Source organism: Jatropha curcas, chromosome 8 (genome assembly GCF_041381405.1).
Source record: "Jatropha curcas cultivar XTBG-Jc1 chromosome 8, XTBG_Jcur_1.0, whole genome shotgun sequence".
Taxonomy (NCBI): Eukaryota; Viridiplantae; Streptophyta; class Magnoliopsida; order Malpighiales; family Euphorbiaceae; genus Jatropha; species Jatropha curcas.
The window spans coordinates 7005579-7148469 of record NC_143158.1 but is presented as its reverse complement, the minus strand read 5'-3'; the positions used below and the strand labels follow the sequence as shown (position 1 = coordinate 7148469).

The 142891-nt window shown below is 31.8% G+C and overlaps 13 protein-coding genes, 2 long non-coding RNA genes and 2 pseudogenes across 25 annotated transcripts; 7 read left to right on the top strand and 10 right to left on the bottom strand.

The window, feature by feature from the left end:
- The first annotated feature begins 1789 nt into the window (after positions 1 to 1789).
- LOC105641292 (zinc finger BED domain-containing protein DAYSLEEPER) lies at positions 1790 to 6252 on the top strand. Its single transcript, XM_012225808.4, has 2 exons — positions 1790 to 2111; positions 4088 to 6252. The coding sequence occupies exon 2, from the start codon at positions 4109 to 4111 to the stop codon at positions 6098 to 6100; it is 1992 nt and encodes a 663-aa protein (XP_012081198.1). The 5' UTR covers positions 1790 to 2111; positions 4088 to 4108; the 3' UTR covers positions 6101 to 6252.
- Positions 6253 to 9971: 3719 nt separating this feature from the next.
- LOC105641337 (zinc finger BED domain-containing protein DAYSLEEPER pseudogene) lies at positions 9972 to 11690 on the top strand (annotated as a pseudogene). The gene is made up of 2 exons (XR_016322146.1): positions 9972 to 10087; positions 10229 to 11690. The product of XR_016322146.1 is annotated as a zinc finger BED domain-containing protein DAYSLEEPER pseudogene (transcript).
- Positions 11691 to 12700: 1010 nt separating this feature from the next.
- LOC105641291 (zinc finger BED domain-containing protein DAYSLEEPER) lies at positions 12701 to 16119 on the top strand. Its single transcript, XM_012225807.4, has 2 exons — positions 12701 to 12920; positions 13831 to 16119. Exon 2 carries the CDS (start codon positions 13852 to 13854, stop codon positions 15838 to 15840), a length of 1989 nt encoding a protein of 662 aa, XP_012081197.1. The 5' UTR covers positions 12701 to 12920; positions 13831 to 13851; the 3' UTR covers positions 15841 to 16119.
- Positions 16120 to 16291: 172 nt separating this feature from the next.
- Positions 16292 to 19543, bottom strand: DIN10 (Raffinose synthase family protein). Of its 2 annotated transcripts, none has more exons than XM_012225804.3 (6): positions 19333 to 19543; positions 19194 to 19240; positions 17757 to 19108; positions 17455 to 17664; positions 17233 to 17367; positions 16292 to 17079 (listed from the first exon to the last, which is right to left on the bottom strand). In XM_012225804.3, exons 1-6 carry the CDS (start codon positions 19451 to 19453, stop codon positions 16461 to 16463), a joined length of 2484 nt encoding a protein of 827 aa, XP_012081194.1. In that variant the 5' UTR covers positions 19454 to 19543; the 3' UTR covers positions 16292 to 16460. The 2 variants fall into 2 exon arrangements, with proteins under 2 accessions (XP_012081194.1, XP_020537809.1); XM_020682150.3 differs by having other exon boundaries at positions 19194 to 19233; positions 19333 to 19415.
- A 5533-nt stretch (positions 19544 to 25076) lies between these two features.
- LOC105641288 (uncharacterized) lies at positions 25077 to 32345 on the top strand. Of its 3 annotated transcripts, XR_002285269.3 has the most exons (11): positions 25077 to 25369; positions 25477 to 25544; positions 26269 to 26330; positions 26415 to 26564; positions 27149 to 27325; positions 27590 to 27802; positions 28294 to 29966; positions 30444 to 30506; positions 30591 to 30660; positions 30830 to 31027; positions 31132 to 31266. XR_002285269.3 is itself a non-coding variant. In XM_012225803.4 (10 exons), the coding sequence occupies exons 1-10, from the start codon at positions 25176 to 25178 to the stop codon at positions 31816 to 31818; spliced, it is 3357 nt and encodes a 1118-aa protein (XP_012081193.2). In that variant the 5' UTR covers positions 25077 to 25175; the 3' UTR covers positions 31819 to 32345. The 3 variants fall into 3 exon arrangements, 2 of the variants coding, with proteins under 2 accessions (XP_012081193.2, XP_020537829.2); XM_012225803.4 differs by lacking the exon at positions 30830 to 31027 and having other exon boundaries at positions 31132 to 32345; XM_020682170.3 differs by lacking the exons at positions 25077 to 25369; positions 30830 to 31027 and having other exon boundaries at positions 26506 to 26564; positions 31132 to 32345.
- Positions 32346 to 33857: 1512 nt separating this feature from the next.
- Positions 33858 to 43367, top strand: LOC105641287 (Tetratricopeptide repeat (TPR)-like superfamily protein). Of its 2 annotated transcripts, none has more exons than XM_089724898.1 (7): positions 33858 to 34028; positions 34207 to 34465; positions 35734 to 35820; positions 37822 to 38001; positions 38126 to 38212; positions 38289 to 38360; positions 41118 to 43367. In XM_089724898.1, exons 2-7 carry the CDS (start codon positions 34250 to 34252, stop codon positions 43071 to 43073), a joined length of 2598 nt encoding a protein of 865 aa, XP_089581024.1. In that variant the 5' UTR covers positions 33858 to 34028; positions 34207 to 34249; the 3' UTR covers positions 43074 to 43367. The 2 variants fall into 2 exon arrangements, with proteins under 2 accessions (XP_089581024.1, XP_012081190.2); XM_012225800.4 differs by having other exon boundaries at positions 37819 to 38001.
- A 3299-nt stretch (positions 43368 to 46666) lies between these two features.
- LOC105641286 (Bifunctional inhibitor/lipid-transfer protein/seed storage 2S albumin superfamily protein) lies at positions 46667 to 47767 on the bottom strand. 2 transcript variants are annotated; one of them, XM_012225799.4, is made up of 2 exons: positions 46999 to 47767; positions 46667 to 46871 (listed from the first exon to the last, which is right to left on the bottom strand). In XM_012225799.4, exon 1 carries the CDS (start codon positions 47709 to 47711, stop codon positions 47010 to 47012), a length of 702 nt encoding a protein of 233 aa, XP_012081189.2. In that variant the 5' UTR covers positions 47712 to 47767; the 3' UTR covers positions 46667 to 46871; positions 46999 to 47009. The 2 variants fall into 2 exon arrangements, with proteins under 2 accessions (XP_012081189.2, XP_089581436.1); XM_089725310.1 differs by having other exon boundaries at positions 47004 to 47767.
- Positions 47768 to 55945: 8178 nt separating this feature from the next.
- Positions 55946 to 57435, top strand: LOC119371039 (uncharacterized). The gene is made up of 2 exons (XR_016322188.1): positions 55946 to 56041; positions 56695 to 57435. It is a non-coding gene; the product is annotated as an uncharacterized LOC119371039 (long non-coding RNA).
- A 1092-nt stretch (positions 57436 to 58527) lies between these two features.
- LOC105641285 (BSD domain-containing protein) lies at positions 58528 to 62414 on the bottom strand. The gene is made up of 3 exons (XM_012225797.4): positions 61725 to 62414; positions 60841 to 61025; positions 58528 to 59206 (listed from the first exon to the last, which is right to left on the bottom strand). Exons 1-3 carry the CDS (start codon positions 62251 to 62253, stop codon positions 58673 to 58675), a joined length of 1248 nt encoding a protein of 415 aa, XP_012081187.1. The 5' UTR covers positions 62254 to 62414; the 3' UTR covers positions 58528 to 58672.
- A 1231-nt stretch (positions 62415 to 63645) lies between these two features.
- LOC105641284 (ENTH/ANTH/VHS superfamily protein) lies at positions 63646 to 69962 on the bottom strand. The gene is made up of 16 exons (XM_012225795.4): positions 69778 to 69962; positions 69008 to 69131; positions 68853 to 68922; positions 68613 to 68710; positions 67606 to 67747; positions 67425 to 67525; positions 66598 to 66681; positions 66375 to 66425; positions 66207 to 66272; positions 66062 to 66127; positions 65887 to 65967; positions 65714 to 65788; positions 65177 to 65329; positions 65014 to 65089; positions 64593 to 64705; positions 63646 to 64460 (listed from the first exon to the last, which is right to left on the bottom strand). Exons 2-16 carry the CDS (start codon positions 69104 to 69106, stop codon positions 64092 to 64094), a joined length of 1644 nt encoding a protein of 547 aa, XP_012081185.1. The 5' UTR covers positions 69107 to 69131; positions 69778 to 69962; the 3' UTR covers positions 63646 to 64091.
- A 1929-nt stretch (positions 69963 to 71891) lies between these two features.
- On the top strand, positions 71892 to 81046 carry LOC149494109 (uncharacterized). Its single transcript, XR_016322114.1, has 5 exons — positions 71892 to 72603; positions 73312 to 73377; positions 74261 to 79184; positions 79893 to 79958; positions 80842 to 81046. It is a non-coding gene; the product is annotated as an uncharacterized LOC149494109 (long non-coding RNA).
- Positions 81047 to 84674: 3628 nt separating this feature from the next.
- On the bottom strand, positions 84675 to 93828 carry MAK10 (MAK10 homolog). Of its 2 annotated transcripts, XM_089724977.1 has the most exons (16): positions 93520 to 93828; positions 93032 to 93099; positions 92365 to 92520; positions 91420 to 91587; positions 91027 to 91177; positions 90738 to 90817; positions 89860 to 90132; positions 89640 to 89783; positions 89164 to 89298; positions 88766 to 88864; positions 87835 to 87891; positions 86351 to 86555; positions 85877 to 85995; positions 85541 to 85609; positions 85164 to 85262; positions 84675 to 85081 (listed from the first exon to the last, which is right to left on the bottom strand). In XM_089724977.1, the coding sequence occupies exons 1-16, from the start codon at positions 93644 to 93646 to the stop codon at positions 84842 to 84844; spliced, it is 2190 nt and encodes a 729-aa protein (XP_089581103.1). In that variant the 5' UTR covers positions 93647 to 93828; the 3' UTR covers positions 84675 to 84841. The 2 variants fall into 2 exon arrangements, with proteins under 2 accessions (XP_089581103.1, XP_089581104.1); XM_089724978.1 differs by lacking the exon at positions 93520 to 93828 and having other exon boundaries at positions 92365 to 92495.
- A 1043-nt stretch (positions 93829 to 94871) lies between these two features.
- On the bottom strand, positions 94872 to 97855 carry LOC149494107 (putative glycosyltransferase At5g20260; annotated as a pseudogene). Its single transcript, XR_016322218.1, has 4 exons — positions 97422 to 97855; positions 97140 to 97309; positions 96394 to 96749; positions 94872 to 95582 (listed from the first exon to the last, which is right to left on the bottom strand). The product of XR_016322218.1 is annotated as a putative glycosyltransferase At5g20260 (transcript).
- A 122-nt stretch (positions 97856 to 97977) lies between these two features.
- Positions 97978 to 103578, bottom strand: LOC105641335 (putative glycosyltransferase At5g20260). 2 transcript variants are annotated; one of them, XM_037641829.2, is made up of 4 exons: positions 102858 to 103578; positions 102570 to 102745; positions 99524 to 99878; positions 97978 to 98812 (listed from the first exon to the last, which is right to left on the bottom strand). In XM_037641829.2, the coding sequence occupies exons 1-4, from the start codon at positions 103239 to 103241 to the stop codon at positions 98147 to 98149; spliced, it is 1581 nt and encodes a 526-aa protein (XP_037497757.1). In that variant the 5' UTR covers positions 103242 to 103578; the 3' UTR covers positions 97978 to 98146. The 2 variants fall into 2 exon arrangements, with proteins under 2 accessions (XP_037497757.1, XP_037497758.1); XM_037641830.2 differs by having other exon boundaries at positions 102570 to 102742.
- Positions 103579 to 109048: 5470 nt separating this feature from the next.
- On the bottom strand, positions 109049 to 111895 carry LOC105641281 (putative glycosyltransferase At5g20260). Of its 2 annotated transcripts, none has more exons than XM_020682176.1 (4): positions 111405 to 111895; positions 111151 to 111326; positions 109999 to 110353; positions 109049 to 109759 (listed from the first exon to the last, which is right to left on the bottom strand). In XM_020682176.1, the coding sequence occupies exons 1-4, from the start codon at positions 111606 to 111608 to the stop codon at positions 109094 to 109096; spliced, it is 1401 nt and encodes a 466-aa protein (XP_020537835.1). In that variant the 5' UTR covers positions 111609 to 111895; the 3' UTR covers positions 109049 to 109093. The 2 variants fall into 2 exon arrangements, with proteins under 2 accessions (XP_020537835.1, XP_012081182.2); XM_012225792.3 differs by having other exon boundaries at positions 111151 to 111338; positions 111405 to 111870.
- A 4966-nt stretch (positions 111896 to 116861) lies between these two features.
- On the bottom strand, positions 116862 to 118627 carry HHP1 (heptahelical transmembrane protein1). The gene is made up of 4 exons (XM_012225789.4): positions 118221 to 118627; positions 118008 to 118100; positions 117801 to 117858; positions 116862 to 117728 (listed from the first exon to the last, which is right to left on the bottom strand). The coding sequence occupies exons 1-4, from the start codon at positions 118499 to 118501 to the stop codon at positions 117054 to 117056; spliced, it is 1107 nt and encodes a 368-aa protein (XP_012081179.1). The 5' UTR covers positions 118502 to 118627; the 3' UTR covers positions 116862 to 117053.
- A 12003-nt stretch (positions 118628 to 130630) lies between these two features.
- On the bottom strand, positions 130631 to 139064 carry SPS1F (sucrose phosphate synthase 1F). The gene is made up of 13 exons (XM_089724765.1): positions 138657 to 139064; positions 138470 to 138559; positions 137432 to 137673; positions 137083 to 137146; positions 136272 to 136970; positions 135161 to 135277; positions 134843 to 134974; positions 134513 to 134689; positions 133580 to 133633; positions 132844 to 132906; positions 131794 to 132735; positions 131482 to 131609; positions 130631 to 131225 (listed from the first exon to the last, which is right to left on the bottom strand). Exons 1-13 carry the CDS (start codon positions 138837 to 138839, stop codon positions 130946 to 130948), a joined length of 3171 nt encoding a protein of 1056 aa, XP_089580891.1. The 5' UTR covers positions 138840 to 139064; the 3' UTR covers positions 130631 to 130945.
- Between the last annotated feature and the right edge of the window lie 3827 nt (positions 139065 to 142891).

The window sequence follows — 142891 nt, the reverse complement described above, 5'->3', positions numbered from 1 at the left end:
TCCCACTAGTGATATGATGTGGTAACAGCAATCTAATTTGAAAATTTTAAAATCTACAATATTTTCCATTCTCCATTTTGATTTAGTAATATGTTAGATCACATACTCATAACTCTTAAAATTTAGGCTTCATTTTGGAAAAAGAACTTACCTTTTTATTTTTTTAATTGATTAGTTGTAATATTAAAATTAATTAAAAGATATTAAAATTTTCAATCTATGAGAATAAAAAAACTTTATTTTTTTTTAAATTTTATTATTACTATTAAAAATATATAAAGATAAATTATAGTATCAAAGATTGCTGATAGCAACTGATATCTTGCGGTGATTAGAGGTAAATAAATTTGTCAATATTTAGAGTTTTTTCTTTGTAAAAGAGAAAATCATTTTTCTTTAAATTAATTAATTTTTTCCTTAATTAGAAAAAAATTTTTCATTAAATAATTTTGCTGAGCACTCCAATATTAGAACCAAAAAAAAAAAATATTTTCTAGATAATAGGGTGTTTGGTTTATTTATGAAAAATAACATACTTTTTAAAAATAAATTTCAATAATTATTCTTAAAAAATATTTATCAATTAATATTGAAAATTATTTAAAAATATTAAAAATTTTGTTTTATATGGGAAAAATATGTAAAAAGTAACAAATTGTTGTGGTTGTGGATGATGTGTGATGGTGGTTTGTAGTGACCTGTGATGATGACTTCTAATGCTCAGTGGAATAATAAATGTGTTGATAAGATTATAATAAATTTGTCTTTATCCGTATAATATTTTGCCAAAAAAAATTTGTCATTTTTCTTGAAAAAATTAATGAAATAAAAATATTTTACATCACATTGACTTTTTTTATCTCTCTAAATATTAAAAAATTTTAAATATGAATAAATAGAGCCAATGTCCTCTAACATTTTTATTCTTTCGCTGCTACTCGTTGGATTATGATTAAATTATGCTCATGGATCAATTTATTTAAAGAGTAAAATATTTCTGACAAATATTTGTTTCATCTTTAAAAGTGAAATCCTCCACCTTATTAAGATGAGTGATGAGCCATTCATCTCAATATTTCGTGATTATTTTTTTTCTCTCAATGTTAAGTATAGAAATGGGCAACTTATGAGTTGTGGCTTAGTTAGTAATGCAGACTGGGTATATAAAAAGTGATCTCCGATTCAATTCCAATAAATGCACCTGTAGAGAGGAATAGTCGGAGCCGGAAGTGGGGCTGAAAAGCATAATATGAAAATCGGCCCAACTGGGAATTATTTTCTTAAGGAAACATTTTCAAATAATTTAATCAATATTACATTACATTTAGTAAAACACTAATTAATATTCCATAGCACAATCGTTATATTTTATCGAAAAATTCATATATCATGTTTAATATTAATTCTCACCTAAAATTTATCATCGTTCTTATCAAAATTTGATGTCAGTAAATAAATAATTTTTTATTTTAAAAATCAATTTTTTTTAAAAATTAACCCATACATTTATCAAAATTAAAATTTTTTTCTTTAAATGAATTCAAAAACATTACTTGCAGACTAATGGAATCACCACCACCACAACCAACAAGGGTAAGAGACACATTTCATTGGGCTAAGAGAACACCACCTTATGTGGGCCCCCTACCCAATAAACAGTCCAATAATATTATGTGGGCTACGACTTTAAGAAATTTTCACACACACGCACAACATTCACACGTGCCGCTTAAATAAAAGAGGAAGGAAAGGGTGTGTTTGTGTCTGGGCTTTTATGGTCCGTTTCAAGAAAGGATAAGGAAAAGTAATAATAGTAAAGGGGAAGAAGATTGGATCAAGAGTCCAAAAATCACATGCTTCCCTTTTTTCAATTTTCATCTCTCTGCAGTCTGCCCCTTAACTCTTAACCAAACAAAGTCCTATCGACTTTTCATTGTCAGGTCCAATTAGCTTCTCGGGTTCGTTTCCAAGCCCAATTCTCTGTCTGTCTGTCTCTCTGCCTTCCTCTCTCTCGTCTCTCCTGGAAAACCCTAGATCTTGCAGAGGCCTCGGAGCTCGGTCTCCGAGCTTCTTATACGCACGGAGATCGCGTCGCTTTCTTTTCGCGACTGGTAAAAAACCCTAAATCTAGTTTCTCTTCTCTTTCTTCTATGGTTCTCGTGTTATTGATTGGAATTTGAATTGAATCTGTATAGCTCTGTTCTTTGATTTTGTGTTTGATTAGTTTGTGAATTTTTTTCCTTGATTAAGTAATTGTAATTTGTCAAATTATAGATTGCGGAAAATGATGACTGTGATGAGTTGGATGCTCGATTTGTGCTTTTTATGAGTTATCTTTGACCTGGGCTTTGTTTCTGGTTTCTTCTCCAATTTCTTCTAATTGTTTGTGCAGTTGACCTGATTTGATCTTTGGGTTTTCTTCGATCTGGGCTTTTTTGTGTTTTTTCTTCATTATTTTATTGAATTCTGAAGCCCAAGCCGAGAAAGAATGGAACTATAGATCCGTTTTCTTCGTTGACCCGTTTTAGCCCTATTATGGGAGCGGAATACCCATTTTGACCCTGAACTATCTGGGTCATTTAAACAACTGTTTCATGAATCCAACGTGGACATAATTCATCTCTGAACCTGTATACGGCCCATATCAGGTAGGTTACAGGGAGCAAGCAATTGAAAGGGGTGACCATTGGTACGGTGGGCCATAGTAAATGGCCCAGCGGTCTATAATTCAGTTATACACTCTCTGGGTTATTTGTTTGCATTCAGACTTCAGTTGTACCCTTTTATGGGAGCGTCTCTTTAGTAGGACTTGTGTTGTACTGTGAAACCTTTGCGTTCCTGAAGCTGAACTCTTGCTTCTTTAGCGTAATTTTGGACCCTATCAGATTGCTTAGTTTGGTGGACTGGTTTAATATTGACGGGTATTTGGTGGGTTTTTAATACTGATGCCATTATGTTTACACCATCCGTATGTGCGTTTGTCTAAAAAGATCCAGTCTTATAAGTGTTATAACATGTATCTTAAAATTATATATGCTGTGGAGTTATGCAGTCTTTCAGAATCTGCAGAGAATAAAAATGCATGCTCTACATGCTCCAAATGATTTTGTAAATCTAGAAGAAGGAAGCTAGGCTGAAGTTCCCGTGTTATACAAAAATTTAGTATTGGTTCTTAAACCTGAATTCGTTTATGGATTTTGAAGTTGATTGAAAGGGTGCTATGCAAATTTGCAATATGTAATGATCAATGTAATAGGATTTAGTTTTGGATAATTTCCGAAACAAAACCAGAATGGGAATTATGGTTAACTCCTATTTTATGCCTAGCTTGACTGCCAGCTGCTAGTTGAATTGCTTGCGTATCGTGGTGACAAGTATCATGTAGCTCATAGATCTTATATTGACTGTCTTCTTTGTTTCCTCTGGTATGATAGTAACTCTCTTATACTATTCTCCACTTAATAATCTCAATTGTGAAGTTTTTAGTTCAATCACGTATATGGAAGTTCAATGCTTAGCTGTGTTATGAGTGGACATGATGAGGTTTAAAATCTTCAATCTGTCATGTAATCCTAGTATGGTTTCATTTAAGTGATAATTTAGGCACTAAACTTCAATAAAGCTAACACAGGTTGGTTTCTATGGCTCATTATTCAAGAATCATGCTACATTTTTTTGGCTCCTATTGTCTATTTATTGAGTATTGATGATGGTAAACTTAGTATCAGATTTGTTTATTGTGGCATTTTGTTTTTCATGCTGTGTTGACCTTGACCATTGTCTTGTTATGTAAAATTAAAATGCGTGGGCATCTTCTGTTCCCTAAAATGTCCTTCCTTGCTGTTGCCACCTGGATTTATTTTCTAAATACTAGACTACTATTTCTTTTGGTGCTTTACTTTATTACCTAGTTGTTCTGTAGTACCAAGTTTATGTTTAGCTGTTTTCTTTTACTATGCACGATAAATGTGTGCCTTTCAAGGATTATTTAGGTTATCCATCTCATTTGATTGAGGCTTTTATGCTTTGGCCAGAGCATTTTATTCTGATTTTGCCATTCAAGGATTGTTTTGCTGAATGATAATAGGTATTCACTTCTTGAGGCAAGATGGAAACACCTGAAGAGAACAATGCATTGGTGGTTCATGAATCACAGCCTAATAAGAGGCGGAAAAAGAAGTCTATAGTCTGGGAGCACTTTACAATTGAAACTGTAAGTGCTGGATGTAGAAGGGCATTCTGTAAACAGTGCAAGCAAAGTTTTGCATATAGCACAGGTTCCAAAGTAGCTGGTACTAGCCATCTCAAGCGTCACATTGCCAAGGGAACCTGCCCAGCTGTACTACGCAATCAGGGGAATCAATTGACGCCATATACCCCAGGGAGTGGAAATGGCAGTACAACTGAAACTCCAAAACGTCGCTACAGATCTCCTAGCTCAGCTTATGTTCCTTTTGATGGAGACCGTTGCCGCCATGAAATTGCTAGGATGATCATTATGCATGACTACCCACTTCACATGGTCGAGCATAGTGGCTTTGTTACTTTTGCTCAAAATCTTCAGCCTCGGTTTGGCATGGTGAGCTTTAATAATGTCCAAGGGGATTGTGTTGCAACTTACTTGAGGGAAAAGCAGAATGTTATGAAGTTTATTGAGGGAATGCCTGGACGTGTTTGCCTTACATTGGACGTGTGGACTTCAAGACAAAGTTTAGGTTATGTTTTCTTGACTGGTCACTTCATTGATAGTGATTGGAAGCCACAAAGGCGGGTTCTGAATGTCGTGATGGAACCATATCCTGATTCAGATTCTGCTCTCAGCCATGCTGTTGCTTGTTGCCTTTCTGATTGGAGTTTGGAAGGCAAGCTATTTTCTGTCACGTACAATCATCCAGTTGGTGAACCTGGGCTTGAAAATCTTAGGTCCCTGCTTTGCATAAAGAATCCCCTAATTCTCAATGGACAATTATTGATTGGTAACTGTATAGCTTGGACTCTGTGCAGCATGGCCAAGGATGTATTATGGGCTGGGCGGGATGTTGTTAAGAAAATCCGCGACTGTGTAAAGTATGTGAAGACTTCAGAATCCCATGAGGAAAAGTTTTTCGAGCTTAAGCAGCAACTTCAACAAGTCAACAGTGAAAAAAGCTTATTTCTTGATGACCAATCTAAGTGGAACACGACATATCAAATGCTTGTGGTTGCTTCAGAGCTGAAATTAGTGTTTTCTTGCTTGGATGCTTCTGATCCTGATTACAAAGAGGCCCCCTCTTTGGAAGACTGGAGGCAGATTGATACTATATGTAGTTGTTTGAGACCTCTCTATGATGCAGCCAATATACTTACCTCCACAGCTACCCCAACTGCAATTACATTCTTTCATGAAGTATGGAAGATCCAGACTGATCTGGCTCGTTCAGTAGCAAGCGAGGATCCCTTTGTTAGCACTGTTACCAAAGCCATGCAAGAAAAAATGAGTAAATATTGGAAGGATTGCAGCCTAGTTTTAGCAATTGCAGTAGTCATGGATCCCCGCTTTAAGATGAAGCTTGTTGAGTTTAGTTTTTCGAAACTTTATGGTGAAGATGCACCTGCATATATCAAGATTGTCGATGATGGGATTCACGAGCTCTTTCTTGAATATGTGGCCCTTCCTTTGCCTTTAACTCCAACTTATGCTGAAGAAGGAAATAATGAAAACAGCATGAAGGAGGACCACCAGGGATCTCTTCTGTCCGACATTGGACTCACAGATTTTGATGTTTACATTATGGATACTACAAGCCAGCAAATGAAGTCGGAGCTAGATCAGTACTTGGAAGAGTCTTTATTGCCTCGTGTGCACGAGTTTGATGTGTTGAGTTGGTGGAAACTGAACAAGCTGAAATACCCAACTTTATCAAAAATGGCTCGTGATATTTTAACCATTCCAGTATCTAGTGCTGCTCTTGATTCTGTATTCGATACAGTGACCAAAGAGGTGGATCAGTACCGGTGTTCCTTGCGACCAGAGACGGTGGAAGCCCTTGTGTGTGCTAAAGATTGGCTTCAGTATGCATCTCCTGAAATTTCAAATGCCGTTGTGAAAATGGAGTTTTAGATTTAGGTTCGCTCGTTACAGTAATGATGTATAAGATTGTAGGCTTAGTTTTTATAATTAAGCATTAGGTTACATTGCCTCTATTGTACCATTAGAAAGGAATTGTTTGGATTAATGGGCATTATAATTTACACATTCAAATTTCCTGGACAGTATTTATTGACATAACGAACTATCTTTTGTTACGTTTGCGGGTTCTCAAAGATTTATAGCCAATGAGCGGTTTGATTTGAATTATAGAGTGATTTGAAAGTTGAAGGACTAATATCTTGCTCTACACTGCGGACAATTTTGACAATTCCGAAGAAAGTTTAATGTCAAATCCAAATTGAAGTATGATTCAAATAACACGATTGGTCTCTTTATTTATTTATTTATTTATTTATTTATACTTAATTCAGCTTCTTTTAATATTCAAACTTGAAATCTTCTAATACCATTTCGGTCTCTTAAATTTAAACTTTGATTTTTTATTTTTTATTCCACTTAAATATTTTAGGTTGAAAATTTTATTTATATAAACATATAATGAAGAATAAGCATAGAGCCATTGTTTAAGTTAAACGCCCACACTTAGTTTTATAAATAAAAAATATTAATTGGTATATATATGTCCATTTTAGCAAGACTTATTCATTATGTGTATATATATATATAATCTATTTCACCGGTAGCTTTCTGATATTAATAATTAAACTATCGTATTGGATAGAAAAGTTGATTATTTTATATTAATTAAAGTTACTAAAAATTTTGAAAATCGTTCAAGTAAACCATTAAGAAAAAAAATCAAATGATTAAATAGTAAATAATAAATTAATATCTTAATTAAGCTCTGTTAAAACTCTTATATCAGACAATTCTATAAAATATAAATACAATCCAATTAAAAGAATTAAAAATTTGGTACATATTATTTAAATTTATTATTATACTCTCAATATCATAATATAAGATTTATGAGAAGTATATCTAAGAAACATAATTATAACTCAATTTATTCTAAATAAGGTACTGTCAATTTTATTATATCTCAAAAAAAAAAAAAAAAAAAATCAATCAACCATATTAAAAAAATATTAACTATGACGAGTACTAACGTTCAATGTACATTGTTAATACTAATTATATAAATATAGAAATGAAAAAGAAAACAAATAAATGATATACTATAAACTAATAAGTCTTATGCGAGAAAAAAACATTAATTGTATAGATACAAAAGTATCAAATTTGGTCTCCTATTTCTAGTAATATTAATTGCAATGATTTTTTAATTGTAATAATGGCATGTTTTTTTATTTTTAAAGATTTCAATTAGTGTATTAAGATTTTCTTCTAGTTTTTTTTTATCTATTTTTAATATATTAATAAATACTTGAAAATTATGTTTTTGACTATAAAATCCTCTATTCTGTGTACTCATTTCACCATCTTCCTTCCCCTCTTTTTAGGTTCCCATTGAAGAAAAAAAAAAAAAAAAAAGTAATATGGATTCTGTTGTTGCTAAAGCTCTTATTTTAGTGCAACTTTCACTATTATGCTTCCTTGCACTTAGCGATGAAGAAATAGGGCCAGTGCCATTGTTGCACCATCACAACAATCACCACCATAGTCTAGCTCCAACTCCAGTCGATAATCACCATCACCACCACCACCACGATGATCCAACTCCAACTCCAGCTCATCACCATCACCACCATCATCACCATGGTCCAGCCCCAGCTTATACACCACTCCATCCACCAAAGTTACACTCAAACCCACAAGTATACTCTCCACCAACTCTAGCTCATGGTCACCACCACCACCACCAGCATAGTCAAGCTCCAGCTCCAGCTCCAGCTCATCACCATCACCACCACCATGGTTTAACTCCAGCTCATGCACCAGTCCATCCACCAAAGTTGCACCCACACCCACCGGTGTACTTTCCGCCAACTCTAATTCATGGTTCTCACCACCACGGTGCAGCTTCAGCTCCGACTCATCACCACCACCATCATGGTCCAGATCCAGCTCCAGCTCATCATCACCACCACGACGGTCCAGATCTAGCTCCAGCTCATCACCATCACCACCATCAACATGATCCGGCTCCAGCTCCAAGACAGCATTGACTCTTTCCCACCCTCCCGAACAGTCTTCACTAGATATTATAGTGCAAGAATAAATAAAAAGTACAGAACATTAATTTTTAATGTATCAATAGATACAGAGGACAAAAGAAAATCATTATAAAAATTGTTCGTACTCAAAGTATGGATAAATTTATTAATAAAAAGTAAATTGATGCAAATGGTGATTATTAATCAATTTCCCTCCATTTCTTTTTTTTTTTTTTAAATATCCTCCAAAAATTAATCTTTCTAATTAAGGAAGGAAGGCAACGTTCATTTTTCCTCGCAAAATCGTATCCATAAATTGTGTCTGGGTACACCTAGATATTACTTTTACTTGCCTTGCACGCTTATACAACAGGCCCAAAGAAAGAGAGAAAATTACATTTAATCTCCTAATTCTGATGTAGGTAATTTCTAAACTCTTAGTTAATCTTAGTTAATCTTGTGTATATATATATATATATATATATATATATTTTTAATTTTGTTAACCAAATGTCAATCGGAATCGGAATGTACGCATAACTTAATTTGCCTCTGTATTTCTTATTGATAATTTCTATAATTGAAATTCTTGATAATATTCTAATAAGAGACATGAACAAAGAGAAATGAACGATAAAAAATGCGCACATTAATATATAGTCTATTAGTAAGTGTTTGTTAATTTATTAGGTGATAATGCAAAATTATTGATATATAATTATAATAAATTTTAGATAAATAACAATATAAATTGAATTGAAGTGTTTATAAGATATACTGTTATTTTATTAATTAACCGTTATATTCATATTAACGTGACATTAAATTTTATTTTAATATTATAAAAATCTAAATAATACAAAAAAAAATATAATCAATATTTAATATTAAAAATGAAAATAATATAAATAATAAGAAAAGTAAGGAATGACATAAAATATTAAACGAGTAAAAATAACGAATATAGTCAACGTGCAATGCACGTCATAAAAAGAATAATTATAATTAAAAGTTTTACCGTTTTGCAATTATACTTAAAAGTATAACACGACAAAATATTATATTTATATTTGTTGAAGGAATTGGAATCCTACATGGCAATATAATATATATATATTCTTATAATTTATTTATTTTGTTAATTCTCTTTTTCCAGTTTTCTTCTATAATTCTAAACCTAAAAAATTAAATTTTAAATCCAAAGTAATAGAGGAACGAAGAAGGGTTTTGCATTAATGACATTTTCTTCATGGTACTAACGAGAAATATCCTTAAGTTTTCATTGGATTTTCCAAGATCATTATGAGATTAGTAAAAATTTTAATGCTGATAACTCTAAATAAAATGCATTCTTCACATTTATCATAAATATATATTATATATTAAAATCATATATATTAGATAATATTATCTATGCTAAATTTTATATCATAAGTAAAAATGAAATTAAACTAGTTAATCATTTACATTAGAAAATTGTTGATTAATACAAGATTATAAATTTATTTCTACATTCTATTAAAAAATAGGATATGATTTTTTTCATTAGTTTTAAATAAATGTACATAAAATTATTTCATAATATTTTATAAAACAATATTATATTAATTTAGAGTTGTACACAACTCGGAAAGCAATTATAAGGCTCGTTGGTTTTAGTGTGATGGGTATGGACTTTTAATGGATCAAGAGTCCAAAACTCACATGGACTCTTATTTATAATTTATATATCTTAACCAAACACAAGCCCAATTCTCCTCTTTCTCTCTCTCCCTCTCTCTCTCCCCCTGCAAAATCCTAGAACTTGCAGAGGATCTCGAAGTTCGTTCTCCGAGATTCTTATACGCACAGAGACAACGTTGTTTTCTTTTCGCGACTGGTAAAACAACGCTAACCCTAACTTTAGTTTCTCGTCTCTTTTCTCTTTTATACTTCTTGCTTTATTGGGTAGAATTTGAAAAGAATTTCTGTTTGTTGATTTTATTCTTGATTAATTTGGGAATTTTATTGTGTTGATAAGGAGTTATTAGCTAGGTTTGCCATGGCGAGCTTTGATATTGTTCAGAGGGATTGTGTTGCTGCGACTTTCTCGAGGCAAAAGCAGAATGTTATGAAGTTTATTGCGGGAATGCCTGGACGTGTTTGCCTTTCATTGGACATGTGGACTTCAAGTCAAGGTTTAGGTTATGTTGTTTTAACTGGACATTTTATTGATAGTAATTGGAAGCTGCAACTGCGTATTCTAAATGTCGTGATGGAAACAAATCCTGATTCAGATTTTTCTCTCAGCCATGCTGTTGCTTGTTGCCTTTCTGATTGGAGTTTGGAAGGGAAGCTATTTTCTGTCACTTACAATCATCCGGTTGGTGAACCTGGGCTTCAAAATCTCAGGTCCCTGCTTTGTATAAGTAATCCCCTTCTTCTTAATGGACAAATTATTGCTTGGTAACTGCATAGCTCTCACTTTAAGCAGCATGGCGAACGATGTACTGTGGGCTTGGCGGGATATTGTTGAGAAAATCCTCAACAGTGTAAAGTATGTTGAGGCTTCAGAATCCCATGAGCAAAAGTTTGTCAAGCTTAAACAACAACTTCAAGTCCCCACTGAAAAAAGGTTATCTCTTGATGACCAGTCTAAGTGGAACGCGACACATGAAATGTTTGTGGTTGTTTCAGAGCTGAAATTAGTGTTTTCTTGCTTGGATACTTCTGATCCTGATTACAAAGATGCCCTATCGATGGAACACTGGAAGCAGGTCGAGATTGTATGTGATTATTTGAAGCCTCTCTACGATGCAGCTAATATCCTTACCTCCACAGCTACCCCAACTGCAGTTACAGTCTTTCTTGAAGTATGGAAGATCCAGATTTATCTGGCTTGTTCAGTTGCAAGCGAGGATCCCTTCATTAGCACTGCAACCAAAGCCATGCAAGAAAAAATGAGTAAATATTGGAAGGATTGCAGCCTAGTTTTAGCAATTGCAGTAGTCATGGATCCTCGCTTTAAGATGAAGCTTTTGTTGAGTTAAGTTTTTTGAAACTCTATAGTGAAGATGCACCTGCATATATCAAGATTGTTAATGATGGGGTTCACGAGCTCACTACAAACAAGCAAATGGAGTCGGAGCTAGATCACTAATTGGAAGAGCCTTTAGTGCGTCGGGTGCAAGAGTTTGATGTGTTAAAATGGTGGAAATTGAACAAGACGAAATACCCAACTCTGTCAAAAATGGCTCGTGATGTTTCAAGCATTCCAGTTTCTTCCGTTGCTCCTGAATCTGTATTTGATACGGGGACGAAAGAGCTGGACCAGTACCAAGGAACACCAGAGACACTTGAAGCCCTTGTGTGTGCCAAGGATTGGCTTCAGTATGAATCTGCTGCATTTTAAGTTTTTAACTAGTAATCTTATTTGCTCAGACTATATATACTCTATAGTCTATTCAATCATTATTAGAAAATTTATACTCTATTCAATTATTATTTTTAGCTTTTTTGTATTAATATTATTTTTAACTTTATAATTTGCAACCAAATTTTTTTTAAAAAAATCATTATTATTTTTTGATGTAAATCATATCGGGTGTTAAATCGAATAGTTACATTTTTTTTTTTTAACCATCCGGTATCCAAAACTCATTTGACCAACTAATTCACCGATAAGCACACAAAAAAGCTCTCTTTGAGTATTTAAAAGATTACATAACTAAGGTTCGAACTCAAGACCTTTAGTTAAAATAAAATAAATTCTTTCCACCCATCTCACCCTCGAATTCGAATAGTTATACTTTTATACGTATTTTGATTTTACTTCATTTGATAGATATATAAACAACAATATGAAAACCAATCTAATTTGAGAAAATATATATTTTGCTATGATTTTTCCATTTTTTATTTTAGTTTTATGCTGGACCATATCTGATAATCCTAAAAATTCAATATCTTTTTCTTATTTTCCCTGCTAAAAATTTATAATTATATATAACTAAAGATATAAATCGGGGATTTATTTTAAATTAATTAACCCATTTATCAAAATTCGTTAAGTTCACCCTAAGTTCAAAAATTACTTTTTAGACCAATAGAAACTTACCAACGATGTCAAGAACACGCAGAGACAAGAGCCTCACACGAAAAGAAATCTTGATATCTTATCCATTTCACCAAGGGAGGCTCACCAAAAAGCATAATCATTAGAGTTATGAACCCTAATTAAGGAAGGTAAATTTTTTCTTAAAAAAAAAAAAAGGAAAATTTTGATAGATCATTTTATTTTTTAAAACATCAGGAGATGATTTTTTCAATAGTTCAATATTAATAATATTACTATTGGATTTATTTAATATATTAAATAAATTAATTTATAGTTGAACAGAGTTTGTAAAGTTTTGTCTTTGTGTGCTGTATGTGGGCTTCTGTGGTCCGTTTGAATAAAATAAAACTAATAGCAATAGAAGATTGGATCAAGAGTCCAAAAATCGCATGCTCTCTTATTTTCTATTTATCTCTCTTAACCTAACAGAGTCTTATTGACTTCTCATTGTCAGGTCCAATTAGCTTCTCGGGTTTGTTTCAAAGCCCAATTCTCCTCTCTCTCTCTCTCTCTCTCTCTCTCTCTCCTGCAAAACCCTAGATCTCGCGACGACGTCGGAGCTCTGTTTCCGAGCTTCTTATACCCACGGAGGTCGGTCGTTTTCTTCTTGCGACTGGTAAAAACCTTAACTCTAACTTTAATTTCTCCTCTCTTCTACTATCGATGCTTGTGTCGTTCTAGATTAGAATCTGAATTGAATTGCTGTTCTTTGGTTTTACTCTTGATTAATCTTGCTGCAGAGTCATAGGTTGTGCAATACGATTACTGCGATGTATTAGGTGTTCAATTTGAGCTGTGGCTTGTGCTTTTTAATAGTTCTGATTGATCTGGGCTTTGTACATGTTTTTCCCCAATTTCTTGTCGTAATTGTTTGTTAGGTTGACTGAGTTTTTTTTTCTACCTGGGCTTCGTTCTTTTTTTCCTTTTTTTTTTTTCTTTCCTTCTTCGGTTGAATTCTGAAGCCCAACCGCCAACCGTTGATGGAATGGAACCATAGATCCGTTTTTCGATGTTGACCCGTTTTAGCCCGAGTTATGAGACGGAATACCCACTGACCCTGAACTATCCGACTCATTTAAATAACCTTTTGATGTACGGGCCCATATTAGGCTCGAGTATGGGTTTAGTAGGCCAGATTACTGGGCCCAGCGGTCTAACAATTCTTCTTTCTGCTTCTCTGGATTCAGAATTACAGCGCGATATGTTCTTCAACAGCATTTTAGTAATTAAAGTTTTGTAATGTCCGTAATGCAATTTATCCTTAATTGTTTTCTTTTACCATGCTTAGCGTTCCATCTAGCAATACATAGTAGTACTTCTGTAAGTAATATGTTATGACATGCAATGATGCTATCTCAAATGTCGAAGAATTAACTTTTATTGCTGTGGTCCTCTGTTATATCAAATGGTTCATCTTGGTGCTTGATGATTGCCATACAAGGATTGTTTAGGTTACCCATCAGATTTAAAGAACTTTTATGATTTTGGCCAACCATTGAAAAACTATTTTGCTAAATGATAAATAGGTATTCACTTTCTGAGGCAAGATGGAATCATCTGAAGAGGACAATGCTTTGACTGTTCCAGAATCACAGCCTAATAAAAGGAGGAAAAGGAAGTCTATTGTCTGGGAACACTTTACCATTGAAAATGTAGGTGATGGATGTAGAAGGGCATGCTGTAAACAGTGCAAGCAAAGTTTTGCGTATAGCACAGGTTCCAAAGTAGCTGGTACCAGCCATCTCAAGCGTCACATTGCCAAGGGAACCTGCCTAGCACTACTGCGCAATCAGGGGAATCAATTAACTCCATATACCCCAGGGAGTGAAAATGGCGGTGCAACTGAAATACGAAAACGTCGATACCGAACCCCTAGCTCACCCTACATTCCATTTGATGCAGATCGTTGCCGCCATGAAATTGCTAGGATGATCATCATGCATGACTACCCACTACACATGGTAGAACATAGTGGCTTCATAAATTTTGTTCAGAATCTTCAGCCCCGTTTTGGCATGGTGAGCTTCAACACTGTCCAAGGCGATTGTGTTGCAACTTATTTGAGGGAAAAGCAGAATGTTATGAAGTTTATTGAGGGAATGCCTGGACGTGTTTGCCTTACATTGGACGTGTGGACTTCAAGTCAAAGTTTAGGTTATTTTTTTGTGACTGGACACTTCATTGATAGCAACTGGGAGCCACAAAGGCGGATTCTGAATGTTGTGATGGAACCATTTCCCGATTCAGGTTCTGCTCTTAGCCATGTTGTTGCTTGTTGCCTTTCTGACTGGAGTTTGGAGGGCAAGCTATTTTCTGTCACTCACAATTGTCCGGTTGATGAACCTGGGATTGAAAATCTTAGATCCCTTCTTTGCGTAAAAAATCCCCTTATTCTCAACGGACAATTATTTATTGGTAACTGCATAGCTCGTACTCTAAGCAGCATGGCAAAGGATGTATTATGGGCTGGGCGGGATATAGTTAAGAAAATCCGTGACAGTGTAAAGTATGTGAAGACTTCAGAATCCCTAGAGGAGAAGTTTGTCGAGCTTCAACAACACCTTCAAGTGACCACTGAAAATGCCTTATCTCTTGATGACCAATCTAAATGGAACACAACATATCAAATGCTTGTGGCTGCTGCAGAGCTGAAATTGGTGTTTTCTTGCTTGGATACTTCTGACCCTGATTACAATGAGGCCCCCTCTATGGAAGACTGGAGGCAGGCTGAGACTATATGTGGTTGTTTGAAACCTCTCTATGATGCAGCCAATATCCTCACCTCTACAGCCACCCCAACTGCAATTGCATTCTTCCATGAAGTATGGAAGATCCAGACTGATCTGGCTCGTGCAGCTGCAAGTGACGATCCTTTTATTAGCATTGTTACCAAAGCAATGCAAGAAAAAATTAGTAGATATTGGAAGGATTGCAGCCTAGTTTTGGCAATTGCTGTAGTCATGGATCCCCGCTTTAAGATGAAGCTTGTTGAGTTCACTTTTTCAAAAATTCATGGTGAAGATGCACCCACATATATCAAGATTGTTGATGATGGGCTTCACGAGCTCTTTCATGAATATCTAGCCAGCCCTTCATCTCTAGCTTTGACTTATACTGAAGAAGGAAATACTGAGAACAGCATGAGGGAGGACCACCAGGGAACTCTTCTTTCCGACAATGGATTTACAGATTTTGATGTTTACATCATGGAGACTACAAACCAGGAAATGACGTCAGAGCTGGATCAGTACTTGGAAGAATCTTTACTGCCTCGCGTGCAAGAGTTTGATGTATTAAGTTGGTGGAAACTGAATAAGCTGAAATATCCTACTCTATCGAAATTGGCTCGTGATATTTTAACCATTCCAGTATCCAGCGCTGCTCCTGACTCTGTATTTGATACAATGACCAAAGAGCTGGATCAGTACCGAAGTTCTTTGCGACCAGAGACGGTGGAAGCCCTTGTGTGTGCCAAGGATTGGCTTCAGTATGCATCTGCTGAAATTTCAGATGATATTGTGAAAATGGAGTTCTAGGGTTTACTTGCCAGAGTATGATTACAATTGTAGCTTAGTTCTATAGTTAAGCATTAGGTTACCTCTTGTACCATTTGAAAGTAATTGTTTGGATAATTGGCATTATAAATTAAAATTCCCAGGGTAGATCTTGTTATCATATTGATTTGGCACCCAAAGGGAATACAACAATTAATACCCGCTGTGATGATTTTCGTTTGTGTTATATAATGCCAGTAAACAATATCTGTATGTTTATTTGGATAATAATTTGAACAATGTGAAGGTCAGTTAAGATGATTTTATGCTTTCATCTATTTGAATAAAGCATCTAAAGCTTATGAACCGCCTTATGCTTTATAATAATATTAGCAATGCTTGATTTAATTAATTGTTTGCAGTGCTCTGGCTACGCCTGGTTTGGAGGAAATAATGCAAAATATTCTCAAAGCCGCCACATTAAACTAGAAAATTGATGATAATATTGACAGTATCTGTGTTGATTAGATTTTATTGAATTCTTCCATTCTAATGATGCATTACACAACTAATTTTTCCCCTTCATTACACCTAATAGGTAAATACCCACATCCAATGGTATCCTACCATAACCATAAATCAAGCCCTTTTCTAATATTAATCTACAACTCAATCTCAACAACATGAAGTTTACCCTCCTCAGGTAAACTATCCAAATTAAAAGTAACCAATCCAGTAGGCAAGTCGTACACAAAATCAACCACATTTGAATCCACAATGCACCTTCTTGGTTTAGTAGATGAATAAGCACCAAACTTCCCATAACCTTTAACCTCCGTAAAAACTTTCCCCACTAATTCACCACCGCAATCTCCTTTCAGTACTTCATACTTCAACTCTTCAATGGCTCCACCAGCATTGTACATGGCAATTAGTCCAAAGGGTGCGAAGCTAAACCCAGGTGCTAAAACCTTGATGGGTGTGAGAGTAAAGATATGGTGCTCCAAGACTTTGAGTGACACCGGCAATGCTGCATTGTACGGAAGAATGGTGACTTCACCGGTGCGGTGGCAGTAGATAGCACAGTCACCATTCCAGTTAGAATCTGTGGCTGCTTCTGATATGAGATGGACATCACGTCCTTTAATGGCTCCTGTTAAGGCATCAGATTTGGTTTCATGGAATGTGTTCTTTCTTTCAACAGTGTTCCAGGCTGCTCCTTGGCAATTGTAGACTCCTAAAACTCCTGTGTATTTGTTCATGTTCCATATCTTCAACAAGCTGCAAAAAAGAGAATAATTTAAGTCAAGAAAGTGCATACATTACATGATAGCTTAAAAATCCCAAGACATGAAAAAGAAAAATTTATCAATTCGTTTTGTTTAGCAAATTCTAACTCCAATCCAAGTTCAATTAATCAAAAAATGTACTTACCTAATTCCATCACGAGAGGGATCAGTGAACAAACAGTCACGAGTAGGTCGCCCAGGCAAGCGGGCTCTAAGAATAGATCCGTCCGGCAGCACCAGCTTCTTTAGTACATTAAAATCATGCTTCCCAGGCTCATCACTGGTCATAAAAAATATTCATAACATTTAGCCAAAAAGAAAGTATGCAATGCATAAAAAAAAGGGTATCTACTTAGAAATGAAGTACCTAACATAGACAGGACCGCCACTGATGGCTCTAGCAGAAGCATGATATTCAGCAGCTGGGTGAACAGAATGAAACATATCCCAATCAGGAAGCATAAATTCTCCTAGAAACACACTGTTGTATGACACTGCTGCTATATGAATGGTGTGTGACACTGGATCCCTTGGAAAGAAATCATCTGATGCTCTCACCACCGCTGTCTGTTTCGAGCTGTTCCATAAAAAATAAAAATTTATGCTTTCTCAAATTCTAAAGTCGAAAAATATTTATAGCAAACAAAATTAAAGAAGACACAGTCTCACCAGTATAATGCATCAGTGTTATGGCTCATGCAAGCAATGCACCCATTATCAGGGAAATTTCTAGCTACAGAAGCATCAAGAGCTTGATGATACTGTCTAGTTAACTCCACCCTTCCTCCTAATCCACCACCAAGCGTCTCCAATATGCACTGCACGTCCACCTTAACCCCATCTATACCCGCAGAAGCCAGATAACTATGCAACTCATTATAAAATTTATATACACTTTTAGGATCCATCAATCCCAATCCCTGCAATGCCATTATTTCAGTCTTCCACGTCGGGTCATTCTCCGCCACCGCTTTTGACACCTCCGGATACTTCATCAACGACCCGTACTCCTCCATTTCCTTTACTCCGGGTCGGACCCCACCCCAGTATCCAGTAATCGCGTGCCATACATATACGTATTTCAATCCGTATTTCTCTTTCGCTACATTTACTATGTTCTTTATGCCCACCGTTGGATCATCTTTATTTTGGAATTTTGAATTTTCTTTGATCCCGGTCAACCTAAGTAACGGCTGCTGATTGCTGTCATTTTGATCTTTCGTTTCTTCCTGTGGATCCCCACCAACTGACTGCCAACCGTCGTCTATGATAACAAATTTTGGAGGAGTTCCACCAGCAGCTAAGCTCTTTAGCCCCGACTCGACTCCTTCTTGAGTCACTTCCTGGTAAAACGCATCCCAGGTGCACCAACCGAAATAATCAACGATTCCAGGCAATTTTTTCTCATGCCGTTGACGGAACGTTTTCAAATGTAACTTAACGGCTCTTACAGCTTCCGTAATCGTGCCAAAAGGATCTGTACCAGCGTGAATGAATAAAGAGTGGGTAAACGACGACATTTTAGTCTCAACGTCACCGCTTTCTAAACAAAGCTCGAGCTCATCGTTGTCGTTCCCTTGTAAACAAGCTCTAAAAGATCCTTCAATCAAAGGAAGGAAAACTGTGTAAACAATCTGATTTTCTTCATTTCCATCGTCCGATTCAAGCTGGGACCCATCTTTAGTCTCGACCAGTAAAAACTGCGTCTCTAGAGGAATATCTTTCCCATGATCTCCCATTTTTTGGGCCATCCAGTAAAGCTTGAACCGGAAACAGGCCATGAACCGGACTTCACGTAAAGTGCCTAAAGGTAACACATGCCGGCTTTTTTCTTCGTCAAAAACCGCTCCTAGAAAAATCCCCTCAACTGGACCGGAGGACGAACCGGAAGATGTTATCACATTTTCCGGTACACCGCTGAGAATAGTACGATCCTTGACAATTAGTTTCCGGTCCGAGATCCGAACAGCCGGTTTGATCGTCATTTCGTCCTCTTCGGGAGGCGTTACTAGATTGCTTTTCTGCAATGATAAATATACATTAATAACATAAAAATAATTAATACTAGGAATTTACATTCATAATACTAAAGAACCAGTTGATTGCCTTAAACGCCGATATAGAAAATGCTTTTTTGGAAGAGTACCTGCAAACTCCGAGATTTAAAAAAAAAAAAAAAATCAGCAACTTAAATTTTCTAGGAAACCAAACAGGGTATGTAGAAGGAAAACTGAAAGAAAATTACCAGAAACAGAGCGCTGTGTTTTAAAAGCAACCGATGATTGGATTGTAGGTAAAAGGGTAAATTTGTTGGTATTTATAGTGACGAAACGGGGATTAATTCTACAATAACACGAATTTGACATCGTCACTTTTCTATCTCTGTTTCTTCTGAGCTTTCTCTTCCTGTCTTGTTGATTGCCCAGCAGATTATCCAACGGCAAAATGGAATTCCACGTAGGATCCACGCTGCTCGAATCCACAAATCTTAGTTAGAGAATAGGATAAGCATCCTTTCACATGGGAGTTCACGGATACTCCATGAACTTATGGTTTTAACCGTGCCACGTACATTATACCTGATGCATTAAGTCTTTAACAGTATTTTTTCTACCATGGATTATGTAAACGTGTCAATTAGGGTTTTGCTAGCATGACCATACGGAAAATTTAGTGCTTTGATTATTTTTTTTTTTCAAGCAATAATTATTTTGTTTCCGCTGATCTGTGTCCACGTACTCACTTTTTGACGCTTCTTTCTTTTAAATCTGTGTGGAAACTAACTTGTCGCTTCCGTTAATATCATCTGAGGTCATCTGACGGCGGGAACTTTTTCTTTTTTTTTTTTTGTTTCAGTGACGTATCACAATAATTTATACGGAAAATAACAAACGAGCAAATTATTTTAAGGGTCACTTATCTTTTATTTTTATTTTTTTAAGTAATCATCTTAATTGCCACTGTTGAAATTGAATGAACAAGTGGGAGTGACAAAAATATCTTGTTGGGTTTAAGAAAGTCGTTGGAGAAGATGGTATGATACGATATGGAGATATGGACCCATGTAGGCCAATTGCCAGCATCTATGATATGTCAATCATATGGTGTTATAATCGCTTGGCACTTGAGAAAATAATGTTTATTTATTTTTTTTATTTTATAAACATTTATATCTATTCACAATCATATATTTATAAATAATCATTTATATTCGCGAATGATCTCATATATATTTAGTATATGTAAATTTTTCTTTATTTATCTATAAATAAATCATTTATTTCACTTTTTTTTCGTAATAATCTCTTAAAATTAAAATTTTAATCCTAAAAGAAATTTTTCAAAATTGTTTTCCATGACCTTCCCGTTATTAAATAGAATCAATTAACACATATAGTGATTTTTCATACTTTAAAGTCTAGACTTTCCACTATCATAATATTTATTCTCCATGATTTGTGATTACGTAGGTACGATATTCTAATATGGAATTAAACAAATTAAAATTATTAGAACATAATCAGATCTAATTTTATTATTTTGGCATTAATAAATTAAAATATAAGTTTATGAAAATAAAAATAACACTATCTGAGAAAATCAAATCAATACATCAAGATTTTCTATTTGAATTAAATTGTACTCACTGCTCACCCCTTAGAAATACAGACTTTAAATATAATAATTATATATAATTTCCAAAATATTTTCTAAAATATGAATTTTTTTTATAAAGAATAAAAAAATTATTTAGGGGTGAGCTGGAACTAACATGCTTGACAATGAAAATCTAATTAAAAGCATATCGTTACACACACGCATAAATTGACATTGACTGAAATGCTTCTATATATATATCAATTATTGGGATCAATTATTCATGCTTATCAATCAATCCTGAAATTTTGGATAATTATTCTAATTGGGACACTATGCGCATATCCTTTTTTATAATAAAAATAAAATAAAATAAAATAAAATAATAATAATAATAATTATTATTATTATTATTGTTATTGTTGCATTTTTATAAGCTAAACTCATATTTCAAGTTGTTTCCTGCCATAAATAAAATCGAAGGCTTAAGAAATCCGTTGAATAGGCTGAAATTGAAATTAAATTTTTTTTTTTAAGAATTAAAAAAAATATTTATACATCAACGTAAATTTCTAAACCCAATCATGGAAGATGAAAATGTCAATGGCTTATGTAAAGCCAAGTCACTATACAACTCTAAAATATATTTTATTTCTTTTAATTACTTGCACTATTTGGATTCTCCTCGTTCAATCCTGTTAATAGGAGATTAACATGTTTAATTACCTTTCTCATTTCTTAAAAACCACATTTTTGCCATTTTGCTAGCCACCTATGACCTTTTAGATAATTAAACACGTTAACCTGTGTTTGATATTTCCAAGAATTATGTTTTCCTAACAATTTATTTTTAGTTATTTGATTGTAATTTTGAAAATTAGTTTAAAAAATATTATAATTTATAATTTATAATAAGATTTAAAATGAGTTAAAATATTTATAATTAAAAAATTATTGCTAAATATGAAAAAATAAAAAATATATAAATTATGGTGATTGGTGAAAGAGGCTAATCATGACAAGCGACTAGCAGTGATTAGTGATTCTAGATAATAGTGATTATTAGGGACACGAGTTTTGTTTTTTATTTGAAGGGAGTGACCATGAGTTAATATAATTATGTATTTATGGGAATATAATAAATTTACGAACAGTTCAAAAATATTTTTATCTTTTGAAAAAAAAAAGTCATTCCCTATTAAAATGATTTATTTTTTCTTTTTAACTAGAAAATTACATTCTGTGAATTATTATTTTTTAAAATATTTTATTAGAAAATTTGAAAAATGTTTTTCAAGTAAGTTACCAAATTATTTTTCAAACATGGTGCAACCTCAAGTTAATTCCAATCATCATATCATTAAATTGTGATGTGATTATAAAATTTAAAAAAAAAAATCAATGTGATTAGTTCATCATCAAATTTCAAAAATATAATTAGAATTTTATCAAAATCTAACAATAATTATTTTGTTTTCTCCTAACAAAATAATTATTTTATTGAAAAATAGGATATATGTTTCTACAAATTGAATTCACAAATGAAATTAATCCCAACGCCTCCATCTTCCAAAAATTTCTACCCAAAATCTGATGACTTCCTAATTGATCACGCGACAATAGGACCAAGTAAAAATTTTGTAATTAGAGGTCCTTAAGTGAAATTAAGAGACACGTGTGCGGTTACAAAAGCTACTAGATAAAAATATCTTTAAGACACGTATCCCCACAAATTCTCCATGCAGGTACGAATCGGCTTTTGTTTTTATCTTCACGTGTTTCTTGCATAGGATTATATTTTATAAGTATAAAATTACAAAACGAGGTGAAAGGTATAGTAACATCTAATTACGTGTCTTTTTGAACGTGTCAAAGCGAGTGGGTGGTTTTGAGAAATGACTGGATATTCCGCGAAGGTTGAAAATTCCATGCTGTGGTCCTGCGGAATTTGGATGAGTCCAGATATGAGAAACTTTGGAATACAGCATTTTTTGAGATTAAAAAAGTACTGAGTAATTTTTTTAAAATGACAATTAATTATTGAGTTAAAGTTTGAGCGGATCCATATATATAAAGTGGAATTATCTTCTTTATTAACATATAATATTAGGTTAAAACACAATTTTTTTTTTTTCATTTTAAACTTAATAAAAAAAGTTCAAAATTGTAGAAACAGCTAAAATGAAATTATCTGATTAAAGGAATTTGGTTTAATTTTTATTTGAAAAATCTTCGATTTGTTCAATTTGCTTCATGTGATTGGATATATATGAACCTACTCGACAAAATACTCTCGTTTAATTGTTCAGCATTTTGAGTTAGACTTATGCATTCGTTTAGAAAAAAAGTTGGAAATAAAATCAAATAAAAAAATGAATAACTTAATAAAATTGTAATTACTACAAAGTTGTGATTTAATAATAATATTGTTAAACTATATTCATAGTGCTAAGCCAAATGGATACAAGAATACAGTGAATATATCCTTTCATGTTGAAGAGAATAACTTGTTCTTTAACAATAAATGGGGTTAAAATTATAAATATCAAATGTTATTCTCTTTCAAGTTTGGATGTTTCCAAACAAGAAAATGCATATCATTTTCTTTCCACCAAAAGAAAATATATGTCATTTTTCTTTCATCCGACCATGGGAGTGAAAAATAACAAAATTATATATATATATATATATATTTGAAAATATACTTCATTAATAATAATATCAAGAATTTACTATTAGTAACTAATAGAGTTCGCTGATCTTTTAACAGAAAAAAAAAAAAAAGAAATTCATATCATTTTGAACGAAACTAAAATTAGAACAATATAATATTAGATCTTTCCGCTTTGAGTTGATCTTGACAATAGATATAAATCTTCATAGCAGTAATTAGTCCTTTAATTGATTTGGACGTCAAAATAATAATTTTTCTGGATCTTCTATAATTAAATTATTTTTTTGCAACATATGATAAATACAAAAAAGTTTCCGTCGTTATGCGTCAATAGCATGAATGAAGGAACATGCCGCCTACCAGACTCTATCGATCAAAATCAACACTTGCAAACCAAGATCTAAAGTCTCCAATCAAATAAAATCAAATATCATAGTTTTGTTCACTATTAAACCCTCATAAAGAAGAAAAAAAAAAAATCTAAATACGGAGACAACTAATAATAACAAAATAAAAAAGACAGATCTGTTATAGAAAAAATAAATCTATATTTATTAAAGCAAAAGAAGATGAAACGAAAAAAATATTAGAAAGTAGAACGTAGGGGGCTACCGCTGATAAACAGTGACAGATCCAAACTAAAATTAGGATTTAGAAAACTGGTTTAAAAAACTAGAGAGACTGACGAATTATTTTTGAATGTTTACTGCTGATGAGAGATGGCTATTATACTTTCACAGTTTATCTCTTAAAGTTCTTAAATCATGGTCCAAATATATTTAAAATTAAAAAGATGGGCACTTGGCTCTAAATTAAGTAATTTTATTTTTTAAATTATTTAATTATTATTTATATTCTTAAATTTAAAAAGTTTTATTTTTATTTTTTAACAATTATCTTCTGAAACAAACTAATCTTTTTGAAAATATTGGCATTATTGCCCAGAATTATAATTTTTCAAATTTGATATTTTTATAAGTACTGTGCCTTGACAACTCAGCAGCAAATAATGAAAGCATAAATTCTTTAAAAATAATCAATGTAGAAAAATACCTATTATTTTATAACAGCTATCACTTTGTAAACTTATTCCAGAACCTTCAGGAATTATTTTTCTCCTATTTATTTCCAATTTATAATAATTTTACAACAATATATACATACTTATGGTCTTCCACAAGTATGAGATAAAATAACAATAATAATGTTGATTCAATAATGATGATTAGTACTATCTTAATTATCATATACAATTTTACCTTTTTTAAGGTAAAAATGGATTTGCCGTGTGTAATATTGATTTACTTTCCCTTGTTATTAAAGAAATTTTTTTAAAAATTTGATTTTTTAAAATATAGAATAAATTTATTATCCAAAAATATGAAACATAAATTTTAACTAAAAATCTAGTTTAATTATCGTTAAAATAAAAATATTATTCTAAATATTATACTTTAATTAAACTGAAAACAAAATGAATATAATTAATTTCAACTTTTTATTTTACTTCACACACATATATTTTCAGGTTGGACTTGGTTTCAAGCCCAAATAAAATTCGGGTCCAATCCATTCCAACCCAACAGTTAATTTCAACTTTAATCCTTCAAAGTACACTATTATCAGTTCTTGCCTCTTGGCGCGAAAATTGTATCAAGACTCGGTGCATTCATATTTCTCGCGCGCACCTCTACAATTCCTCCCCCCCCCCCCCCCGCCTCTCTCTCTCTCTCTCTCTCTCTCTCTCTCTCACACACACACACACACACACACACACACACTACTACAGTCCACACTCTAAATTTCTTCACTACAATATGTCGAGTTTCTCTGATCGGATAGAGGAAATCAAATCCCTAATTAATTCAAACAAATCGCTCGCTTACTCTACCCTCCAACTTTTTCAACAACAAGCAAGCAACCATCTTTCTTCGGTTCAAACCCTAGCTAATTCTTCTCACACTCTTATCTCTGTAATTGCCGATGATATTTCAGATGATGATGAGGAAATGTAAGTCTAATAATTTTTGAATTTTATTTAATATTCTATTTTAGGCAAATATGTTGTGTTTGTGATCTAATAGATATATATAATTTTTTTTTTTTTTTTGGTTTCAGTGCTGCACAGGCTTTGAAGTGTTTGGGATTTATGATCTACCATCCTTCTATTGTTTCCACAATCAAAGGTTTTGAAGTTAATTCAAATCTGCTCTAAATTTTGGTTTCTATTGTTCTTTAGCTAATGGAAGTATACTTTACCATTGCAATTTAGTTATCTGATTTTAGGGGAAAAATGAAGCTTATAATCTATTTCTAAAAGATTTGGAAGTCAAAATTTTGTGAAAGAGCTCAATGATGAAATTAATAGATCCTCTTCTGCAATTTAATTGTGCAAGCAAATGATTTTAGTCCCAATTTAATGTGGAAAACGCCCTGGCTCTGGACTTACCTCAGGGAAAGGTATGATAAGGCAATTTCGCTTGTTATGGAGCTTATTATATTATTATGTAAAAGGTAAAAGAGCAAGATGGAATGTTGTTATGCTATGGCACAGTACTTCTTATCTAGGCTTAGGCAGAACGGTGACTGGGCAGGTCTAGTTTTTATCCCCGTTGTGGAAGTGAAATTTGAAACGGAAGGGGAAAAAAGTTGCAAAGCCAGACATTAAAATCAACTTGAATTGTTCCATATGGATCAGTGGGATTGGAGCAATAACTTGATCCCTGCAAAAGAATGCAGAAAAATTAACAATTTTTTTGTAGCTGATCCTGTCTTTCAATGTTTAAGAGTCTACGGTATGCATCCCCATGATTAAACTATAATTGTTCTTGGCCTTATATTTGCATTTTACATGGTTATTGCAGAGATAAAGTGCTATGCTATTCACATTTTTCCTATTTGGTGTTGTAGATGATGATGCTAACATGATCATGGAGGCACTGGCTAAAGTCATTATAGCCACAAAAATAAAGGTAAATATTTCTTTAGTTAGTTATAGTAATTTTCCAATGTAATCTGTTGTTTATCTATATAACAAGCTCGCCTCTTAATTGCAGTCGGTTTGTAATTTAGGCATGTGGTGTATATCAATGCAACAATTTGATGCCTCATTTTTATCTAATCACTTCCATTCTATATTGCGGGCAGTTGTTCATGCCTTGGACAATCCTTTTGGTTCCTTGTCTACAACATTTGAGGCCATACAGGTAGAGTTACCAATTAATTTCTATTAATTACACTGCTACAGAAACTTTGGATCCATTTGTTGATTGATTGCAGTACTCATCCAAATAAATGAAAAGTCATTTTACTTTTTTCCTTCCCAATAAAATCCTTTTAGAATGTGTAGTATGAGTACCTTCCACAATGACATTGCAAAGGCATTCAAATCGATGCTTGAGTCCTTTGATTAAAAATGTATAGTTATTTAGCATAATTAAGGTTATTGCTTCTTTTCTGGTTGCTAAATGTGCATAAGCATGACTTATTCATGTATTTTTCTTTTCAGTTATCTTTTGAAAAAAGAATGCAAATATACAAACAGTCTTAACTCAGAATCAGATAGGACAGTTATACAAACAATTCGTTAATGATACTCGCTGAACTTGATGTCTCTGCTATATCTGTAAATTGCCTTACATTAGGTTGAACCTGAGACCCTTTCTTTAATCACGGACATTGTATGATATCTATTCTTCAGAACTCATACAATTTTATGTTTGAGCTATATTGCAAATGACGCATGGCAACAAATTTGTTTCATATAAATTTATTAATACCACTGTAACAGGTTGTAATGAAGTTTTCGGCTCAACTGGCTGAAAAGATGAGAGAATTTTCACACATATGGTGTCCTCCAATATATAGAAGACTTCTCAGCATTGATAAGAGAGAAAGAGATATTTCAGAAAGGTGTCTGTTGAAGATTAGCTCTGTAATCTTACCTTCTCCTGCAGCTCTCTCTAAGGTGTGAACATTTAGTCTGTTGTCCCTTTGTTTTGTTATCTTTAATGCAAACATCACTATTGGGTATATTGACGAATGCCTGATTTTGTGTTACCAAAAAAATTGTGTTTTTTAATTATTTGCAGACCTCATATTCCATTTTCTCTTACATCTAAGGCTTGGACATAGGCTTCAAGGGATAAGCCTTCACGTATAAGAATTAGCAATGTTAAATAGAGTTCTATAATCTAAGTTTTTCAACTATATCTTCATCTTTCTTTGACAGGCACTGGTCAAAGATATGAAATGGAAATTGCTCACTGGGATGAAGGATCTTCGGAACCAGGGTAGGAAAGTTGAAACATTGCAAGCATGGGGATGGTTTATCCGCTTGCTGGGATCTCATGCTCTAAGGAATAGGCATTTAACTAATGACATGCTCAAAATTCCAGAGCAGACATTTTCTGATCACAACCCCCAAGTCCAGATTGCATCACAGGTAATTACCACAAAGTTGATCTTTTTATTTTTAGAAAAGTGGGTTGTGGCTTTTTCTCTGTCTCAATAATTTTTTATGTAATAACTATTGAATTTTGGAACCTTAGAAGCTGATGAATGGAAATTCTAGAAAATGTGCAAGATTCGTCCCTGTTTAGGTTGTGCTGTTCATGCCATTTTATTTCAGAAACATCAGTAACTTGTCATGGCCAATATGTGAAAGTGCTAAACCAGATCCTAATAGGAAATTCAGTTTTGATGGTAGAAGGTGATGCCTGAACCTGGAATAAACTTGAATGTCCCGTTAGCTTGGGATGCTAAAATTTTCCCCAGAAGTAGATAATGTCAACCCTTATCAGCATTATGTTTCTAGCGACTAAAGCACACTCTAATTGCCTGTTAAATACTTTTTCCTCTTATTTGCTTTTGCACTTTTTATGTATTTTATATAATTTCTGTTTACTAACATGTTCACATGCCTTAATTTAACAGGTTGCATGGGAAGGTCTTGTTGATGCTCTTATTCACCATCCAATTGTGACTCATGAGACTGACGAAGCTGGTGAGAATAGTCGTCAAGTCCAAGCAAGTGCATTTTCAAAAAGTATAAAGCTCTTAATGACACCGTTAATTAGCACCATCTCAAGCAAATGTGATGTATCCAATCATTTATCCTGCTTGAACACGTGGTGTTATCTGCTACATAAACTGGATCTCTCTATTAACCATCCATTGGTGATTGAAGTGGTGTTGGATCCTGTATTTGAAGCAGTTTTTAGAATGGGGCTTGATAACAATACTGTGTGGTTATGGAGTCTATGCCTGGATCTGCTCAATGATTTTATAATGTCCAAATGTAGAAAACCCGACTATGAATCCAGTAGCCATGTTAGCCACCATTCATCAGTCAGAGCTTCTATGCCTTCAATATCTGGCAAATGCTTAGTAAAACAACATTCTGTTAAATGGTATCCATGGGGCGTTAATCAATTGGACTTCTTTATAAAGATGATTAGTATTATACTTAGTCATGCATCAATTGTAACAAATACTCTTGAAAATAGAAATGCAGTGTGTGATGATGCCTTAAGGATATTTAGATCTCTTTTAAGAGGGGTGCAAATAGAGTTCAAGAGTTCATCCATAAATTATGCCAATATTGTTTTATGTTTGAACACAATATTGAGATTCATGAAGGAGACATGTGAAAACATAAATTCATGTGGTAGCAGCAAAAATAAATTGCAGTGTATCAGTACTGCAGTCCAGTTTCTACAGGCTGTAATTGATGAGTTAGAACCTTCTATATTGGGATCCCCTCTTTATGAAGTGGCTCTAGACATCAGGTACATTGAGAATCTGCAATCAATAAATGATACTAAATATGCAAAATTTTTGAGTGTTTTCCCTATTGCCTACATGGATATGGTTTCACCATTGGCTTATCTTATTACACTCTGCATCTGCATGGTGATCCAGCTAACTTCTGACACAGTCGAAACAGAGTTAGTGTTGCAGAGATTTCACAATTTTTTCAAATTGATACTGTTTTCATATAATCCCTTGGGAAATCTCCAAGTTGCAGTTGGACTATTGTATAAGCATGCGGGCTACAGGAACTTACACATGTGGATAGCTCAAGCTCAAGCTCTGAAAGACTGCATGTGTGGCATACAGGATTTTTCTATGTTCAAAATGGAAGCAGACAGCAATTGTTACCTTGGCATATACCAACTTTTATCCTATCCATTTGTTGCATGGTCTTCCTCACTGCAAACACAGGCCTCTGAGAAAGTTAGTGGATCTACGGACGAGTCTTATGTTTCTACACAAAGAAAACTTGATCTTGAACATGTAATTGAAGTATGGAAATCAGTATATGGTGCTCTTTGTGCCTCAAAGTGTTTTGCAACAGAGAGCCTCGCTGACAACCTGTGCTCAATGTTAAACTGGTGCATTGATGAAAATATAAGAACGATCGGCCGTGGCACTGAACTAAATTTAAGTTGTAATGATCTCAAACTTGATTTCCTTTCTTTATCTGGTAATGCTGTGGCATGCATACTTGAAGTCGTTTCAGCAGCTATTTCAGATGTAAGCAAAAGTAATCATGCTGAACCTCAAATATTCGGCGACTTAAAAAGTGTTCTGGGATTTGCTGCCAGGTAAGTACAAAAATTGCTTTTTAAATAGCCTAATAAAATTGAAAACCCTCATTGAACCATGGTATGGTTGCAGGGACCTAGGACTTATCTGTGAGCAGGTGTAGGAAAAAGGTGACCAATTAGTTGTATCAGAGTGTTTAACACAGGCAACCTTTTTAGAAACCTGATGAAATTATTTTGAACCAAATCTGCATTTTGAGATGGAACAGCTCCTCTGAAGTGCAATTTTCTCCACTGTGATAATCCAGATTAGGAATGAACTTCGCTATTCAATTGCCTAGAACACCTTAATTGATTAATTCCTATGAAAGACGTAATCCTCAATTCCTATGAAAGACATAATCCTCAATGAGTGATATCAAGTGAATGTGCTCGACTATGAAACTGATATTTTATGGATTTTGGTATGGTTTTATTTTTCCTGCGGGCTCCTGTCTCCAACTGCAAGTGGTTATGTTATATTTGCTATTGCTGCAGATTCCTGAAGCATTGGGCAGAAGTACAATCAGATTCACTCAACGGTCTTCCTCTAACTTCAAGGTTAGGCTCAAAGGTGTTTCCTCATTCTCACCATTAAGTTGTTGTCTTTACTAATCTGATGATGTATGTATGTATCTCTGACAGGGTACTTTCTGATTTGGCACATTTCATGAGTTGCCTGCATTCAAAGCAAACTATTCTTTCAACTATCGAGGTATGCATCTCTCAGTTTTAGTCGCACTACTACGTTTCTGAAATTAGTGTGTTTGGAAGAGATGGAGAATAAATTTAAATCATTAGTCTTTAATAATGGAATCAATTACATAAACCGGTATTAGTAGCAGTCTGCATTCAGGTAAAATGGGCTTTTTATATTTTTTTAGGAAGCAGAAAGATTGTGTGAAAAGAGAAATAAATGGAGATGCTGATCAGCCATCATAAAAATTAAAAAAATTACATTTGAGAGATTTGGAGTGGAACAGAAGCATGCTTCCATCCTGCACAGAAATTTCCTACTCTTGATGTTCCAACTCATCTGCTGAAGCTCAAAAGTATAGAAAAGGGGGGAAGTCATGTGAAAGGTCGTCCATTGCCAAATAAGATCCAAACTTTTAATAATAACAATTAAACTTCCTGTGGTCTGTGTTGAACTAGTGTTTAGTAATTTGTTTATGTTTTACTGCAGATAGTAAATTCTTCTTTACTTCAATTGCTATCACTTGGAGGACTACACGATGGAAGTACCAAAGATCAACTTCAGTGCCTGTGGGCTGAAACCCTTGCTTGTTTAAGGAGGAGTAAGCCTCCAATAAGCTTTGATTCCTCTTTCCTCAAACTTCAGGCACCCCTCTTGGAAAAAACTCTTGATCATCCAAATCCTGTTATTTCAGAGCTTACCATCAACTTTTGGAATTCAACATACGGTGAGACAATTAAGTTAAATTACCCTGAAACTTTACTGGATGTCTTAGACAAGCTATCCAGAAATAAGAGAATCATCCTCCACAAGAAAAGCCTGTCGTTTCTTGTAAAATGTAGTTCTACACCAGAATTGACTGCTCAAAGATACAAGGTGTCTGCAACACATAACAGGAGCACAAAAAGAGTAGAATTCGTGGAAAATACAATGAATCAAATGGAGCACAAAGATAACTTGAAATCAAGTTTTAAAAGAAAAAGGTTGGAATTAACTGAGCACCAGAAGGAAGTAAGACGTGCACAGCAAGGAAGGGGGATGGATTGTAATGGACACGGTCCAGGGGTCCGAACATATACTACTGTTGATTTTTCACAAGGAAATGAGGATTCACAAGAGAGCCAGGAGATTAGGAACCCAGATTCTATAATGGAGATGCCGAGAAGAGTTACATAATTGTTTTCTGTTTGGATGTGCAAAATGGAAGGTATAGCCCTCCAAAGTTGTTTAACAATTGTTGAGGGTTACAAAAATATTGTGCTAGAAAAGCAGCACTGAGAAAAGGGAGAACAAAATCATAAATCGCAAGAGCTATTTCACCGCCAACATAGCCAGGCCATGACCTATAAAATGAGACAAAAATTAGAAATATAGCGGCCGCAAACTATAAAACAGGGTCTTCGGTTCAACTTATTTATGCGTTTTGGGCGTTTCAGGTCGAGGTTCGTCTCCCTTTAGATGTTGAGATGTTTGCATGGGACGCGATGCCGCCGCTGAGTTTCAAACGCCAAGACTAGATGTTTTCTTGAACTTGTATACCTAAGCCAATAAACAAGATTAAATTACGTCCATGTCCTTATAGTATAGCCATAATTACAGTTCAGGATTTCTTTTTTATCTAATGCTTGAACTTTCCTCCAATCTTTAAGATTTTATTCTTGTAACGCACCATTACGTTTCAAAGCACTTATTGTATCCCTAAACTTCAGAATTTCATTAACAAACCATTGCATGCTTATTGACGTATGATGAAAAAAAAAAAAAAAAACGAATGAGATGTAGTTTTGATAAACGTATAACCAAAATGACACAAAAGCCTTATTTTTCAGCTAATTTACATTTGTAGGCCATTGATTCATCGGGAATCCCTTAAAAAAAATAATAATAAAATGAACGTGAATTAAAGTAAAAAAATAAGTTACTTTAGAGATTTTATATCTATCTCTATGAGGAAAAGGAGATGTCAATTGAGATAGATAAAGAAAGTGGAATGAGAGACGAGAAAGAATGGATGGTGAGCCAAACAGAGAAGGGTTCGTGCAAGGAGAAAGGCGGTAGATCTTAACAAGCCAGGTCATTTTTCTTTGTTCAATTGCTCTATTGCGTTTGATAATACGCACCGTTTGCCAACGTGACAGACAAAATATTAACAACACTTCAAAAATTAGAAGGATGATAGAGTAAAAAATAGAGAGAAAAAAGAGTAAAATCTGGTGGTTAAGTGATACATTCATAAGGATTGCCTAATAGAATATCCGAGTATGAGGAATTGGGTGAGTAATGGAAGCAATTTGGTATTATTATTAAAACAAAGGGTTTTTTTTGGATGATTTAATTATTTTGGAGGAAATTTTGTGACTTTGTGGAGTTTTAACTTGTAGATCTGTCAAGCTTTATTTTTCACCCTCGCAAGATGATGATAATGAAGACCTAGTGAAGCTTTGATTTTCGTTTTTCATTGTTAGATGAGAATGTTGAAGAAGATGATTGCTTGGGATACAGTAAATTATTTAACTTTTTTAGCTATTTTTTGGAAATAATATTAATGATATTTATTAATTTTATTATTTATTTAAAAATTAATTACTTATTAAAAAAAGAAATTGAAACGTTTTTAAAATATTAATTACATTATTAATTTTATCAATTATTAAAAACTGTACACATATTAATGATATTAATTTCACTTCATCGATATTTATAAATGATATTATTTGTGTTTTCTAATATTTGTCACATTTGAAATTTCAGGTTCATTAAGAAAATCATTAAATTTATCTTAGTTATAATAAATTATTGAGTAAATTAATTATATTACCCTTAATTTAATATTAATTTTTTAAAAATCATTAAAATGAAGTAATAATTATTGATCATACATAAAGATTAATATGAAAAAAAACTTTATTATCCTTTAAAACTACTAATGTGACAAGTATTTTGAAATAAATAATTTTCTCAATATGATAAGTAATATTAAAAAATAAAATTCTTTAAATAAAAAAAGCAATAAATTCAACTAAGTAAACTAAAATTTTAAATCTGCGTCCCGATATAAATATAGTTCAAATTTTATATATATATTTATATAGAAGATATAGGTGGAACCTTATGATTTTAATTTTTGAGCGTTACCTTATGATTAAGTTTAAAAGTTGGTTTGGGATTAATTGTAAAAAAAAAAAACCTTTGCAGGTATACATAGTCCACCAAACACATCCTATCAAAACTCATGCTCAAACATACTCAAAACCCAGCACAGGCACAGCAAACCCAGTTTTACGACTTGCTTCCCTCTCTTCTCCCTATCCGTTTGTCGCTCCCCTAATTTGTTTTCTCGGCACTGCAACACATACAATACAATACATAATTACTTGTCCTTCTCTGTAAATTTCTGAAACCCTAGGGGCTTTCTTTTACTTTTTCTTTTTCCTTTCTTCATTTTCTTTCACTCGATTTTTTTTTTTTTTTAAATTTCTCCCCCAGTTTCAACTCTTATTATTTTTATTTCCATAACGTTAGGGCTTTATTTTAACATTTCGATACATTTCGGATAATTTACAGTCTTCTTCAAAAATTTTCTCCTTCTGATTTCTTGGATCTGGTCATGGACTCGCGAGATTCGTCTTCATCGCAATCGACGCCCGCCGCTAATCGAGATTCTACGGCGGTTGGCTCGTCATCCACTGCCGAGGACGATGCCGTTCTTTCTTTCACCGCTGCTCTTGCCAAGGACGCAGCCTTGCATTTCCAGTCTCGCCGCTTCGCTGAGTGCCTTGCCGTTTTGCATCAGCTTAAGCTAAAGAAAGAAGACGATCCCAAAGTAAGTCTTTATAGCTACTTATTCATGTTCTTCTACTGTAGAATGCTTTGTATTCATATGGTTGCCTTTGAATTCTTTATCTTTTTTTTAGTTAGTTGAGTGGTGGATTTCGCTGGAAATTTTCGTTTTATGACTGCAAATGGCAGTTTAAGCTTGAGATTTTTAGTTGCGTGTATTGTGTTTGTAATCTGAATTATTATCTGTCACAGCTAGGTAATTTTTTTTGGCGAATGTGTTAATGGGTCGTCAATTTTATGTTAGTGATATTGATTCAGTGTTAGTTTAATAGCTTGGTTAGATTGAGTTAACTATATTGGAAAACTTTGTCATTCACTTGTGTATGTTAATTCAAATATAAGGAATGCATACAAACATATTCGCTGTATGTAATGTAGCTAGACAAGTTCGAGCAGATGATATCTGAAGGCAGAACGTTATTACTGCGGATTTTAGTACTTTTTTTTGAGCTGAATATGGTATCAGATAAATGAGTTTATTTTGGATGGAGTTGTTTGAATAATTGTCTCCTGTGTAAATTGCCAAAATTAAACCTGGTTTTGTTTTCTGCTGCTATTGCTATGTTTTCATTGATTTCCTCCTGTTACCATTCCAGTAGTATCTTTTATTCTCGTTAGGCATCTCATTAATTCCTTTGTTATTCTGGAACATTTGGAATTTCAACTATGTGACTAAGAGTTGCTGATATTTTTATTTACTCTTGTCCAAATTAGGATCAATTCAAAGTAAAGTTTGTGTAATAATATATTTTATGATAGAATTGGTGAGAGCTGAGAGTGACAGGTTACTTGGTTGAATGAGTTGTGCTTCATTATGCATCCAACTGCTACACTTGTGAGTTTATATTGCTGTCCATCGCTACAGCTTATCTGAATGATCTGTTATTGCTGAATTTGGCTTCTGTTACTGAAAACTCAACCATTAATCAGGACCAAAATTTTGTTGGTTCATACAGGCTGCACTAGTAAGCCTTTTTTCTTTTTTCCCCATAAAGTTACTTTATAAACTTGAAAATACATTTTGATTAAAATGGTAGCTTAAGTTTCTGCTTAATCTTATCTGATAAGGACCATATCATTCTTAAATTGAACCAATGAATGAGCACTATTCTTCATTTTGGCTCAGAGTTGCAAACATGTTCTTGGTTTGCAGATGTAATTAAGTTGCATGACTCTTTTTGGCATATATTTATGATTATTTTCCTTTTAGTCTTCTTCCTACTTTTTTACTTCATTGTTAATGTTTATCAGGTTATTCATAATATTGCTATTACGGAATTCTTTCAAGATGGATGTTCAGATCCAAGGAAGTTGCTTGAAGTTCTTAATAATGTGAAGGTATGAAGTTCCATTTTGCCTTTTCATATCTTTTGAATCTCTGTTGTAGAGACACCAACAATCACCTACCTGCTTTCCTGTGGTGCTAAATTTATCAAGTTGCAGCTGCCTTAAACATTTAATTTACATTGTAATACAAATTGATAATAATTTAATTTTTTATTTTTCATTTATTTCCATTTATAGCTTTGTATATACAACTGATGAACTTTATTTAGAGGGAAAGAAATAGAAGAGGAATATGAGGTATCATCTAAAAAGGTAGGCCAGAAAGAAAAGAACAGAAATGATTGGAACTTTAATGAATGGAATTTTAATGATGGAAGAATTCTCATTTTAAGTTGTATGCTGTTTGCATCAAACTAGGTGTATAAAAATTTTGAGTTTATCCATTCACTGTAATGTTCCTTATATTACTAGATTATTTGATTCTTTTTCTTGAACCAGTGGGCTGTTGAATTTTTTCTCTATTTTATGGCTCAGTTTTAAAGCATGTTTTGTGCTGAAGAAACAGTTTGTCACTTTGATCAGTAAATGCCCAGAAACAGTTATTGTTATTGGTGTCAATTTTGTTATGTAAGATACAAGTTTGATTATCTTATTGATTGAATAACCTTTTTACAACATTCCTCTTTGACATGCTTATGTAAATTGATTTAATGTCAACTCTCACTGAGTGAAATTTAACATGCTAAGTCTCTAGATGCATTATATATTTGGAAATCTTACTTATGCTACTTTCTTAATGAAAATGATTTAGTCAAAATTTGATGGTTAGCTTCTATGCATTATCTAGCGGCAAAATGCACCTTATATATGACAATTGAAGTGAATAATAAAAGCCATTTTCATTCCCTTTTGGGGTTGGGGCAGGGTTTTTGAAGGTTGTTTCTTCATCACCTATCTATGTGAATTTTCCATTGTCAAATTGAGGCTGAATAGATTCAGAATGAAAGGGATGAAAAAACTGAAAATATATGAGATGAGTTGGAAATGAAATGGTAGATACCTAATGGGACTTTGCTGCGGCCAGTATCCTCATTGCATTATATTGAATTCATGTCTCATATAGTTGCTGTGCAGAAATATTTTTGATAATAGATGGGCATGAGCCTTTATAATTGAAAGAAAGGTTGGGAAATAACGTTTTGTTGGGCTTTAATGCCTTTTCATTCCTTTCTTATCTATTACTTCAACATTCACAGTAGTATCATGTGTATATGCATATATACTGCTGATGTCAAACACATGTATAAAAGCTCTCATAGAAGTCCATCCTCTTAAATAAGAGACAAGAAAAATGCATCTCCATGTCCATACCCAACTTTGGGTTCCAGTTCATGTGTTGTAAGTTCTGAAGCACTGATGAATTGTGACTCTTTGAAACATAGCTGTATCTCTGACACGGTGACACCTGTACTGATCCTTATACTCAGTATTTTCCACTGTGTATTTTGATAAGTTTTTCATTAAGTCATTTTGATGACAGATTCTCATGGGAATTCCTGACAGTGCTTGCAGAATGCATGCAACTTTGAGCCATTATTAGGGTTGGTGCATGAATATCTAGCCTGTGATATTGTGGTTACACTTGACCCCTGTTTTTCACCCAACTTGCGACTATAATACGAATAAGGTGCATGTTACTTGTACCATTATTAGTATTGGGAAGGTATCAAGAATTAAACATTTCCCCCTTTTCTTGCCAGCTTATGATGTGTCCTTGGACGTGTCATGCATTCTAGCCTAGTAAATGCTAACTGGGAGAACAGACCTCGAAAGATATTTCATATTATTTCATTTTTTTCTACTAAATTATTTTAATAAGTAAATATGTTTCTATTGATATTATAAATTTGATATTACAACTATTACGATTAAGAATTTGTTTTGTGGTTTCTGATCTGCATTTCTCTTTTGGTTTTGGCTTTGTTTTTCCCATTTTTGCTTTGGTTGGAGCGTAATATGATAGTTTCTTCTTCTTTTGGTGTTGGTTAGAAGAAAAATGAACAGCTTGCTCAAGCATCAGGAGAACAGGTTGACTCTGTGAGTAATGCCGGAAATAAAGTTATTTTGGGGTCCAAGGGAAGTGGTACAACCACATACCAATTTTCTGCTGCAAATAGTTCGACACTTGTTTACATGGATGAGTTTGATCCAGCAGTCACAACATTAAACATAGTGGGTTCTTGATGTATTTATGGTTTATTTGGTTTTTGATCAATTTATGTTTTAGAATTGGTTTTCCATTGATTTTTCTCCACAACATGAATTGACATTTTAAATTGTTATCTTCCTTTTACAGGCAATTATCTGGTTTCATCTTCATGAATATACAAAGGCATTATCTGTTTTGGAACCTTTGTATCACAATATCGAACCTATTGATGAGGTATGTAATTTTAACAGGTACTTCTTTTGCTTTAACGCTTGTACTAGTGTCATGAGGCTTCATTTTTAATGTGCAGACAACTGCTCTCCATGTTTGCCTTCTGTTGCTGGATGTTGCACTTGCCTGCCGGGATGCATCAAAATCGGCTGTAAGTTCAACATAAATTGTGTTGGTACTTATTTTATCAGATATGTTGACAATGTGTCCAATTCTGATAGTTGTTGATGTAAGGACAAGTCTCTGTTCCTTTTCCCACCTTTCTTGCTTCCAGTTCTCAAACAAATGAGGATAAGAGAATGTTGCCTCTTGATGGTGTAGAGCTTTTAATTTGAGAACTATGTTGTTCTTATTGGTCTTTGTGTGACTGACCATCCTTGGGAATTGACTTCGAACTATAATGGCCAAGTCATCATCTAGAGTAAATAGTTGGAATGGGTTACACACACACTCTCATATGCACACACGGGGAATGAGCAATTCTTAGAGTAGGGCATAGCGATCTTATTTACATCAAACTCTGTGACTTATTGCAATTGTGTACTTTTTTTGTCCTTTCTTTACTATTATGCACTGCTTCCATAATTTTGTTTCAGAGGTAGCCTGTGGTCAAAATTGAATAATAATAATAATAATAATAACAACAACAACGACAACAACAACAACAACAACAACAATAAATAAATAAATATATCAATAAGCCCATTAAAAAGAAATGGCAAAAAAGGATGCCGTCTCAGTCATTTGAAGTCTACAAGAGATGCTTCTGGGGTAATGAAAAATCTAAGTACTGAAGGGGGATGCTTCTGAGGAAATGAAGCTATCCATTGGACATGGTATTTCAAAACTTTTTGTTGAAACAATTGCATTGGAAGTTCTTCCCTCAAACACTTTACTATTGTAGGTTATGTTTAAAATAATAAATCCGCATGCAACCATTTGAGTAACAGTTCATAGTATAAGTGCAATTTGAATCGTCATAGGGCTATATGTATATATAGGGAATCCTTGTTTTTTCTTTTCCTATTTTGGAAGTTAGGGAATTCCTTGTTGAAGTAAAACCTTGAAGACCTCTAAGACACAGAGGCAGAATAATGGAATGGTAATCAGATTATTTTCTTCATTTTCTCCATTTGTTGCTCCCATGAGTCAGCTTATAAATTTATGATCAACACCTAGTGTTGTCCCATCCAGAACCATATGCACACTAGAAATGATTTTTTTTTTTTTTAACGGTTTATGATAGCAAATCAAATTGAAGGATTTTGTAATATGTCTTATCAAGTGGTTGAGGCCATATATATTGGGATTAAATGTGTGGACACTGCTTTTGGATTTCCATCAATATTGATCAAGTGAAAAAGCAAACTGACAATTAGTTGGGGAACCTATTTAGCTGATGCTAAGTTTCAATTTTTTTGCTGGAGGACCATTTTCTATTTTTTTTTCCAACTTGGAAGTGGCTCTGCAAATCATTAAAGATGACCTTACAGTTAAATAGTAGAATGATTCTTCTAAACATCCACAAATAAATGGATAATGTTGACCTTAATGTTGCTGTTGAGCCCTATGAGGTCCTAAACTAAATAAACTATAAACCTGGCTGAGTTGTCATTGGACCAGCCAATAGACCTTGGTGAATATCAGCAGGAATTGATTGAAACTTTAGCGTGGGCTCATGAACTTACACCTTTGGCTAATTTGATTCGATTGAAACGGAAGATGTTTTGGGTTTTTTCTTTTATAAATTTAACAAGCCTTTGGTTTGATGTGAAAAATCAGCTGCCAAAGATCTTCAGCTTACTTCTTAGTTTGGCCTTTTGTTTCTCTGGTTTTACTTTTAAATGATGTATTTAGTAAACACTTATTGATTATGCAGTAAGTAAAAAGTGGGAAAGCAGCGTCAGGAACTATTGCCTTTTCTTTTGCAATTGGCTAAAGTAAAGAAACAAATTTTTTGATAAGTATAGAGGAGTTGGTGGCAGAAGAGGTTTGTGAAGGGTTCAGTGGAGGATTTGGCATAGCTGCTGTGGGGGCAATAGTAGTGGTGGTGTGGCTGTATGGTAATAGTGATGGTGGTAGTGATATTCAGACACTGGTGGTGGTAATTCACACAAGCAAAGTGAAAAAAAGAAGAAAAACATGATTGTCAAAGGCAATGAGATTTTGCTTTCCAGAAAAGCAATATTTTTATACATGTTTTTTTCTTTTGAAAACCAACTTTTTGTTAATGGATGAACCGTTGTTTTTTTTTTTTTTTGGTTCATCGATTTCAGGCTGTTATCAGACGGGGAAAACTGGAGAATGATAATTTCTCATTTGGTTTCATATGTAAATTATTACTAGTCACTATTTAGTTGTATTGATTGGTGGTACTATATTCAATAGAATGATCAATTAGGGGAAATTTTGGGCATAGATATTGCTAAGCAGGTAAAATGTTGAGGTATAAATACTTTCAGTGATTGGAAAATAAAGAAGAATAATGTGGAGAAATTTCTGCTGTAGGAGGTTTTGTGTCCACTCCAGATGGACGATTGAGTTTTTTTTTTTTTTTTTTTCTTTCTTCTCTATCCTTTAAAATGATTATGTTGTATGTAGTTGGCAATTTTGTCTTTAGTAGAGACAACTGTATAATCTCTTAGGGCAATTGTGAATGCAAAACTTGAAAAACCTTGAGAACATGTTGAGCATTGTTTTTGCAACTACATGGATTGTGTGCTGCAATTTATGTTTGACTTGCTACTTACTAACAGTTGAAAGCTCTTGAATTTGGTTTGACTTGCTACTTAGCAAATATTTCTGATTATGATCAATTGCTGTCAGTTTGCTTGACATATAATGTTTCATTCTGTCTTATTTAATTGTTTTGATGGCACAAATTGACATGTCACTTCATTTTGGTCAGGATGTACTTGTTTATCTGGAAAAAGCTTTTGGTGTTGGCTGTGTGAGTCAAGGTGATAATGCAAGCACCACACAGCAACAATCTGCAAATCTAGTTGCAAAATCATCCTCTATTCCGAGCAGTTCTTCAGTAGCAGATGCTTCCAGTTCAGATTTAGTGCATAGTGGGAATGCCTTGGAAAATTCTTTATCAAGAACTTTATCGTTATCGGAGGATACACTTGAGTATGAGTCCATGTTTTCACTGGACATAAGTGGACAGAACTTAACCAGGCCATCTGGTCTCTCAGCTTCAAATGATATTTCGAGGACCCAACTTGATAGGTCTACATCTACAATTGATCTGAAGCTTAAGTTGCAGCTCTACAAGGTCCGTTTTCTGCTTCTCACAAGGAATTTAAAACAAGCAAAGCGCGAAGTCAAGCTTGCTATGAATATTGCACGTGGGAGAGACTCATCCACAGCTCTCCTCTTGAAGTCTCAGCTAGAATATGCTCGTGGAAACCATCGTAAAGCCATCAAGTTGCTGATGGCATCAAGTAACCGGACGGAGATGGGGATTTCAAGCATGTTGAACAACCTTGGTTGCATTTATTATCAGCTTGGAAAATACCAAGCTTCATCTGTCCTCTTCTCCAAGGCACTTAGTAGTTGTGCATCTCTCCGGAAGGACAAGCCTATGAAGCTGTTAACTATCTCACAAGATAAATCTCTTCTCATTATGTACAATTGTGGCATACAACAATTGGCTTGTGGGAAACCCTTACTGGCTGCTCGATGTTTCCAGAAGGCTAGTTTGATATTTTACAACTACCCTATCTTGTGGCTCCGGCTTGCTGAATGTTGCCTCTTGGCTTTAGAGAAGGGACTTATAAAAGCCAGTCGAATTCCATCAGATCAATCTGAAATCATAGTTCATGTTATAGGCAAGGGAAAATGGAGGCATCTTGCAATAGAAAATGGGAGTTTAAGAAATGGATATGTGGATTCTATTGAAAAGGAAGACTTGTTTTTGGGCAGCGATGGCCAACCTAAGCTCTCTGTTTCTCTTGCCCGGCAGTGTCTTCTCAATGCGTTGCATTTGTTGGACTCTTCTGATATGAACCATTTGACGTCCAGTTTGCCTTCCAGTATTTCATTGGATGAAAATGAATCAGTTGAAGCAGTATCTCTGAAGAACTCAAACCACAAGAATTTAACTGGCCTTGATACAAAAACGTCAGCTGTATCTGTTGGCTTAGGTCAGCTTAATGCGAATGGGGACACAAAAGAGCAGAAAGGAGGTACAAGTCAGGAGATCATGCAGAATTTTGTTTCTGACTTTGAAGATATTCTTAGGAGAGAGAATCAGATGATTAAGCAAGCTCTTCTTGCTAACTTGGCATATGTAGAGTTGGAACTTGAAAATCCTGAAAAGGCCTTATCCACTGCCAAGTCTCTCCTGGAGCTTCCAGAATGTTCAAGAATATATACTTTTCTTGGTCGTATGTATGCAGCAGAGGCCCTCTGTTTGTTGAACAAGCCAAAGGAAGCTGCGGAACACTTATCAAGATATTTTTCTGGAGGAAATAGTGTAGAGCTGCCTTTCAGCCAGGAGGACTGTGAGCGATGGCGAGTGGAGAAAACTTTTGATTGTGAAGAGCCAAACGGAGGATCAGCCACTGTCAAGAATTCTTCTTCGGAGGAATCACGAGGTATTGTTTTCCTCAAGCCTGAAGAGGCACGAGGTATTCTGTATGCGAATTTTGCAACCTTGTATGCAGCCCAAGGTGATCTCGAGCGGGCTCACCATTTTGTGACACAAGCATTGTCCCTTGTACCTGACAGTCCGGAGGCCACTTTGACAGCAATTTATGTGGATCTTATGCTCGGTAAGTCACAAGCAGCTATTTCCAAGTTAAAACAATGTAGTCGGGTCAGGTTCCTTCCAAGCCATGTACAATTGAATAAATCTTGATGGGTTTGTATCAGATTAAGTGGCTTCCAATTCTTGTGTCTGGCTTACCTCAGTGTTAGTTAGTGGGTAGATCAGAAATCCTTTAATAGGATTTGTAACATATATATAGTTCAGTTCAGAGAATAAATTTTCCCTTTTTTTTTTTTATTTTATTTTAGTTTTCATATTTTAGGTTCCATTAATTGGTGTGGCAGAGTGTTTTGGATAGAGCGGATGCCCACCTTTCAAATTTATGTTGTGCTCTTCTTGAGATTGAAAACAGAAGAAAAGAAATTAATCATCATTTTCACTTGAGATTTTCGTTTTCTTTTGACATCTTGTTAGATTAATGCAAAATTCCTCTACTTGATGCAATAGTTTGACTTGTTTGTATTACTCTGTAAAATGCTTATGGGTGTTTTTTCTTTAGTATATGCAATTTTTTTCTGCTTCCGGTGACTGAATTCAACAATTAATTGCTAAATATTAATAATTGATACTATAAAGATGCTCAATTGATATTAATAATATCTTAATGGATCTATCAAAAATATCCATTATATGATTGGTCCAAGTGGAAAAAATTTTATGCATCAGGTGGTGATAATATGAATTTATTTGATAATGAGAGAAAAATAGGTTTTTTTTTTTTTCATTAACAAAGGTGAAAGTATAAAGTAGAAACATTGTTAAACTTAATTAGCCTAATTATGATAAATTGAAATAACGCAATATGATGAAAATTAAATTTTCACTTATTAATAACATAATCAAATTATATTTTGTAATTCTTTTAGAAGCTATTTTGTTCATAATTATATAATTTCGAAAAAAAAAATTAAGGAGTATTAATTAATTATTTCCTAACATCCATTTTGTTGCATTTATTTTTTTCTCTCTTCATATTATTCGGAGATTAACGTAAAGAATATTATTAAAACAGCAGTAATTATATGAGACACAATAATTTAATCAAATTAAAGAGTATTTTGTTATAATTTAAATCGCTTCCTTAATCACCATATAATAGATTAAATACAAATAACAGTAATGGGAAAAAATAATATATTAACCCGCATTTACAGTGATGTAATTTTATTTAAAGTGAAAAAAAAAATGTTAAAATCAATTAACATCAGATAATTATTGGGCGGCACACTGTCCATTGCAAATTGCAGAAAAGAAGATGAAACCTGACTTGTATTGTATATGAAGATTTATATATGAAGTGTTTGGTTGTCAAGAATTTGTAATTTACAGAAGAAAAAAAAATAGGATCCATGTTTGCTCCCACTCCTACATGATTCACCCAAAAGAAAAAACAAAACAAAATTTGCTGTCTTTTTCCTAGAAAATAATGCTTGAAAGCTATACTCTGATTTAGATATGTCTTCTTGGTAAAGGAACATTCATATATTTACCACAAGATAACAAAAATTTTTAATGCACATTAACATCCTGCTTTCCATGTGGGTCTATCCTATCAATAATACTTCATTATCTCCATTCAAACAGGGCACAAGTAAAATCAATTAGCTGTATCACTTTTTTATTTTTTTTGAAAAAAAAAAAAAAATTCTAGAGACTCATAATTTTTTTTCCTTACATATGTCTCTATATTCAGGTTAATGGTGATATTTAGTTAACGTCTTCCTAATCATTGCAATTTCAGATTTTAAATTTTCTGAATTTATAGGTAAAAGAATATTATATTTCTCTTTTCTCCGTGGGAAAAAAAAAATCTTTTAATGGAAAAGGTTGCTTCATCCATATCAACAAACTAACTAGCAAAATAATGATTAAAAAAAAAAAAAAAAGATCACCTACTTGAAGCTAACTGGAGCTTCGTCAACTGGCACCATAATGGATTAAGGAGAGAAGAGAAGAAGAAGACAATATAACTTCATGTGCCATAGCTTTTAGTGGGTCCCTTATGCTCTTCATTTCTCTCATGTGAGCATACATAAAGATAATATAGCCATAGCTTAAAAGATTGGTAAAGCCTGCTTTTATATTAAACTGCTGAGAAATACTGTTTGATTATGATTTTGATTGAGTAATCAGCTCCAAGTTAAAGCTTTTTAGTAATTTTGGTATTGATTTATTGATAGGAATGGTTTACTAATCTGTACCGAGTAAACTAAGTAACCGAGTAACTTAAAGACTCGAGAAACTAATTAAGACCGAACAGAGTCAGATTAGAATGATTATGCTTAAAAATTTAATAATTTCATTAATTTTGAATGTACTGAAACTGGACGAGCAGCACATAAATCTTAATACACAAGCCTAAAAATGGTATTAATTAATTTATTGAGAAAAATATAAAGATAATTATGAATGATGGGAAAGAAAATATCTTTAGAAAAAAAAAAAAAGAAGGGTCCTACTGTTCTCATCGTTATACTGACATTGTTAAGTAAAAAAACCAGAACAAGAATATAAAATTTAAAATCGTTAGTATTGAGGTGGTCTTATTTATGTACTATCTCTAATCCGAGTAAGAATATAAGTGTGTTGTGTATCTCTATTGGACAGTCATTCTACTAAGATGGTGGTAAAATTTTAGGTAGTTTTACATTAGGTATTACATTTTTTATATTTGAAAAAAAAAAATTAAATTATATAGAAATAAATATGTACTCTTAAACTGATATGTACATGTACAATTGAATGAGAGTGACAGATCAAGAGGTCCATACAATATATATTTTTTTTCTCAACTGGGATAAAACACGGGGCATGTACTTACATAGGCTATAGTTGATAGAATTCTATGCAGGAAAACGGAAATTTCTCTCTCAAATAATTAGAAAGTGTTGCTTGTTGCTTCAATGTCTCTGTCAGGAATTAAGGAGTGTCTGTGTCTCCTTTCTCTACCCACATAAATTCTGTAAGATATGTTGGAGCCATGCATGGAAATTAAATAGACTACCCTTTTTCAATCTTTTTATGTAAGATATAACACAGTACTGTTTCATCAGAATCCATTATTAATTAATAATTGTCCATTGGAATTTTAAAACCACCATCACTTTAGTTTCTCTCCAATGTGCCCTAAAATCGAAATTTTTTGATCGATTTATGTTTGGATAGTGACCTTAATATACGTGTTAATTGGAAATACCTTTTTTGATTTTTAATTTATTGTTTCCAGTTGCTTTTTGGTGTAGGGTATAAAAAAATATTATATAATAATCAATTTTTTATAATTATATTTTGCATAATTGATAGGTATTTTCGATTTCGTGTATAACTATACGCATCGAGATTGAAATTTTTAACTGAATAATCTTGAAAGAGCATGTGTTAGAAATATAATCTTTTATATTTTCAGAGTACTCTTCAATAAAATGAATCGATAAAAAAAATGAGAGTTATCATCCTTAATAATTTAATTAATCCTATATTAATTTAAATTTGTGGTTTTAATTTTATTAAAACATGTATTAATTAAATAAATAAAATACGTACATTCCTTATGATTTGGCTCAGAATTGAAAGATATTAATGATTGAGATGAACATAGAATAGATAGGGTTTTAGGAGTTCACATGCAAACATAAAAAAGAAAAGGTGCTCAAAACAAGAAGCTAACTAACAAAATGAGAATCTAAAATCATAAAGAAAATCTCTTGCATTGCTTCCTTGTCTGAAGACCAATCACCACACATCCAACAATATTATACCAACAATAATTAAATGGTTTTACAAATTAAGAACCCAAACATCATCAAATACAAATCAAGAAAATTAATTCAAGGTACACTCGACATCCTCTCATGTCGATTTCCACACCATTCTATCGTTTCTTGCAACCTGCATTAACATAAATCGTTCAAGTACTCAAATTAGGGTTTTAACTCCCGAATTTTTGCATGATAAGACAGACAGTCGATCATTAAATTATCAGCTAATTTTCAAGCAAAGCGAAGAGAATACGCACTTAACTTGGATCTAAAGAGAGCAAGTGTAACCAGGAGGAGGAGTCTTTCCACAAGTAACAAGGAGTTGAAGGGCAATGGGGACATAAACATTAAGGTTGAGAAGTTTAAGCTTAAGAGTAGTGCATAAGCAAACAGCAGCTTCAAGACCTGCAAGTCCTTCAATAACTGGACAGCACTGGTTCACAACAGGGTCCCCTAGCCCAATGTGCACTAACCCACCAAGCAAATCAACACAAGCCCCTAATTTCAGTGTGTCAATAGGGCAAGTCTCCTGTTTTGCTGGTGGTGATGGGCAAGGTTTTTTCCCACTTCCCTTTGGTGGATTTAAAACTGGAGGAACTGTAACCGGAGGGACTGTAACAGGAGGGAGCGTAACTGGTGGCTTCACAATTGGAGGAACTGTAACAGGAGGGAGTGTCACTGGTGGTTTTACAATTGGAGGAACTGTAACGGGAGGGAGTGTCACTGGTGGTTTTACAATTGGAGGAACTGTAACGGGAGGGAGTGTGATTGGTGGTTTTACAATTGGAGGAACTGTAACAGGAGGCAAATTAATTGGAGGCTTAACAATTGGAGGAACAGTTTTTGGTCTTTTAGGGCTTTTGTGCTTATGCCGTGGTTTGCCACAACTGCCACAGCCAAGAATTGGAGCAGCAGAGGAAATGAAAAGCATGCAAATGAGAAGAAGAGCTGAAATCTTGGAGGACTCCATTTTTGTGGGTTTTGGTGAAGAAAAGAAAAGACTGATAATTTTTTTATAATAGAGTAGAGAAGTGCAGTGTTATATAGGAACGGTGGGGTGAGAAGTAGTAGAAAACAAAAAATCCTTAAGGCACACCACGTGAATATGTGCTAAGCCTTCAAAGGCAGCTGCCAAATTTTGCTAGTTGGCAACTATGATTAGTTAACAAATACATGAATCCCTTTTATTAATTTAAATCCAATATCTATACGTATTTATATTCCAAATATATAATTATTATTTATTTGTAATATGTTATCCGTAAAGAGTAACTCAAGTGATAAAATATACTTAAAAGGTAGTCACAAACCCTAAAATTATATTAGTTTCATAAAAAAAATGTGAGGATATCATTTTTCCAATTATTATTTATTGGAAAAATGATATGTTAAAACAACATTTTGTCTTTAGGTTCTGTGCCATTAATTTGAAATATTGGTTAAAGAACAATTTGAGTAATATTTAAAAATAATAATAATTTGAGTAACATTTCAAAATATAAGTTATAGATTTAAACAGTGATTAAAATGTTAAAGGTGATAATTATAGTTTTAATCATTAATATTGTTTTATATGTTATAATTTAATTTTCAAAAGAGTTTTATTGTTTAAAAAATTTTAATTTTATAATGCCATGTAAGCGGAATGACTTGATATAGAAATGATGAGACATTTGATTACATTATTGATGATGGAATTAACTAATTAATTACTTAAATATTTTCCTTTTGGAGAAATACATAAGGTTAAACAAGAAGTTTCTGTGGAGGTAAGGTACTAAGGTACGTGCAAATGCATATATATATATATATATATATATATATGGGCCCCAACCTAGTTGGTTAATCATATGATGCTCTAAAATTTAACTGTATCAGGAATGGATTTTTTTTAAAAAAATTTTTTGATAAATGGATAAATATTATTAAAGAATTAGGAGGATAAAGCCCATAATGGAGGTGGGTGTGGGACTACTAAGCAGCCATGAAAGTGATTTTGTTTGGTGTTATTGGCTTTTCAAGGTCTATATGCCACAATAACACAAAAGAATCTAGTCCGGAAGAGCTTAGATCTGTTATTGCAACTAATGGATAAATATTGCAACACTTATTATTGCACCGTTTGAAACTAACAATGTCTTGCTAAAAATTACATATTATCCAAAATGATAAATTTAGTTCATAAGCTGAATGAAACTTTTTTATTATAAGTTTTTTTGCCATTCGATATTATATATAATGAATTTTATATACTATGCACTATCGACAGTAATTACAACAATTTGAAAGCGCATCAGGGACAGGGTAGTACAACCCACTAAGGAAAAATCTTCTCTTTTTCTTGAAGATGAATTCAAACACATTATATATATTATCTTTCAAATACGTCCTAATAAAGCTCCTCGTCGGATAACTTAAATTCAACTTTCTTTTTTCTTTTTTTTTTTTATACTTTTAATTTTGAAACTGAACTAGTCCAAATGTCGAATGATCTTGTCAACAATGGTTGAATAATAGATATTTCAACAAAAGACAGGAAGGAGATTGTATTTGTAGTCGCAAGAGTTGACATTTCTAAGGGTAATATACAGTAGAATTGGCTAGGAATTTCTTGACAAGATCCTTTAAGCAACTACCGGTTGAGATAAGGCACTGGATCCCTTAAGCAATATCTAGATTGAATCCTAATGTTGTAAATGGAGAAAATTCAGTTGGGAGAGTCGCTCCCATAATTGACCTTTGCAGAACCTGAACAGTGGGTGGTTTACCAAAAAAAAACATTAGGCTTCAATCAAGTTTTGGTTAACTTGATTATATTATGTGTATCCACAGTTGGTATTACACCCAAAGGGAAGCTTGAGGTAAGGAGATATTTATCACCTAATTACCTTTGATAATCTTGTGTTAAAAAGGTCTTCCTATATTATTTTCAAGGACACAGAGTAGGAGTCATCTTCATGTACAGTGGTAGAGGTATAACATTTTTTTTTCTTCTGAAAACTAGAGAAAATATTTGAAAAATGATTGAAATGATTAAATAACTTAGATGGAATAAGAGGATATGGCAATCTTTTCTTCAGAAAATTTTGAGGTGAAAAAAATAAATCATAATATTTCTTTTTTTTTTTTTATTCATTGTGAGTTCCGATGCCTTTCCCTGTACTCACCAAATTGTTTAACAAATTTTACTACTGATTCAACAATTGGGATTCACATTTTATATACTCTTTCAAATCTCAACCATTCATTATTTCATGATAAATATCTCTTACACCTATCATTATATTTGACTTGTATTACATTAATGGAAATTAGTGATATATGCTTTTTCCATGTTTATTTTTAAGTGCAACAGTTGCCACAAATACTGGGGCCACCGTCACATCTACAAAACCTTTTTTTTTTTTAATTTTTGAATGTCATAAGAATTAAGAAAGCTATGTGTTTAAGCATCTAAAGAGTTCTTCTGTATATGATTGCATTATAAATATATAGATCCACATGAAAGGAAGACCTACCAATTTTGTGTCTTTGTAAAACATTGACTAGACAGTCTTTTAGCCTAAGCTAAAAGAAATTATTAGTTGCTTCGAGTTCTTAGCTGCCTACCTTATCAACAATTTATTTTATTTTATTTTATAAAAGTGTGTTTGGCAATAGCTTTTTAAATAACCAGTCAAAATACTAAATACTATTTAAAAAAGTTATTCGGTAATATAGTATTTGGACTAGCTTTTAAAGGTTAAGGTAGCATTTTATGAAAAGTTAATTCGTATAACATTTAACTTTTAGCGTTTCATGAAAAACTACTCAAATAGCTAACAGCTAAACACTATTAAAATAACTACCAACTACGCAAAAGCTAATTTTTGCCGAACAAATCCTAAATAATCATTATTACTAGTCATACAGCTCTTATTCGACAAAATTAGTTATTTTAGTTAAAAGTTTAGTTTATGGTTTTTTACATTTTAGTGTATATAATTATATTAATTTATATTTATTCCACTAAATTTTTACCTTTTGCCCTCACTGAATTATATACTTTTATGTATTCTCTCCATCAATTTAATTTTCTGGATTCACCATTGGTTTTAGTAGCTATTAGTTGTTTAAATAATTGACAGTTGTTTTATTAACATTTCATCAAACGGAAAAAGAGTAATATTTTACAATCCGCTCTCTCAAACTTTAAGCATTAATATAAATGCAACGCCACTAAATGTTTTGATTAACTCAAAACATTAAACACTATATAACGTTTCATAATTATTAGTTATTTTACTAGCGTTTCATTAAACGTAAAAAAATAATGTTTCATAATTCGTTCTCTTAAACTCTAAACACTTGTATAAACGCAACGTGATCAAACATTATAAATAATAAAGATATTGTTTTGATTAACTCAAATTACTAAAATGCTACGTATAAAGCTATGATGCGTGACCGGACCGTAATAGATTTATATCGTTAATGATAAAAATCATAGATGCTAGGGGATGGAATCTTAGATAATAGTTTGCGAGAAAATAAAGATTCTGCACGAATTGATTATATTTGTGAATTATTGAGTGAGGTCTCTATATATACTAGTCAAAAAATGAAATTTGATAATAATTGAACAGTAGAAGGTAAGACATAGATCTCAAAATGAAAGAAATAGGAAACAGCATAGCAAGAGAAGATGTGAAATTGGTAGTTACAGTTGGAGTGTATATACAGTTATTAGTTAATAATTTAAAAAAAAAAACGAAAAAAACGAAAATGATATAATAGAGAGACAGGCACATGATGATGATAGTCTCCACTCCAGTCTACTGCAAATAAATGCATGGCTATGGTTTATCTATATATCAATTTGAGAAGCTGTATTATTTGTTCTTTTGCTAATCCCGTGATTCTCTGCTTTCCTCATTTTGATGCGATTGGTCTCTCCCTTTCTCTTTTCTCTCTTAACACTTTCTCTTTTCTCTATCAAATTAGTCTTCTTTCTTTCCTTTTCATCCAGGGACTATACCAATGATAATAATATCTATCTATCTATCTACGTTGACACGTGTCTCAATCCCTCTAAATATTCACTATCAATCAATTTGTCTAGTGCCATGGAGCATCTTTTATCCACCTAAGTTTAAGCTTTTTGTGTATGAACGTGTAAGTGGTTTCTTTCTTTCTTTTCTTTTTTTTTAACTTGAAAGGACTATGTGTTAAAGAATATCCTTTTAATATTAAATTGATATGCCTTCTGCAATACAGACGATTTGATTGATAGAAATGAATTATATTTCAGATAAATTTTATCTATAAAGTTTGGAATTATCTAAATATCACATTCAGTCCAGCGCAAAAGATATGTTGATATGTATGTAAATTCAAAAACAAAATAAAAAACTTTATACAGAAATCTCCTATGAAAAGAAAATCTCCTGATGAATATATAAATACTCGTTTTAATAAAAACATGATTTCATGAGTTAAGTTTATGAATTATATTAAATTAGTTCAATCAAAAAATAATTATTTATATCATAAGAAGAAATTTGTGAATAAATAAAAATATTTTTTTTTGGTCAAAAATTAATTCATAATCAATAAACAGGAATGCAAATTCAATTCTTTATTAAACTGATTGTTGATGCTAATATACATGATTTTATTATGGTAAATCATAAAAAAAAGTATGAATTTTGACATTTTTAGTAAATTTAATCAATATTTTTAATTTTGTCAATTATTATTTCATATTTATTTTTTCTTATCAATTACGGGCTTTGTCTAGAATACGCTAATTTGTTGCTTATTTGACCGTTAATTATCCCGCCATACGCCAGCTTACATCCATATGGGTGTTCTTCGACTATTCATTCTTATTTTTAGAATCTCTAAGTTGCAAAATAATGTTGTTGAGACAAATTTGTTTTCATCTCATCACAAGTTTGAAAGAATTTTATATGCTTTTATAATTAATAGACTCTTGATGGATCATTGACGAGTAATTTGCACCATCAGTAACCCCAAAATCCGTTAGGTAAGTTTTTTTGCTTTTGGAGTTATATTACTCGACTACACTCAATTGGACTCAGGACGAAAGTTAAAATTGACGATAAAAAGTAAGTACAATATATTAATTGATAAAGTCAAAAATATTGACCAAATTTGAAAAAAAAAAACTCAAAAATCTATATTTTTTTAATGATTAGGCCTTTTATTATTGCACATAGTTTTTAGATAATTCAAAAACATAAAATATATACTTAATATATAAAACTGAATAAAAAAAGAAAAAACTTGGATAATCAAATGGAAACTAATGCTATTTTTGGTTGGATGTATAATGCAATGAAAAATGTAATGGAATGGAATGTATTTAAGATTCTATTACTATTATTATGTTTGATAATATAATTGATAAAATTTATAGAATATAATCACCATTCTATTTTTATATTATTTATAAATATGTAATGTAATTAAAATACTACCATCACCAATCACACCGCCACCATCACTCCACCATCGCCACCTCCACCACAATCACTATCACAACCACCATCACCACTCCACCACTACCACCACCACCACTTCAAACACCACTCCATCACCAACACCACCACCACTACATCGTTATTAATACAAAAGAAATATCTGAACCAAAAACAATTCATTATATTAAACTATTAAAGATAATTTATTTTATAAATTTATTTAAACTAAAAAAAATTAAAAGAAGGTAAGTCAAAAAAATATTATTTAGGATGCTCATTCACCAATTTTGTCAATTTGAGTAAAATTTTTAACTGGAATAAATTAATCAAATTTTTTTTTACTTAATCAAATTTAACTAAATTAATTTTTTAACCGAACTGTTTTCACCGAATTAATTTTGATTCTTAACCGAACCAAAGTTAATGAAAATTAAAACTTAATTAACCGATCGAATTTAACTGAAATTTATGATTAACTGACTTTAACCAAAATAAAAATTAACCGAAGTTATTAATTACTACTTAACCAAAATAAAAATTGAAATATTTTTAATTTTTAATTTTATTTTCTACTTAATCAAAATGATGTAGTTTTGAGAGTCGATTAATTTAGTTAAATTAAGTTTTAACCGATCACCGAAATTTTAATTTTCTTTAATCGAACTTTTAACCATATTTCAAGCAAAATAAAACTGAAAATCCAATATCTGCCTGGAAGTTAGATCAAATTCTAACACACACACACACATATATATATATATATATATATATATATATAACCTTCAACAATTTTTAACCACGTAATTCTTCTGTTCTGCGCATTAACGTGATAATATTTATTAGTTTTTGTCGTGTGTGATGTCTGTATACAATAGCCTGTTATATTGCCAAAATCCAAAAGCTCAGATCTTCTGTCTGAAAGGAATGGTTCACGATATTATTTTGTTTTATGTTATTTACTTTACTGCAAATGAAACTACTCAAGTACATAAAATGCATTCCTCAAAATCAATTCCATTAGAAAATTCCACTTTATAATATAAATTGGATTGCCTCATTTATCTAAATTGGTAAAAAAAAAAATGAGCTCTCTTTTTTTTAATTAAAAATCAATTTTGTTAATATTATAAATAATATAATAATTTTGAATGCTTTGATGTTGGAATCTTTTTAAATATTCGGAAGGGAGCAGTTTTTGAATAAGTGATATTCAGTAAATTTGGAGAGCAAATGGTTAAAAAAATAATAATAATCCAATTGCAACTTGCCTAGAGATCCAATTTCCGAATCTCGTAGAGTGCATGGATTGTGATCTGGTGGTTGCAGTCCCTTGAGGATCATTTGAATTGGACAAAGTATATCTGCAAGTCAATCTAAACCAGCATGGAGTAGTCCAGTAAATGCACGTGGCTATCACGTGGCCGTGGAATGATGTTATTTTATGCGATTCTCAACCCTAAAACATAGTCATAAAATGGTAAAAGATAAACAAATACATAAATATTGACACAAATACTTTATTTTTAAAATTACATAAATAAACACATTTTTATATATTTTTTTATTATTTGATAATATTAAATGAACGCAAAGTTACGTTAAAATGCTAGATCAATGTTATTCTGCAAATTAAAATATTTAATAATAAAATAGGTCCCTCAAAATGTGCAAATGACTTGTTGTTGGAAATATAGTACTGCATATCTTGCCTTGAATTATATCTCACCATAAAAAATTAATAAACACTGAGTTGAGAGTTGGAAAGATTGACAAGTGGAATTTCAATTTTCTCTTATTATTTTCAACTTTCAAAAGGAAAAAATATATATATCATAGAGCACTTTTCTGCTTTGTCACTTGAGAACAATTTTTTGATTATTCTGTATAGGCATTGTGTATTATTACAAGATTTTTTTAAAAAAAAAAAAAAAATTTGCTTAGTCCATTTCTTAATTTCATCAACAACAAACTATTCAACACATATTAACCTTAAGAAACTATCATTTATGTTATATGACCTCAAAATTCAAAGAAAAAAAATAAACCTTGTCAAGGTTGGTACAAGTTAATGCATGGGTGATCAAGATTATAAACAGAAATTAATTTGAAATTTAGATTTCTGATTCGAATCCAATTAATTCATCGATGTTCTTTCAGAATGGTAATTTGAAGTGTCCTAATGTACATAAAATGGGCTTCATAGTCATAATGGGCCAAGCCCAGTCTTGTACACTCGTTTCCTGCCGAACCGGGACCAAGACCAAACGCCAAATTCGATGACGAGACAAATTCTAAACAAGATTTCCAAACGAAACGACAATGGGAATGCCTCTCATTCTCTTCATCACCATAAGGATTCATAAGCTATAATGAAATTAAGATTTCAAGAGCTAAAAGAGAAGTTTACGAAGGAAACACATTTATTGATTGCTTTGAGAAAATTGTGGATAAACCGATGAACCGTGGTCTTTCTGACCATATATTAAAAAAAAAAAAACATATTGGGAATATGAAGGGATTTCCTCGTAAGAGAAGGAAAAAAAAAAGAAAAAAAAAAAAAAAAAAAAAGAGAAAGATACAATAAAGGGCTAAATTACAATTAAATAAAAGGGAATATGAAGGGAGCAAAGTTAGTATTTAGCAGACCTTTGTGACCATTTTGTAATTTTTCATTTTCTATATAAATATATAACACGTGTTAGCTCTTCGTTAACTTTAGCGCGACTGTATGACCGAGAAGCTGGCGTTTCTGACCCTACTCTAAAGTGTGACAATGCGACCTGTTGATTCCTAATTCTTCACTTTGATTCTTGAGGCAAGCAATTCTATTTCTTCTTCGTCTTCTTTATCAGTTTTTTTCGCATTTATAGTCTAAATTGCTTGGTTTTTGGTGTTACTGCTATTTTAATTTTTGTGTTTAATAGTGAATTGAAGAGATGGAATGGAAAATTAAACCGTGAAATGGTAACAAAACCTTAACTTGATGGCCTTTATAGCCACAAATACTGAAAATATTTCCTTGGACGATTTAGATGGCTGTATTTTTATTGGCTTTTTTCATAATCAAATGCCTTTCTTTTCTTATCCAAACAAAACGAAATGCTCTGAGTTTGAAATTATATCTATTTATTCACCATGATGCTCTAGACTGCAAATCTGATTGTTTGTACTCACATTGATGCACTCTAATCTTGATTTCATAGTTTTTTAGTAGAACTCATGGAATTTCTGGTCAAAGCTAGATTTCTAAGTTTTCTGCGTCTCTCCACTGAACCAGGAGCCATGACATAATATAATTTAGCATAATTCTTTGGTTAATGCTCCTAATATAGATTCTTGGCTAGCCCTTTTGGGCGTCTTTTATTTTTATATATATTACCTATCCAAAGAATTAAAAAATGGCATTACTGGGATTTTAATTTTTTTTTTTTTTCATGCCATTGAGTTTTGTTGTGGATCTGATCACAGGTCAGAAAGGTGAGTGGCAAACTATATTTCTAAGTTTCTTGATAGTTCCAATTCTTCCAGAAATGCTATAAAAGAACCTCCACTTGCTCCTGATGATGATGATCTTCCTGAGTTTGACTTTGAAGCTGCACGTGGCATTTCATTGACTACGGCAAACAAGGCAGTAAGTACTGAAATTGTTGGTAAGAAAATTACATCTGAAATTTTCATGAGAATTAATGAGCCTACGCAGCTCATGACGCAAAGTTCAGAACAACAACATTCTAACAGAAGTAATGTGCCAGTTAGCAGTAGTGCTGATACTGCTGTCGCGCTACCAAAAAATCTTTTCCATCATGATGATGACATGCCTGAATGGTGCCCTCCATATGCAAAGCTGCAAAGACAAGTGGTTTCTGAAACAGTTAGGCTATCAATCTGTGGAAGTTTCCCTCGTAGCTCGGCTAGCCGCCTTTTGCCTCCTATATCTCCAGGGAGAGGCGCCTATTCGCCTTTCTTTACCAATGTGTATGGTAATTGCCCCATGGATCAGAATGCGAAACCTCCAGTCCGTCCTGATAGTTGGAGCAGTTGGATACCTTGATATTTTGGAAGGCAGAAAATTGCTTGAAAATGTGAACTAGCATTGGAAATTGTGACATTATGTTCATTCCCCTTTAGATAGAGATACATATATGTGCCTTAATTAATAGTTATGTGAATTTGTATGTATTTACAAGTTAATCAATCAGGTTTCCATAACTATATGATTTTGAGTTTCTATCTGGTCAAGTTATTTTGCTATTTTTATATGCATAATACTCATATTATCCTTTTGGGCAATGCAGCTGTTCCAAAAGGAAATCCTAATTGTTCTTTTATTTATTAGGCTCCGATTAGGGTTTTGAACTTGCAATTGTATAGCTTTCAAAACTATTCTAATTCTACTGATCCAAAGCTCATTAGGTAGTGGTCAAAGTGATTTGAATTGCAAAAAATGCAAGGGTTTATTTCGTTTGCATCTTGAAGGTTTCGTTATAGTTGGGGATGTAAAAAACTGTCTTAGGAACGACCATGATACGAACTCTTGAGTTATGACAAAAGTGAACAGACAAAGACAAGAAAAGAATGAACGAAGCAAGAGTTACAATTCTGAATAGTTATGCGACAGATATCCTAACTCTGGGTGTGCATCCATATTTTTCTCATATACCTTATTAGATTTTCAAACCAATCTTACGCATTGGACTAATTTTACGTCTCTAATTAGCTAAAAACAAAAACTGGGGTTAGGTTCGTGCATGTTCTAATAATTAGGAAAAAAGCTCATATATACACCCGTCTTTGTGACATTCTCTTAATTATAGGAAATGATTTTGTGTATGATTGATATTAGTAAAGCAGTTATTCAGAATCCGTTGCAGAAAATTTTATATATATATATATATATATATATATATATATATATATATATCAACCCTTTTTTTTTTTTTGTGATTGGCATCCAATCCAGGGTTTGATTTTTCAGAAGCAGAGGTTATTTCAGTTTTCCGAATACTTGTCTTTTCTGAAATCCTTCCTGTGAGAAAAATTTTGCATTACCATCAATTACTTGTCCTGGGTCTGAAAGGATTCTTCACAGTTAACCAAAAAAAAAAAAAGAATTTGCGTACCACACTATTGTGTGTTGGATTTCTGAGCAGAAGTATGAATACACTGAACATATGATATTGCAGAATTGATGGAAATAATAGTAATTAATTAGTTCATTTAAACATTTAAAGCTTTCATTATATTTTTCATTTAAAAGTTCTACTAATTTTCTAATTTTTCTTTCAATAGTTAAGAGCAGAATACTATGAAACCCCTTTTTGTCTTATTAGTTTAAACATATGATTATGTAACAGGTTGAATGCCATGCGTACAGAAACCATCACAGAAAAAAAAAAGAAAAGAAGAAACTATACAACAAATGGTTAATAAATGGTCATTGCATTTTCTAGTCAAAGTCATCAACCTTAAGCCAATCATTAGACTCACCATCTGAATCTTTCTCCCGAGAACTCGACTGGCTTGTCTTTTGCAGACCAACCCCAGTCTCAGAAGAACTCTCATTCAACTGGACCCAATCACTAGATCCACTAGGTGTGGGTGAAGGAGTCCTAATAATACCCTGTGCTTGCTTCGAACCGGATAGTCTAGTTGAAAGACCGTTATCATCCTCCAGATCGCTAAATGACACGTCCTCATCATGTTCAAGCTTTTTCTGACCATACACTGTTGTTTCAGTATCAATCTCCGTCTCTTTTAACCACTGGTCAGCATTCTCTTCATCATCAATTTCTAACCCTTCAGTTGCATTTACAATGTCAGTGACCTCGTTTTCCCTAGATGGGATATTCTCTTCTCTTCTTTCAGTGACTTTGCTGCCCCATTGAGATGATTCAAGGGTAACAGAATTCTCTGAACCCTCTGCCTTTGCATTTCTCTTGTTTTGCAGCTTTTGCAGCAGAATACTTCTTGTTTCAATTATCTGCATGCAAGTCAACAAGTTTAGACCACATTAGATTAATTCAACAAAAGGTACAACTCCACAAAGGAACATTATGGTACATTACGTATTTCTTAATCTTATGTTATGTGACCTATGAAGGAATGAATTTATAGTTGCACGGTACATAATCAAACGAAGAACCCAATCAACAGTCCAGTAAATGACAGTAAGACTTCAGAACTTGCAAGTCTATAAAATTCTTAAAAAAGAAAAAGAAAAACTGAAACAAATTGCTTACAGAGCCAAGATTCCATATCGATTAGGTATGATTGGCACACAAAAAAGCTAATCTAAATTTTTTCAACAATTTTTTCATGGTGGCAAATAAATGTTGGAGACCTCAGAAGCATGTTACTAGCTACCAAAAAATGAACTGCCAACATCAATTCCAACATAAACAATAGAAAATGCTGAAAAACAAAACACCTAAACAGAAAGTAAACTTCCATAATTTGAATTTGGGAACCCTCCCTTCTTCACCTTCCCAGAGGTAATCAAGATGCAATAACCAAGTTATGGTAGCCACTCAACCAAACATATCTATTCTCAGAATTATCTTACCAAGCACCTTAATATTAAAAGTGGATCGGCAAGCTCCAATCACAATCAATTCCAGAAGAAGAAAAATGAAGATGACTAGAAATAACAAAGGAGAAAAATCCAATAGAAGGAAATACAGCAGAATTGCAAAGCAGAGGCCAAAACCAATTCGGAATATGCTGATCACTATCATAATCCTTGAAATCAACATGTTGAAGGACTTTAGCTGAGACGTCATGAGTTAATAGCTTTATTTGCATTCCAATTCAAATTTAACTTCCTACTAATGCATTTTAATTTCATTCGCATCTCAAAGAGTTTGTAAGTCAACTAGATTAGTATTTACTGAGGTCCTAAGGAGTTGAAAACACTGCCAGCTATTTAAGCTGCTATTGTCATCTCACCCTCAATTCTTCTATTCTCCTCTCTATTCCATCTGCTTCCCTTTCCATTTCCTTTCAAAGTTCCCAAACACCATAATCCTTGAATTCAATATGTTGAAGGACTCTAGCTGAGGTGTCATGAGTCAGTAGCTTTCCAAGTTCCCGAAGAACAAAGTTAGGTTCTCATGCACTTGGAAGCCTAAGAAAATTGCTCAAACATTCAAAGACATGATCATACATATGAACCCAATAGTCAAAAACCCATTCATCCTCTGTATAAGTTGCACTTGGCTAGATGTAATTAACTAAAACAATATTTGCTTATGCTCTCTAGAATACAGCATATACAGTAAGCTTCATAACAATCATGTAACATACAAATGCAATGGGTTGCAATACTAATTCTGAGAAGATTAGCATATTTCCACAATTCAATTGTTCTCATATCATGGTTACAGAAACTTAATGGTCCACCCCTTTCCGGCCAAAATTTTTCTTTTGCCTCAGATAAAAGTATATACAAAAAAAAGGACAATACCTTGATCAGATTCAAGTGATTCAGTATATCATGGCCAATAAAAGTTTGTTTCTAGGCCTCGTTGTACAAGAACATGTAGAGACAAACAAGAAAAAACATATGAATGCATTAAAAAAAAATGAGATAAGCATATATAACACAAAAAATCCTGCCTGGGGGGTTGATAGAATCTCAGAGTCATTTTCATTCAGTCTTGGAAGCAACAATATAAAATAAATCATCCAAAATCGTCCATCGTCCATATGGCTATGAAGGTTATCTCTAAGAGCTGTCAAACTAGGAACCAAATGTTCTACAATTGAAGCATGTTCTCTCTGAGCATCAGACATTTTGAAATCTGCAACAAAATACACCAAGATTCAAGGCCATTGATTACTTTTCTCTATTTTCTAATGACCAAAGAGTATTAATATATGCAAACATAGTTAATTGACAAGTCGGATTGTGTGTGTGTGTGTGTGTGTGTGTTTGTGTGTGTGTGTAGCAATCCATGCTCTTCACATACCATAGGAGCACCAAGGTGCTGCTTTCCTATCCAATAAATGAAAAAGATAAAACTATTTTCCCTCAACAATAAAAGGACTTGATGAGCTTGGAATCCAAAGACTTGGACATATTAAATGCTATTCTAAAATTTTTTTATCCAAAACCAGTACCTATTAAAAGAGAAATTCAATACAGGTTGAATATTGCATCAGTAACATGAACACTAAATGGTGCAGCTTCGCCCATTTAACCATCTTGCCAAAGCAATAAGAGGCACATATCCACCATAACGCAATAACATACCTCCTGACTAACATTATCCAAATCCTCAATTGCATTCATTAACACTTGGGGAACATTACATTCTGCTCTAATTTAACTTCTAGCTTATCTAAAATCCATCACAAAGGTATCCCTATATTCCACATATCATCTAATTTACCATTTAACAGCAATAAACCAGGAAAACAAATCAAAAACAAGTTGATTTATAAGCAAAGTAAATTAAATAATTCTATACAGCTAGGTAAAGTAGATTTGAAGCAATTACCGGTTTCTAGTAACAATGGAAAATCAGTCCAGCACTCAGGCCTCATAGAAATTTCCTTAACGAAATCAACAACCTCCTCTGTAATCCCTGGCACATAATCATCTTCTTCATCATCGTATTCTTCCTCGTCTTCTCCTTCATTATCGTTACTTTGGAATGGCAAAAAAGTGGACGTAAACTTAGAGATCTCACTAACAGCTTTGTTACTCGACAGTAGAGACAGACTACTCTTCAAGCTACCTCCAATTTCTGCTAGATCGTTACGGATCCCAAGGAGAGCTTGTGACTGTGACGTTGATGAAGAAGAAAAATAATCAGACGGAAGTGATGAAGACTTATCTTCAGTATTGGACGGCGGAGATGGCGGCGGAGCGAGAAAATTGGCGACGCCACGCAATTGGCGGCCGATAGACTCGCCGATAACTGATAAATCCTCTTTAACACCATCGCCACGATTGGTTGGACTTTCTGGTGAAGATGAGGAGGAATCTTGATCGTCGGATTGGAAAGACTTGAAAAGCCAAGACATTATTGTGATGTTTTGTGTACTTTAGTGGTTTTTTTGGTGCTACTGAAATGGGGATTTTAGAGGAATGGAAGGATTTGGAACAGAGAACATTGGAGAGGGACTGGGCATTTGAAGCTGAAACTGTTTTTGGCTTTTTGGTTTGGTTCTCACTTTTAACTCTTGGTTCGTAATTCTGAATTTCTGATTGAGCAATAATTGTTTTTTTTTTTTTTTTCTTTTTTGCTTTTTTGGTTTGCTTACTCCTACCTGCGTCCGTCTTGCAAACTGCCACGTCAGCAGCTATGTAATTCTAATTAATTGATTTATTATTGACTGGATATTTTATGTAATTTGGGTTATCTCTTACGACGCTACGTCACAACACAATTTTGATTCGTTTAATGATTGATTTGAAAAGAAATAAAAATAAGATTGAAATTAGGGGAAAAAAGAAAATTTTGGAAAATAATATCAAGAAGATTATTTCCCTTCTCCGTCTGGTAGGAAGAGCAAATTTTGTTTTTAACCAAATAATGGAATTGAATCAATGGTATTCTGCTCAAGTGTTATTTAGTTTTTTAACGAAACCAATTTGATTCAGTTAGTTAAAAATATAATTTTCATTTTTAATTTTATTTTGGTTTTCTTTGTTTAAAAGAACCTCCAATATGAAGAGAGAATTTAGGATAGAATAGCTTTAATTTTGGATACATAAATAGCCTTCCTCAGTGAAAAATCAATTAGAACACCTGACTGGGATTTTTCTATTCCCTGTTCAATAGCTGTTACTAACTGTAATTAACTATTTATGTGGCGGTTTTAGAATAAAGCTTAGCTGTTGAATGTAAAAAGATAATTGTTGCAGGCAAAGTCAAGTGATGAATATATACTATCATAAAAAATTTATAAAATATCTCAGAATTATATGGCTACAAAATTGAAAATAAGAATAAATTTACTCTTCGAAATGAAGTGAAAATTTAAAATGACCCACACAATTTAATTGATTTCAACGACCGTCGTTTTAGATTGCTAATTAGCACTTACTGCATTAAATTTTGACTCTTTTTCCGATCACATGATATGCAAACTATCTCAACATATACCTGTCTCTTTCTAGCATTAAATAAACTCGTGATATATCCACACTACGGAGCAAATGGACTGCAATAGTCAGATGAATAATTTTCAAGCATCAGTTTCCCTTTCTTCTAAGAACAGCCCGGCATTAGCAGCGAGTGCATCTGTGACTTGGACAAAAACTCACGTACATTTCCTTTCCAAAAGAATAAGTAACTCGGCAACAAGAAGTCACCGGAATTGATTCCATAGAAATCTTAAATGTCATTGCCAGAACGTCTGTGACCAACTTAAGAAGGTTCAAGGAAAGTAAAACAATGAATGAATAAGAAGTGAAAAATCAATAGTGAACGCCATCCTTAAGGAACCCCTGAAGAATCCAAGAGCCACAAATCAAACTTCACGTCTGTTCATTACATAAATGTGGTGATAATCACAAAGATTACAAATCATTTCTATCATATCTATGAGTAAACCTTACCGAGGAAAAGAATAATGAGATAATTCTTGTAAACAACAACAGAGCAGGTTGATGAACTATAGTAGTCCGAAAAGCATTATTGCTAAAACCTTCATCAATGTAAATAATCACTAATCGAAAGCCTTCTCGCTAATTATTAAAGAAGAATCTCATTCTAACTGACTACTGCACATACACAACATATGGTACACAATTGTCTGGTCTTCCCCAATCTCAAAATGTCAAGCTGATCGATTCCCCTGTATTCTTCCTTTCTCATGTTTCCAGATAAAGAATGTGTTTTTTACATGTAAAGCATCTATAAGAGGCCCCCTGAATATGGATTGTAGGCTTGAACGGGTGGCATACCTGAGCCATAGGGATGCATACTGGTTCCATAAGGATTGCCAAACGGATTTGAAGGCTGTTGTTGTTGTGGGCCCATCATCATCATCATCTGCTGCTGCTGCAACATGTAAGCCTGTTGTTGATTGGCCATTGTAGCCATCTGCACTGAAGGTGGTGCAGCCACTACATGCGAGGCAAAGAAAGGATCATGTGCAGTTGTTTGCATCGTGGGACCAGCCATTGGAGCTGCTTCCCATGGGTTATAGCTCACAGGCTGATTGCTTCGTCTGATTGCATCATCATACAGGCTGTCTAATGTAAGTTTATCGAGTCCTCCCGCCTGGTTAATTGACATGAATGGTAGTGTCAGTCGGTACACATTAGAACCACTTATTTTGTGCAAATAAAAAATAGTCAATATCCAACTGATACTGTTCTAAGTAATGGAACAAACAACAGCAGCAGAAAGTACCAGTTTGCTAGCAGCTGCAGCACTTTCATTTGAACTTGGAGCCATGACAAGGGCCAGTTCCCATCCTGTAGTGCCATTGGCTTGAATTGGGGCAGTCGTACTTGGCTGGTCAGCTGCAACAGCAGAAACCACACAAAACATAAGCGTTTTTTCCAGACGCAAACTAACTAATGATATAGTGTCCATTCAAAATCTTACTCCACGCTCTTAGTTCCTTTTTTTTTCCAATGTTTTGAGTACTGATAATTTCCTAACATTTTCAGCATATAACTCGGAACAAAAAGGGAAAAAAATCAGCAGACATGCTGCTTTTTTTTTCTTTTTTTTTTCTTTTTGTCAAAATCCAAAATTAAGGTGAATTTTACCCTCTGGGCCCTGTTTCAGAACGTAAGTCTATGACAGACAACTAGAAAAAACTTACCAACTGGAACAATAGCCAGAGCCAGCGCATTCTTCTCATCTAGTTCTGAAGCAGCTGGAACAGGATCATCCAAGGCCTAGCAAACAAAGGGAGAGAAAAGAGCAGCAAGTCAGGAAAGTGCAATAATATCCTGACATTAGAAGGAAGACGCTCTAAAACTTACCAACAAATCAGGTGGATCAACAATCGGTGCAGGTGCTTCAACTTTTTCAGGTTCAGATGGAGGTGGTGATGGTGGCTGCTCCTCCTTCACCTCTGGTTCCTTTTTATACTCTATAGCTAAGACTTCCTTTGGCGCACCAATCTTATTATCAACCTGCTTGATTAAAGATTAAATTGTCAAGGAATAATTGTTGCAAGGTAGGAAATAGCTAAACTGCAAACTCACTAACCAAATATGGATATGTAGGATATGACACTCGCATCATTGTCTCTGATTCATGAAAGTATAATTTGATAAAAGGTTTATCATAATGCATTAGCATGTGAAAAAGTCAACATCAATTTAGCATGACCAAGCATAAACAGTGCTTCAATATTTAAGATATCCCACCACAACAAATCTCTTTCTGGATAAAACCACAAGCTAATTTTGGACAGTTTATATAATTTATAATAACCAATGATATCTGATGCTATTTTTGTTGCTCTGATCTTCCGATCCAGTACAGAACTCATTGAAAAAAAAGTGTCCAAGTACCTGATCTTTGCGAACTGACATACGTGGAGCTTCTCGCACATACTCTTCCATTGTTTGCAGGAAAGATGCAGGAGGCTTCATTAACAACAAATATTTCTTTAAGAATAATTCATAGAATAACAAGGAAATATTCAAAGAAATAAATTTCAGATGACACCAAGAAAGATATGAACCTGCTCAATCTTAATAAATCTTTCTCCACGTCCAATATCCATGCTTTTACATATCTCATAAAATTCTGAGAGTCTTTCCGCCTAAATGCACAGGTAGATCAAAATCAAACGCACTAAAATAGAAAATTTTTTTTCACCAACAATAAGATATGATTTTTTTCATCCAAGAAATTACCTGCTGACAAGCTCTCCTATATATGTCCAGGGCCCTCATGGCATCATGGCGTTGCATCTCAAAGAACTGCCATCAGCAGCATTCTAGTTAGTAGATGATTTTTAAACTGGTCATAGCTTATGATCTCAAGAAGGTCATTGATTACCTTGTCAACCAAATTGGCTACTCCATCACTAATCGCTTGGTAGATTTTAATGCTTTCAGAAGCAACCTAATATTAAAGGTAATCAGAAAGCAATTCACAACAAGTGAGCGCCATATCCACACAAACCCAGCTAGCATGGGGGCAAGCAAGATTATAAAATCCACCTACCAATGAAAGTGCTAACTGAATGACAAAGTTATTAACTGCTGCTCCTTGAGGCTGCAAAAAACATAAAAGAATGTTTCCTTGTTTAAAAATAAAATGAAAAGAACTGAGGAAAAATTGTAGCTTAAATTTAAGTTTAAATGAGGTCAATTTTTGTGTTACGCAGGGAAATGCCGTTATGTTGAAATAAATCCAACACATTGATTTGCAAAGGTTCAAGATTAACCTGACAACCAAGAACACGGAAAAGAAGCTGTTGCAAAGCAGGCAGGTGCTCCAGCAATTCAGCAGTATCTAGATCTTTAGTCCTCTGCACCAAAATTTTGTCATTGCATCCCCAAAAAACCTTTGATTTCAACAAAATTACAAGTCTAGCAAATAAAAATATATGTTATCTAAAAATAGGAAAAGCTGCAATGAAGTTACAAGAATTTAATCTAAACCCGACAGGTAAATATTTTACCAACTAACAAATATGCATGTTTACTGTAGTTTAAGTAAGTACGATAACATTCAGAAAGGATAGAGAAAACAGTTGAAATATGCAACATAGGAATGGTAAGATTAGGTGAGCCTTCCAGAAAAAGAAAAAATTATGATGTATGATGCCAGTCATAAAAGTGAAAATTCAGAATATTCCAGGGGTACATATTGCAGTAATGCCTTAAAGAAGATGACAATTCTTTTCACAGATATGCATATCCAAGTAGATCTCAAGCTAAAAGGTCAAGACTAACAAGAACAACTAAGCTTAATCCTAAGCTAGTTGAGTCAACTATACAGATTCTTTTTAAGCATTCCAAATGATTTTGCTATACATTCTTTACTTAAACCAACTACTCTTGAGCATGGGGTGGTTCTCTCCTTTCTACCACATCAGAAACTAATACCTGGAGAATTGAAATTCTATATAGCTCATATCAAATAGACAAATTATGTGAAGGAAAACAGTAATCAGGGCTCCCTGAAACCACAATATTAAATAAAGAGAAACTGGAAACAAAGATGATAAGGGTCAGCATAGACAAAAAAGAAAAAGAAAAATATTCTTACAGGTCTATCTGTCTCAACATCATACTTCAGAACACGAAAGCATTCCAGCCTCTCCTCCAAAAATAAGGCATAAGTGCGAACCCAGGCAGAATAATCCCATGCTGCCCAGCACATATCCATTAATGTCATTAACAATCATTTAACAAAAATAATCAAATTCAAAGAGGAGAAAAAAGGATACCATTTGGACTGGAATCATCTTTGAAATGAGACATGTTAAGCATATGATTCCTGCTTCTACCATAATTAATGAGTTCTTCATGAAAAGTGGGGTCCACTTCCCGTAGAGCACGATGAATAACAATTAAAGTTTTCAATGCAACCTAAGAAACAACCAACAGTTAGGCAAGTGTATTATAATAATATAAACAAGCAGATATATAAAATCTACACTCATGATTATATGAACAACACACCAATTATAGTTTCAATCAGAAAATAAAAAATTGTTGGCATTCAAGCCAATGATATGGAATGCAAGATTTTATGGAAACTATAGGATTTAAGAAAGAGAAAATGGCTCATGGCTCTCCCTTATCTGAAGTGCTAAAAGTTTCATGACTATAAACCACCATTACAATTACCTGTTTGAGAGCAAGATGGAATATAATGACAGGTGAAAGAAACATGAACCAACTTCATGTCCAAATTTTGAATGACAAATACCAAAATCTTTGTTTGTTTGTTCATTTGAAAGGAGAAAAAATCTCTATGTTTATTCCTCTGTGGAAAGAAAAGAAGTTCATAAAAAACTAGGGCAAGGGAATACACAAATAACCACAAAATTCCACTGAGAATATCTTGTCCAATAGGAATTTGATTGATGTATCTCTAGCCAAAGCTACAATTAAGTTAGTAACATACAGAGGATCCTTCAGCATTCACATGATTTCCAATGACAAGTTCATGATGAACATCAACATATTACATATAAGAGTACAAGAAATTCTGGTCACGCATTTGTGCATTATTATACCTAATTTATTCAGCATGCAAGTCAATTGTCATAAATAGTTGACTACTTTCAACTCGAATAGTATAACTAATATAAACTAAGCATCCTCATTTAATATGCAGGACCAAAAAATGAAAATCTGCAACTTTTGTAAAATAGAATAGCTTTATTTGCTTCTAATCCTCTACTTACAGATATTCGATCACAGAATATTATCAATATAATGCACATACCGCCCAGTTATGTGTTTTTGACAACCGTCTGGCAAGAGCATGGATACAGTAAGCAACATCAGCCCGAGGCCTAGTAGATGAAATGGCAGCAAAAATAGCTGCAAAATGCAACACAGAACAAAATTGTAAGCTCCCTATCCATCTATGGTTCACCTTACAGAGCACCAAACTGATTGCAAACATGATAAATATGTGGGTTTTGACTTTAAGAGGAGAATGAAATAGTAAAAGGACACTCACCTCTAATATGCTTTTCCTTTGCAGGTCTTTCAACATGATTTGTGGCCTTAACTATAGCAATGTCCAATTCCTAAAAAACCAAAAGACCCAAAAAAAATTAGAAACAAAATAAAACTAAAATTACAAGTACATAATCAATTCATCACTAAGCACACCTTGTAATCACTGTTGACTTTAGCCAATGAAACAGTGGTGGTGTCCTTAATGGCCCCAAGTGCTTTCCTTATGCTTTTCTGTGTACCGCCTCCTGACATTCTCTCTCCCTCTCAATCACAAATTCTGCAAACACCCATTAGACAACTTATATCAATTTCTTTAAATAACTCTCAAGTCTCCAGAACAGCACAATTTACACCAGTGATTATTCCTTATCATAATCTTATAATAATTTTAGACCCTGACTTCAGGCTCGACTATTTACTTCACATGAATCCAGATCCAATCTGATAGCCATTCATCAGGGAACACATTAATATAAACACTGAAAAATCCAATTTATCTCAGTTTGAAGAGATAAATAATTAATTAACTCAGACATTAAATCAACACATGAGCTCTGATTTTGACCAAATTTACAGGCAAAGTCCAGTGAAATAAAAGCAAGAGAAGCACATAAACATCATCATATCCAAATCAACATTAATATGCAGATAAAAACGTAGAAAATAAAAATCATAATATACAAAAACAACAGTAGAAATTTTATCAAACATAAACATAACAACTGAAAGCTTAAAACAGCTTTGACTCGTCATCAAAAGATCTAAAGAAATAAAGCAATATAACCCGAACAAAACAAACATAACACAAACCAGAAAAACAAAAACAGAAACTTCTGCAATTGAAAATTTGCATTACAAAAACACAAACATACACATAAATATATAAACAGATAGAGACAGAGAGATCAAAGAGCTAATATTACCTGAGACCGGATTGAGGAGAGAGAGAGAGAAAAAAAAAAAAAAAAAGAAGAAGAAAAAGAAGAAGACGAGGTGGCGGTGTGGTCGGTGGAAGGGAATGGAGAGAAATGAGGGAGCAGAGAAAAGTCGAGCAGACGACGAATTTGAGTTGGGGGAGTTCGGTTTGGTTGGGTCGTCGGCGTCGTAGACAATTATATTCTTTTCTTTTTGTTTGTTTTCTTTTTTTTTTTTCTTTTTGTTTAAAAATTTAAATATTGTAATAAATTATTATTTAGTCCTTACAATTTCGTAAAATTCATAACCACCATCATCTTTAGAAATCAAACAATTGTAGGTTTCCACCGAAAAAAAATCAATTAATTGTCATTCTATTTTATTATAGTTTTCTTGTGTGTTATTTTTTAAATTTTAAAAATTTTTTATGATCTAATTAAGGTCAAATTAAAATTTTAGCACGATTTGACAAAAATAAAAAATTATTAGAAAAATTAATGGCATCATAATAAGATAGAGGAGAGATTATATAATTAATTTTAAAAATAAGGATTTTAATTTGTAGATTTAATAAGGACTAAATAGTAATTCGTCATTTTATGATTAATAAATACTATTTTATTTTAGTGTGTCAGAAACTCAGAATACGGCTCTGAGGAAGCTGTGCTGCCTCCCAAAAGGAGTGAAAATGATGGACTTTTGCTTCTCTACATTCCCTCGTTTTCTTCTGTTACTACTCCTTATTCCAGGTTTTGCCACGTCCCCGTGCTATAAAAAAAAACAGAGAGAGAGACAATGGAGATTCTACGAGTTTTCAATTATTTATTTGGATAGTTTAAATTTTTCTTTGGAGAGTTTTTAATTGATATGAATTGTAGTTAACTCTTCCAATTTTATAAGAATGTTAACTATTTTATGATATTTTTATTTAATAGTATTTATACATATTTAAAATTTTTCATAAATTTTACATAATTCCAAAATTTTTCTTTTTTTTTATTATTAAAAAGCTCAAGGTATAATGAAAATTTTAAGTTCAAATTTTGTTGACTTTAATAGTTTTCACAATTTAGTAAATCAAAGGGACGGTTATCTTCGTTGTATAGTACGTAATATTATTTTAGCTCATTGAGTGTTCTTATAAATAAAAAAATAAAAAATTAATTCGAGTAAAATTATTTGTAATTAGACAATTTAATCCATGCAAATAATAATTATAAATAATTTAATGTGGTAAAATAGATGGAAATTACAATTTGATATTTATTTGAATTATTATTTGTTTTTGAGCATCAAAGTGTTAAGGTTACTCAACTGCGTTTGATGAAATCTTGAGCAACAATAGAAAGGGAAAGTCGCTTAGAAAGTGTGACAGCTAAGACTAAGACCAGAGACACCAATTTTGAATTTTTGGCAATAAAAATAAAAATAATAATAAAAAATAAGTTACCCTTATTTTTTTATAATATTACCAAAGTAGAAAGCTTGCTCTTTTTTTTTTTATTTTAAAAAATGAAGCGGGTCCAGCCTTACCTTTAATTAATGATTGTCCTGCCATCATAATCTGAAGTCTTGATGTGTGTGTGTGTGATGGAGGAAACACATGGAAGAGGAAGAAAATGAATTCCAATTTTAAAATTTTAAGTTGAAATTTCAATGATTTAATGGTTGGAATAATTCGCTGAGTGAATTCCATTCAAAGTTGGAAGGATAAGTGATCTACGGTGAAGTGATGGTACAATATCCCGAATAATCAAAATTAAATTAACTAATATATATATAAACTAAATTCAAAACTGAATAACTATTTGAACCAAGTTAACTATTTTAGATACAAGAATAAAATTATTTATGATAATTGAATTAAAATCGAAAATCAAATGATTTTATATATTTACATTGATCGGTAACTGAATTTTTAAAATAATTATATTAATTCGACTGAAATGAGTTGATTTAATTCAATTTTTTTGTAAGAAATCGAGAATTGTTTACCTCTAAAGTGTCTTACTTTCAGTTTATCATTTTAATTATTTTGATCTATTTAGTTTTCTTTATAAAAAATCAAACCAAAAAGAGTCAGTTCTATTCAACTACTCGATTCTAACCAAGTATTACTGAAATAACCAGAATTTTTATTTTCAAAGATTTTTCGTTTAAATTTAATAAACTGACAGCGTGGAAAATGTATTTAAATATTTAAACGTGAATTAATAATTTGTACAGTGATAAACCGAATCGAAAACCAATTGAAAATTGAAAAATCAAACAAAAACCAAGATTTGGGCCGAATCGAACCGAAATCAAATCGAATCAGCCCAAACCACTTCTAGAAGCCTCTCCCCTCTATATCCAGCGCAAACTTCACCCTCCCCTCACCATTTCTGCAACACCTCCAGCAGCGCCACCACTGCCACCTCCTCTTCTTCTCTTCTTCTCTTCCTCCTCCTTTCTCTTCTTTTCTTTCTTTCCTTCTCCTTTCTCTTCACCTGCGTTGCGTTTCTGGTGAGAAACAGAGCAGCAGCAGCGGCACCAGGTCGATCGCGCCACCTCGCTGCCGCTCGCCGTCGCAGTAGCTCCGCCAGCACCGTTCCTCAGTTCCCGTTCAGGCGAGCACAGTTGACAGGAGCAGCACCACAGTCGATCTATCGCGCCACTGCCCTGCCGTCGCTCCAGCGCGCCTCCGACCACCAGGAACAGGTCTGTCAAGCTTCATCGCGCCGCCTCATTCTCTCTCTGCCACTGCCAGTCAGATCCGGCCATTTGCTTGCAGTTCCAGCGCGCGTAGCTCCGATCCTCGATCTAGCAAAATTCGACAAAAATTATATTTTGGGGTAAAAATCAATTTTAATAATTTTAGTTACTTGAATTAATTTTATTATTGTAGTTAATTAAATTTTATGCAGTGAAATTAATTTAAGTAGTATTAATTTGTTGATTAATAAAAATATTTAGTTAGTAATTTTAGTTATTTAGTTAGTTAAAATTAATTCAAAATAGTTATTGATTAATTAATGTGAAGTAACTATTGATTAATAAAAACAATAGTTAGTTAAACTTAAATTCAGTATTAAATAATTTATTGAGGAATTTTGATAATAATATTATGAGTGGAATGAAATGAGAAATTAAGAGTTGAAAGTAATGTTGATATTGTTATTCGGATGGAGGATGGGAAAAATTGAATTGATTGATTGCCCAATGGATGGGCTGTGTGGTTTGGAATTATTGGTATATTGTTGATTTTTTTAACAGGTAGATAGTCCAATTTTTAGGGGAGATGCTGCCGAAATTTCGGCAGAAAATAAAATAAATTTCGGTAGAAATTAAAATAGATTTTAGTAGGAAATAAAATAGATTTCAGAAGAAAATAAATGAAATAAAGTTAGAGAAATAAAAAAAATTTATTACAGAAAAGAAATTAAATATCGAGATTAAATTACGTAGAAAAATTTAGAATATAAAATAAAAATATTAGAAGGGTAAAGAAATATTTTGTCTGATAGAGTTATTTCTTTTTGTGTCATTCTTACTTTGCTTAGATCGCCCGGGTCCATCTAGTGCTCCTCCAGGACAACATCAAAGCTAGAATTTCGCTCTCCATCACTGTGAGTAATAATAAATAATGCATATCAACGCTGCATTTGCATATCATTTATTTATAAACATTATATTTTTATTTACATATTACAATATATTATAAGTATTTTATCATATATATATTATGTTACGATCACTATAATTATACTTATATATAATTGTGCATTTGGATGAAATTGGTGTATTGTGATGAATGAAATGTTTGATTATTTGTGCTGTGACTATATTGTGATTTGTTTGTGTGGAATTGGGATGAAGTGGGTCACCATGGGTTTGTGAGACTGTTTCTGTTATACGGATCCTGATTCTGATTTCTGTTATATTCTGATTCTGTTATATGGATCCTGATTCTGTTTCTGTTAGCCGGGTAAATGGGAGATCGGCGCCCCCGTGTGCACCTACCGTTACCTTTACCGTTAACCACGGGTTGGCTTCTCGTCGTTGCGCACCGGACAGTCTAGATTTGATTGCAGCCCGCAGGGTGGCCTCCTGTTGTGAGCGCTTGATGATCTAGATTGGATGGAGACCACCGGGTTGCCTCCTGTTGGTATGAAAAAGAAAAGAGAGAATGGAAAAACAACGAGAGGGCTGGTCAAGTGAGGATTAGACCGGTCGGCCAGTATGGGGGATCGGCTCCCTGGTGCACATGTGAGAGGATGAGCCATGTGGGAGGACGGCTCATCGGGGGTTCGGTGACTCCACTGACTAATCTCCACGTGATGTGATTAATTGAAGGTGATATTGTTTGTGGGTGCTGATGTAATGTCATCTGATTGACTGATGTGTGTTCATTCAGTATACTAGGGTGCATTTTGCTTGACTGTATGTGGTGTGTATTATTTATTATTATTCACTGAGTTGCAAAACTCACCCCCTAAACAAATCTCCCAGGTACTAGGAAGTTGCCGGTTCGACTGAAGCTCTGCACTCTTCTCCGCAGAGTTATAAATGTAAAATTTGTATTCCTGTTATTTAATTTGGACCGTATAAATTATATTTTTATCTGACTATTATTGAGCTCCGCAGTTATATGGTTGTGTATTTAAATTGGTTTTTATTGTTAGCACTACGCTATAAATTAATTATTGTTTAATTAGCTGCAGGTGAATCAGTAAGCCCATATTGTGATTATGATTTATTATGAACAGGCCCTGGTTAAATTTTATGTATTATTGAGATTGGGTCAGATGTTTGAAAAATTTTATCAACTTGTATCTTAAGTCATATGGGCTTACTGTTTTGATGAAATTGGGACAGATAGTTAGATAGATTGGATAATTTAGGCTTACTACGGGCCTCGGGGGCCTTAAGCTTACCTGGGCCCTAGTGCCGGTCCGGCCAACGGAAACGGGTCGTGACAAAAGTGGTATCAGAGCAAAAGTTCATACGTCTAGATGTCACTGCGGAGTAATTCCTGTCATGTCTTGACATAGTCTTCCTTGCTTTCGTCTTCAGCGTTGTTCGCAATCAGGTTAGAGTCAAGTTGTTTAATGAGTAAAATTGTATCCTTGTTCTTAGAGATGTGATTTAGTTACTGATGCTAACGGGATGGTTTAAACAAAAATCCTTATATGGAATAAATAATATTCATATATAATTTAAGTATGTAAGAAGATAAGTTATATAGGATTAATAAGTTGAAGTTAGATGATGAAAGTGTGCTATTTTTATTTAATACGTGTTGAATGTGGAATACATCTATAAGAATGCATGAGTGTATGTATATGTGTGCTTATAGAAGGGGTATGTTGAGAATGAGTTGATAGTGTGAATTGATAAGAAAACTAGATGGTTCTAATTCAAGGACATTAGGATTTATTTAATTAGAATATTGATTTTAGCATATCTGTTTGATGAAGTTTACGTGATGTTGGTTGGTGGAATTTATTATAACTATGGAGATAAGCACTTTTCTGCATGAGATATATATATCTTGAGTAGTACATTTACATAAATGATACATACAAGGTTTCATAAATAAATGATTTGGTGCGACTTGGAATATTAATTGACGATGAGTATTTTCCATAAGTAATACTGTTGGTAGAATTATTTTATGAAGTGAGTTTTATTTATGAGTAATCACTTCTTAGTAGAGTAAAGTGTATTGTAGTATTCATCAACTATCTCTTTTCAAGTGTATGAATATAGGGAATAATATAAATTATTGTGGTTAAACAAAAAAAAAAAAAAAAAAAAAATTTGTGGTTCGTGTTGATCTCACGTAGCTTATATGAGAATAAATTCTAAGACAAAATGATCAAGAGTTTAAAAGTGACCATTGTTATGATAGAATGTATTAGTTAATAGTTAATAGAATTATTTACAAGTCATGGAAGACTTATGAAACGAGTGAGTACTATTAATGGGTAGTTAGTATAATCTAAGAATTGATATATTATGTAAATTAAGATCCTAATATATTTAGAATGTTTAATAGGCCAGACTGAGCTCATAATCTAGTATAGTAAAATGAAAGTAGAAGGTAGTGGATGGTGTTAAACCATAGCTGGAAAGAGAATTAATTAGCGTATGAAATGTTGATTAAATATTTGTGATTCCTTTGGGTTGATAGAGATATAAAAGAAATAAAAGATATATAGTAATAATAATAATAATAATAATAATAATAAGAAGAAGAAGAAGAAGAATAATAACAGTAATGATGGTAATAGTAGTAATAATAATACTACTAATTTAAAGGGTATAATAATAATTTACGAGTTACATTGACCGAATTTATATATGAAGCTTATAGATATACTATGTGTAAGTGCCAAGTGTTATGGATAAAAGTAACTGAGAATAAGAGTTGATAAAGAATCATGGGATTTAGCTCGAAATGACGATAAATGTGAATAAATGTAATTTCTTGATGCAAAGTAGTTAGAATAAGAAATTCCTATTAATTAGTGCAACTTTTGCAGGTTACTTGTTTTATTGGTAAAGAAGAAAAGTTATATTTATGTCCTTAGTAGAACATGAAGGTAATTAGAGTATTTTCATTCATTAGTGAGTTGGCTAGGTTTTAATTTACTATTTATTTAGGATATTGAAAATTTGTGCAAGAATAAACAAGTGAACTTGAGATAGTTTTAACAATTTTGGTGAGGAGAATACATGCTAGTATTTGAAGAGTGAAAAGATAAACTATAGGACTGTTGGATGTGATAACGGGGTGGTTTAGGATTACATTTTAATTATATTGGAATGCCAACTCATGGGGGTTGATTAGATCATTAATCAATTTAAACTGTTCATGGGTCGATTGAGATACCAATTAGGGCGAAAATTATTAATGCAGAATGTGAAGTCAATGTAAAGCTATTCCGAATTTTTTTTGTAATTGAGAGAAATTATGATTGAATGAATAGAATTGTGTTATAAATGGCAGTTTACGACTTATCTTATGGTTTAAGGGAATATTTAATTAGTTAGGTCCATTCGAGAACTGGTACATTGTAACTTTGATGTTGAAGGATTCAATGAGGTGTTAAACTTGTTTGGAGTAAAGAATATAGAGAGAACATAATTAAGGTTGATGATATTCCTACATCGTATGAGATATAAATTTTACAAATTTTGCAGGTGATAGACATTAAGATAGATTTGGAAAAAAAAAAAAAAAAAAAAAAAAAAAAAGAATAACCTAATGATATTATTATTTGAATATTCATCGGCATAAAACAAAGGACATAGTTTAATTAGGAGTTGGATTATAGGTTTAACATCCTTAATCTCTTACTTAGCTTGAGCAAAAAGGGCACTACTTGTTTAGGATTCTTGACTTCTAAATACGTAAACTTAGTTCTAAAAGATTGATTAAGGATAGACGAAATAGATAAATTGAATATAAACTACGGTTTGGAGAATTTTACATCTTGATTGTAGGCTGGATCTCTTTATGGAAGTGAGTATCATAGATTGGCGTTTACAAATTCTAGAAAATAAATGAAGAATTATCTGGCATGACAACAGCTAACTTGGCTAGTTGCATAAATTCTTGTCACAATTAGTTAGGAAATGGTATGGTATGACAAATTGGAAAGAGGAATAGAGAAGTTAAAAACTAAAATAGGGATTTGATGGTGAATTTAAATTCTCCTTATAGTTGATGTGCTACTTGTTTTTATGGGATTCTCATTAGTAGGATATGAAAGGAGATAGTATATCTATCTTTCGTTGGAAAATGGTTAAATTGATAAATAGGTGATGAACTTGGGATAGAGGTCAGGATCTCCTATCAGTTGATAGCATTTAGCTAGAGAATTGTCATGATTTTGTTTGAAATAAGCTTATAATAGTGGTTTGATAATAATCTAAAACCTCCTTGAATTGGTAGCAACTATCTTATCTAATTATAAACTTCTTCCATGATTATAGGAGCAATGATATTAATATTTGGAATTGATGGAAAATGGATGAGTCAGCATGTAGGTTTTGAATTTTGAAATAAAGAGTCCAAATTGGGATAGTAGTAAATTTGATTGCATATGTGGATTCTTATATCAGTAAGATTAAATACTTGGTTTGTGTATGAGTTTCTTATGGAGTGATGATCTTTGCCTGTGATAGCTGGTGAGTGAATAAATGACGATACATCAATGTAAGGACACATGATATAGAGCTAATGAGATTAATAACTCTTACTTGAGCAGAGGTTATAAGTGATTAAAATTCTTACGTGTAAAGGTGAATATTAGTGTCGAATCTGTGCTTTAGGTTATGAATATTTGACGACTTGTAGATATAATACAACTCAAGTTTAAATTAACTATGGTAATAAAGTAGGTAACTTTGGGGCTAGATTCATCTCATAATCATCCTACCCTCCCTATAAATTAGATTTGCTTCCCATTGGTTTGTCTTCGTAAATTTAATAAAAATTAGTTCCTCTGGTCTGACTAACGAACTCAAAAATATTTATCTCATCTTCTTGATTCATCCTTCTAGCTGCTCAGAAGAACAAGTATTCTACTAAATGTGAATGTAATAACTTTTATCAGTTGCAGCATTATGTGAGAAGCACAACCACCATTGTTTCCTAGTTACTTGTTACTTTTAAAATTCGAGGACGAATTTTTATAAGGGGGGAAGACTGAAATAACCAGAATTTTTATTTTCAAAGATTTTTCGTTTAAATTTAATAAACTGACAGCGTGGAAAATGTATTTAAATATTTAAACGTGAATTAATAATTTGTACAGTGATAAACCGAATCGAAAACCAATTGAAAATTGAAAAATCAAACAAAAACCAAGATTTGGGCCGAATCGAACCGAAATCAAATCGAATCAGCCCAAACCACTTCTAGAAGCCTCTCCCCTCTATATCCAGCGCAAACTTCACCCTCCCCTCACCATTTCTGCAACACCTCCAGCAGCGCCACCACTGCCACCTCCTCTTCTTCTCTTCTTCTCTTCCTCCTCCTTTCTCTTCTTTTCTTTCTTTCCTTCTCCTTTCTCTTCACCTGCGTTGCGTTTCTGGTGAGAAACAGAGCAGCAGCAGCGGCACCAGGTCGATCGCGCCACCTCGCTGCCGCTCGCCGTCGCAGTAGCTCCGCCAGCACCGTTCCTCAGTTCCCGTTCAGGCGAGCACAGTTGACAGGAGCAGCACCACAGTCGATCTATCGCGCCACTGCCCTGCCGTCGCTCCAGCGCGCCTCCGACCACCAGGAACAGGTCTGTCAAGCTTCATCGCGCCGCCTCATTCTCTCTCTGCCACTGCCAGTCAGATCCGGCCATTTGCTTGCAGTTCCAGCGCGCGTAGCTCCGATCCTCGATCTAGCAAAATTCGACAAAAATTATATTTTGGGGTAAAAATCAATTTTAATAATTTTAGTTACTTGAATTAATTTTATTATTGTAGTTAATTAAATTTTATGCAGTGAAATTAATTTAAGTAGTATTAATTTGTTGATTAATAAAAATATTTAGTTAGTAATTTTAGTTATTTAGTTAGTTAAAATTAATTCAAAATAGTTATTGATTAATTAATGTGAAGTAACTATTGATTAATAAAAACAATAGTTAGTTAAACTTAAATTCAGTATTAAATAATTTATTGAGGAATTTTGATAATAATATTATGAGTGGAATGAAATGAGAAATTAAGAGTTGAAAGTAATGTTGATATTGTTATTCGGATGGAGGATGGGAAAAATTGAATTGATTGATTGCCCAATGGATGGGCTGTGTGGTTTGGAATTATTGGTATATTGTTGATTTTTTTAACAGGTAGATAGTCCAATTTTTAGGGGAGATGCTGCCGAAATTTCGGCAGAAAATAAAATAAATTTCGGTAGAAATTAAAATAGATTTTAGTAGGAAATAAAATAGATTTCAGAAGAAAATAAATGAAATAAAGTTAGAGAAATAAAAAAAATTTATTACAGAAAAGAAATTAAATATCGAGATTAAATTACGTAGAAAAATTTAGAATATAAAATAAAAATATTAGAAGGGTAAAGAAATATTTTGTCTGATAGAGTTATTTCTTTTTGTGTCATTCTTACTTTGCTTAGATCGCCCGGGTCCATCTAGTGCTCCTCCAGGACAACATCAAAGCTAGAATTTCGCTCTCCATCACTGTGAGTAATAATAAATAATGCATATCAACGCTGCATTTGCATATCATTTATTTATAAACATTATATTTTTATTTACATATTACAATATATTATAAGTATTTTATCATATATATATTATGTTACGATCACTATAATTATACTTATATATAATTGTGCATTTGGATGAAATTGGTGTATTGTGATGAATGAAATGTTTGATTATTTGTGCTGTGACTATATTGTGATTTGTTTGTGTGGAATTGGGATGAAGTGGGTCACCATGGGTTTGTGAGACTGTTTCTGTTATACGGATCCTGATTCTGATTTCTGTTATATTCTGATTCTGTTATATGGATCCTGATTCTGTTTCTGTTAGCCGGGTAAATGGGAGATCGGCGCCCCCGTGTGCACCTACCGTTACCGTTACCGTTAACCACGGGTTGGCTTCTCGTCGTTGCGCACCGGACAGTCTAGATTTGATTGCAGCCCGCAGGGTGGCCTCCTGTTGTGAGCGCTTGATGATCTAGATTGGATGGAGACCACCGGGTTGCCTCCTGTTGGTATGAAAAAGAAAAGAGAGAATGGAAAAACAACGAGAGGGCTGGTCAAGTGAGGATTAGACCGGTCGGCCAGTATGGGGGATCGGCTCCCTGGTGCACATGTGAGAGGATGAGCCATGTGGGAGGACGGCTCATCGGGGGTTCGGTGACTCCACTGACTAATCTCCACGTGATGTGATTAATTGAAGGTGATATTGTTTGTGGGTGCTGATGTAATGTCATCTGATTGACTGATGTGTGTTCATTCAGTATACTAGGGTGCATTTTGCTTGACTGTATGTGGTGTGTATTATTTATTATTATTCACTGAGTTGCAAAACTCACCCCCTAAACAAATCTCCCAGGTACTAGGAAGTTGCCGGTTCGACTGAAGCTCTGCACTCTTCTCCGCAGAGTTATAAATGTAAAATTTGTATTCCTGTTATTTAATTTGGACCGTATAAATTATATTTTTATCTGACTATTATTGAGCTCCGCAGTTATATGGTTGTGTATTTAAATTGGTTTTTATTGTTAGCACTACGCTATAAATTAATTATTGTTTAATTAGCTGCAGGTGAATCAGTAAGCCCATATTGTGATTATGATTTATTATGAACAGGCCCTGGTTAAATTTTATGTATTATTGAGATTGGGTCAGATGTTTGAAAAATTTTATCAACTTGTATCTTAAGTCATATGGGCTTACTGTTTTGATGAAATTGGGACAGATAGTTAGATAGATTGGATAATTTAGGCTTACTACGGGCCTCGGGGGCCTTAAGCTTACCTGGGCCCTAGTGCCGGTCCGGCCAACGGAAACGGGTCGTGACAATTACTCCCCGAAAACACATATATTTATATAGGTCTTTTCCCAGCGAATTTTAAAAAGTTGTTTCATATTTGATATGAATATTTAAAATTTAATTTTTCATATTGAGTTTATTAGTTCAAATTTAGTTAACAAAATAAAAAACACACTTATTTTTTTGAATTAAGCTCCCTCTTGTAATTTTCGATCTTTTACTTTAATATTTTTTTGTCTCTTAATCTTTTCGCACTCTTAAAGAAACTATATAAAAAATATTTAATACATCGAAATAATATTATAGGCAACATAAATAAGAATAATCCTCAATAATTTTTATTAAATTAATAAAAAATTTTATATTTAAAAAATTTCAAAATCGAGATTTTACACTTTCTTTCTAAAGTGGCGTTTGTTTGGAAATAAGTGAAGAGGAGAACTTGAAGTTTTGGGGAAGTGAGGAACCTCGTCATGTTTGGTATCCAAAAATAGTGAAACTCATGGGAAGTTGAAAATCCAACTTCCTTCCTTGAAGGTACGGGAACTAACTCACTCTCTCCAACCCACAGGAAGTGTACTTCCCGTGCTGTGAAAATAGTTAAAATTCTATTTTGCCCTTAAGTGATTAAGTTAAAGTTAAAAATTGGCCTTTACTATTTAACACCTCATTCGTTTTTGTTTTTATTTGGTTGGATTGACAGTCGGAAAGCTGAAATTTTTTTTTTTTTTTTGTAATCTGTTGTGTGATTAATTTCATAACCAGCACGATATAAAATAATTTTAATTATTATTATTATTATTATTATTCTATGTGGCATTTGTGTTCATTACTCAACGTTTTAAGCATGTTGATTATTGTAATAAATATTTTATTGATTATAGTGTAATAACATATTGTATGTCGATTTATTATATGATAAAATATGCTTTATAAAAGTAATTTCAGGTTATTAGATTTTTTATCAATTTAGTAGTTAAATTATAGTACTTAAATATTGTAGGGGTATTTATGTCATTTTCTATGTCAAATTTTATTAATACATTTTTACTTTCCTGATATTCAAAGAATCAAGCAAACATAATTATCTGAAATTGTACTTTCTGAAATATTCACTTCCAAAAAAATAGACATGTTTGAATTAAACCAGTCTTAAATTTAATAAGAAGTAGAAAACTATATGAATCACACCTTAAGTTAATGAATAAAAAAAAAAATGCAAATTTCATCAGTGAAGTGAAATCTCCTTGTCGAAAAAAAATAAAAAAGGGAAAAGAGAAAAAAGTTCAAATTTTGTAAATGAAAAAAATATCCTTTCCCATAATTTTAGTGACATTAGGCTTAGCTCGTCAATGTCAGGTACGTTCCGCAGTGATGAGACCTGACATGCTGTGAAATCTTTTGCCTACCAGTCCATTTCAATTTTCAAAGCAAATCTATATATTTTTATAATGTATTTTTATAAATAATAATAATTTAATAAAACAGATCAAATTAAAGATTTTAAATAATTATAAAATTCAGTTTTAGTTTTTAACCATTTAAAATCATAAGATTAAATATAAAATTATATTATTAGTAGAATTATAAAAATATGTTTTAATTTAATAATTTTTATTTTTATGCAATAAAAGTGAAATTCTTTAATACCGTTATTTATATGTTTTCCTTCTCCCTTTTATCTATCAAATTATAAAAAAATGGATGGAAAATAAAAAAATCAAACAAATTAGTAATATAGCATAGATCAAGGGGCATATAAGTGATCTAATCACATCGCAGCTGGTGCCACGTGGAAAACAGCTCAACTTGCCAGCAGGAATTCTAAATTAATATTTCCTTAAAACATGTGTGTGCGGTGTGCCACTATACACCAAAGCAAGTATCTCGAAAAGACGATCACACCCTTATCATGAAATAAGAGAAGAAAACAAAACAAAGCACATTTTACATGACAGATCAGATCCCATGCAATTTCGACAATTGTGAAGGGCAAAAGTTTTTATTTATCTTAAATTTTTGGTGGGTCCCGAGTCCATAGTAAAGGCAAAGCTGGAGAAATGTAATGTTATGCGTCACCCACCACTTCCAATGTGGAGACTCTTCTTCTGTACTGTGATTCACGGAATGCTAATAGTGGGATCCACACCCTTTCTTATTCCTATAATATACCATATGAAGAATACATAACCGTTGGATCTTTTATTGGACGTATAAGATTTGTTGTCAGTTCCAGCTCCACATTCAGTGCATTATTGTCTGCATTCTTGTGGTGTAGAGACAAGAAACAAAATATACAATTTTGTTCTGTAAGGGAGAAATCCTCAATTTACCCTTCAGTTTGGGTCTGATATGCAAAAATAGTCCAAATTCCAGAAACTAGGATGTTAGTCACCCTTCCATCACAAATTTCATTCAGCTTGAATTAAAAAAAAAAAAAAAAAGAGGTCATTGGTGAGATCAAATTGGACAAAATAAGGAGTCAAAAGAAAGGAAAACCACAAAAGAGTTGTGATTGAAATAGAAAATACTAAATTACTAATATTATAAGACTGGCGGCCGAATCTTCTATTTGACTTATCTTTTTGTTAAATTTGGAAGCAAGAAGAGGAGAAGAGAAGAGAAGAGAAGAGTAGAGGTCTTCCTACTCTCCTTCCTTTAGGTCATCTTCTAGAAAGTAATTACCATTAACACATTCAGAAATATCTGTTCATATTATAAGTTGGCTAACTTGTCTCTATCATGTGCTTCAGATCTCTATCCTGCTGCTTAAATAATAAGCATCTCTTTCTTCTTGGCATTGAAATTCAAAGTTTAATCTAGATTTTAAGAGATATCAATTTATATATATACATATATATAATGATTCTTATTTATTTACAACAAAAAAAAAAAAAAAAAATTTGAAATCCGTGAATTTAATATTTATAACAAACAAAATAAAATGAAAAACCTAAATCTATTTCAAAAGCATTCTATAGGAAATCAAACATAAGAATTCATTTACAGATAAAATAAATTTATTCCAGCACTGTATAAACATCGATTAGAGATTATTAAAATTAATTTTCAAAACAGAAATAAATTTCTCATATTATAATCATCATAAGAACTCCAAACCAAATTTCAAAACTGGTTTGTTTTTCCAATATTTAATACTCTTTAAATATCAGAAAGAAAATGTCAACTTCAATGTTGAACAGAGTCTAGGTGAAAGGATATACCTAAGCAATTTGAATATGACTGTGAACCCTCCTCCTTACCCAACAACAACAATAATTAATAATAATTAGTAATAACAATAATCATAACATTCTAAGCTCTGCAAGTGCAAGCTATTTGTCTTTTGAAGGATTCTGTTTCAAGCTAAAAAGCTGTCCAGAACAGTGATAGGCTCAAATAAACAATGCTTTTTTTTTTATTGCAAATTGTGGCATTCATATTGACAATAATTGGAAAAATTGATTGAAAACAAATACAAATGTTACAGTTGCTATACTGACTACTAAAATGCCAACCTGTAAGGTACTCCAAAATTGTAGGTCTTTAATAGAAACCTTCAAGATCTCTTAACAACAGCAGTAGCAAAGCACGGATGGTGGATGAACTCAAAAAAGACCTTCAGCGATGGGTCAAGGGCTCCTACCTGGCAAATGACATTTAGGGCAACACTATTGTGCTCGGCAACCTGCTCCAATCTTCGGAGTTCCGCCAATCTATCTGGGTCATTGGAAAAGCTACTTTTTGCCTCCTTAGCAATCTTCTGAGCATCCTTGAAATAATTATATATAACTATGGTCTAGAGGCAGAGTGATAAATTAGTTGGAGTTTGTATTTTTATCATGTTTCAATAAGTGGTTTATGGTCAAAAGACTACTCACGGAGAAAGAAGCATAGGATGTAGATTCCTTAAATGATGGGTATGAGACGTGATCGGGAATGCAAGCTTTTTGTAGAAGCTCAAAATGTTGCATGAATCTCTGAACAAAATTGTTCATGTAAAAATCAATAATACATAACTATGATATAACTTCTATGAGGGAAAAGTATTTGATTTATTAAGATGAATGACACTAATTGTTCGGCACCAAACAAATGGAGGAATCACAGTATAGATGATCAATTAATTTCAAAGGGATCAGTCACCTTGGAAATGAATCCAGTATCATGTTATTCATCAGTCACACTCGCCAGTTATCGAAAAAAAAAAAAAAAAAAAAACATAGAACGCATATGGATGGGCAGCCTGTTATTTTACCTCATGCTCAGAATTAAAGGGGCTAGGACTCCGTAAAACCATCAGCTCATTTCTCAATGCAGCAAGCAGCTGCACAGATTTATTGAAAAAAAAATCCTTAGCCATTTCAGATGACAACCAAGCAAACACTTAATATAAAGAATAGCAGTATCTCAAATTAACTATATAGACTAATAGAAGCATGGGTGAATTATACCCACCACATACTGATGGGATATTTCTCTAGTTTGTCAGAAATGAATTCCATAGAGAGAGAGAGAGAGAGAGAGAAGGAAAGAAAGTAAGAGGGGAAGTGTGAGGGGAGGCATTGCATGTAAAGGGGGATGCCACCATTACCAGTGTGAGCCCTTCAGCAAGACATACTTGGCACTGAAGAAACAAGACTGCAGGTGGGATCCGATGTTCCCTCGCAAGATCCTTTGGACTGTCCTTTTTTTTCTTTCCCTTCCTTTTAGCTGATTAAAAGATGCAAATGGAAAAAGTGAAAATGGTGCCATAAGTTTCAGAATAAAAATGAATGTTCGAGTGGAAGTAGAATAACAGACATAAAAAATTTATTATTTTAATGTAAAGGGTCAAACCACATCCAAAGCAACGGACCAAGGAGTCAAATGCATTTGGCATTATTTTATCTCAGGCTTTCTTGGCAACTGAGTCAAATTTCTGCCCTACCATGAGAAAGCACCATGTACACCCATAGGTGACCAAGTAAGCCAGTACCCTCCTTTTTTCCAATCACAAATAGCATGCTTAATTAGCATCTAACTACTATCCTCACAAATGAAACAAGTAAGAACTAGGCAAACCTACCAGTGCCATCAGTCATTGACATCTTAAGATGTGTTTTCTCAGCAAGCTTGACTAAGATAACATACAAATACCAGTACACCATGCAATATTCACCAGGGGCATAGAGATCCAATTCAAAACCCAGCATGAGAAATCGCTGAGCAATCCAGTAAGTTTGCTCCTCCACCCAAACAAGGATGTGTTTAAATATTCTCTCAGATATACTCTGCAAAATCAAATAAGTTTCCATAATTCTATTAACACAAGACCAACTAGATTTAATGACTTGTAGTGAATGAAAAATCAAACAAAATAATCAAAACTAGTGTAGACAAAGAACTCTAGGAATGCATGAAGCAGAAGACTGAATCCTTTGCAAAAGTACACCATCAAGCTTGCAAATACTTTGAGATGTCCAAGGACAAATAGGCATCCTCTTTTCTACGTCTTAATGAAGCACGGCTAGCAGAGACAATTAGAGTAAACAACCTTTAAATGTGGAGCTAAAACTAATTCAAAGGATGATAATTTATAGCACACTGGATAACTAGTTTTCTTAAACCATTAGAATGATTTTTTGTTGCCTTCTGATTGTATGACAAATTACAGAATTTTCATTTATTATTTTCAGTACCTCCGAAACAATGATAAGCAGTAATGTAGCACAAGGGTCGAGTTCCATATGTTGTTCTCCTAAAATAATTAGTTGAAAATGCATGTGCAAGTTCTTTTAGCAATGATTACATCATTATTAAACCTACTTTTGACCCACTATAACATCAAATCATTTTAGGTTTTAATTTAATCACATTAATGAATGACAACATATAAAATTGATGGAAATGCTGTATAATAAGTATCGAATCTTTAACGATTTGAGAGTATAACTGAAATTTTTTACATAATTAGAGCCACATTAAATTCATAGAAATTTTATGGAATTTTCAAGGTTTAATTTTTTTTAATTGCAGAAAGCTGGTATCATAGGCTAACTTCCATGAAATGTTCGAGACTGCCAGTTCAATCAAAAATTTAATACAGCAGCAAAGCCATTTAAATGACACAATGTTAGAGAGTTAAATATATGTGGTTGCCAATAATCCAAAGCCAAGGGTAAATGTCATTACATACGTGAAAGTCAAACACCAAGCCTCTCTTATAATACTGATACAAAAGCTCTATTCACAATGTTAAATGACTATTTGACATTTTTTTTTCTGAATGATTTTAAAATAACAACAATAGTGAACCTTGGTAAATTTCATTTTCTAACTTGTTTTCCAAGGGCATGCATCTAGAGAAACCGTGTATTCACATTATCTCCTCGAGAGTTGCGAAACAGACTGGTTTTCCCAACCCTTTTAATACACATCCACATGCATGTGTATGTTAGAACAATTTGTGGTTCTTGATAGTTTATACATTCACTTGCGTTCATTGTTGGTTTATTGCAGGTGGATGATTTTGTTGGGAGAAAGAAAATAAATAAAATGCTCACAACATACCTCATCATTTGAAGGGTTGGAGACTTCTCTGTATTCCTTTGTAAAAGCAAGTTCCAGCTGTTAGCCAACAGATGCAACAGATATCAGTGCCAAATAACACTAGATCAGATAACTGGAACTTTTTTTATTCACGTTGCCATAATAGGTGCATAGAATTCACTAAAAGTTGCAAAAACTCTATCAAGGATGAATTGTTAAATAATCAAACAAGATAGAGAATCTTTTGGAATGGAAGATCCAATGTAGGACATTTAGTAGCAATACCATCAATTAAAATACAGTAATCATAAACATGAACAGGGCCAAAATAGGTCATTCCCCCTTTCCTCTTTCAATATACATTAAACTTAATAAAATACTCTCCAAAGTTACATGGTAAAGAGGGTCCATAATCATAAAAAGGGGAAATTGGAAAAGAAAACATCAAGAAAATTGCATTTTTTGGGAAAAAAAAAAAAAAAAACAGAGAGAAAGAGATGTTACCCATCAAGAAAGCTCTCAAAAATGTAGCTGTCAGGTTAATAAACAGGGAATAGGGTCGAATTTCCCAAAATAAAATGTCTAATAATTATCCAGATTGAATGCATTGATAAGAAACATTAGGGAAGACATGGAGCAGTAGAAATCCAAAGGACTTGCCCTCTCTGAAGAGTGGGTTCAAACTCCCTCAAAGTCCAACATTAATAAAATGTTTTAAGAGAAATGTATTTATGCTTTTTCTTTAATGGTAATGTCCAACATTACGCAACTTTTTCTTATTGATGACGGTGCAGTAACCGTGATACAACAGTCAGGGTGAAGTAAAGTTTTTAATTAATCTCTGACGCACATGCCAAACCACACAGAAAAACCAAAAACTGCATTTTTGGAGAAGTTTCATGAAAAAAGTGTAGATTCATAAGCAGACACCACAGCAAGGAAATTAGAACACCTGTACGTAGATAACACGCCAATCCTGCAATACTTTCCCAAGTTTACGCCTCTGCCATGCAGCATTCGTACAGAGAATTCTGAGCATATTGATCACTAGCTGCATTAAACAAGAAATGAGACATGCATTAGATGGAGTATCCAAAAAGCTGCCCTCACAACTCCACAACATGCATCCCAGTGGAAGTTGTACTTCTCAAAGGATGCTCCTTCTGCACTGAACTTTAATTGAAATTGGGAATATGGAAACCCAAAAAACAGTGCTTTCATTGGCGTTCACAGATTTTAATCCAAACTTAAGTATAAACAAGATAAAATAAGAAGGAATAAATTAAGAAATTTGTAAGAAAAACATTAATGATTGTAGTTATTACACTAAATGACAGCAAATGCCTGTACCTGTCCTAATTGTACAATATATTCATTCTTCTGAATATCGTGGTTCTTTGCAACTTCAGGCAAACCTGCAGCTCTAGCAATCACAGAAAAGATAGGATCCCGCCCATAAAGTTTCCCATCTTGAACCAGAAGAAGCTGTTCACAAGATATCAACATTCCAAATCCATAAAAATGAATCTATTGAGTTATAAATATGCATCTAACATAGAGAAGGGACCTAGATGAAATACCATATCAAAAACTGCACAGCATTAACAGCACTGCAGTGTGCACCAAACCCCACCCACCCCCTTTGTTTTTCTCAACACATTTTCCTTTTTGGTGGCTAAGAACCAAGAAGTTAAATATTGAAAAAAATACCGTTTGAAAGGGTTTAAGAACCTAAATAAGATAGCAGTTTTTTTTTAAAAAAAAAAAAACTAAAGTAAAATAGTTCTTTTACTGGAGATAGTAAGGTTAAGGTTAAAGAAAATAACCTGGAGATGTGCTCTTGCAACTAAATCAGGTTGAGACTTTTGAAATTGAACCAAAAAGCGCAGAAGAACTTCCAGAGATGGGTCCAACAAGAAGGAACATATAAAATCTAGTTCGTGAAGAAGTTTCTGAAAGTACTCAATTGCCTGGAAGACAAAGACAAAATACTTCAACAAAATAATACACAAATAGATACATCAGTATTAATTCCAAAGTTGTCACCTTTCTCCAACTAAGAAGTTTAATGGAGCGTGGTGGAGTGGGGGCTGAAATTCTACTGTTTAAACTAGCATCAAACCCTATTGGTTGACGACCAGAAGCAGTTGATCTATCTTCTATACCATTTTCACAAGTTCCATGAACATCTGACTGAAGGAATACTGCTGAATTGTAAATGGATTGTAGCTCTGATAAGCAGGCAGCTATATGTTTTTTAGCCAACTCCATGCCTCTACCTTGTGGTCGCCTCATACAGGTGAGAACATGAAAAAAATGCTGAAAGCAAATGAAAATATGGTTAAAATGCAATTAGAAAAACAAATGTTAGGAAAAACCAAATAAACTTCAACAACAATCAAGCATAATAGGTATATGTAAATGCAAAATACAAAACAAACATAACAGTTACAGGGCAATTTAAACAGTGACATAATAGCCATAAGATCATCAATATCAATTACTGATGTCTTACAAACAGAAGGAAAGAAGTGAAAAAGACAAATAAAAGGCATCATATGCAATAGTTAAAAGAACTATTTGATGCACTTCAAATTCTAAATACAGAGAAGAAAATGGTTTCCTCAATACAAGTAAAAGATTTAAGAGATAGAAGTATTATAAATGAATAAACAATAAGAAAAATGAAGGATAATATTTTCGAATGAACTGTCTTTTTAGCATTTCATACTTTCTTCAATTATAAATCAAATAAGTATTTTGAATCTTCATCTCATGAGGATTTTTTTCATTGATAAAGGGCTTAAAACTCATTTGAAAAGATTATAGTTGTAATATTGGAAAAAGAAATTAGTATAAAAAAATTCAGGTAACATGCAAAAGCATATCATCCAGAGCACTTAAGAGTAAACACAGGATAAGACCTTACGAAAGCGTATGCGGCACAGCAATGCTGTGCAATAGCCTTCCTCCAGATCAAGATTAGCTTGCAAGGATTCTATATCTGTTTCAACAAGATTACAACATTTAATCAAAGGATAGTACATTTTGTAAAATTAATTATCACCAGACCATAAAAAAGGCATCAACTACTGACACTAACAAATGGACTAATATTATCTATTAACAAAATTAACATCACATAGCAATATAGTCATTTATGAATCTTGATTATCATGTTTCAATTAAATTTGAGCATATTGAGATAAGTACCCTCTAATACTTTTCTTTTAGATGACGGAGCTTTACAAGCACGCAATTGGCGACAAATGTTTTCTTCAACAGCATTTAACAAGGATAAGCACTTATCATCTCCAGAAGCGTTAAGAGGAAGACCGTAAGCCATTGTAAAAAGATCCTCTTCCTGCCAAACACACAAATAAAATTAATGGTGAATTTACAAGCATGCTATCATCAGAATATTAATGAGGAACAAAGTTTCATACATTCAAACATCTTTTTGCCTTTGAATTTTGCATGAAGTTCCACATTAAATCAGTCACATAAGATAAAAGGCAAAACTGAAACCCATATATTTATTGCCACAAAAAAATTATAGGGAAAACAAAAAAGAAAGAGGCCAAAAGAGTTGTTGGAATACTTTACTTCATGTGTGCGTGCATCTGATACAACTGAAACGACTGCTTTGCACGTTGCACGAATGACTTTGCAATAAGAATCCATTAAGGCATGAGATGCTGTCCTTTCAGGCCTCAAAAGGTAAATGCAAGAAAAGACTGTTTGTGCCAAAGAGTGACCCTTGTGCCATGTTGCCTGCCATAAAAGACTCTTTTTTAGAATGCTCAGTTCGTTCTTTATTGGTAGGATTACATTTAGGATATTTTTCAAATAAAATTCCATTCTTTTATTACGCATTTCTAATTTCCATATCCAGAAAGGAAGAACACTTGAGAAAGCGAACAACCATTCAAAATGGAAAAAGAGAAGACATGACACATGCAAATGTGTGCTTGCGTACAAATATGTATATGTTACTTGCATAAATATGAATCTAACATTTTCTTTTACCTTCCCTTTTTTTAAAAAAAAACAAAAAAAGATGCTTCTAAATTGTATATTTACAAAGTTCGTGAGTGAAAATACTTAAAGAGTACAAATAAGAGGTGTTTTCATTGAACATTTCACACTTTATGTGAAATGTGAAATGAAGAAAAAGGATACTACATTTATGTGTCAATGGAGAAAAAGGATACTACATTTATGTGTCAACAAAGAAAAAGGATAATAAATATTTTGGAAGTACATAATAGGGAATATTAAGAATACAAAAAGATTTACAAACAGGGTTTCCCAGAGTAATAAAAATAGCCAGATGGCATTGATGCGACTTCCAGATTTGGTGATGAGGAATGTCATGACTCATTCTTCTTTTTTAGCTATATATAACTTTTACTTCCTTATATCATAACACAAAAATTCTAATAGATAGGCTGATGTGCTACTGTGATTTGCACAAAATGAAAATTCTGTTTAAGGTACATGCATCCATATCATAAGATAAACTTTATGTCCAAAAACATACTGCAATACCTCACATGCCAGAAGATGGTCCATGATATCAATGGTGCACTCGACGTCAGTGGTTCTATCAAAGCTAATAGGAATAGGAGCAGCGCCATCCTCAATTGCTTCATCAATAGAACAATATCTACTTACGATACCTGAATCCATCTTTGGGTCCATTATCTAACAAAAATAATAAACACTAAGACATAATCCAAAGATCATGACCCATTGCACAATAAAAGGAAAAAAAAAAAGGCATACAGATAGCAAAATTAAGTCTGCTTATCATTTAATGGATAAAGTAAAAAACAACAAACTCTCATGAGAGCAAAGCCCAATTCAAGAAGGTATATATTAGACGGAAAAACAAAAGCATTAACAACATTTAAATAATCACATATTCAGATAAAATATAATTTTCTTGCAAGCCATTTAGAAAGTTGGATCACAGAGGGGGAGGGAAGGAGGGAGAATTTAGCTCCCAAGATTGGTTTTTCATACATAAGAATTTTGAGTATTGATAATCTCCAAAAAGTAGAAAAAAAGTTAATGAAACATTCTTTGCCAAATGTAAATAAGCAGCCGAATGTGAAATCACTTCCTTTAATAATCATACTAGTCTATTACTACGAGGTTCTAGGACCTCAGTAATAAATTAGTTATCAATAGGGTTTTTGAAATTTATAAATACCTCTAAAGCAGACATGGCAGCAAAAAGATTAAAATTTTCTCCATGAACAAGTTCTCCGTCTCGAAGTTCTGAAACCAAACATTACACAAAAGAAGGTGAATTCCCAATAATACACACGGAATCTTAGAGCTAAATAAAAGGAAAATTTTCAAATCAACACAAAAGCCAACTAATTGAAAACACGAGCATCACAGTAATGTAGCACCTAAATTAAATTCAACACAATTATCAATCTCATATTTACTACCAAACAATTAGAAGAACCAACTTTAACAAAACCCAACAAGTAAAAGTACAGTTCAAAGCAGACATTGTTGTTATCTATTTAATCAAGTTTACAGCTATCCACAATTCACCTACTAACAAAAAGAAACAAAATCTGATCACCTCACTCTTTTGTTGGCCTTAAAATTTTTCCATTTTTCCAGGAAAAAAAAAAAAAGATAACTGAAGATTAAAAAAAGAGGAAATACAATAAAGCAACTGACCTCGACAAGCGGCTTCGAGGAGGGGAGTGGCGTCAGCCCAGACAGTGTTTTCAGTAGCAGGAATAGAGGAAGAAGGTTGCGGTGCGTGACGGTCCATCGAAGACTTCTCTGTGCTTTGCCAGTCCATCGTCAATGAGCACGAGGACTCAGAGAGTGAGAGAGTAGGTAAATCGTTAGATTCTTTTCTTTACCTTTGATTCTGAGACCTGAAGGTACAGAGAGTGACTCTGCATGCCAAAGGAGGGTTTAGGGCATTTATTCGGGTCGGGTCCTTCGTTTAACATGGTTACGGTTACAAAATCCTGCCTGCGAGTGTAACTTGGAATATTCCAACCCAAATCCAATTATTTTAGGCCTATGTTCTATTACTTTTCAATTGCGCTCTACAGTATGGAGGCCACGTTTTGGGCAGCAAAGAGGCGATACTCCCATTTGAATAACTTTGCAGCAAAGGGATGTGGGACTCAACATCTTTTACTCCTTATATCTATTAAGTGAATAGGAATAGCAATCGGACTATACTTTATTATCTATGCAATCCATATATATATATATATATAACTCAACATCTCTTACTCCTTACATATATTAAGAGAATAGGAACATCAATCGGATTATACTTTATTGTCTATGCAATCCATATATATATATATATATATATATATATATGCTATAAGTTACGTGACATCTTATTGCCTTACAATTCATTATTTTTTAAGTAAAAAATATATTTTTCTCAAAAAAATGTTAAACATTTTTTAATGAATCATATTCAAAAATAAATAATATTTTAATATTAATTTTTGGTTTTTAAATTATTAAGAGGTAAAAAAAATGCTTCATTCTAAACAAAATTCAAGGACTAAAATATAGTTTAATGTAAAATTTTAGTTAATATATACTATATCCGTTTCATAATATTTGTTATATTTGAGAAAATAGTTTATTCCAAAATACGTATTACATTTATGGTTTAGATAAGTAATAAATTTTTTTTCCATATTTACCATATTTGTATATAACCAATAATTTAATAGTTTTTTTAGAAAATTAGTATTAAATTAAGGATAATATAATTAATTTACTTAATAATTTATTATAATTTAAACAAACTTAATGGTTTTCTGAAAGAACTTAAAATTTCAAATATGATAAGTATTATGAAACAGATAGTAATATTTAGATAGTAATACTTAATGAAACGAAGAAAACCGAATGAAATGAAGAAGAGCAATGAAATTAAAATTGAAGTTTCATCTTTTTGTTTAGCTAAATTCCACCAAATGTCAACAATTACTTAAAAAATAAATCATTTATTTTTTGTAATGGATAATAATAACAATAAACTTATACCCAGTTTGGTTAGCAATTAATGAGATTCAAACCAGAAAACATTAACATGTAAGCCTCAAATTGAGTCTCCTTAACCATACAGAATGAAGCACCATATGAATCATGTCAAATGGCTGCGCCGGCCGTTTCAACACAAAATGCCTTCGAATTTGGGTTACTCTCTTTAGCTTTTGAAGATAATGTCTTTGAGAAATTCCTTTCAAAATCATTTTAATTTCTGGTATCTTTTCTGAAGAAATATATACTGAAAATTTGCTCCAATCAAGAACATCAGAAAATGGCAGTGTATAGTTATCAGAAACGATAACCGGAACACACCCTAATTGAATTGCTGTTACCACTCTAGGACTTGCAACTTCATACCCACTTGGACACAAACAAAAATTACTTTTACCCATTAATTCAAAATAGTTATCTTTCTTCTTGTCAAGATATTCATGGACTTGAATCACATCGTCTTTGTCTTTCCAATGCTATAATAAGACTTTTCGAATGTATCCATGGGATCCACCAGCAAAGAAGGCAAGAATTGTTCGCTTGCTCGGAGGTATGCCTTTAAGAGGAGAAGGATCAAGCTTCCCTTCAAGAACATTAATTTCTGGCATGGACACATCTCTTTGGGGTTGAAATCTTTCTGAAGTATTGGCATTGCAAAGAACTCTAATGAAATTCTTGTAGAACTTAGAATTGACTTTTGAAATGTCTGGTGCCTGAGATTTCAAAATTTAAGTATTAGCGTTTAATGATATATTAATGTTGAACCAAATCTACAATATGATTTTAATTAGTAGTCTTGCATGTAATTGTAGTTTAGATGTGCCAAACTGTTAAAAATATACTGGTTACAACTAAACCTGTTCGGGTCATGGGTAATCTTTTTTTTTTTTTTCTGTTTTTAGCCTTTAGCTTGATTCGAGATAGGTTCGTAGTTAACTTTTTTTGAATCGCGCAGGTCTTAGACAAAAGGTGATAAAATAAAATTATATGTGATAGAAATTTTAGCATAAAATCATCGAATGTTAATTAATTCAAAATAAATAATACTTGGATTACTTCATTATGTAATTAATGTCTGGAATTTTCGATCGGCATTAAAATTCAAGACTCTTTCTCTCAGTATTATTACTTTATTTATTATTTAGAATAGTTGAAAATATTATAAAATATTTGTATTTAACCTCAGTAGATGATACATTCTAATTTATCAAATCCTCTCAATTTTCTTCAAATTCTAATCTTCTTTTTACTTCTATCAATGTGTATTCACAAAAGGGCGTGACGTGGATTTGAATGAAATGGAAGCAAGCTTGCACAAAAAGTTTTAAAATTTTATTGAAAAAAATTAATCTAGTAAGATTTGACCTGAACCCAATTTATAAAGAAGTCTAATTAGTAATTAGAACTAACAATTTAGTGAATTTGTTCAGAAAAATTCCAGCATGTTACTATAAATCTATAATAACAATTCACCATCAGATGGAGTATCAAAAGGTATGGAAAGGAGTGATTTGACATACATACCCAGTCATGGCAAGAGAGAAAGAAATGGTCAGCTCCATTGCTTCTATTCCAGTTAGGGTATTTATGAGACATAACTCGAATATAATCAGCAAAAATCCGTTGTAAGTTGAACGCGAGAATAGGTGGTGATAGGCCTATAGACGAATTGAACGACATTGGCTACACTAATTGGGAGGAAGAATAGATGTGCTTCATCAGGATGACGAGCAATGAAGTGGCTCTTTCCTCTCTCCATCTCGTTTATGAAATGCCCTTCAATGCCGTTGATGCTGTTTACTGGCCCATCATGAACTAGTGGTGACTCTCCTTCCTTGTATACCCATATCTTCAGCCTTTTCTCCATTTCTATGTGATTCCTGCACAAATTATAAATTTAAATTTAAAGGAATGTCTAGCTAAGTTAAATAAAAATTATTCTAATTTTATTGTTAAAAATAATTAAATGGAATTTACGAATCATATTAATAAGCATACTCTAAATCATTAGATATAATTTTAATATAAATTTATTATTGTGGGCAAAATTTTGTATGATTTCTTCAAAGAATATTTGAATGGATTAAAATATAATTATAAGAAGTAAATAAATAAATATAGAAAATAAAATAAATTTTATTCACATTATCTATTATTGTAAATTAAAATGCCAAACATGTCCTTAAAAGTACATATAAATGAATAAAAACAAAAAGCACAATAATAATAACAATAAAGATAGTAGACAAACATATTAATCAAAACTTAACTGATGAAAAGCGTAGGGATTTCTATACATAACTCCTCTTGGAACAAAGGTCTCCACTTTAAACGACGAGTAGTTTTGCAAACTAACTGCTTCATGAATGGCTGCTCTTGCTCTAGCCAATTCATTTTCAATTCTCCCCAAACTTCTCTTCTTCTTCTTCTTCTTCTTCTTCTGCCAACAATAAATTAAACATATACCAATCAGTCAAAACAACCACATATATATACACAACTTAAGTATTAACTGAAATAATAAACAAAATTAGTCTTAATTAATTACTTACAGGCAGCTTGTTATTAACCAGCGAAACAGAACTAACAGCAAATGCACGACTTGTGCTGTTGTAAGGCACCGGTAATGGAATTGGCGAAGGAGAAGAAGGTGATTGGAGGAAATAGTGGTTGGTTTTGTTCTGGTTCGAGGAAGAGAAGTAGAAAATGAGAACAAAAATAAAGCATAAAATTAGAAGTGGAAAGAGTAGTAGATGAATGGTGGAGGATTTTGAAATTGCCAAATTTGCCATGTATCTTTTTATATGTTGTTGTTGCTGGTGAGGTGATTTATAACTTTTATAGTTTAACTGCGGAAATGGATAGGAAACGTGTGGCGAAAATTCTCTCTTTGATCAGGATTTCTCCAACTATACTGTTGAGTTTGCTCAGAAAGATGGCTGCTTAGTGCTTAGTACCCAGCACCCACTCAAAGCCAAATTTCGGTTCTCTTAGTACACAATCACGTTTTTAATTTGTTCTTTCTGCATACACTATTCTTTATTAAAAAAAAAAAAAAGAAACCGTATAGTTTATAATGTTATTTTAATCCATTAGCCATCCAATGAATGAAGAAAATAAAAAAGAAATAACAATTTTATATCTGTCAATAACTCACAATCACCAATTATAGAGTTCCCGAGGCAAAAGGGAACCAAATATGTACAATTACTGAATGTGATATAGGCAAAAATAAAAAAATTGAATGAGGTTTAATAATAATAATAATAATAATAAATCAATATGGAAGTCTCAAATTAAGCCTCCTTAGCCAAATAGAATGCAACACCATATGCAACATGTCATATGGCTGAGCAGGTCTATGCAATACGAAATGTCTTTCAACTTGTATCACTCTCTGTAGCATACGAAGATACTGTCGATTAGAAACTCCTTTTAAAATTGTTTTAATTTCAGGTATCTTCTCTGAGGGAATATGTATTGAAAATTTACTCCAATCAAGAACATCACTAAACGGCAATGTATAGTTATCAGAAATTATCACAGGAACACATCCCAATTGAATTGCTTCTACCAATCTAGGACTTGCTACTTCATACCCACTTGGACATAGGCAAAATTTGCTTTGACCCATTATTTTGAAGTAATCTTTTCTATTTTTAAGGTATTCATAGACTTGTACCTCATTGTCTTTTTCTTTCCAATGCTTTAATAAAACCTTCCTAATGTAACCATGGGCACCACCTGCAAAGAAGGCAAGTAGTCTACGTTTACTTGGAGGTATACCTTGATAAGCAGTAGGGTCAAGCTTGCCTACAGGAATTTTGGTTTCTGGAATAGAGACATCTCTTTGTGGTTCAAATCTTTCTGATGTATTGGCGTTACAAAGGACCCTAATGAAATTCTTGAAGAGATTAGGATTGGCAAGTGAAATTTGTGGTGCCTGAAATTTCAAAATTAAATACATTAGTGTTGAATTGTTTACAATATTGAATATAGGAAACCAATGAATTATTATTCGAATAAAGCCCAGTTTGCCCCCCTTAACCTATTGTTTAGAAATAAAAAGTTACAAAATTGACCTTTTGGCTCATTACTGCTGAACTTGTAATTCGTGTGCTAACTACCCGAAAATCCTCTAATTTTGTCAAATTCTCGCATAGTTTTTCCAAATTATTGCATAAATTTAGGCTTGTAGGACAAATAAGTGTAAATTACAAGTCCAATCAGCAAATTGTGCAAAAAGTTGAGTCTAACCTTTTGATCTTAAATAACAAGTTGAGGGTGCAAATTGGATTTTATTTCAATCATTATTCTAAACAAAGTACTCCCTCGCCAAAAAATATCTATTATTTAATTAAGATTTTTACAGGATAATTCAAGAAATAGTTAATTTTCTTGAACTATAACTAAATATTCAATTAATTTAATTAAATCACCCTTTATCTCACATAATTAATTTAACTAAAGATGATTTTAGAAATTTATAGAAATAGACTTTAATATAAATAAAAATAAAATTGAAAAAAGAAATTCATTAATTACTTCTTGATATTTTTAAAGCAATAAATATTTATGAAAAAAAAAGTTTTTTCTCGAAATAAAAATGGATATGAATGCAGTCGTATAAAAAGAGAGAAATTGACATACATACCCAATCATGGCAAGATACTAAGAAATGGTCAGCTCCATTGCTTCTATTCCAATAAGGGTATTTATGAGCTATAACGCCAATATAATCTTCGACCAACCTTTGTAGTTCAGCACGAGAATAGGTGACAAGAGGCCTATATACAAAGTGTATGATTTTGGCGACGCTAATAGGGAGAAAAAATAACTGTGCCTCATCAGGATGGCGAGCCATATAGTGGCTCTTCCCACTCTCCATCTCGTCAATGAACTGCCCTTCGATGCCATAGATATCATTCACTGGCCCATCATGTACCAGTGGCTGTTCCCCTTCCTTGTAAACCCATATCTTCAATCTTTTCTCCATCTCTATGTGACTTCTGCACAAAATAATTCTTGATTTAGGTTAAAACTAAGAAACCACCTTGTAATAGTTACATCACATTTTTAATTTCTAATTAGGGTGGCATTTTAGGTTATGTCGGATAATATTAATTGTTTTAATAGTTATTAGTTTTTTAGTAGCTGTTAGCTGTTTATGAGCTTTTAGTCGATAACTCTTTATATTAGTTGTTCAATTAGTTGAATTTGGAGAAAAATATAGGTATAATTGTCAAAAAAATTAATTAAAAAAAGTTAAACGCCAAGCATTAAAAGCTAAACATGTTTAACGTTTCATATAAAAAAAACTTTCTCATTTAAAAGCTATTGTAAAAGTTATATTATCGAACACTATTGATCAAAATACTAAAAGTTAGTTTAAAAACTGTTGTCCAACATGTTTTTATGTATTATTTTCCATTACCGTTCACTAAATATATTCTAAACAAAACAGTTTGTGAGTAAATTCAAAAACGCTAACAGCAAACTCGAAATAAAAGGCCAGCAATTCAAATTCCAAAAATGGACAGAGAGAGTAATGATATAACCATGTGAAATTTAGTAAATAAGTAGACAAATGAGTATAATGTGCTTCATTCCATGTGTACTTTAAACACGTGCACTTGCAAGTTGGAAATTTAGTACACACGAACTTGGCTTTATCCTGCCCTTTACAACCTGTCTCTGAAAACTTAAAACTAGAAATTTGTGTTCTTTAGCAGTTACTTTTCTTGTTTATCTCTCATATTATTAACAATTTTAACGCCTAATAATCCACCAACTGCTTAAGTTCTACATGTGAGCGTCTCCCTTTGAATTGGCAATTTCAAACTAAGCTAGTTTTATTGATTTCATGTTCCCTTTTACCTAGGCTAGGAAATATTTATACATCATGCACAAATTTCTGCTACGCGCAGAGTTCGAAGAAAGATTGAACTAGTTTTTTCATGTATTTTTATGACAGACTGTTTATACGACTCAAACCTTTGATCTCCATATCATATAATGAAAATTCTAACTTTATATTAAGACTTCTCTTCACATATAGTTAATTTACATTCGACTAAAATTCAAATTTATAATTTTAGAATCTGAAAAACGATTCTAATAGAATAAAATTAAAACTTATTGATCAAATTCAAACTTATTGATTATATTATATTGTATTTCATTAGAGTTCATCAAATGAAGTCATAGGTTTTATTTGATAATATTCAATAAATATAATGTAATTAAATACATTTTATATTAAAAACGTATTTGATTATATTATATTGTATTTCATTATAGTTCATCATATGAAGCATTAAGTTTTAATAATCAATTTAGTCCTTTAGATTTAAGTTGTGTTCGGTAACATAATATTTGAAATAAATTTTAGAAGTTAAGGTAGCGTTTTATAAAATATTAACCATGTAATGTTATTAGCTTTTTTAACGTTTTATGAAAAACTACTAAAACAGCTACAAATTATTCAGACAATTTATAAATATGACTAAAATAGCTAATTCTGTTGACAGGCCCTTAGAGAAAAATTTTTAAATATTATAAACTTTGATATTTTATTACATAATAATATCAGAATGTTATGTCTTTATCTAAAATTATTTTCATCTAATTACGTATCTTTCAGGCTTGAACAAAACGTCAATACTTCGGTTTCACAAGTTACTTATTTGTGGACGCAAATATTTAAAAACTATTAAATATTGGTTTCAATGTTGATCTTATCACTATTGAATTAATGCTGCTGATGTGAGATTTTGAACTGAAAATTCAGCTGACAACAGAATAGGAAGGAGAGAACAATAAAAAAAATCAGGCATCAAACAATATATGGTGGACCCACGTAATCAACAAATTGACCATGACGTGGAAACAATTAATAAAGTGTTTGGAGCAGACCAAACGATGCCGTTTAGACCGTGGAGCACTTAGATGTAATTGGCGTTGTGGAAGCGCACATCTGACGCAATAAAAAGTTTCTGAAGCTTAAAGAAAATCTAAAGGGCCACAAAAAAAAAAAAAAAAAAAATGAAGAATCCTCAAAAAGCACAGTTCAAAGTTTTAATTGATTAGATTTCTTACATTAGTTCTAGGATTAGACTTGTCTAATTTAGTTCTAGAATTAGACTTGTCCAAATTTTCAATATTTGTTTTCATTTTTCTTATAATTGGATTAGAATTACTCTCATTTGAATAAAAAATTATTTTTATTTATTTGATAGATATAAAAGTTTTTTTTTATCTATGTTCTGCATTTAAAAATTTTTAAGGGGAAACCATCCCGATAAGAATTTTCTCTATTTATAAAAATTGTATATTTGACCTACCTTTTAAATTAGGAGATAATTTTTTTTTTTTTTTTTTTTTTTTTTTTAGAATAAGAAGGTTTGTACTTTGTCCAAATAAAATAAATTTCTCGGAAATTGAAATTATATCCTCATTTGTATGGAGATTGATGTTGCTTACCACTCCAACTACGGTGTTCTTAGTAATCAGGAGATCAATTTAGTAAAGTTAAAAAAATTTTTTGATTTTGTCGTTATCTTGACGCTAAGTTAGAAAAAGAAAGAATGGACAGGGAACCAAAACGGAAAATGATATCATAGAGAAATTTCGAAAAAGAAGAAAAAAAAAAGGCACCATGATGATAATAAGAAAGGAATATATGCATAACAAAACTTAACTGGTGAAAAGCATAGGGATTTCTGTAGAGAATTCCTCTTGGAATATATGTCTCCTCCTTATACGACGAGTAGTTTTGCGTCTTAATTGCTTCACGAATTGATGCTCTTACTTTAGCCAAACCATTTTCTACTCTCTCCAAACTTCCCTTCTTCTTCTCCTTCTTCTTCTTCTGCTGCTGCCAACAAAACTCATTCAGATCAATACCGCATATGATTTTCTTTAATACTACATCAAACAATTCTTGAAAAGAAATTCAATCGTTAGCAAAAATCATCGGTCAGGCTTACTTCAGTTGGCTCGGTAACTGCAGAGACAGGACTAACACCATTAGTATAATTATCGCTGTCTTGCAGTGAAGATGGTGGATTTTGTGAAGAAGAAAGAGCCAAAACTGTTACAAAAGAACTAACACCAACAGAAGTATTACTGGCTGGCGTAGAAGAAAACTCGAGCTCTTCATGCTCAGTTTTAATGGCTGTATTATTGATAATATCATCATAACTATTATTAGCAGTCGTGGAAGAAGGGAAACTATAAAGAGAAGATAAAAAATCGCCGACACCGATCTTGTTCTGGTTCAAGAAACAAAAGTAGTAAACAAGAAGAATGAAAAAGTAGACAAGAAGAGTATAAAGTAGACGTAGATGGATGTGAGAGGACTTCTTTGCCATGGATTTGTAAAAGATATAGCTTTACATATATACACACAGGCCTACAGTACCAGAAGAACTGGATATAGGGATGCTTATGTGGAAAATTTTAACAAGAAAGGAAAAAGAAGACGGGAAGGGAAATGATAAGAAAAATGAAAAGGTAGGTTTTATATATATATATATATATATATAGGGTTTTTTTGCATATGTTGATGTTGTTGTTGGTTTGGGAGTTGGGTCCAAAGGAAAGAGTTTTTGAGAGTTTAATTAATGTGTTGGGATTTAATTTTTGTGTTGGGGTTTAATAAATTCGATGCTCAGAAATTAATGTTTGGCGTACCAAACATGCAGAAACTTACCACCCAGAGCCTGGCGGTACTTGCATAAGGAGCCATAGTGATAGACTCGACTCCGTTCCAAGTCAACTTTATACGTAAGATTGAAGATTCAAAACTAGAAGTCCCGGTTTTGACTTGTGACTTCAGAAATGAAATTTGCGAATGCATAACTTGCCTTTCAACTTTATACTTTTTCCGCGGCATCTTAAAATGGATACTTTTCAAGTTTTAGAAAAATATTTGATTAGACCGATTATATAAATAAATTAATAAAATAAAATAAAATTTTTTAATAAATTGTTTTTATTTTATTTTATTTTCGATAAAAAATACGTTTATTTCAATAAAACTTTTATTTTCATTGGTGTGATTTATGGGTAGAGCCATTAGACTCTAATCTAAAAAAAGTGTATTCTGAAAATTTTAATTTTTAACAATAACTTATTTTTGGAGAAACTAATGAATTAATCTGATTTTTTTCACGTTTTGACGTGGAAAATAACATTTAGAAATAAAATTATTATCAAAAATTACAACTTTAAGAGCATGATCCATCTCTAGAAAACTTTGAAATAATCACAGGAATGAAAGTGTGAAGTTCAGTCACAAATTTACATATTAACAAAATGGATTTAGTTTAATTTTGATAAATATAATTAATTCATTTAGAAACTAGCATGTCTGTCTAGGCCGCTAGAGATGCACATAGAATATTAAAATAAATCCATAGGCCTCTTTAATTGAAATGGACAATTCAAGCCGCCTTCAGACCCTATGCGTCCGCATTATAAACCCACGTGGTGTGGGGCTAAAGCTTCAGTAGTATTTTATGTCATTATGTAAATGTTCACTTCAAGGCTCAAGCATCTTTTATTACACACTCACTCTCCCTTGTCCAACTAATAATTCACGTTTCTGAGTTTACAACGTTATAAATTAATTTATCGTCAATTTTTCTTTTTTTAGTTAAAAATTAACAAAATAAAAACGTGCTTGAATTTATCCTAGTAATTTTTGGGGATAAGAAATTTCTTCAACGAAGAGTTGCATTAGGTGAAATTATTTTATTAATAATATTTTTTAAATAATTCATGTTAGTTTTTCCATTTCCTATTTTTCTATAAGTATTTTCACATTACTTTGTTTTCAAATACGAGGTTAATCTTTTAATTTTTTAATTTTTTGTCCATTTTTAAAATTTAAGTTTTGAACTCGTGACTTTATCAGTAAAGTTTATTTAAAAAATCTGTTTATTTTTATTGATCCAATCACAATTTAATCTAACTGAATTATTATTATTATTATTATTATTAAGGGAAGGTAATTTTTTTTTTTTAGAAATATAAAAACCAATAAAGAGTTGACTGAAAACTAAATCTAAAAAGACCCAAATTGGATAATCGTTTTATAACTAAAGATGAAAAAAGAATCTTCTGCACAATTTATACACTCCACACAATGGAAATTTTTATTAACACCAAAAATTCTTTTATTTTATTTTTATTTTATATTGGTCTCGATTAAAAATAAATAATGATAGTTCTATAACAAAGGCCATAGCCAATCCAAACCCAAACTTTGGCCCACAAAGCACAAACTTTGTTCTCTTTCACACATCCGTATAATATACTTTTGTGATGAGCACCAACAATTACCCGTGTCTAAATATATACACTATGAAGGGCAATCATTGTCTTAAGCCACTAGTTAATAATAAAATAATTCTAAAGCAGTATGCATTTCTGGTATTATATTATTTCAAATTAAAAAAGAAAAAAAGGGGATAATAAAAATATATGAAGATTAGAAATAAATATAAAATATTTTTATTTATGAAAGTGATTTTGATGTTGAAATCTTACCAAGAATAGTTATATATTTGATGTTTGACTCATTTCAGTTAAAACTTAGGTTAAAAGAAAAAAAATAGTATGTTCAATGTCACTCTTATAATATATATAACAAAATTGATCAATTAAACAGCCAATTTGAAACAATGGTTTTGATTTTATAAAATCAATTTTGTTCAATTAAAATGTATATATATACTATAATTTATTGTATATAAATATTTTTTTTTTATAAATTAGCGTAATTTACGATCTTTAATTTTCAAGTACAAGTTTAATTAATTATGAATTTGCAACTCGATTTATCAATAGCTATATAATTAAGTTTACAAATTGTATCCACTTGATAATAAAATAACAAATTTTCATTTACAACAAATAGTAAACAGTTCAAAAATAAATTTCAATTATAAAACAACTGTAAACATTTTATGGATGAAACTTAAATTTAAAATAATGAATTTAAATCCAAAAAATTTAATTCATCAATAAAGCATAATGATAAAAATTAAAATGTAATTAGTTATCTAATACTGCAATTAATAACCTTTTTATTTTTTTTTATTTTTTATTTTCAGTTAAAAAATAATAAGAATAACCTTTTTATTTTCAAAAAAAAAAAAAAAGGTTTTAGATAGAAAACATGGATAGCCGCCTTTTGGGCAGCCGCTAGCCGACTTTGGTCTGGAACTAATTCAAAAAAATCGAATCGAAACTGATTGAGAGTCGTCATTTTAAAAACAGAGAATTCTAGGTTAGAACCACAAATGATTGAATCGACTGAAACCGGTCGGTTTCAATTTAAAAATAAAGAATCGATTGGAATCATGCTGAAATAGCCGGCCCTACCTTCCAAATGGCTCGGAAGAGCATGTGATTTTAATCTATGACTAGGAGTTTACGAGGTTTGAATCCAACGGTTATAATTAGTACTGAATAGTAAAGCCTAGAGCCAAGTTGTCTGTTGGAAGTGAGTGGGGTGCAATTGTGCAAAGTGACAACAAAGATGTGCAGATTAATGAGTGAGAATATTTTTTATTCCTTTTCCCTTTCACAGAAACTTCTTTGGAAAAGTTGTCATATGCCACCACCAACTTATAATGGACAATATAATATTTTGCCATAGACTTAAGGGGTCTGCAAACCACCAACTGAAGCCAACTACAGACCCAACAATCCATTTCGGTTCGGTTTAATCATCTTATTCAAGAGATATTCCGTTTATCGGTTTGAATCAAAATCACTATTTAATTCGAGTTAGTTTCATTGGACTTAAAACTAAATAAACATTTCAAAAATTAACTAAAATTGACCGAACTAACTGATTTGGTTCAAATACTAATATAAATTAAGTCTGTCATAAATTTCGGTTTTTATTTTTTGAGTTTTACTCTTATTATTATCTGTTGACTGTTGCTATCCATTAAGTAAATATTAATCATTTAAAGAATCAATAAAAAAAAGGATGGAGATAAGTACAATTATTATTGTTTTTAGAATTGAAATTGTTTAATTATTTTTTTAATTGCATTAAAAATATGATATTCAAATGGGACCAAGGAAGTTGCAATTATTGAGAATTGATGAGCATTAAGTGTCGAAAAACAATTAAGCTAGCAATAACTTAATTAATGAATTAAGCAAATCGTCCGTGAACGATTAAAATATAATAAAGTAATTAACAACATGACAAAACCAATTACAGTCTGTATGATTATTAACAATTGAGCTTTACGTGGCAACCAAATTGAACGTTATATATTCATTAGAAAACAAAACAAAAGATAAAACATGACAGCAGGATGAAATTAATATTTAACTAAAAAATAAATATTTTATGGAAATATTATTAATATTAATTAATAATAATTTCTTATTATTTTTATTTATTAATAGACATTATGGTTACAAGAGATATTAACTCAACCTAAGCAGATTATACAACTCTTAACGTTAATTAATCCTCATTAGATACAACTTGTTATTCTTGAAGTTTTCTTTTATTTTTTGAATAATCGAGATCTGTAAAAAGGTTTTTTTCTTTTTTTTTTTTTTTTTTTTTTTTATAAAGAAGGAATAAGACAGCCAAAAAGTTTAACCAAATAAAGCTTTATAAGTAAAGCAAATGCATTTACATGTCATACAATTTATGGTCACAAGATGACTATAAAACTATTAACTATATATAAGAAATTAATAATATTCTAACATTTCTGTTTGGAGTAGCAGCGTAAACTCTAGTGAAAAAAAAAAAAAAAGAAATGAAAAAAAAAAGACAATATATATATATATATATATATATATATATATTAGTCAATATGCATAAACTAATTTGAATTACTCCACTAAATTTTTATCTTTTGCCACCACTAAGTTATTACTTTTATATGTTACTCCCCCATTAACTAAATTTTCCGAATCCGCCCTTACTTATGGTTTTTGCTAGAGATTCTTTTAAAAGTTGAGATTTAATTATTCGTTCGGAAAAAGAGAGTGTTTAGTAAATAAAAAGAGAGAAAAATAAAAAAATAAATTTTCTACATTTGAAATTTCTATGAAGAATCTCTTAAATTACCGACTAATTTTTTTGAATAATTTTTTTCAATCAAACTCGAGCTTCAGTTGTTCCTTGTGAAGCCAAAGCTTGACAAGATTCCGCTCAACTTATTTACAGTTCTATCTATCAATAGCATAAAATATAAATATGATTAGATGATCTAGAAAATTTTTAAAATATATAATATTTTTGTTGAAAGGATTTTAAAATATATAATGTTGGTATAAAAAATGCTCAGATAATGTATAATAATTATTTAGAATTTTTAAAATATTAAAATAAAATAAGTTTTGTTTTGAAAATATTATTAATAAATTTTATTAAATAACAACAATAGAAAAAATTAAACAAATATCTTAAAGTAATAAAATAATTAGAATGATTGCTCTGAATATTAAAAATTAAAAAATAAAAAATAATAATGTTACATAATATTTGATTATGTAAAAAAAACTTTATTATATAATACAATCTAATCTGTATGTCACTTCTCAAAAGTTTCATGCATTCTCTTAAATTTAAATAAATATCATGGTTTCATATATTTAAATTTAAATATTTACACTTTATTATTTTCTATAATATATATAAATATACAATATAACAACAATACTCGCGTAATTCACGAGCCTTCGTCTAGTTACCATGTATATATACATATTAAGTTCAAAAAGGGAAAAAATGGCATTTATGACCTTTATGTCAAAAAAAAGAAATTGGCATTTGACAAAATATTATATATATATATAGACATATATAAAGGAGAGGCAAACTAATTAAATTTTGCATTGGTGATATTGCCCAACATTAAGTGAAAACAAGAGTATCAGGCCCAACATTCGCTGAAACCAGGAGTATCCCAGCCCAATACCTTTCCAAGGGAGAGATTGTAGCAATCTGCCCCTAAACTTAGAAAGAAATATACAATTTACCCAAAAATTAACTTTTTATATTTTTTACCCCCCACAAACTTATATCAAAATGAACATACAAAATATATACAAAATTCGGTTACTTGTTGGATTGACTATCACTTAATGCAGAATACATAACCAACAAAAAGAAAATCACAATATGATATTGAAAATTCAAATACCAACTAATCTAATTAATAAAAATTAATAATTAATTTGAAAGTCTCAAATTAAGTCGCCTTAACCATACAGAATGAAGAAGCATATGAATCATATCATATGGTTTAATTGGCTTGTTGACCATAAAATGCCTCTGAACTTGCATTACTCTTTTTTGCAGCACAAGATATTTTCTTTCTGAAATCTTCTTCAAGATTTCTTTAATTTCAGGTATTCTTTTTGACGGAATATGCACAGAAAATTTGCTCCAATCAAGAACATCACTAAACGGTAACGAATAGTTCTCAGAAATAATAACAGGAACACATCCAAGTTGAATTGCTGCAACTACTCTAGGACTTGCAACTTCATATCCACTTGGACATAGACAAAACTTGCTTTGACCCATCAGTTTATAGTAATCAGTTTTCTTCTTGTCAAGGTACCCATGAATTTGAATTTCATCGTCTTTGTCTTTCCAATATTCTAACATAACCTGTCTAATATAACCATGGCTGCCGCCTGCGAAGAAGGCAAGGATTGTACGATTACTTGGAGGAAGGCCTTTATAAGGAAGGCCAAGCTTGCCTCTAGGAAGTCTGATTTCTGGTACAGAAGCATCTCTCTGAGGTTGGAAACTTTCAGATGTATTGGCATTACACAGTACTCTAATGAAATTCTTAAATAGTTCAGGATTTTTTGTTGAGATTTCTGGTGCCTGAGATTTTCAAAGTCAAGTTATTAACATTTACTTATCATATAATAATCTATAATCTACTATATTAACACGTGGGATGCTTCATGCACGCGTAACCCGACTATTCTCCATTCATTCGTCCACTCTTAGACCCGGAACCCACGAACTCGTGGATTCCTCTAACCTCGCTCAGGTGCTTTTTTTGCCATCAGTTCTGGTTAATCGATAATCTAATATAGTAAAGAAAGAATTTGACGTACCCAGTCATGGCAAGAGACAAAGAAATGGTCGCCTCCATTGCTTCTATTCCAATAAGGGTATTTATCTGCTATAATGCGAATGTAATCAACGGCCAACCGTTGAAGCTGGTCGCGAGAGTAGGTGACAAGAGGAGTATATACGTAGGAGATGACATTGGTGATGCTGATGGGAATTAAGAATGTGTGTGCCTCATCAGGATGGCGAGCAATGAAGCGGTTCTTACCATTCTCCATCTCATGAATGAATTGGCCTTCGATGCCATAGATTTCGTGCGTTGGCCCTCCATGAAATAGTGGTGGCTCCCCTTCCTTGTAAACCCACACCTTCAATCTTTTCTCCATCTCTATATGGCTCCTGCATAAACAAAAGACATAAAAATTATATAATTGAAGAATAGTAGACTTATATAGTTAATTATTTCTTATAAACATATTACATATATATGTTAAGAAGTATCATTGACAATGAAATTTAATTAATTCAAAATTTTAAATTTTAGCTACAATCATCTAATTTGAAAACCAAAAGCTAAAAGATTAAGAGAGTTGTAACTTGCTCTAACTCTAATTATGGAAAAAAAAAAAATTCTAAGATTTGAAATTGACTCAAACTTAATTGACTTTTGCTTTTTTATTTTTTAAATTAAGATAATCACAATACTTGAACTTGGTATTAAAAACTTTAGATAAATTATTTACTAATATTAATTAAAATAAATTTGAATGAGCTAAAATTTTATAAAATATTATTTTTGTATTAAATATGTATATATAAAAAATCGAGATAACAAAGTACAGTACAGTAAATGAATTTCTTCTCTTGCTGTGCAATTGACCTGACTTTTTAATTTAGAAATAATTTAGAAATTTGACTATTATATTTGCTATATTAAATAAGAATAAAATAATAAATTTTAAATATTATTTACTTTAAAAAAAAAAAGAAATAAGAAAACAATTTGGCACCGGTTGATTAAACCGAGCTTAAATCGATTTCAAAGAAGTTCATATGCTTCAATTCGCCGTAATTAAGTAAAGAAAGTAATTAACCTGTACTAAGTAGAACAAATAATCCGTAAGAGAGATTAAAGTTAAACACAACACAAACACCGCAATAGAAAAGAAACGCTAAATTATATATCAAAACTTAACTGATGAAAAGCGTAGGAGTTTCTGTAAACGACTCCTCTTGGAATGTAACTCTCCTCCTTAAAAGACGAGTAGTTTCGCTTTTCAACCGCTTGACGGATTGCTGCTCTTGCTCTAGCCAAACCATTTTCAATCTTCTCCAAACTTCCCTTCTTCTTGACAACATGTAATGGCGTCTTCTGCACAAAAAACTGTTAAACAATTAAATTCGGCAATTGGTTAAAGTTACGAACAATAATTAGGGCTACAGTAATTACAGTGTTGTTAAGAGGTAGAATTGGATTTGGTGAAGGAAAAGCTTGTTGGGTTTTGTTAATGGAAATAACAGGTCGAAAAAGAGAAGACAAGAAGTTGGAGATATTGTTATAGTTTATAATATTGTTATTTTTCATGGAACAAACCAAATAGAAACATAGGATTGTGAGAAGTATTATATGGATGTGAGAGGATTCTGCAGCCATTGATATAGCTTAAGGTTAGTCTTTGATCTTTCAAAACACAGGCAAAAAGGTAAGTATAAGTGGGTATGATAAGAGAGTTGTATTGGAAATAGAAGTCTAAGAACTGTAATGGAACGAAAGACCAGAAGGAAAATAAAAAAATGCATCGGGACTCATGACTGTTGATTATCACAGACGTAAAGACTGGGGGAGGAAGAGCGAGAGGAGAGGGAGGGACTATTGAGATTCTATGAGTAGAAGAGTAATTTCAGAGGAAAGTTAGTTTTCTATATCCACTTAAGTAAATCAGAAAATATTTATCTCTGCCTGAGTGTATATATATCCAACAAATCTGATAACGGTTAAAATAAAGATACTGAATATTTTAATATATATATATATATATATATAATTGATAATCTATAATATATTTATAAAGAAAATAAGAATGGGGAGGAGAATATTGAGATAGTGAAAAATGACATGGTTAATTTTAATAATGACAAATTTTACTACACTTTAATTGGCTAACAGATAAAATAAAATATTATTATTTTTAATTTAGTTGGTTATATTGGTTTTCTTAATTAGAATTACTATTTTAACTAAATTAGGAATATATAATCTAATTCTAAATTGGTTTTCAATTTAAATCTAAATTTTATTGGCTAATAAATAAAATAAAAAATTATTATTGTATTAGTATTTATTTGAGCTTCTTAATTAGCGATAAAAGTGAAAGTAAAAAGTTGAGAATGAGATCATATTAGAAAATAGGTAATTGTAATTGTATATCTTCTATATTCCTTGTACAAGAATTTATAGAGGTGACTATGTGTAATAATATTTGTTCGAGCAAGAGATAAAGTATTGATGACCGAGTGAGAATCTCATGCCTTTAAATGTGAAATCAATATCAATTTTTTTACCGAGCATTACATATTTTGAAATAGTTATGTAACGCTCAATATATTCATCAATTTAAATATTCTATCAATTATAATCATTAAATTTAGATTATATACCATAGGTGTATATATATATATATATATACACACGAAGTAAGAAAGAGCACTAATGTAGGTTTTCTGGTGTAGATGTCTCCAGTGCAAGGTGTTTATCATCATATTATTCTTTTAGCATTTATTTTGTTCATGTGTTTATTTATTTTGATGTGATTTTATATAAAAATGATAACTAAATTGATGCGTAACTGTGAATCGTATTATTTAAGATTTAAACTTTATAGTATGGTTATGGATTTTATGCAATTGAAAGAGATACTGTGAGAAATTTTATTAAAAGGTCTTTCTTTTGATACTAATTATAGAACATGGTAAAATTTATTTAAGTTGTTATATTAAATACATTAAATACAATAAGTACATTCACAGGTTATTCTTAATTTGGAGATAAAAATTACCCTTAATTTTATTTTCTTAATCCCGTGCAAAAATCTTAAACGACTTATATTTTTATACTTATAAATTTGCTTTGATTTTAAAGTCCTAAATATAATTTCAATTTTGTAATTTAAATTTAATAGCCATAATTAATTCATGATCAACTTGCTTTTTTTTTTTTTTATATAGTCAAAATTTAATTTATCCCTAAAATTCTTAATTGGTTTGTTGAATCTCAATTTTTAATATTTAGTCCAATTTGAATTAGTGCTTTTATTTTTTATCTAATTGATATGGAAACTCTATTATGTGTTATATGTACAAATTTCAAGCTTGGCAAAACATTTAATATCCAATATTATTTATACACTCAATTAATAAATAAATATTTTAATTCAATTAGATTTTTTTTTGAAAATAATTCAATTAGGTTTACAATCATAATATCTTTCGTTTATTTAGGAATTTTTAAGTTAAACAATTGATTTTTTTATCATTTTAAATTAAATAATTAATTAAATATTTATTTTTATTCAACATTTCTCATTTAAACGCTAAAAGCTAATAGCTAACTACTATTAGAATTACTGAAACAACCTATTACTGAACAAATCCTAATTAATTTGAATTTTTACATGTATCACAAGTATTTTGTCAACATGTCGCCAGAAAATTTTACTGACAATTGTTTTTTTTAAGAGAATTGACAACTGTATTATTAGGACACCTCATCTTTCTAAAATTTAATTATTTATCTTTAAATACAATTTTTTTTTTTAGTTAATTGTGTTCATAGATTAAAAAAATATTTTTTTAAAAAGTAAAAACAACTTTATTAATTAAGGTAATCAAATGGAAGAAACAAATCACAACAATTTGGTAAATAATTCCAACTATAGGCTAGCATGAGAACAGACAACCCAGACCACGGATATGCCATCATTGCTTGCCTTTTCTTTGGAGGTCATATAATTAAGTGTGAAACTAATTACTAAATTATTTTCTTTCAAAAATAATTTTATTGCGAATAATTAATAAGAATATTTAAAACTTCTATTAAAATTTATATTCTAATCTATGCAATGCACGTATACATGACTAATTTTTCTTAAATGCACATGATTATAATTTTGTTTCTGAAATTTTTTACATTTTTCTATGTATTTTGGATTTAGATTTCAAAAAGAAAATAAAAAAAAAATAGAAAAATAGTTGGAGCGAAATTTTAATTTTGAATCCAATAGTTAAAGTGTCTAATTGGTCCATTCACAAACATGAAGGTACTATTTCTTTTTCCAACTAATTAAGCATTCAAAATAAAAATTTGGAAAAAAAAAAACTTATCTATTAACTATACTTCCTCCACCCATAAATTAGTATCACATTTGCGAAAGTACCATATACACAAATAAATGACACACTTATGAATTTAAAACTAATAAAAAATTTTATCATTCTTACCTTTTAAAAATGACGAATATAAATTGTTATAATTCTCAAAAATTCTCTCTTTATTGTAAATAAAGATAATATAGTAAATTTGCTCAATAATTCATTATAAATTAGATAAATTAAATGATTTTTTTATAACAAAAAAATAACAAATGCGACACTTATTCGTGGAAGAAGGGAGTATTGTATTATATGTTAATATATAATTCGCTGGATTTATATGTAATTAATATATTAGAGTAGGTAAGTAATCCTCTTTATAAGGAATGCTTATTGTCCCTTCTCTTAATTAGGTAGTGAGACTTGACATTTATGGTCTCATAAATAGGGGCATTGCGTGAAATGGGAAGCACAATCCAACCCCTTAGATTTTTTTTGTCAGGCATTTATTAATGTAACGAACATTTTATTGTCACTCTTATTTTGTAGGGATTTTATTTCCACACTTGATCTTTCTTCATCTTGATAAAATTAAACTAATTTTTATATAAAAATTTGGTGATATTAATATAAATAATTTTAAATATATAACTTTATTCACCTCTTATCTCATACTATGTAAGCCTAGCTTGAGATGAAAATGGAGAAAATAAAAGGCAAAATACATATATTTTGCCCCTTAAATTATTGAGCTTTTGTCCATTAAATTTTTAAAGCTTATTTTTCAATATTAGAATCTTCTTTTATTTTCGTTAAGATTAAGTTTTTATTAATTAAAAATAAATGAAAATTAAAGTTGCAATCATGTATTGTTTAGTTGATTTTATTATTTATACGGGAAGTGGGAGATCTTTGGTTATAATCTTTTCGATTACAATAATTTTTATTAATTTGGTGAACCAAGAATATTACCACTGTTTTGTAGCAATACTGAAATAAAAATTAAGGATTTAATTTTAATTAAAAAAAACTTCAAATGAAAAGAACTTACGTATCATGGCAAGAGATCGTATAATAGCGTCTGCCACTGCGATTGTTTCGGCTACCTAACCGGCAGAAAGAGAACATGGGCCTCATCAAAGAAAGGTGGCCCATGCAGGGGCTTTGACCACTTTCCATTTAATTGATAAAGTGGCCCCTCAATAGAATAGATGTTTTCCATGGGCCCACTATTCACTATGGGTCTCTCTCCTTCACCGTAGATCCAAATCTTGAAATTGTGAGGGGTTTTGGTTGAGCGTCTCCACAATTTAATTTGTTTTTCTCTAGAGGTGACCTTAAAATATGCTTTTCATTGATTTTTTTATTTTGAATTTATTGTTTTTCTCTAAACTACACGGCATTGACAACTTTCTCTTTCAAATAAAATTCAACAAAGCGACCGTAACTGCATTATGAACGAAAATAACTCGAATCTAAGGCTCCGTTTGTTTTAATAAAATAGCTTATAAGAAAATGTTTTTCATAATTTTTTATTGTTTAGGAGTTCAGAAAAATAAGTCAATCGAAAATATTTTTCTGGTCAAAGGAAAAGTAAGTCATTTTTAAAAGAAAATAATTTTCAATTTTCGAGAGAGTAAATATTTTTCGTGGCAAACCTTATAAATCTATATTTTTTTAATTTATTAATCATCATAGTTATTACCACCGGTTACTATTCATTATTGCTATTCATTATTGACCACCACCATCGGCACTAGCGACTTTCATAATTTATAATTTTTTTTGCATTCTGTTCATATTTAACAATAAAATTCTTAAATTATAAAATTTTTATTATTATTAATATTTTTATAGTCTTATGAGATAGAGACTTTAATATTTTTAACTAATTTTCAATATTACAACCAAACAATAAAAAATAAATTATTCAGAAAATATTCAGCAAGCCATTTTCTTGTAAGTTATTTTACGGAAACAAATGAAACATAAAACTTTTAACTTTCCATAAAATAAAAAGACTAATCATGCCACATTTGATTGTCGTTAATTTATTATCGTTTCCATAAAACATAAAACTTTTAATTTTTTTATTTAACTTTTTGAAAAATTTTCTCGAGTGGTATGAAAACTTTTTATTGGTAAAGATATTTAATCTGGTAAGATTTTGAATGGTAGTTGTATTGGGTTAGCATTCAGTTATATGGAATCAAATTAAATTATTTTTAACTAAAATAATTAAATATTAATTATGCAGTAACCTAATCGAATTTAATAAGTATGAATATTCAAAACAAACCGAATCGGTAGAAAATCAAATCGGATCAAAAAGTCAAAATCACAATTTTTACCTTTTTAAAAGATTTGATTTAGCTAGAAAACAAAATTGAAGTGACAAAAAACAATATTTGTTCAACCAAAATATGCCTATATTCTTCAAAAAAATAAGTATAATTTTACCAATTCAGTGAGTTAGATGTCGGCTACTTCTTATCATAAAGCTGTATTGTTATTTCGGTCTATTGAGGCTCCAAATAAATGGGAAAAAAAATCATTAATGTACATTTATTGATTAAATTAGGAAATTACATAATCATTTTCCCTTTTTTTTTCTGGTTTAATAATGAATAAAAAATATTCGCCACTTATAGGCATCACATACAAATCCCACCTTATAACAACATGCAAATATTCTTATAATACATAAATATTATTTACTATAATTAATTAGCTAACAACCTACACGGTCACGATACTCCAAAAATAGAAGTGTAGCAGCATAATGAGCTAATGCTCCCAATACAACAAATACATGAAAAATTTGATGGCTATGCCCCGCAAGATCAAACCATCCCGGCTTCAACCTCTCCGGAATCCGGCTAACATAAAAACCCGTACCAGTCAAATAAAATAATGCCATAGATGATTCATACGCTAAGATCATATTACGCTTCGGATTTGACCAATTCACAATTGTAGCATGGATTGCAGGAATTATCCCAAAAAATCCCATTGAAGAAAATAAAAGAGCTCGAAAAGCGCGAAATTTTCCGGCCGACAGCGATGGAGAAAGGAGTGTTACAATTGTGAACATTCCCATTGCCGTTATGCCAATAAGGTATACGTAGTGCCAATGTGTTTCACATTGGAATATGTAATAAATTGGAGGGAAAAATGAGGTAATAATCATTATAGTGATTCCAACATAATCTATACGTAACAAGAAAATGTTTAGGTTATGTGAATGGCAAGAAAAGAGGTGGCAAACGCTACTTGAGAGGAGGCAGAACATTGAACCGCCTAAAAATACGTAGAATGGCCACCGGGTCGCTGGAGTTCCGGGCAGTGGTGTAATTTCTGTTTTTGTATGGTTTATATGCTTTAAATCAAGAAGTTTGGTAGAGCCCTGCAAATTAATTGCATGGTGTTAATTTTATTGAAATTATTAATATAATTAATAAAAATTTAGGTGACCTACCAACTGGAAATCCTTAGAGTTACAGGAAATATTTGCCTCTCCACTTGTAAGGATTGACCTAAAACAAATATAAAGATCTAATTCAGGATTTCAATTTCCAAAATATAATAAATTTCAGATTTACAATAATCAAGAAAATTACCAAATTCCATTTTCCAATAAAAAAAAAAGGTTACTGCTTTCTTTAAATTAAATATTGAAACAGACCTGGTAAACAGGCCGAGAAGATCTGCTACCTCAGGAACTTGCATTATATTGGCCACAGTTAACCCCAGAAACAGTAAAAATCCAAATAGATGCCTGCAAATAATAATTAATTTTTTTAAAAAAAAAATCAAAGAATCATAAAAATTAAAATAATAATTAAACAACAGAAATAAAAAAAAAAAAAAAAAAAAAAGAAAAGAAAATCTCACTTACGTCCAGACATTAAGGGTTTCATTATGCCAACGAAAGATACTAAAGAGAGCTTCTTTGAGAGGCCAATTAGCTCTGTAATAACTCAGTATAAACTCGTTATCCTTCATATACTCCGGTAGCTCGCAGAACGACACTAAAGAATACCGTTTATAGTTCCCTTTGCTTATTTCGGTCGTCTGATCATTAAGAATCCCATCAAGGTCGACTTTCTTGGATTGAAGATGATGATGATCCATTTTCTTGGATTTTCTCTTGAAAACTACCGCATGATCAGCGCCCATAAGGATTATTAACCGTACGATCTTTGAATATGGTCTATATAGAAAGGTGTAGTTTTAGGAATTTCTGGTTTGGATTGTTCATCTATTTGGGATTATTAATTGAGTGGTGGTGTGGAGGATACACCAACTAACCGCAGCATTTAAAGAGAGTCAGGCTGCGTCTATCTAATACTCAATCAATGAGGTTGGTTTGGCGTTTGCATGCAGTAACTTTTGTACACGTTGTTAGGTTACCTACAAAAAATTGTGTGCAACCAAAGCATGTGCATAAATAGTAGTGGAGCCACCGTACATCGGGCCATTATAAGGCTTTTAGCCCTTTCCTGAAAAGCCTAAATCTTATACTAAAAAAAAAAAAATTTATCTACATATATTTTTCTATTCATTTCTTTGAAAATTATGAGTTAAAAGGTTTTGGAGTTTAAATTATATTGGACTAAATTATTTGGCACTAAAATTATTTTATTGATATCACGAAATAATGAGGATAAAATTCACTAAAAAAATATTTAATTTAGAATAATAAGTTTAAACACTTTATATAAACCTATAGCGATTATGCTTCTTTCATTTTCAAAAAATAGATTTGTTTCTATTGTGATATAGATTAAGAAAAATTAATTAATATAGTTTAAATAGTATATTGCTATATTAATATTAAATGATTTTTATTTTCATACTATTTATGGGAAAATCATTGATAACAAGAAAGATTAAATAAGAGTGTGTTAGAGAATTAACAAATTAATTGTATTCTCAATAAAGAAGTTACCTATATTTTATATTTGTGTGATAGATGGAGAGGGTAATAAATAAGTTTGTAACAAAATTATAATTTTACTATCCATCATTTGTAATTTCCTTTGTCTATGTGTCTCAAATACTATTGGAAAGGGAAAAAAAAAAAAAGAAATATGTTGTTATAAGAACAAATTTTCTAGCCGTTGAATTATAATTTGTATTTAGGATATATCATTAAATGTATTTTAATGATATATTTATATGAAATAAGTGTAATTTTAAATTTAGTAGCTGATAATTAAGGTAATTGATATAAAATCAATATTTTTTTGAATCGAGGACAGATAGATTTAAATCTGAATATATTATGAGATCGTACATGCACTTGCACTAGACTATGCGTTGTATATCAATAAATTTTTTAAAAAAAGTCTCTCACCTATTATTATTTTCATTATATATTTCTTTCTCGAATAATTTATTAGATACTGTTAAAAATGGAATTTAATGAGGAAAGGGAGGGAAGCTTTAATAGTTACTATCCAAATATTATTTTTTTATTTTTGAGGGGTAAATAGCTAAAATTGTTACGTTAGAGAAATTCTCTCCTACCAACACCAATAATAACTTTTGCTTGTAAATTTACCTTCAAGACTTTCCATCATTGCCCAATATTGAAAATACATATTATGTAGGGTGTAATTCACTTCAATTATATTTTTTTTCCTTTATATTTGCAATTTCCCTAAAAAGACAGAGACGTTTAGGTTTTTAAATTTCAATTTCTTATACAGTAAGATAATTACTTAATCATTAGGCCAAGCATAATTAATAGCATCATTATGTTCCAATAATTAGGGTAATTGGTTAAATTGTAGTAATGAATGAACTAATAATCTCAATATTTGATAAATCTAATATTAATTGATAGTTCTTAATATTGGATGATGACTCTTAATGAATTGGTATATATAATTATATGTTTGATAAAATTTTATAAAAGTTGCTATTTGAGATATTAAATAAGGATTTATTTTTTTCGATGTATCATAGTATACCTTGTATTATTTTTTATTTTAGTTTATTATTCAAACGAAAAATAAATCGAAGTGAGCAAATTATATTTAATTTTTTATACATATTATATTTTTTGGATTATACATACTAGCTAATAATATAATTTTTCTAACATCAGATAAAATATATTAATGATGGTTTCTTATTTTAATATTTTCAATCATATAAAAAGTTACTTTAGAAAAAGTTATATCTTGTTACTAATGAAGGTCTTCAAATAAAAAAAGAAAGAAAGAAAGAAAGAAAAGTTATATTTTGTTACTAATAAATTTAAAGAGGGTCTTTAAGAATAAGAGACAAATGAATCTAAATACAAATATTTATCTCTTAAAAACACAAATATTCTTAAATTATTCTATTCTGTAAACTTCTCCTGAACCGGCCCATTTATCTCTCAGAGTTAGCGGAGATTAATCAGGTTTACGGACCGTTAAAACGGATACGAACCTGAATATTTCGTACAAATATATAAAAAAAAATAATATTGTTTCTATACCAACTCTAGGAGTCCATTGAATCTATTAGCCAATTTAATTAAGTTGGTAAAAAATAACTACAAATTAATAATTTCTTTAGTGATTTTTAAATGTGAGTAACAGATAACATAAAATTAAATAGAAAACAAAACCATAATGCACAAAAATAGTCATTAAAAATTGATTCTTAATTGATTTAATTAATTTCAATTGGTAATTTTGACTTTGAAATGGGAATGGATTTGAGTTTCTGAAATGGAAAAAGTAAAAATTTAGCTTTTGTTTATCATATATTTAAAATCAACTTCTCTGTGACCCTTTCTGGATTTTGAATGTAACACGCAACCAATCTCTAGTATAGGTGGCCTAACTCAAAGCCGTAATTCTTTATTAGCACTAATTAATTAGTAATTTGATGACCTTCAAGTTCAAGGCACTTCATACTTTAACCACAAACAACAATTTTTTCCCCTTCGGGGTTATTAACTTATTCAACTCTAACAATACATCTGTATTCGGTAACAAATTTTTAAACTAGCTTTTAGAGGTTATAAGATAGTGTTTTATAGTAAATTTTTAGCTTATAACCTTTTATAAAAGGTTGATATCTGTATATTTTTAGCTTTTAGTGTTTAATGAAAAACTACTAAAATAACTACTTTTTACTCGAACAACTAAACGTTATTAAAATAACTAATAATTACCCAAAACAATTAATTTTACCGAATAGACTCTTAAGCACTTTATTGGCATCACTTGTGAAACTTGAATTTTATATAAATTCTTGCAATGTGGTCATTCAAAACTTCTTTTTTTTTTTTTTTTTTTTTTGAGTTTTTATAAGTTGAAAAAGGTACTTTCCAATATTAATCAAGTCCTAACATTCGGATCGACTCCAATATTTTCAATTGTAACTATTTTTTCTTTAAAAATTCTAAAAAAAATTGAGAAAATAGTTTGCAAGGTTTCAATCAGTTCAAATAAATGAGTAGTATAACTTTTAATTTAATATAGTAATTAGGTGATCTCCCATGTATTTTGCCTTGCTATGTAGTATTTGATTTTTTTTATTTAATATTTAATATATAAGATACGTGCTAAAAAATTAAAACGATAGTATGATGTAAATGGATTACAAAGAATTAAAATTTTTGGCTCAGTCATGGGTAAATAATACATTATTCAATAACCTTGAAAGGAAAAATAATATTATTATAGTATTTGTGTGGCCAATAGTGAAAGCTTACTATTGTATGCAACATGACATATGGAGAAAAGAATTAGTATGAAGCTTCAACGTGGTTTTTTGCATGGCAGCAGGCCCAACATCGAGCAGCTACCCAGTCTACCAGTAGCTCGTACGGTTCTGTGGTTAGGACCAAGCCCCCCCCCCCCCCCCCCCAAGGTTTTCTCAAATGTAACACGGATGCAGCAGTGCATCTTTCTTCAGCAAGGGTGGGAGTCGGCTGAGTTGTCAGGGACTCAAATGGACAATACTTGATCGCTTATCTTTCCGTGAGGCGTTGAGTTGGGTGAAAGGGTCCGCCTTGCACAGAGTAGTTTCTTAGTCGGACTCGCTGGGGTTGATCCAAGCACTGAGCTCAGGTCTAGCGACAGCTCCTATTCAGGGCGGTTAGTTTCTGAGTGCAAGTCTATGCTTAAAGAACTGCATGATTGTTCTTTCTGTTTTATCAAAAGATCAGCGAATAGGGTAGGACATCTCTTTGCGACTAACGCCTATTCTGTGGGGTCCTGTCCCTCCTAGTTTTATTTCAGATGTATTGTTTGATGATTCTGTTTAATGCAATCATTTTTCCTCAAAAAAAGATAGCTATAGACTCTGAATAAATCACACTACTTATATTTGTTTTGAAATTAGAATTCATTATCAATGGACAACGGACGTTTGATCCTTCAAATGAATAAAAAAATAGAGAAAATACAGTATAAAAAATATATAGCATTTTGTTAGATTGACCAAGTTTTCGAATTGGGATTACAATGTTTTTGAAAGATTTTAGACTAGTTTACATCATCAGAATTTAGTTTTCAAGTTGAAGTTTAACTTTTATATATTATTATTAGGGTTTGCTTTTGATTCTTGGACATGAAAATTCAATCAATTTCAGTTCCAAATCAAATTTTGTCATTGAATCCAAACTTATATAATATATTAAAAAAAATTGTTATGTTGAAGCCGGGGTTTGTGAAATTGAATATGAATATTTACTATTAAATAAGAAATAAAATTTTTAAAATGAGGTAATATCATTAATTAAAATTTTAATTGGTATTCCTCTGCTTTAGATGTATTTTCGTATCAGAAGAATAAGATTAGAATTTTTATATTAGAAGAAGTAGGAGGCTACCTCTAATAAACAGCGATAGCCCCAAACTAAAATTAGAGTTTAGAAAATTAGAGAGAAAAAAGAGTTATTGGCCTCGAGCTTATTCTGTTATAAATAAAATTTTTAATATGAGGTAATATTATTAATTAAAATTTTAATTACTATTCCTCTCCAATATATGTATTTTCTTATTAGAAGAACAATATTAGATTTCTCTTTTCTGTAAAAAAATATTAAAAAATATCTTTGAAGTTCTATAACTAAAAATATCATTAATTCAAGAAGAAGAAAAAGTCAACTTTACGTAGTCAACTTTATGTAGTCTTATCACGTTTCACATCACATAATGGATTAAAAATCTTAATTAAAAATCCTCTTGATATTTCGTATAACCATACAAAAAATATAGTGTATACAGATGTCATTAAAACTACATTAAAAGGTAAATATCATCATTAAAATGAATAATTGTTGACCTATTTATTTTTATCCTCAATATTTTTTGTTTGTCTTTTGTGTTATCAGATAAATGATGGACATTAGTCTACTAAGAGAACTCAAACCGATGCAACCATCTCGAATAATCAAAGTTCGAGTATCTTGAATATGGCAAACGAAGAATTTAGCAACAAAAGAGTTGATCAGCCTTAGATTGTACCTTAGTAGATGAAAATGTACTTAACATATATTGTTATATTGCATTTTTTCTGCACTTTTTAAAATTTTATTTTTAATTATTTAAAATATTTATTAAAATCTTCTCTAATATATTAATTTTTTTCTTTCTTTTTGACATACGTTAAACCACTTACTATTAAAAGAACAATGCTATCCATGCAACGATAAAAAAAGATGATGCCGATTATTTCGCTGCAAAGCTTGAACAAGGAACTGTATATGAAATCAATAATTTCTTCGTTTGTCCTAACAAGGAAATTCAAAAAGTTGTTCCTCATCCTTCCATGATTCGATTTGCTAGACGAACAAACATCATAAAACTAAGTGATGACCATCCTGAAATTCCTCTTCATAAATTTCATTTTATTGATTATGATGATCTAAAGGAAAAATTTTATAAAAAACAGTATCTCATATGTAAATAAACAAATAACTATTTTTAATAACTGCATTAACAATTCTCCAATCAAATATTTTTTGTCTAAATAAATATATTTTTATAGATGTGATAGGTCGGTCGATTGGTCACCATAAAAGGCATTGAGCAGAATTATATTGGTTACAGACTAGAGGTGCTAAGAAATATTATCATTCAAGATCTTAGGTATCAAAATCTTTTATTTTATTATTATTTGCAAACTTATACATCTTATACTTATAAATGTATAAACTTATAAACACATGTTTTGTATATATGTAGAGAGAAAAAAATATGCGAGTAACATTGTGAGGTGATCTCGCTAGAGAATTCCATGAAGATAACTTTAAGTTTACACCGCCACCTATCATTATCGTTTTCGCAGGAATGGTAGCTAGACGGTACCCTTCTAATTTTTTTAAATATGAAAACACCCTTTCTGTTATCGTCGAATATATATTTATAACACTTATCATACAATATAAGAGAAGCGTACCTTAGAAGCTCATCATCAACTATGTATTTCATAAATCCTAACATTTCAGAAGTTAATGAATATAAGATCAGGTCACACTAATCATCTAATAATATCTCTTTGAGAGAAAAAAAAAAAATATTACATTATCTCAATTTTTACATATGCTTTGTATTACATGCAGATTGGACAAAATTGAAAAAAAATATTGAGTTACTACCTGCATAAAAAATAACTCTTGTGCATCCAAAAGAACAAAAAATGATGAATAGGAAAAAAATTTCTGATTTTAACTCGATGGATCCTTATAAACATCAGGTTAGTACTTTCATTTAGTTTCTAATTTTGGTAATTACCTTTAGTTTATAAAAAAAATACAAACAAATGATTACTATTACTACAAAGGCAATTTTTTACATGCAAAAGGAACAATTATTCATATTGATACAAGTCATGGATAGTGGTATAAAGCATGTCCCAGATGTTATTTCCAAGTAAGAGAATATGGAAATATATGGTGGTGTGATACAGATGGAGAATTTTCGAACATGCCAACTACTTGATAAGAAATTCATTTTATTATCTTTAAATTAATTTATACAACCATTATAGCATAATATAAATCAATTGATAAATACAATATTGAGTAAAATGATGCATGTTCTTTTACTTATCTTTAGGTATGTTGTTTTGTATTTTGTAAAAAAAAAAAAAAAAAAAAAAAAAGTAAAAAAAGAGGCATAAAGATTTATTCTTTTTCTATATATATCTATTTGGAACATTAAATTCTAAAAAAATTGCTATTTGAAACATTAAATTTTAAAAAATATTGCTATTATATTTAGATTTAGCTATTATATTTTTATAATAAAACATTGTGAAATAATGAGCTATTCAATTATAATTGTTACTTAATTATATTCTTATAATTTGTAATAAAACATTACTTACATGTTCAGAATAAGTTGCATACCAGAAGATGAAACCAGACAAGTGAAAATTGCTATCTTTGGAAAACAAGCACAAATACTTATTGGAGAGTCCTGCTCAGCATTGACAATGTTGCAAGAATATATAGATCCTGAAGTTCTTCCACCATCAGTCAGTGCATTATTGAGTGCTAAAAGAATTTTTCAAGTTTCATTCAACATTAAAGCTGCAAACTCTAGAAAATTGAAATTGTTAGTAAACAGAATCTTTGATGATGAGTTTAAACCAGCTACTCCAATAACAGTTGAATCGCTAATGGCAGATATTTCACTGCAATTACTAGAAAAAGCTCCATCTGTTAAAAAAGAAATTTTACCAAGTCATGCTGGACAACAGTGCTTAAACAGGTAAATTCAAAGCTCTATTTATTAAATTCCTGATACTTAATAAAAAATTCTAATTATCAAACAATTGTCCTAAATTTTCTTACAGCCCATTAATTTCTGCAAAAAGAAAGAGAGAGGACATTGAAGAACAATGCAGGTAACTTATTATTTATATTCATTAAAATTAACCTTTACATATAACTATTTAAATCTAAATTTTAATCATTATTGTGTTATGTTTAGCATTGTTAAACAAACAAGAAGAGAAATTCAAGAATTAGCTGAGTCAGCTTTTCCACAGTAACTTTCTACATGTAAGACCCTATTAAAATGTTCACCTTTCAAATTTCAAACTAATCCTTTTGAACTAATAGTTCTCTTGAATACAGATAACATTTCGAATGTAGATACTTTTGGAGACAAATAGCTTTTTGGATGTGAATAATCTACTACGCCAATGACTTCCCAGACACTTTTGCTGTATATTAAAAACAATAATACAGGTAAAGTATAATTTATATTTGCAAAAATAATTTATCTTTAAGCTTGAGCAGAGATTCAACATAATGATTTTTTGTAAATAATACACTCTTTATGTCCTTTTATAATATAGAGTATTCTTTGAATTGACAAAGCTATTAAATGAACAAAAATAATTTAACCTTAAATATATATTGTTAAACAAGCAAAAAGAATATGTGACTATTTGCATATAAATAGCCTTTTTTAACTTAAAATTTTAACATGTATTTTTCTTTTGACTCAAAACAACCATTATTATTTCTAGAAAACTTTTCCTATCTCTTATATATTATTATTTGGTTTAATTTATAGATGTGTATAGACTCTTTTGGAATTCTATTGCCTGGGATGGAAATGTTTTTTTGCTCGGGAATTTTCAAACGTATTTTGTTGTGTACAAAAAACAATATAGGTACAGTATACTTTACAATCATATCTTTCTTTGAGAGTTTAGAATGTTTAAACAACACAATAGAAATTTTATATTTAGTATTATCAACAAGCAAAAAATATATATATTTTTTTTGCATTTAACACATATTTTTCTTTTGTCTTCAAACTCTTTTTTGAATGATATAGATATTAGAAAACTGTTAAATAATAATGTTTACATTTGGTATAAAATATAAGCGCTCATGACATTGTAAGTTTTATATTTCATATTGTTATGTAAGTGCACGTACTCTTTTAGAGCTCTACTACTTGAAATGCACAGTTAAAGTGTATTTTACAATCATGAAAGTAATTCATCTCCAAATTTAACTTTTTAAATCTAAATTATAATTATGAATTTGCTATATTTGGTGATATCGTACCGGCAAGAAGAAAATCCGAACGTTGTCCATATAAATAACGTTTTGGACAATGTCTTCTCGAATGTACGAAAGATGGCTGCTGAATAACCTTTTGAACTGTTAACTTAATATAAATGTATAACTAAACCTACAACATCAATGTCCTTATATAATATACATCAATCCATAAAAATACTATTTTATATATATATTTATTCACATAAATATTTTCAATTACGCGTAATAAAAAAAATGCATTATTTACTAATTCAAATGAAAACGTGAGAAATCCGTGACAACATGCGATCATTTCGCTTGTATCTCTCTTGTTAGTTATGATAATTATAATATTACTTTGAATGATAGCAAGTACATTATTGAATTTAATATATTATATTATACTATAGTTTTTTTTTTTATTAAAAAAAGGCTACATTAAAATAGAATATTTTAAATAAGTAAACCTTTTAGTTGTCCTGAACTCATATGAAGAGCGCTTTTTTTTGTCTCCATTGGCTGTCGCGTCGGCAATTAAGCGCTGATTTCGCCGGAAATTTCACCCTTGGCACCGCTCATTTTGTCTGGTCAGCTCTCTGATTGGTGAGAGAGTGAAGAGGAAGAAAGGCGCAGCTTTTCCACAGCTTCACCAATTTGGCTACTTCTGAGCGAATCAATACCGGAGATATACTTTGACAGGAGTTTGATGATTTTTTTTTTCTTTTATAAATATCCTATCACCTGATTTCTTTTTTTTTTTTTTTCCACCTCTTAGCAAATATTAAATAATATTTATAATTAGATAAAATATTTTACCATTGTAAACTTTTTATAAATAAATAAATTCAAAGCAAACAAATTTATTTCATTAAGTAGGACAGTTTGTTCGTAAATTAATTGAAGCCACACAGGAAGGATAGAGAACTGGGCTCCTTATAGCCCATTATCCTGTGTATACTCTATTGGTTCTCGTGAGTGGAGCCATTCAAGGCCCAACCTAAGCCCGCGTGTTATTGTAAATCATAGGGAAACTATTAATATTTAATAATAAGACAAATTAAATAGAAGCATATTAATTAGAGAATTAATAAATCAATTGTACTTAAAAAAAATAGTCTATAATTTGAGATAAATAAAAAAAAAAGTGCGATTATAAGTGAAGTAGAATTATAATTTTTTCTTATTTCTCTCTTCGAACTTACTACAAAGCTTAATATTTATGTGCTCTAATAATTATTTTTAATATTCAATAATTTTATATACAAATGAGCTTCCTAAAGATCGAAATTATATTTTTTGTTCTTATAAAAAGTGAGACCGCTTAATAGACTCAAACATAAAATGTCGAGGAGCGAAAAAAATTTTAAATTTTCACTATTTTTATTTTATAGCTAAATCGAAAATTGAAAAGAAAGTTTCAAAGTACGGTTGTATAACACAAGATATTACACAGTAAAAAAAAATAATAAATGCATGCTTTGAATTATTTAGAAAAAGAAATTAAATTTGAAAATCAATTTGAAGTAAAAGACGTGAAAAAGAAAAGAAATAGAGGGAGCAGAAAAATGAACGAGAAAAATAGGAGAATTTTATATATTCAAACAAGACATGATACCACACATAAAGACATGAAATGCTAGAGTTTTATGTACTGAAACAAGACATGATACTCACACATAAAAACACGAAATGCGGGAAATTTATGAGTAGAGAAATTATAAATTAGAATATTTATTTTAATTTGATAATGCATATTTTAATTTTAATGAGAAAAGGATAAGATTAAACAAAAACAGAAGCAAATACAACATGGTGAACTGAAAATTAAGAAACCTAACTGGGGGAAGTTTCTGTCGTTTTGGTTGTCATTTTGCAGTAACAACAGAAATTTTGAACCAGTTTAATTAATCCTTAACCTTATAGTAGGGAGTTTGATTTGCCTTCCAATACTACTTTTAAATTAAATGATAAATATTCCCTAATTAACAGAAATATCCTTCCTTATCTAATGGGATAATATCCTTGTCTAATTATAGAAAAATCTAAAAAGAATTAGATTTTTTTTTTTTTACTTGAGAGAAGAAAAATGTAATCTTGTTCTTCTAATAAGAAAATAGATTAATAAAAGAGCTCAAGAGATAATTCTTCCTTGCCCCTCTCTCTCTCTCAACTCTCTCTCTCTCTCTCTCTCTTTACTTCTCCATTCCTCTCTTCAACAAAAATGGTGGATTCTGGAGAAAGGCTTCTTTTTGGTGATTTAGGATTTGCATGGAGCATATTAGGGTGTTTTGAGTACATAGCGGATGAACATACTTTCTATCGTTGGTTGGTTTTTGTTGCACTTCTTATCTATTATCTGGTTTCTCACTACCTCTTCGTAGTGAAAGCAAAAGTGTATGCTTCGTTTCTAACAAATAAGTATGGATGTGGAGGTAAAACTTGTCTGCATTTTTGAATTTCATCTTCTCTTCTTTTAAAGATGATAAACAGGATTTGGTGCTTGCTCTCGTCTTTTTATCCATGTCATCATTTTGCTACTACATATCTCTGCGCCCTAAGATTGATTTGGGTATAACTAACCTGTTTTTAAGCTTATCTGTATATCATGCTGTTATGGCTTATAAAGCTGACCATATAGCATGGGGAGTTCTAATAGGGTCTATTCACATAATGTCTCTGGTGAATTTTTTGGAAGAATATTTTGAAAAAGAAGATTTTGAAAAACAAGAATCCAAATAGAAAAGCAGAAGACAAGGTGTAGAAATGACAAGTGGACAAGAGCTTAAGAAGAACTAAACAGATTTCTGATTTTAAAAGCTTTGATTTTGTTCATGTCTAAGCAGCTTGTCCCTCCTAATTTTATTTCTCAGTTGTGTTTGACGATGATGATTTACTTCAGTGAGAGTTGCTTCCTTTTCTTTCTTTGTTTACATTTAATGGTATTTCTAAATTTCTTCGTTCAGAACCAGAAAAGGCATACTAGCCAAATTGGTGACGACGAAAGAAAAAAACAAAATACTTATTATATGTAAAGGAATTTTAGCCAAGCCTCTTGCTTCATAAAATTATTTATGAACAAATTTATTATATCATTCATTCTTATCTAATTATTTATTTAATCGTTTATTATTAAATATGTATTATATAACAAAATCAAAATATACGACAGATGATCTAACATACAGAAATACTCTTTAAAGTTGAAATATATATATATATATATATATATATATATATATATTCATTTATCCCATTAAACATCCAAGACTAAATGTCCGACAAAGACGGGAAGAAAAAGACTTATTTTCATGTATTAGAATCATTTATGAACATTCTGGGACGTTATAACATTTAACCTTCGCCATCAGTGGTCTGATAGAGACACCACGCAGAAGTGCATAATTTATTATGTTTTGATGATGAAGTCATGGACCATTATACATCATATGCCAATAAAAGCAAGAAAGGATTGACTCTACATGGAATAAACAGAAAGTAGAAACTCACAAGCAAAGCCTCTTAAGGATCCATAATGGGAATGCTAACCGGAATGCTTGCACGAACATGGACGCTCCAGAAAAAATTTTAATGGCGATGAGAGTCTAACCCTTGAGACAACCTAATTGCTCCAAGGAACTACGGATTTCTGATGGCCTGCATTCTTCAGCTGTCTGAACAACATTGGAGTTATCCAATGCTATAACATCTGAAAGAGGGTAGTTTCTGTTGGCATGGAGTTGGTTACTTGCATTACTACAGACTCCTTTCAGTATCACACTCTTGTGTATCCCACCAAGCAATCCTTCATAATCCGTGTCTCCGGATTCTCCAACAAAAACTACCATTTTTGCCAATTCCACGCCCCAACGGACATATAGATACCTGAAATCCATAAATTTGAATGTAAGGGAACATCATGTTAAAGTTTAATCACACGTCAATAAAGAAATTTCAATGCATCAGATTATTCCAAATTAGAATAGATATATTCTCCATGAAGGCTCTCAAGTTTAGCCACAATTGCTTCACGCTTGCCAGTTGAGTTGTCTCACAATCTGTACCTAGTTCTGCTTATAAGATTGTAACGTTGAAAATGGAAGTCAATATCATGTATCTTGGCTTACGTAGAAAACTCTACCTTAGGGCTTGAGAGCGAGAAGCTAATACTGGAATAACATTTATCCTGGTCCCATTTTGACAATAAATAGCATGACAACGGAGAGCTTGAATCCTTAGCAACTTTCGGAGTTCCTTAACAGGGGAAACCTTCAAAAGACAAGCAGATGAAAGTAACAGGCAAATTTGTGACTATATGTCAATTGTATTACAAGCTAGTGCATGTGAACAAAATCAGACAACTGACAATGAAGTCTTGACAATTAAAGTGACCTTGGTTTGCAAAAGAACAACCAGAATGGTGCTTGCAAGTAGGATGCAAAAGAAAAATTACCAGTCCTGGCTTTTGCACTCTGAAAGCATAACAATAGTCGGTTGAAAGTTGTTCTGCTGATGTAACAATCTGTTCCTTGTTCTCAGCCTTTTTATCTGTAACTGAAGTTGCCCAGCGAACGAGAGTCTTCCTCAGCCCTTCTCCTCCCCATCGGTACTCAATATGTGAATGGTAATAAAAGTCAACCACAAAGGGACCATCCTCTGAATTAAGAGTTGAGTAATAGAGGTCACTACCACTATTGCATATAAAGGCATCAAAATCACTAGGGCTAAAACCCCCCGAGCAAAGGAACGAGTTTATCTCAGATATCGTCAGTGATGTTGACAATACGAACCCTATTGAGCCTTCATTCCTTTCTCTTTCAACAGCCTCAAAAATGTTTTTTGTTGCCTCTATAAGCCCAGTAATGCTGTCGAAATCTACTGCAATGACGAAAATCTGTTTCCTCCTCCTCAAAGCTGGAAACTTACCAGAACTGTTGTTTTGTTCTCCTTTTTCTATGGACCCAGTCTTCTGGGTGTTCTTCAGAACACCCTTTGACCATGCCAAAACAGCATTCTCTAATTTACTCTTTTTATCAGAAGCATCTCCTTCAAATTCTAGAGAATCATTTCCACTGGCTCCAGTCTTTTCTCCATCCAATGAGAACTTCAAGTTCAAAGATATATCATGTATGTCTCTCAAGGAATCACCTGGTGAATCTGTATCTGAAGTATCAGCTCCATCATTATCTTTTTGCCACTGAGGATGCCTTGGTTTGCAACTGGCTATTCGTGATAGGTAACTTTTGCAATGCTCTGGCCATGAGAATAGGTGAATATTTTTCAACCCATTTTGTCGGCATTTTGCCCAAAGGTGCTTGTCAGCAACAAGCTTTAGAAGAGCATCAGCAATAGACTTCTCATCATGAGGATCAACAAGAAGCCCATTGTCAAGTACCTAAGAAAAATAACTCCAATCAATACCAGAAGATTTCACAGATCACATGCATGCGCATTGCGCACACACACATATGATAGTTCCAAGTATTATGTTCTGATGAGATACCCGGTGTATGTCTACTGGACCTCCATTTTTTGTGGCAACAATGGGCAAACCGTGAGCCGCTGCCTGCCCAACAAAAGAATAACAGTTCACTTCCAGTCATAAATATTAAACAGGCTAAGGCTATTTCCACAGATATTAGGACTAGGGCCATAGCTTAGTTAGTTTGCTAAAAGTAGGATCAAAGGAGGCCAAAAGGAGATAATATTGGTTTATCCATTGCATATTTCAATGTTCCATCACATCCTTGCAATCAAAAGTAGCATTCGCAAACATTAAGTTTCTCAATTCATCTAAAGAGATCATCTTGAATCCCTTGAACACAGATGGAAGCCATTACTTACAAATTACAATAACAAAAATTTGTGATACCAGAGATTTTTAATTTTTTCCTTTGGCCGAAACAAGAAGGGAAAAAGAAAATGGGATTCAATTTGCAGACATCAAATCTCTATCACAACTAATAGGATTAGACAGGAAATTCAAAATGACAGATAAAAGAAATATGATGTATCTGGATTACCCTTGACATATAGGTCAAACTCCGTTTACTGTTTCTTTTCTATCTTTCTTGGGAAATTTGCAACTTTTCAAAGCAATTGTTTGTTGGAAGGTACTCTTGTTTATTTCAACTCTTGAGCAATTAATTGGCTGTGGTTCCTACTAAATTAGCCTGTGGAAATAGCATGAGCCTACAGACTAATCATAAAGATAAACTTCAGAATGTTAATGGGATCACCTCAATCAAAGTAAGCCCAAATGGCTCAATGAAAGCCGGATTGATGAAAACACCCTGCATAAATAAACAATTACAATGTGACAACTGAGTACAAAGTTCAAATTGATGTATCTTTGATAGATAAGTAGGAATCGAAAGATAAATGGAGAGAATATACTATTTAATATCAAATCACATACTGGAGGAAAATACAACTGAAGTCTTAGCAATTATAACAATGGATTAAGTTGTGTATATATCCTGTACAAAACATGTACAACAAAGATGCAATACCAGCTTTGCAAATATTTGCACCGGGAATCCAGGACACATGAACTATATACAAATAGAAGTAACATCTAACCTTTCCTGCACTTAAATATAGAGTTAGATGAAATAGCTTTCACGGGTTAGCGAAAATATATGCCTGTCAACAATCAACACTGTACCACCCAGTGACATGTACGGAGCTGATCTGCAAGCTGCTATGTTTGGTGTATGTTAGTGATCATAATCCTACTTTATGTTTTAGCATCATACCTGCTTCTAAGATATTTAACAATATGTGGTATGACAATTGGACTATCATAAAAATTCTTTTGTCTAGCATCAATTGACGCGCCAAGTAATAGCATTGTGCTGAACAAGCTAATTACTTCAAATCAAAAATGCCACAATAGAAGAAATAAACAAGAGCAACAAGAATGATATAAAAGGAGCTATTATGTTCTAAGTGATTACTTACAAAATTGAACATTAGAATATGATTAATTGATTATATTATTTCCCTTTTATAGATCAGCTCTCATTTCATACATAATAACAGTGAGGGAAAAAATCGTATAATGAAAGGTATGAAAGAGAAGAAGCAGAATGCAGGAAATTAATGTAAAAAGGAGAAAAAAAAGGAAAGGGTCCAGTTTTATCTGACACACTGCAAGGCATACTGCATACCTTGGTCTTTGCTGCTAAACGATAAATGTCAGGGACATCGGACTGCTTGTGGTGTTTAGGATATGCAACTTGCCCATAGAGATCATATTTGTCAATAAGCTTAAGCACTGAAAGAAGAACAGAAGCATTTGTGCTTGACATTTCATCAATTCCATCTCGGTTACCCATAATTAGTGTCTGTAAAATGAAGAACAGAGAGAGAGAAGAAGGAAAAGAAACAGGAAAAGGAAAATCCTAGGTAAGATGACCTGACAGCAAAGCAAATTCAGCAGAGCATATTTAAGATTATGTCTCCACCAAACAAGTCTCATTAGTTCACTTATAACATACAAGGTTAGCAAGCTCTCTCAATGGACGACATTCTCCAAATGCTTTAACCAAAGTTGTTATGTTCTTCTTGGGATCTGGTCTAGCAAGGGCAAGAATCATTGGCTTACGAGGATTCGTAAAGAAGCGCATTATCTGCAGCATAGCAAGAATTAAACTGACATCAACTTGACAATAACATGAACAATGGGGAATAGATCACTGGCTTTAAGCACATTACTCACAGAAGAACATTTTCCATTAAAGCAGAAGCAAACCAAAATGTGTTAACCATCCATCTAGGATGTACAAGGTAGCAAAAAAAAAAGGAAAAATTAAAACCTCAGCCCAGATTTGTGGATCAGGAGAAGTTGGATGGTCTTCATTTCCTTCTGTTTCACCATCCATGTCACCTTCTTGGGGAACAATGTGATGGAATTCCATTCCAGGAGGAATTATCTGCAGAGTACTACAAGTTGTTCATATACACTCCATTAACTAGAAAGAATGAAAGATTACGGCATAAGATTATAAGAACAGAACCAATATCTAGAATCATAACAAGCATGCCATGAATTGGGTGGTATACAGATCAGGTGCTGCGCCAATTCAATCTAGTATATCACTTTGGATCCCTGAGTTTCGTTTTGTATCAAGGTCTACAAATAGACACACACGTGCATGCACATAGGAAAAGGTAGGAGAAATCTAGACTTGTCATTTGGAACATCCCTCCCATACCTGAACAGAATAAATAAATCCCTTTACACCATTTTTATTACTTGGAGAAAAAAAAATTCATTGAAAATTTAAATATTTGCTTCAGCCACTTAAAATAGTCAGCAAATGCTATCAACAAATCAGATCAGAATTTCCTTTAAAATAAATGTGATACATCGCTTCCATGGTTCAGATTTAAACAAAGGCACAGCAGATCAGCAAAATAAAAAACCGAAACAGAGTGTATATGAGATTTTATTTATTAATTACATAAACTTGTACATCATGGAACTCGAAAGATAAATTGATGGTAAAAGGAGAAACCGGTTTTATCATTGATGAAATTTAGATAAACATTCTCCTATGATTCCCAATAAATAAATTCCTTGAACAGTTTTGAGAAAACTGAATGCAGTATCGGACCTTAACGTCAACAATTACTGCACTTTTTAGTAGGCAACAAATCTAACACCCAGCATTCGTATGGGCAGAGATCATTCTTTCCATTCAATTTTTGTATTATTTAAACATGCCCCCGGTTTAGCCAAGTGGGCAAGAACTAAATAAACACACCCCAACCAGCTGAGAATAAGCCAAGCTACAGTGCATGATAGCTTATTCAGGTTTTGGCAACTGTATTGGCTACCTAAGCAATTATAGCTTCTACAAGATCATCAATTTTGTTATTTGAAAAAAAAAAAACAAAAAAAGGAAAGGACATCTTAATACTCACAGCCATGCGAGGCATGAACCTGCCATAACAGCTCACATTGCGCTTGATTCTTGCTCTCAATTTACGCTCCAGTATTGGATCAAAACCATCATATAAACGCCACTGTTCATCTATCTCTTGTCTAGTACTAGTTATTACTATCTCAGAAGAATCCAGGGAGAACTCCTCAGCCTCTATCCTACGCATTATCTTGTATGTAGAATTTATTTCATCCCTCGATAGCCGGCCTTGTTTTAGTAACTGTTCCAACTTATCTCTGCCAAGGGAGTGACCAGTGAAAAGCATCGGCACATTTAAAGCACCAGATAGGAGAGCAGCAGAATCGCCTGCGTCAGCATAATGTCCATGAATTGCAACAGGCCAGATTGGCTTCCCACCAGCAATTTGCTCTCCCAGAACTTTGGACATCTGAATTATGTGATTAAGTGCACCATCAACAAATTCAGGTATGTGAGGCCATAAAAGCTCTTTAGGAATATATTTATCTTTTGGTCCAAAGGGTATCCGAACAATATAGGCACCGCTGCTCTCCCCCATCTCATCTTCAGAATCTTCTGAGTTTCTAAGTGTCAGCATTTCTGTGGGCTCACCATAACTCCAATCTACATCTGGAGCTGATACTTGTCTAGTTAGCAAATCAACTCGATAGACTCCTGGCATTGAGCCCAAAGCCCTTGCAAGTTCCACAACATACTTAACCTAAAATAAAGAAAAGCCCAAGATTACTAGTCATAACATAAAAAGATTATATGAAAGGGGAGCAAGATCACACAGGACCACACCAAACAAAATCTCGTATTAACAATATTACCTGACCACCAGTATCAGAATCACGTCCAAGCTCCATATTTTCACCTCGTATGAGACCATGAAGGCTGCATGGATACTATTTGTTAAAAATGATAATAAAAGGTCAACTTGCATGCCGGAAAAATCATACTGCGCATCGTAACATCATAATCAGGACATGTTTAATATCCCATGCAATTTCCTTTCAGCAGCTATTGAACTGATGCATAGACAATAAAAACAAACTGTCTATCGATACAGAAAGCACAAGTCCATAAAAACTGTACTAAATACTGCAAGACCAAATAAACACCTCAGAGTCCTCTTCATGATTACATGTAAACACTGGAAAACTAAAGTTCAGTCCATGCCTTATTAACACAATGTACAGCTTTTTGCCCTTCTGCTGACTAGCCCATGCCTCCATTGCATCAGCAGAATTGATTCTAGGCAGTCTGCCTCTGTTACTATCACCATGGGCTGATATATCACTTATGGCATCTCCTTTTTCTCCCTCAGATAGATCTTCAGACATATCAGCAGTTGCTTCCCTGCGGCCCCTTTCACGTTCAAGACGGCGTTTGGCATGTCTTTGGGCAAGCTCTCCCTCAAGCTATAAAAAATAAAGGCAATAATTAATACTTATAGTTCGTGGATCATTCATAACTCGTAAGGTAGCTTAGAACACGATGCCTTTTTCTCATTTTCTGTTACAATGAAATTTGGAAAAATTCAAAAGATTTAAACTAAAAGGTTCAAATTAATAACAATGAATAAGAAAAGGAAAAGAAACAATTTTTATATGAGAATCAAACAATTCAAGTTAAGCATTTGCCATGGATATATATTTAGCCCCCTCCCTAGGGACGGTATAAGCAAAATAGTCAGTTCATTTTCTAATTGTTATAACTATTCAAATCAGAATTAACACCAAATCAAACATTTCTATCGCTGGGTCAAAGTAAAAAACATTTCTTGATTCTTGAAAGCTTGAAAAACAGTAAGCAACAGTTTTTCATAAGAGGAACACACACAGAGGACCACTATATTGTTCTTCAAACGTGTCCTCAAATCCATAATGGATCAGACCCAACTAACAAACATGAACAGGATCAATACATTTCAAATTAATCCCATTAACACCAGTAGAACAAAAGAAAAATTACTTGAAATAACTAAACAATTAATCCGCTAATTAAGACAAATAAGCTATGATCAATGATTTATACGCAACGAAACACCAGAAATCAAATCTTAAAACTCAAATCCAGCAAAATTTAAAATTTATAAAATAATAATAACACTTCTAAAAAAACCCAGAAAATCAATATATATATATATATATATATATATATATATATATATATATATATATAAGTACAAAAAAAAAAAGAAAAAGAAAAAGAAACCTGCTTCTTTTGACGAGCTAAGTTCCAAATCCTCCAACACATATTCTCCAACCTGGTATTCCTCTCCTGAGGGCTCCTAGTCGCCTGAGCCTACAAACACTCAGAAACACCAATAGCTAATTGTCAAACAAAAACATACTCTCCTATATGATCACAATCAAATCAAAAAATACAAATAGACACATACCTTAACCCATGAGCGGTGGAGATCAGTCTCATCGAATCCAGTGATAACTTCTTCAACGAAATATCGAGTAGGGCTGAACCTTCCTCTTTCTCTAAGCAACAAAGACGATTTAGCATCATCGAGACCTGGCCCTACATCGAGAATTGCTTCCAAGTAACTGTTTATCCAATCGTTTCCTGCCATTACTTCGTTTGCTCAATTTGCATGCAATTAAGCTCTGGTCTGGTCTCCGGTCTCCTTGTCCAGCTAATGGAGAAAGATAGAATTGATTTTACAGAGGCTATTGCTTGTACGGGAAGGACTGGGAGAGTGTTAAGTGTCTGGCTGTTTAGCTAAGCCAATTTTGAGAAGGACAAAGAACAGAGACATAGGCTGGATATGGGGAGAGTTTACAGCAGCAACTGTCGATTTAAGAGCTTGCGGGTGGACTATAAGTGAAAAGCAGTAAAATGTGATTTTTTTTTTCTTTTTTTTTTGAATTGTATTTTTTTCTATTTTCATTTTTGTAAATACCTTAAGATAAAGTTTCATTACTTAATTCAATTTAAAAAGGAATTCGAAATTTGTTTATATATAATCATTATATCAAATGTCTATTTTTTTATAATTCTTCACATAAGATATATTTTTTAATTAATACAAAAATAAACTTATAATGAAATTTTCGATAATCATTTCTTATTAATTTTATTTTCAAAGTCTACTTAAAAGTAAACCGATTAGACTTTAAAAATAAAAACCCGGTATAACGTCACTCACTAAAATTTTATCGGCAAAGCATTTGGAGTAATATTTACTGTTTTAACTGAATTAAAACACCACCCTAATTAATTATGGCGTTTCATTATTTATATCTGTCTTATTTCTGACTGAAGCAATATGTGTTTATACTTTTTTTTGTCAGTTTGCATTAAACGGCTAATTAAACAGTTATTTTTACCGAATATTTTTATTTTAAGCCGTTATATAAACCGCCTTTATTTTAAACCCTTATAGCTATCTACAACAAATATCTAACAACTAATAAAACAGCTAACCATTTATTACAATAACTAATAATTAAAATTGCCGAATAAAACCTAAATTTGTGAATCTGAAATTTTCTACATTCTTATGAAAACTAAAAAGTGAACGGATGAATTACATGGCACTTAAATGACATCTATAAAATGAATTGAATAGTAACAATTGATAAATTTTTATAACCGAGTGTTTCATTCATATTACGAAAACTTTGGGGGGAAAAAAAAAAAAAATAGTCAGCAAATTAACTTAATCATAAATAGATAAGAGCATTATTAGAGTGAGAGCCTATTTGGTGCACTATTGTAGATACTGACAGAAAATGGAATAATTCTCATAATATGCTTTCGAGATTTTCCTAATAGCGCAATTATGATAATTTGATTAATTATGGTCACCCATTCCACGCGTTAGCTTTTTGGTTACTCACAGAAAAAAAAAAACAAAAAAACAAAAAAACAAAAAAATGGAAATTCACTTTATTTTCAAAAAGCATATACTATTACTAGATACGTAGATTTGCATCAAAAGCACGTAACTCTATTTTATCTAATAAGTTGAATTTTTTTTCTTTTTTGAAAATGATTTAATAATTTGAAATAAGGCTTCCCCAATTTTACATTTTTTCACCAAAATAAATGAATATTGTAAAAAAATTAATGAAGTATAATGTAAAACCAAAACTTTATGATTAAAACAAGGTGGAAAAATAAAATAATAGTAATTCAAGTAAAATAATATCTCTAAGACTAAAAAATAAAATGATAAGGAAAAAAGTATTTCATGTAAAATAATAATAACCTATTGCCAAAGAAAAATAAATATTTTATTGGTGATTAATAAATATTTTATTGGTGATTTTTTTTATAAGAATTAAATATATGAGTTGGTAATATATAATAAAGTGGTAATTCAAGAATATTTTTAATTGAGTTATATTTTTTTATGATTCCTAAATAACTCAAGATATTCCTTTAAATCGTATGTTCTATTATTAGAAATACAACGACAAATATTAAATAATAAGATACCAAGTTTTTAACTCTTTTAATTAAATTGTATATATGCTATAAGAATTAGCAGGTTAATTGTAAATGTTAATTTATTATTTATTATTTAATCATTTTATGATTTTGTTAACAGTTATGATTTTAAAATTTTTTAGTAACTTAAATTAATATAAAATAATTAACTCTCTATGCAATAAGATAGTTTACTAATCAATATTAGGACGCTAAAATATTAATTTGAATAATAAACTATTAAGATTTATAATTTACTTAAAATATCGATTAATAATACACTTTAGTTTTTTTTTTTTTTTGAATTCAAATAAAAAACCAATATAATTAATCCGATTAAAGATTTTTATGAATAATTAATTTTTTATTTATTTGTTAACAGTCAAAATAGGAGTATTCTATCATTATTAAATTTAACTGTATTTTTTTTATCCATCCCAATGCTACATTTTTTATTTACATTTTTGTATTATAATTATAATTATAATACATTATAAATAAAATTAAAAAAAAAAATCTAATTATGTAACACAAGAAAACCTAATTGAATAAACCCAAATCTTTGGAATCTTTTAGTGTGTAGATAAGCAAACCATGTCATCTGGGAGAATTGAACTTGTGTTTTTCCTTTCATGAAATAAAAGAAGAAATTTTGAAAAACATGCATGTAATTATGTCAAACATGAAGGCAATACATTATACATGCACATGCATTAATATTTTAGGACATGATGTGAAAGGGTTCTTACTTCTAAAATTCTAAATTAAGACAGACAAATAAGAAGGTCGAATGCAAGTTTTTTACGAATTAATGGCCATTATGGTCCATTGCATCAAAGTTTTCAAAACATGTAGACGTGACCCTTTGTTTTTTCTAATTATTATTCATTGCACCCGCACCAAAATTGTTAATTTTAAAATTATCAGATTTGACATGTAAAATATTAATTTGACGTGTGATTAACATAATTTTTATAATAATAATTGTCATAATTTTTAATTATTCAATAAGTGTTTATTGAATTTATGAGATAATTAAATGTTTTGAATTTGAATCGTCTTGAATATAAATATTTCCATTAATTTAGCGAGTCAAGTTAAAGTCTATCATGTTATGTAGCCTAAAATATTATTTGATTCGAACATTTCAATAAATAAAAAATAAATATTTATGAATTTTATTTTATAGATTGAAAAATTTAATAAGATAATTTTATAAATTAAAGTGTAAAATAAAAGTGATTAAAAAAATTAGAGGATAGATTTATGCATTTGCTATTCCTACTTAAAGAGATAGAAACCAAATTGCTAATTAAGTCCGATTTTAAATTAAAAACATTTTATGTAATTTGTAAATGTGTGATTGGCTTCTTTTTTTTTTTTTTTGGGAATATATTTCTGGACTCAGTCACAATCAGAAACTTCTATTTTTCTTATTACATATTTCAATACCGTTTGCTAATTATTGCAATTAAGAAAAGCCTTGCGACATTGTGAGGTGGCAACTGGCAAGGTTTTAAACCACAAATCCAATATAATAATCCCATTTTTAGAATATGCCAAAGCTTTTCCTCAAAAAAGGAGGGAGCATTTGATCTTGCTTGCCTATTTTTATTTACAGTATTTTCAGATTACAGAGGAAAGAATCAAGAAGAGAAAATAAGATAAAATTTCTAAAACAAAAAAATTTATAGAAATTTTTATACAAAATAAAAGGGAATGGAGAAATTTTTTGTTGAGAAGATTGAAATTGGAATAAATAAATTTAATAAAAAATAATTTTATCTTAAAAAAAGTTTCCCAACAAAAAATGAATTAATTAACATTAACAAATAATTCAATAATATTTTAAACAAGTCGAGCCTAATTCAAATATTATAAATTCCTTATCCTATCTATGAACAATTTCAGATTAAAAATTTTAATTAAGGTCAAATAATGCACTGCATGGGGTATTTCCTAATTAAAAATAAAGTTTCTATAAATCAGGTTTTTTCCGATGACGCACGGCAGCGGTCCGCCTACGCTCACATGTGATGTCGCGAGCTAAGTTAGCACAGTCACCGACTTTGCCAAGTAGTCCAAGATCCAATAAAGACATGAAAAAATTATTTTATTTTATTTTTTATTTTAGTATATACTCAAATTTTTTAAGTTAAAAAAGTTAAATGATAAGTTTAATTGAATTTA

Coding starts and splice junctions, on each gene's coding strand:
- LOC105641281 (XM_012225792.3), bottom strand. CDS start 111,608: ATGGCTGCAGAATCCTCTCACATCCATATAATACTTCTCACAATCCTA. Junction 111,339..111,404: donor TTCTACCTCTTAACAACACT/GTAATTACTGTA, acceptor ATTGTTTAACAG/TTTTTTGTGCAGAAGACGCC. Junction 110,354..111,150: donor AACTCCTACGCTTTTCATCA/GTTAAGTTTTGA, acceptor TTGTTTATGCAG/GAGCCATATAGAGATGGAGA.
- HHP1 (XM_012225789.4), bottom strand. CDS start 118,501: ATGGGCGCTGATCATGCGGTAGTTTTCAAGAGAAAATCCAAGAAAATG. Junction 118,101..118,220: donor GAAACCCTTAATGTCTGGAC/GTAAGTGAGATT, acceptor TATTATTTGCAG/GCATCTATTTGGATTTTTAC. Junction 117,729..117,800: donor ACTCTAAGGATTTCCAGTTG/GTAGGTCACCTA, acceptor ATTAATTTGCAG/GGCTCTACCAAACTTCTTGA.
- LOC105641284 (XM_012225795.4), bottom strand. CDS start 69,106: ATGTCAGGAGGCGGTACACAGAAAAGCATAAGGAAAGCACTTGGGGCC. Junction 65,090..65,176: donor TTGATCCACCTGATTTGTTG/GTAAGTTTTAGA, acceptor TTTGTTTGCTAG/GCCTTGGATGATCCTGTTCC. Junction 64,461..64,592: donor CTGCAGCTGCTAGCAAACTG/GTACTTTCTGCT, acceptor TCAATTAACCAG/GCGGGAGGACTCGATAAACT.
- LOC105641291 (XM_012225807.4), top strand. CDS start 13,852: ATGGAATCATCTGAAGAGGACAATGCTTTGACTGTTCCAGAATCACAG.
- LOC105641335 (XM_037641829.2), bottom strand. CDS start 103,241: ATGGCAAAGAAGTCCTCTCACATCCATCTACGTCTACTTTATACTCTT. Junction 102,746..102,857: donor CAGTTACCGAGCCAACTGAA/GTAAGCCTGACC, acceptor TTTTGTTGGCAG/CAGCAGAAGAAGAAGAAGGA. Junction 99,879..102,569: donor AATCCCTATGCTTTTCACCA/GTTAAGTTTTGT, acceptor TATTTTGTGCAG/AAGTCACATAGAGATGGAGA.
- DIN10 (XM_012225804.3), bottom strand. CDS start 19,453: ATGTCAAATTCGTGTTATTGTAGAATTAATCCCCGTTTCGTCACTATA. Junction 17,368..17,454: donor GGCGGTCCTGTCTATGTTAG/GTACTTCATTTC, acceptor TTTTATGACCAG/TGATGAGCCTGGGAAGCATG. Junction 17,080..17,232: donor CCCTCTCGTGATGGAATTAG/GTAAGTACATTT, acceptor TCTTTTTTGCAG/CTTGTTGAAGATATGGAACA.
- LOC105641288 (XM_012225803.4), top strand. CDS start 25,176: ATGTCGAGTTTCTCTGATCGGATAGAGGAAATCAAATCCCTAATTAAT. Junction 26,331..26,414: donor TTATAGCCACAAAAATAAAG/GTAAATATTTCT, acceptor TCTTAATTGCAG/TCGGTTTGTAATTTAGGCAT. Junction 27,326..27,589: donor CTCCTGCAGCTCTCTCTAAG/GTGTGAACATTT, acceptor TTTCTTTGACAG/GCACTGGTCAAAGATATGAA.
- MAK10 (XM_089724977.1), bottom strand. CDS start 93,646: ATGGACTGGCAAAGCACAGAGAAGTCTTCGATGGACCGTCACGCACCG. Junction 85,996..86,350: donor GTCAATGACTGATGGCACTG/GTAGGTTTGCCT, acceptor TCTTTTAATCAG/CTAAAAGGAAGGGAAAGAAA. Junction 85,082..85,163: donor CATCCTATGCTTCTTTCTCC/GTGAGTAGTCTT, acceptor CTCTGCCTCTAG/ACCATAGTTATATATAATTA.
- LOC105641285 (XM_012225797.4), bottom strand. CDS start 62,253: ATGTCTTGGCTTTTCAAGTCTTTCCAATCCGACGATCAAGATTCCTCC. Junction 61,026..61,724: donor TCCATTGTTACTAGAAACCG/GTAATTGCTTCA, acceptor ATTTTGTTGCAG/ATTTCAAAATGTCTGATGCT. Junction 59,207..60,840: donor AGATTCTATCAACCCCCCAG/GCAGGATTTTTT, acceptor ACTTGCATGCAG/ATAATTGAAACAAGAAGTAT.
- LOC105641287 (XM_012225800.4), top strand. CDS start 34,250: ATGGACTCGCGAGATTCGTCTTCATCGCAATCGACGCCCGCCGCTAAT. Junction 38,002..38,125: donor CAGTCACAACATTAAACATA/GTGGGTTCTTGA, acceptor TTCCTTTTACAG/GCAATTATCTGGTTTCATCT. Junction 38,213..38,288: donor ATATCGAACCTATTGATGAG/GTATGTAATTTT, acceptor TTTAATGTGCAG/ACAACTGCTCTCCATGTTTG.
- SPS1F (XM_089724765.1), bottom strand. CDS start 138,839: ATGGCAGGAAACGATTGGATAAACAGTTACTTGGAAGCAATTCTCGAT. Junction 132,736..132,843: donor GTCCAGTAGACATACACCGG/GTATCTCATCAG, acceptor TATTTTTCTTAG/GTACTTGACAATGGGCTTCT. Junction 131,610..131,793: donor GAGTGCAAAAGCCAGGACTG/GTAATTTTTCTT, acceptor TGTCTTTTGAAG/GTTTCCCCTGTTAAGGAACT.
- LOC105641292 (XM_012225808.4), top strand. CDS start 4,109: ATGGAAACACCTGAAGAGAACAATGCATTGGTGGTTCATGAATCACAG.
- LOC105641286 (XM_012225799.4), bottom strand. CDS start 47,711: ATGGAGTCCTCCAAGATTTCAGCTCTTCTTCTCATTTGCATGCTTTTC.